The sequence below is a fragment of the Manacus candei genome, unplaced genomic scaffold, assembly GCF_025592945.1.
Source record: "Manacus candei isolate 608988 ecotype Guabito, Panama unplaced genomic scaffold, ASM2559294v1 h1tg000013l, whole genome shotgun sequence".
In the NCBI taxonomy this organism is placed as follows: domain Eukaryota; kingdom Metazoa; phylum Chordata; class Aves; order Passeriformes; family Pipridae; genus Manacus; species Manacus candei.
In genome coordinates this window covers 7,738,537-7,882,715 of record NW_026138061.1, presented here as the reverse complement: position 1 = coordinate 7,882,715, position 144,179 = coordinate 7,738,537, and the positions used below count along the sequence as shown (strand labels likewise).

Sequence of the window (144,179 nt, the reverse complement as noted above, 5' to 3'; positions counted from 1 at the left end):
TGGGACAGGGGAAGTTTCCAATAGCTTTTAACAGAAGTTGCCCCTGTAGCCCCCCTGCTACCAAAACCCAGCCACAGAAACCCACTACAATGGTACTGCATTGACCTTGTTTGTTTGCAATGAAAAAGGAACTAGTTAGTCCTGATCATGTCAGGTAGGCCATAATGTTACAGGGGCCAGGAGATTGCCTTGTGTTACTATAAAATGTACTTAAGTGCAACTCACAACACTACTTGAAATTTGTCCCCATTTTCGATGGGTTTCAGGTTTTTCTTTTCTGTCATTCAAGCAGGAAACTGACCAAGTTGCAGTGCCTCTCTGTTCTGCACAAAAGCAACGTTCAACTAGCAATGATGAAGTCTGAGCCTCCTCATGTACTGCATAACCCCACAAGTGGACTAATTTTCCTGATTAAATGCAAATATAAAAGGTCTAAAAAATGTTTTGAGTGGACATGGATCTTTTGAAGGTAAAGATAATAGATGAAAATACCTGAGACAGAAGGTAAAAAGAACCCCAGTTCTACTTTCTGATAATTGGGTAAGTTTACTAGATGTGTTACTTGCTTTCTGGAATTTTGGAAAACTTACAGCCCTGGCAACACAATCTAGTAACAAAAGAAAGAGCAGATAGTATTTGGATCAAGAGATAATGTGAAAATTTCCCAGAGGTGAGGAATTTTTCTTTGTCTCATTTGGGCAAAAGAAGAAGAAAAAAAGCAGATGAACCTTGCATTCAGTGCAAACTTAATGTCAGTAACATTAATCTACAAAATGGAGTTCCTCAGCATAGATATGTGCTGTGTGAATAGTAGTTAGCTTTTTATGTGTTATTTGACGTAATCCAGGTTTTGCTAAAACAACAACCACCTGAACAAACTGGTTCCTGCTCACTTTCTATAGGCATTTAATGATTTATAGATAAGGCCTTATCCCACTTAATGTCATAGGACGGGTGCCAGAAAGAACTATATACATGCATATTTTTCTACATAGCAAAACAAATTTTCTGTTGAAACATTAACTAGGCAAGGTAACTGTGTGTTGCAAGACAAGCTGATCAGGTGCTATTTTAATGCTTGAAAAAATTAATCGTTAGCAGATGAGACAGTTTTCTACACAGTTTGTGTCGTATGGAAACTAAAATAATAAAAAAAGCTCACTTAATGACTTAAAAGCCTGATAAAGTCACACAGAACTAGATAGAAATCTCCTGGAGACTATGGGCTGGAAAATGCAGCCTCTGTAGCTTCAAAAGAAGTAATGACAAGCTGGTGTTGGCCTAATTATCTTCACTAATAACTGGATCATTCTTAGCCATGCTATAAGATGCTTCTGGTGTGATTTCAGAGTTGGTGTTGACAACATTTAATTAGCACATAACTACTTCAAGCTTTACAGGCCTATATTAAAGTACAAAAGCGTATCTCTGCTGCGTTCCCCTGGGTTTTCTCACAGCTTCACCTACACTGTTTAAGCCCAAGGTGTATATATAGACAGACATAGTCAATTAGATATGGTGTTTGCAGGGGCTTTCTGGAGTTGAAGCTGCACTTTTGGTCCTTCTTGTGTTGGTCCTTCAGCTCACACAAACCTAGCCAGTATCGCAAGTAGTATACTGTTTCAGAGGAAAAACAGTGTGTTTTCCCGGGATATGTGTCTGAAAGCAAAGTGAGAGAATGTGGAGAAGCTAAATGAGAAAGGAACCGCAAGAAGGAGGTGCAGGGGTGACTCTACTGACATTCAAAGGGTCTCAGTGGAGAAGGTTGTGCCAGTGCTGTCATTAACCCCTGACTGTGCAACACCCAGACTTTCCTTTCATACCAACTGAAACAGCAGGCTGCTGATCTGCTTTTTCCTGTCACTGCACTTTGACCCAGAGCTCAGAAAGACCTTGATCCAGGATGGGAGCAATGCCCATGCCCCAAGCTTCCTTGCCATTGCTGTGGTTGCTCCCAGGAGCAGGGATGTCCTCCCCAGGCTGCAGAGGGCAGAAGAAGTGTCAAGTGGCCAATCTAAAGTTGATGGCATGGGAGCAGGGCTCAGGAGCAAGGTAGGGAAAGCTGAAATAGCCAGGCAGAAAACAAAGTCTAGCAGCTCAAAATCCATTTAAAACATCAACCAGGAATGATTTCTTATCTCACAAATATTTGAAATGGCTTCCCATGAGGGCAGATCTGAGACATTTTGTGTTGTTTCTGATGAGAGTGGAACTCTGCTCATAGTTGAATAAACTGTGTTTGCTTAGGGAGAGAGAGAGAAAAGAGACTTTTAAATCTAATGCAGTAATTAAATGTGTAGCAATTCTGAGAGTATTCATACTGGTAAATGTTATTGACATTTCCTTTCTGCTTTTTCCAAGGGAAACAAATTATTAATACCCTATTGTTGCAGTAATGAGATCTTGATAGACATAGAATTTATTTTTTCTTGTATTTGTTTAGCCCCGAATCCATTTTCACCCATAATAAATAGAGAATATTTTGTTTTAGCATCACTGACAATGACAGAAAGGACACCATGGGGACACCATGAAGTGCATGTCAAGGCTCTCCTGCAACCCCTTGACTGCAGGGCATCAGTGCCTGTTACCACCTTCCAGTGACTGGAAGGGGCTGATCTGGGTAAGCTGCAGAAGCAGTAACTGAAAACCTGACCCAGACCATTAATGAGGTATAGACCAGCTTCTTAGATCTTTCCTTTCCTGCTTCAGGCTGTTGGTAAGACTACCAGTTACTAACATGGAGTTCCTGGGTCTGCTGCCCATAGCGCTTTGGTATGTGAACTGTTCTACAAACATCTGCTACATTTGTCCCCTGAGCTTGCTTACTCCTTTGCTTTAAGGTCAGTTGAGTTTTTCTAATTTTCTACAAACAGATCCTTTAGAACATTTAGTAAAGGACTCTAGAAATCTGGATAACTACTAAATTGTATTGCTCAACCTCTCTCCAGTTTACCCTGATTAAATGTCCTTAGGATGTATTGGGACAATTATAATAATTGATGGGTTTTTAAAAAGAGTTGAGTTGAAAATACTTCTGTGCTGGAACATGCCTCATTGCAGAGCTAGAAAAATTAAAGGAAATAATTTGATAAATTTTTTTATACTATAATATAGAAAATAAAAATGTTTCAAATAAAAATAACAAAATTTAGCAGTTTGATCTTGGCAGCACAAATCCTACCAGGGTTGAAATGTGGGTTTTTTTTGTTTTGAAACTTACTTCATTTTATCGAGAAGCATGATTTGTAGGGAGAAGTAATGCCTTTTATTAGATGGAATTATGCAGGAGGAAAAAAATAGAGTCTCATAGGCATGCAATCTTTCCTTTTCTTTTAAAAATTCTAACATAAAGTGAAAGAAACCTTATGTCAAAATCTGAACAAATTGTTTCCATATTTTTGGAAACAAGACATTCAAAATCATATGAATTCTCCTTTTTAACCCCATTACATTGATTGTTTCTTTGGAATTGAAATAAGTTTTGCCTCGAAAAAGTGTTTTCAATTCAGCCATCCCAGCACATTAAGGACAAAAAAATTCCAGACACCAGATTCAGATCAAAATGGAACCCTCTGCCTGTCTGTCAGCAGAGCACCCTCCTTGTGCTTCAAGCCATTCATTAAAGTGTTGGCAATTGTGGTCAAACGATCCAACAGAAAAGTGCAACCCAAGAGTACTACTAACACAGCATCTGTGCCCTCCTGGAGGTCGGTGGACAGTGTGATATATATGTCAGCGCAGCACACACCCTGACACCTCACCAGGTTGGTCACATCACTGCCCCCTTAATTCTGCTCTGGGGTAGAGCTTTCCACAGCTGCTTTAGAGTGTTTACACTGTCCTTTGAACACAATCCCCAAAGATTTATCTACAGAGTCAGAAAAGAAGACAAGCAAATAAAAAAGAGGCTGTGACTGCTTCCGTCTGCCTCTGCCCCAGGCCACTGAGCATGCTGCTTGCAGCACAGCTGAGACCTGCTACTCCTGCTCCTCTCTGCTGGGAACAGCCTGTCTTGCAAGGGCTTCAAGCTGTTTTAGGAGTTGGTGCCCATACCACACAGAAATACAAAGTCCTCTGTGTCTGATTTGCCACTGTACCTGGCCTTGAAGCGAAGTGGGATGTGGAGTTTTTTTGCACAAAGCAATGCAGTGTTTTCTTTTATAATTGTCTGTATTGTGTGTGGGTTTGTTTGGGAATTTCTTGGAATGTAAAAATTCCAAGGAGAAAATTATTGCTTGTTTACACTATCTCTAAATAACAATCTTCTTAGAGAAAAAAAAAGCAATAAAGTTTGGGATCTTTATTTCTCTGTGAACTGGAGATTTGCTGGACACACGTAGACATAACTACCTGGCTACTTCAAAGCTGCATTTGCTGACTCTTATTTCCCCTCTAGTCCAGGCTTTTTTAGGGCACCCTGGAAATAGCTGGAGTCCTAGAACAGCACTCAGAGCTACTTGCAAATTGACTTGCTGATCATGCTGCCCTTCATGACCAGTCTCCAGAGTGGACGTCTTCCTGCTTTTCCAGGTCCTTGTCCCTTGCTCTTCTGATGCCATGAGAAACAAAAAAATAACAACACAAACTTGCCCTGACATGAAAGCCTCTGGGTTGAAGGCAAATTGAAACTTCCTTTACTCCATGATTTCTTTTCTCCTTTGGATGGTCCACCTCCCACTTACTGTTTTTCTTTCCATCTGTTTTGAAAGTTTTCCCAAGATATGCCAGAATATGTCAGAAATAACCAATATCTTTAAAGTGATTTATATTTTGGATATGAGCAATGCAACGTTCAAGCTGTATCCCATTGCTTTCCCCCAGAAGTAGATGACAAAATATTGTGTGCAAAATGTACCATGAAAGCACAGCCAGGATCCTGCTCCCATGGGTCTGGTGGGCCTCCTTATTAGCAGGTAAAATTGCTGAGAAGGAGATTGTCATAGCTAAGTCACTGTGCTAGTGGAGATACCTGTACACACAACGGTATAGAACACCCTGTCATGTAGAGATTCTATTACAACTGTATGCAGTCTGTAATGTTATTTCTATGTAAAAACTTGACTGCAAATTACTTCTGGCTGCCCTCTCTGCTTCAGGGGAATCCATGAATGCCCTGCCTTACCCAGGGTATTAAACCACAGTCAGGGAGAGGGCAGCTGCAAATGTGTTTGCTCTCATTTTGAGGTCTACATGGTTCATGGCATGTTAAGTAACACGAAGAGCCCACCAGCCTTGAAGAGATGCAGCAGATATTGTTTGACCAGCCTAGGGACTTAGAGACGGAAGGAAGTAGCACTGATGGGGAGAAGGGAGGAGGAGAAACACAGAAGAAACACACACTATTTCTGTGTAAAAGAGATAGAGACTGTGGTTGAAGAAAAAGCAGGTACATAGAAAGAAAGGAAATTGTAGCACAGTTTTGATGAATTGAAACCATAATGATCCATTCAGTGATTTACACTTGAAACCCTACTCTTAGTTTGCCATATGGCTATAATATGAGGGAAGATAGATGCAACAATTTTGAGTGCTAGTATTTCTACTGCTGTGTGGAGATTTGCAGCTTCTTGTTTTCTGAGACAACTGGTGAGGGTAACAGTCAGCAGGTTTTCCTGGAGCAGACCCAGCACACTAATGGGCACAGTCAGAAAATGTCTCTCTTCCCATTACAAGCTCCAAATCAGGAGACACTAGAGAGAACACAGGTGCATGATGTCCTCTCATCCATAACACATCAGAAATTTTAATGAGTAACCTAAGGTGTCTGCTATGTGATGGAGAGCAAAACACTGTAGAATATGCATTACCATAAAAGACCACACTTTTAATATGTTGATTCTGTTTCAGTTTACTTAAAAAGAATAAAACCATAGGGATAGTGGGAACTGCTTGCCTGTACAGAGTATTTTGTGCCTAATTAATTTTATGTACAGACATGAACTACTTAATCCACTAGATTAAGTACCAGTTCCAATGTAACATTTCTTGCTTGTAGTTTGGGGCACAGGGCACCATTTTATTAGACTCTTTAGATTGCTCGTTTGCTTTTTTTTTATACTTCAATAAAACTTCTGGCATAGTTGCTGTATTCCCTTCTCACAGTTGAACAGACAACAGTGTAAAGTTTTCAAACAAAAGCCTTGGAGGTTTTACTGAGCTCCCAAAGACATAGGAAAGTGATAAGCACAGTCAGACCTGTCAGCAGAAGTTGTTTTATTTCAATGATCACTCCACCAAATAGAATTCTTGTTGCATGACAAACTCAAAAGCAGCATCTCCCAAAGACTGGCTCTGTCTCCTCCAGGAAGCACCTTAGGAGAGGCAGAATAAAAATGAATGGTGTCTACCTTGCCCATGGAGACTGATGATTACCTTGGATGAGACCACACAAGGCACTACCAGTCAAAAATGTTTCCTTCCTGCAGTCATCCTACAACTCCTGTGCTGACACTCGTCAGGATAAACTAAACCCTGCCACTTACAAAGGCCTGAATAGCTCAATGACAGCATTTTCTTAAACTCCAGTACATAGAAAAGAATGTACATAAGGAAAACCTGATGTCCAGTGTCACACAAAGAAGGAGCAGAAGAGTCCAAAAAGTCTGGGACCAATGAGGGACCAGAGGAGGGGCTACTTCCATTCAAGCGCAGAAACAATCCTCTCAGAGACACACTAAAACCACTCTACAACCTGATCAGGGAAAGAGCCTTCACATCAGCAGAGCTTAAGGGCTTGGGCTGAAACTGAGCTTCAAATGCTCATCTCTGAATTGAGTGTGATAGTGTGGCTTGGGAAGCAATATGGTCTTGAATATGCAGATACCTTATGATATACACTTAACCTAAGAAAACCAGAAGAACAGCAGAACTCCCACTGTGTACAAATTACCAGCTCTATATATGTCAGAGTACGACCTCCAGCTAGGATATAATAACCAGCTTTCATGAACAGCACTCATTATACTGTGTCCATTACAGAAGTGCAGCTACATGATGGTGCCATGGGCTATAATGTTCTCACTCAGAAGAGTTTCAGTTTTCTTCCAAGAGACAATGTCGCCCTTTTGTGAGCTTATTTTGTGCGTCCTGTGCTCATTTTTATTTGATAGGATATGATGTGGGGTATATTTTTGGTTTTTCTCTCCTAAAGCAAAAAAGTAACTGCACACTAAAAATCTGCCTTGATTTGGGAGGCACAGAAGGGCAGGGATTCAGCCAGTGTAAGTCAGCGTGATAAATACCAACTTAGGACTTTTGCCAGACCACTATAAATTTGCTGGATCAAAGTGTTTGTCAATGACCAAAAATATCTCACAGAAATGGCCTGGCTGGCCTCCTGTTGACACAACAGAAGATATTGCTAAATCAGCAAGAAACCTTGGATTTGTTATGTGATGACTTAAAAAAGGTCTTCTCAGTTATTCACTCAACTCTTCTTCCTGACTGTGAGATAACTCAAGGAGCACAAGTATCTGGCTAAGGAGTAGGAGAAATACCTGTGGTTTTGTGGATAAACTACTTAATGGCATAGGGAGACCCAGGTAGAGTCTGGTAGAATTTATCAGCTATGAATAACTACACTTCACCTGGTCCAGCATGGTCAGGAAGCCATAAAGATACCTCCACATGCTACTAGCCTGTCCTAAGACAACCTATTGATCTGTACCATATAGAAAGTTACATCTTAGGAAGTCCTCCTCATCACCCTTTATTCAAAGGATGTGTAGCAAGTGACAAGGGGAGCAGGACGCAGCTCATCTAATCCTGCAATACCCAAAAATCACTGAGAAGAACCACATTTCCCCAGTGCCTAATTCCTTCTTATTAGCCTTAAGGGAAGTGGAAAGCAATAAACTTCAATAGTTTTGGTATTTCCACGAAGATCTGAGACCTGACAGTCACTTTCCCTAAAGAGAGGCCAGCCTGGGTGGGTTCACAGCCTAAGTTTTCACAGAGGTATGGGGAAATGCACAGGAAAGTCACACAGGAATCTGCTCCCAGAGAGACAAGACAAACAGGTTTCCACTCTAGGTGCAACCGCTGTTATCTTTAAGCTCATGCATATGCAAGTATTTTTTGATAGGTCATGCACTGAAGGTGAAGAGCACTCTTGAGGACTCTCTCTAGGATACTTATGTTTTCTACATAGCCCAGAAAGGTTGTTCCAGGCTGCCTTGAGGTCACATTCTTGCAAAACCCAAGGCAGAGTTCACACTAAGACCTGTCTTGAACGTCACAGTAGGGAACTGATGCTTCTCAAAGCCTTGGCAGAGATGGTAGCTGGGTTAAATCTGAGGAACAGACTGATTTCCCCAGGCCAGCTCAGTGTAGTGGCACTTGCAGTCCTCACTCAGTCTCTCTTTTCTGCAGGGCTGCACTGTGTCTGTCTGGGCTGGAGTTAACTTTCCCCAGAGCAGCTCTGCTGCTGCTGTGTTGAGTGTTTGTAGCTGGCACAGAGTTGATAACACACCAGTGTTTTGGCTGCTGCTGAGCACTACTCCCACAGCATCAAAGCTTTCTTTCAATTCCCCCATCAAAGACCAGTAGGCCAAGTGTGAGCAAGAGCCTGGGTAGGGACACAGCCAGGACAGCCAACCAAGCTGACCAGAAGGATATCCCATACCATGGGATATCATGCTCAGCAATAAAAGCTGACAAAAAGGGGCAGGGTGGAGGATATGTTATGAAGGTATTTGTCTTCCAAAGCAATCACTATGCATATTAAGACATACTTCACAGAAAATATCTGAACATCATCTGCTGATGGGAAGTAGAGAATAAATCTTTTTTTCTTCTCTTTTTCTTTTTCTTTCTTTTTTTTTTTGTTTTTAATGGCCTTTGCTTTCTTTCATTAAACTACATTTATCTTGACCAAAGAGTTTTTCAGCCTATTTTCTCACCCTATCCTGATGTAGAGGAGGAGTGAGAGAGTAGTCAAGTGGGCACTTAACAGCCGGCCAAGGTTAACCCACACAGAAGATGGTGTCAAGCAGTGGTGCCATCTCTACAATTCTACATATGAAAGAAGGCTGTAAAACCCAAAGTGAGATGTCCAGTGGTAAATGAAGCCAGCAAAGAACCAAAAAATCACTACACAAGAAGAAGGAAAGACTAGGGAAGGCAGAATCACCTCTAACTCATCACTAGCAAAGCCATTAATGGAGACTTTGTTGTCTCCTGGGTAATTGCTGATTGGGGTGTTGCAAACAGGCAGGCTAATAGAGACATCCCGTTGTTGTCTTCCCCTTGCCAACATGAGAACCCTGCTCTACCTGCTTGGTGGTCCCACTGCCTGGCTCCAGGACATGGACCCAGTTCGGATTTCTCTGTTCTGCCCCATGCTAGTAGCCCTTGCCAAAGGATCCCAGCAACGACCATACAAACTTTTGGGGAGTGATGAGAAGACCTGGGAAGTTACCTCACACCCCCTGAGTAATACCACTCCTCTCTTTCAGCCTCAGTTTCCAGCTGAACACTTTTTTGCCGGTCTCCACCTTTATTTAACACCTACTGTCACCAATGCAATTCAGTTTTTCTGATTAGGCTCTCTGTGTGTCCATGTGATTCATACTAATAACCTCTGAACCTGCTGGTCAAAAGTATTGACAGATGTCAGTGCAGTGGAGTTCTACCACTTTATGAAAACAAATTAATCCTGTCAATCCTTTCAGTGAGAAAAACATGCATGAGTCTAACCTTAATGTGTAAATGTTTCAAAAAGCTTTGCCATGGCACTGCTGGGTTCTCATTTCACTCAAGTAATTTCCTTCTTTGCAGCATGTTTGGGTAGGATTTTTTTTCCCCAATGAGCTAAGAACTTGCTTGTGCAAGTAACTCTGTGAAAACATTAGGAAACCTTCATAATGACAACTTCCTGGAGAAAGGATACCCCAGAAATACACCATACTCTTCACAGCTGATGCCAGAAAAATGGAGGTTTATATTATCATTTCTGGCTGGAAATGATGTTATTTTATATATAACAGAAATAAATTGTCATTTATAATATAAATAATATATAAACAATAACATATATTATAATTTCTGGCTACCCACTCTCCTTCACACAGAAGTGTTTTATTTACAGACTAGGTACAGTGGCCGACCTTCAGCACATGCCATTAGGATTCATGGTTAGATGATACAAGATGAAATTAAAAACCATTGCCAGAATTCCTGAGCTTTGCCTACACTACATTTCCCTTGACAGTTGTTACAGCAGTACCTGCCCTAGTAAAAGAATGTCGTTAGGGGATTCACTAATAAGTTCAAGTTCCCAGGAAAGGTGTGGGAGGATGTGCTTGCTGCAAATATCTCCTGTCTCCAGGGGAAAACATACCAGATGTATTTTAGAAAAGGACTTTCCTTGTGTTAATTAGAACAACATTGAATCACCCATCTCATTACACTGCTGATAGAGATCAGCAAATACTTCTTCCACAAGATTTTGACGTCTCCCAGGAGCTGCAGGTAACAGTACAAAGAGATATATGTACACCTCCTCTTTTATCTGAGCACTTGTGTTTCCTGATGGATCTAGATGTTTGCTAGCAGATTCTGCAGGGTTAAACAGGGAGGCTGCATCCTCTTCCCTATATCCAGGGCAGAGATTTGGGAACTGGAAGCTTGATACTCTCCACATCTGGCTTGATGGCATAAGGATCCGAGTGTGGTGGGATGTCTGATGGGTAATGTCCAATGCCTGTAGATTGCTTCAAGTGACACAGGCAAGAACTCCTGCTCTATTTCCCGGCCATCCCCATCTAGCATCTTGTTCTATGTCCCATATAGCGTGAAGTAATAGGTGAAGTCTGAAAATGGCTTTTCTGTGCAGTAGAAACCATCCTGGACAGGAGAAATAAAAAAGGCCAACAGCAACAAATCCTCAACACTCTTTAAGGGATAGTGTTTCTCCAGAATTAAATTCTGGGAGAGATGAAATCACAGTTCTGTGGATCCCAGACCTTACTAATGAAACTAACCCCACCAAATCATCCAGGTAGCCTGAGGGTGAGAATACTGCTTTCTCACACCTTCTCCTGTTGCTGGAAGGGAAGGAGAGCAAAGGAAGGAGATTCACCATCCCTTCTTTAATCCCAGTCTGTCTTCAGTTCCCTTAGCTGAAATGTTCATAATAGTTTTGCTGTCCTCTTCTGACTGCTGGGAGATTGTAAAACAGCTTTTCCTAGTGAAATATCAAAATGACTTGGAAAAACTGATGTTTTTCAAAGGAAAAAAAATTTCATTTGGTTATTTCCATCAGAAGTTTCTTAAACAACTCTATCAAAAAAAAAAAAAGCTGGAGTGAGTGATTTAATTTACATTAAAATGAGATTTTACTCATCTTAACGTATAGAATGTGTGATGTCCTATTATGTAGAAACTGAGGACCATGTCATAGCTCATTTAAGATTTGGTTTAGTATTTTAGGAATCATGAAGTGGGCAGTGTTAAAAAAAAATTTATTTTCATAATGAGTAGTACAGTGCACCAGAGTCTCACAGAGAAATTATAGCACTTACTGTGTGTCCCCCATCCTTTTTTTTCTTCTTATAAGTCAGAGCACAATCTAGACAGCCTATCTTACATTTCAGAGCATTACAAAACTCCCTTTGGCAGACAACTTATTCATACTGGAGAAAAAGTACTTTGACAGGTTCAAAAATTAATTAAAAATGCCTAGTGTGGTTCTAGAAATCACACACTGAACCCCTGTGATACATTTTTAATTAAAAAAACCTCCTGAAATTCATTAAATGTTATAGATTTATACCTTCCAAATAATTCAAAGTAACATCTCCAGAACTACCAATGATCTAATCTCCCAAAATGCAAATTATGTGGAATAACATAAATAAGGTATTTGACATGCAGTAAATATTATTTAAAAAAAAAGGGAATAAAAATTACTGGTAATTAGGAAGACTGAAAGGAAATTTGTCATTTGATATAAATCAGAAACGACAGTTCACAAATAATTCATTGTTTTCATTATTGCACTTTAAGGGTTTTGTAGAGCATACAGCATTGCTTGCTACCAAATAGTTCCACCTAAAAGGCAGTTATTTGGGATAGCAGATGTGGAATTTCTGTATTGATTCGGTACAGGATTACAGCAGCTATTTAGAAGCAATAAAAGACCTGTAGAGTGACTCGTGATCCAAATTGACTGTATTTTTTGATAGGTGTCTTGAGAGACCTTGGAGGTACCTGGGTTTTAAGGATTCACCATGCTCAGCGCTCTCTCAAGTGTGTCTGATACAAGAAGTTGTGTACTCAGAATTACTAATGAAGCTTTGAAGATTTAGAATAGAAATGTGCATATTAATCCCTAAAAAGGCTCCATTTTTGAGTCTAGCATTGCTGCCTCCTTTTAGAAAAACATTCATTTCTCATCCTGAAAAATCATGTCATTTTTTTCATCATTCACGTTTTTTGAAAAAGTAAATTAAGAACTTAAATCCCAATGTATGTGGTGGGATAGAGATATCCTTTAAGGCATCTTTTAAAAATTTGGATCCTGGTTTAGTCTGTGCAACCATGGAAGCAATGAACATATTAGGAATGAATAGCCCCATTGAACTCCAGAGGAACTCCTTCCATGAAACACTGCTGCCCAGCACATGGAAAGGATACACAAATGAGACTTTACCACAGGGGAAGACAAATATTTTTAAAACATGGCCAAGATGACAAGGTTTGAGAGTTACATGCTGTCTGTGGATAACTTACTGGCATCACACTCAATATAGTGATGGTGTGGCTTGTTAAACAGGGTTTTGCAGCATCTGTGAGGGTTGCACCTACACATTCCTGGGCAAAGCAGGGGAACAAGAAGGGGTTTGAACATACTTTTTCTTCAGACAGTTGTATTGCAACCAGCTACCATATTTTTGCTGCCCATGCAGTTTTATCCTGCAGTCTTACACTCTAGTTAAAAACTGACAATCCAAGTGGAGAATCCGGAATTCTTGGGAATACTTGTCTACATGTGTGGTGTTTCCTTTCCCTTTCATGTAAATTCTTCTTCTCTTTAAAATGTTAATAGTATCTAATTGAAACCATATCTTAAGGATAACTTCATGCTCGTCATTGGTATTGCTAGGGAAGTCCAGGTTTTGTACCAATTTTAGATTCTCCTGTGTAAAAGGTGACCCATTTGGCATTTAATCTAATATCAAAATTGTTATGAGCCATTATGAGTCGTGGGAGTGAGAGAGAGGGAAACAGATACACATGCACACTGGCTTGTAGCACGTGACTATGGATTGCAGTGAGGCTGGTGGAACATCCTAATCTCACTGATGTAGGTGTGGCCATGGAATTTAACCCACTAAATGGCTAAGATGAAAATGAAAGGGAAAAGAAAAAAGAAAAAAAAAAGAAAGAAAGAAAGAAAAAAAAAAGGGGGAAAAAGAAATAAAAATAATAAAATCAAGTACTTCCCTTCTCAGAAGTGGAGGAGAGGAAACTAGAAACTGTCAGGTAAAATTCCACCTTTCCCCATAGCAGATGCAGCCTTGGCGAAGATAGTGTGACTGTGCACAGTGTGCATTGAGAGCAAAATGTGCCATTAAGTTGGTGCAGTGGAAATCAAGCCATAAGGGAGGGGTAAATGAAGGGAAGAGAAGAAAACACAGAAATGCCATTCCTTCCCCTCTTTAAGTAACAATTTTTAGTTTCTTTCAAATAATAACATAAAAAAAGAACATCACCCTAAGTCTTCCAAAATGGGGCAAAAGAGCAAGACTCAGGTTTCTCTGCAAGGATATGATATTAGAGAACAGTCTCCAAGCAGGCAGAGTTGTTGTTTTTGGCCTCCCACAGAGTGTGAAGCAACTTCTGAGCACTGGCAAGGCTTCCAGCTCCAGGGTACAAGCAAAGCCCACCCTATCTGGCCTGTGCATCTGTCCCTGCTCCCATCAAGGACTGGACAACCTTCCCTCCAACCTCACAATAAATCCCAGGCAGAGTTGAGCCTTCCCCCGTGGCAAGCAGTGGATATATAAATTCCAAAGGTCTCAGCTGGCTCTGCTGTGTGTTTATGCCAGTTGGAGATCATTTCTCCATAGCTCATAAAGAAACTTCCTGATCCAGAAATATTCAACCTTATAACTTCTTGAAATTACCCTCCCCCAGTTGAAATATGGTATTTTAAAAACAATTTCCTTTATCCGGAGACCTCTGTGGGTTTTGAAAACACTCCATGGATTTAAAATATTTCTTTTAATGTTCAGTGTTTTTTACTGAAACAAAAGTCAATTTTTGCAAAACCACAAATGTTTGTGGTCACTCAGGCTTGCTAACAAACATCTCAGACAGTAGTTAAAAGAAAGGAATTGTTTTTAAATCCTGGCACCTGAAAACAACTGCTGAGAATTTTTGATATTTTTCATTAATGGCTTTGGAAAAAAAAATGGATGCGCTCCTTTAGAGTATTTCTGAAAGGCTGCATAAGCCTACCAAGTGATGACAGATTAATAATTGTGGAAAATTCAGTGCAAATTAATACTTAGACAAAATTTAATTAGTTCAAAAGTTCACCTCCTAGACTCAGATAATAGTCAAATGTATTGTTCATGTAACCTGATTAGGAAAATGAACGCATGTTTGATGCTTTGCTGATAAACAAATGTCATTTCTAGAATGAAAAAGGAAAAATCTCCACGTGAAAGGGGTGAGTTGTGCAATAAGGGATGTTGGCACAGCCTGGACCTGCTGAGCAGGGGCTGCACAGGTGGGAGCATCAGTCGGGGCACTGAGGGAAGTGTGTTGGTGGCAGAGAAGACTCCCACAAAGTCTCCTGTGCTGAAGCCCACATCTTCTTTGCCCCAGCTGCCTTAGGGAGCAGGGAAATGCACTACCCGAGAAAAGCAAGAGGACTAACCACAGGTGATTGACTCTAGGCTGTAAATCCTGGGAACACTGTGATGCTCTGTTGCTTCAGCTTGAGCATTAGCCTAGAAATTCGAGTGATTTAAGGAAGCTTCCTGCATAAGGCAGGGACCAGGGGCTGAGGAACCCTTCTCCAAAGGACGCAAAGCTGCCCAGGCATGCTGACTTGTTCAGAGTAGATGTTCATAATGCTCTCTCACAGCATTACCAATCCAAAAGCTTTTCTTGACACGCCATGTGGTCTTAACAACATTTTTACTTCGTGTTATTCATTCCTGGAAAATTGAACTGTAAAAGCCTCTTTTGTTGTAACCAGCTGCCCTGATTTTTCACTGTGGGGAGAGCCCTTTGAGACAGACCAACACATGATCTCTCCTCTGGGCAGATGTGAAGGTCCCAAATCAGTGCCTGTTGCCACCACAGCTGTGCTGCATCTGCCTCCATCAAAATCTGTCGCTCTGCTGTATCCAGCACACCAAAAGGGTTGAGTCAGGTAGAGTAGAGTGAGGCTTGCTTTGACCTTCTAATAATATCTCTGGAAGGGCTGAGAGGGTGCTTTGCCTCAGAAATTTGTGATTCCTGTTGAAGAATCTCTCTCCCTGTAGTGAAGGAACCTCTACTCCCTTCACTACATGTGCAATCAATTTTTGTGCTTCTGTTTCCAGCAGGCAGCTCCCCACTGTCAGCCCAGCACTGCTGAGCACACAGAGCTGGCCACACTGCAGAACCAGCACTGCAAAGTCTGTGACTCAGCACAGAAACCAAGGCCTGACTGGTCATGAAAATTGAATTGCTCCATCATCTCTGAAGCATGGAGGTGTCCCTCAAAGGCATGGTATGGGGAAGAAGGCCTCTGTCTCTGGGAATCTCAGGCAGTTACCTGTATAAAGACTTTTTTAATTTTTCTTTTCTTTTTTAGTGAAAGAAAGAGTACAGAGCAGCATATGCATCTCTACAATCTAAAATACAGAACCACAGAAGGGTTGAGGTTGCAGGGGACTTCAAGAGGTCATCCAGTCCAAAACCCCTGCTCAAGCAGGGCCACCTAGAGCCAATTGCTCAGGACCATTTCCAGGTGGCTTCTGAGTATCTACAAGGAGGGAAACTCCACAACCTGCCTGGGCAAGCTGTGCCACCATTCAGTCAGACTTACAGTAAGAAAGTGTCTTCTGATGTTCAGAGGGAACCTTCTCTGTTTCAGTCTTTGCCCATTTCCTCTGCTCCTGACGCTGGGCATCATGGAAAAGAATTTGGCTTCATACACTTTGCACCCTCCCTTCAGGTGTTTATATGCATTGATAAAACCCCATTGAACATTCTCTTCTCCAGGCTGAGCAGTCTCAACTCTCTCAGCCTTTCCCCATATCAGAAATACTCCATTGCCTTAATCATCTTCATGGCCTTTTGTTGGACTCTCTCCAGTATGTTCACGCCTCTCTTGCATCTGACAGCCCAGCACTGGATACAATACTCCAGATATGTCTTACCAGAGCTGAGCAGAAGAGAAGGATCACCTCCCTCATTCTGCTGACAGTGCCTGACATGGCCCAGGACAACACTGGCCTCTGATTCAAGCATGTGTTGCTGGCTCATGTTAAACTTGGTGCCCACCAGCACCCCCCTGTACTGCACAAGTGATTTCCATCTGCAATTTCTATGGTGTTTTCCACCACGCATTTGTGTGTGAAGTTGTTCCTCCCAAGACACAAAGTTTACTTCTTTTTGTGAAACAACTGACTCCATCTTTTAGAAATAAGTCCATTAAGTGAATTTCAAATAGAGAAGAAACTCAATAAGAGTCACAGTGAAATGCCAAAATATAGGAATAAACGGAACATCCCTGAGGACAGAAGTCCATAATGGGAGAGTGAGGAGCACAGGAAAGAAGAGTTATTTCCTGTTCCCTCGTCTGCCTGGGACCTGTGAAGTCTGCTGGGTTACAGCTGCAGCCAGACTGCACACTCATAATTAATGGCATGAGGTTTGCTCCATGCCAAAAGGCTTGAACATGACAAAAGTTGTTGAGCATCCTTCCACTACTTGCTGGGATTTTCAGCCAGCATGCCAAACTCTGGGGAGTGCAGAGAATGTGTGCATCTGTGTGCGGGAGGCATAAGCAGATGGAAAAATCCGGGGAGAGCCATGATTTCTGCCATGACTATTTCTGGTCAGGAGAGTTCCCCTTGGTGCTGATCCTGGAGGAGTTTTGACAGTACAACTTTCCTGACAGAAGAGGTATTGCTTTTCCAATTAAAATATTTCACAAGTGGTCATCAGTTTAACAAATCATCAATTGTGAAAGCATTTTTAATGTGAGGAAAATTGAAAGAAGTTTCAACTTTTCCAGTACTCATTCATTCTGTGTTGACAGATGAGTTTATATCATATTTTATTGTACTGTGTATGTGTTAGAGCAATATTGCAGTAATCTGGGCTACCAACCTTTTGCTTTATCTTGCTGAAGGTCCTGCATCTTCTGGGAGTAGAAATGTCATTTTAGTTCAGTTCAGAACATTTCCCATTAGTCTCAGTACATTCTCTGGGAATGTTAAATGGAGTCAAGGCACAGAGAGGAAAAAGAGCATAGACCCAGTTATAAATATAGGACATTCAGTTTTCTTTAACTACAAACTTTTACACAATAAATGATGTCTTCTGAGTGTGGTGTGGTTTATATTGGGCACATATATTGTCAGTAAGAAGAACTCAGGCGTTTTCCCCAGAGAATTCCTCTGCTTTTATTAAGACTAAAAGAAATTAATTCATAACTATGTTCAATTGCCTGCTGTCTTGACATAACCTTTTGAGAAGAGTGAGAGTTCCTCCTGCTTTCCAAAAGCAGAGCATCCCCAGACACCCTACTGCCACATGTCCCTTCATCTTTCAAGGTGCACTGAAAAATGAGGATACGAATTTTTCGGTGTCAAGCTATGCTATGAAGAAGGTGAAAGCTGAAGACTAATGAGGCTTTGGGAGAACATCCTGTGTCTTAGTCCATAGATCTGAAGGGCTAAAAAGATCTAAATCTCTTCACTAAGGGCAAATTGTGCCTGACCAATCTAGTGACCTACTATGGTGGAGTGACTGCAACAGTCAACAAGGGAAGACTGACTGATGTCTACCTAAACTTCTGTAAGGCCTCTGACACAGTCCCAGGATGTCTTAAGACATCCTTATCTCCACATTGGGGAGACATGGATTTGATGTGGATAAGGAATTGGCTGGATGGACACAGCCAAAGAGTTGTGGTCAATGGTTCTCTGTCCAGGTGGAGGTCAGTGATGAGTGGTGTCCCTCGGGGCTCCGTCCTGGAACCAGTGCTCTTCAATATCTTCATCAATGACACAGAGAGGGAGATTGAGTGTGCCCTCAGCAAGTCTGCAGATGGCACAAAGCTGAGTGGTGCAGTGGACATAACAGAAGGACTGGATGCCATGCAGAGGAATCTGGACAAACCTGAGAAGAGAGCCCACAAGAACCTCAACATCTGGGTTCACAAGAAATTCAACATGTCCAAGTGCAAGGTGCTGCACCTTTGTTGGGGCAATCCCAGACATGAGTACAGACTGGAAGAAGAACTCATTGAGAGCAGTCCTATGGAAAGAACTTGGGGTTCCTCGTGGATGAAAAGCTGCAGATATGACCTGGCGATGTGTGCTGGCAGTCCAGAAGACCACCTGGGCTGCATCAGAAGCAGCATGGGCAGCAGGTCAAGGGAGATGCTTCTATTCCTCTACTCTGCTTCTCAGCACAAGACTTAGACCTGTTAGAGCAGGTCCAGAGGAGGGCCGGAGCACCCCTTCTATGAAGACAGTCTGAGAGAGCTGAGTTTATTGAGCCTGGAGAAGAAAAGGCTCCAGGTAGACCTTATGACAGACTTCCAGTACTAAAGAAAGCTTATAAAAGAGATGGAGGGAAACTCTTTACATGGACAGATAGTGATGGAACAAGGGGAAACAGTTTTAAACAAAAAGAACGGAAATTTTGATTAGATTTTAGGAGGAAATCGTTCACTGTGAGGGTGGCGAGACACTGGACCAGGTTGCCCAGAGAATTGGGCATCCCTGGAAGTGTTAAAATCCAGGTTGGATGGGACTCTGAGCAACCTGGTGTAGTGGACAGTACCCCTGCCCATGGCAGGGGATTTGGAAGTAGATGATCTTTAAAGTTCCTTCCAACCCAAACCATTCTGTGATTCTATCTGAATAGGCAGATGAGGCTCACCTGGAAAGACAGAGGGCCAGGGGATGTCTGAGAGACATGAAGCAGTTGTAATTTCATCAGTTTTCCTCCCATCTAATAAATGCATCACCACAGTGACTTTCCACAGACGTTGTACCACTTGGTTGCCTTTGGAGACTTTTCCCCAGAGCTTCCTTCCAATGCATGCCCTTCAGAAAAGGCCACACTATGAAAATAGCTATTTCCTAGGATATGTGCTGCTCAGGAAGGCCCTTTGACATAATCAGATCATCTTCTGCAATATGTCCCTTTCCAGTGAGTGTCTCCCCTGAGAGCCAGGTGGACTAAAATCCCCTTCAGATGTCTCCTTCTCCTCCTGATGATGCAGTTGTGGAAGAAGTAGGCAGCTCCCACCCACAACTCACAGGGCAATGGTCCAAGAGAGATCAGGCTAAAAAAATGTGAAGCTACAGATCAGATAAAGAGAACTGCAGTAGTTAAATGGGTACCTCTGGTCACAGCCTAAATGACCCAGATTTAAGTCTCTAGAGGCAATTAAATGTCTGCTATCACAAGTGATAACATATAAGTCTTAATGTGTGTCTCATCAAACTTCACTCTCTGATTCCAGTGTGGAGAGGTCAGCTGTGTTTCAAGCCACAAGAGAAGCCACATCAACAGAAAGTGATCTGCACCAAGGAAGGCTGGGGACATTGAACAAGAAAAGAAGCAGTGATGGGGACTGTGCAGAAAACAAAGTTGATCAAGAGTGATGGCAAATCAAAGACTAAGTGAGAAGATGGAGGGAGGAGGACAGTAAACCAGGGCAAGAGACAAAAGGCAGGTAGAAAATGAGAGGAGACTGAGAGGAGAGAAAAATTAGGGCAGGAGAGACAGGTGGGGAAATGAATTGGAAAAAGAGTATGAAATAGTGCTGCACAGAAAGGGGATAGGGAAAGGATCAGAACACAGTGGACCACAGAGGAAAACAAACAGGACTTTCAGAACAGCAACTGTATCCATAGAAACAAGGTGTAAGTGGAAAGGGGTGTGAACCCTTACATCTCCCCAAGCTGAATTAATATAAAGATATGCCCTCCCCATCACCAGCAAGTAGATATCTGGGACCAAATTATCATATGTGCCTCTCTTGTGCTACAGGAGAGTCACTGACTCTCTTAGGAGCAATCTCTGCTTGAGGGCACATGTTTCAGCCTCATATTTGTAAGGATCTGAGAGGGAATGAGAAAAAGAAATTAAAGACCCTTTGCCCTCAGTAGGAACTTACAGACAGTTTTTCTCTCTAGGGGCTTAGTCTCCTCCCTGCTCTTACACACAGCTGGCATCATAGTGGCAGTGGGATGAATAAAGTTGATTGACCCCATCGCTATTCTGTGTCAGAGATGGTTTAAGGTCTTGCAATCATTTTAGTCAACACAGTTAGGAGGTGAATTACCCTGGGGTGAGCTTCCTTTCTAGCTCCAGTAATTTGAGTTTTAGTAAGAACCTGTCTCCCCTATGACTGATGCTATTTCTGTTCCGTCTTGTGAGCACACACTTGCCATCTTCTTGCAACTCTGTTTTCTTTGTAGTCCTGGCCAGAAAGTTGAAGTAGAGACCTCCCTCTCTGCCTCTGGTGACACTTCTCCAATCCTGCCATGCTCCTGTAAAAGATATGGCATCCCAAAGCTTGTTTCTATATAACAAATCTTACACACATCAGCCAACCATGCCAACCTCCCATCTCCATTTCCTGCTGGCTTTATGGCTTTTGACTCTTCCTCCCTTTGAACTTTGCAGCCAGGTACAAGAACCAAGTCATGACTGCTACACTATAACTTAGAGCCCAAAGCTTGGTAGATCTATCTATCCTCTTCCCTGTGCTGCCCAGCTCTGTGACTTGAGGCAGATCACATCACTGCAGCAGAAGTCAAGAAACACCCTCCACTCTTAATTATCTGATTAGTACTGTCCAGCACCAAGAAGTAGAGCAGTGATGGCTACTAACTGCTTAGTTCAGTCTCCCATGCCACTTCTTTTTCAGGAGATCTAAAATCCTAGTCTTTTCCATCCTGAGTTCATTCCCTTCACCCCAAAACTGCAGTAGCAGCTCGAGACACACACGCGCTAAGCACACAACCAGTGCCACATCATTTCCCAGCAGAAGTAAATCCTCAGCTTTATTATCCTCTATCACACGGCATTGCTGTAGTCCAGAAATCCACCTGGCTGACTGTCCACATATATCACCCAACAGAGTATATCCTATAGAAAAAATGTCAGGCTGTCATTTCACTCTAGCTGAGGAATCAATTCAAAGTTGGATGATAGCTGTGAGTAGCAAAGACCACTGCTCAAAACTCCACCTGCAAACAAGGCTGAGCAGGAAGTGCCCTAGAAGGCAACAATACAATAAATGTAGGATAAATACACATACTGCAGAGCAATGTATCCTTTGGTCCCAAATACTGCTATCTAGGAAGATGATAACATAGTGCAGTGACAAAGGAGGTAATTACGTGAAGAAGAATGGGACAACAGTGAGCTGTTGCTTTCCAAGTCGCTGCCCAATATCAGTTTAAACAGCCAAGTAAAACTGCCTACCTACGTAAACACCTTGGTCATTAAGTTTTAGTTCTTTGACCCTCCTCTCTTATTTGCTGAATCTGACAATTCCTCAGGCATTTTTTTTTCTCACCATCTGTATAATTATTCAGGCTACCGGGTGCATAAATACCAGGTACTACATGCGTAAATATATCTAGTGTTGTAATTATTATAATAATTAAACATATTCTCTTCACTCTTACTATCTTTTTTTTTCTTCTGTGAAGGGATTGACATATAGAACTTTTTAAGAGTTAAATTTACCATCAGATTCAGATGCTTCAAGTTGAAAAGTCTTAAGTACATTGCAGATTTTGTCCTGCCATCTCACTACAACTACAGTTATGAGGAGTGTTTACACATGGAAAGGCAACTCTGTGCATCCTGGACATACAATGACAATAGAAATTAAGTTAAATTAAATTGCAAAATATGTAACTCAGGAACTGTCCATTATTTTATTTAGAACAAATAAACAAACAAACTACCACCCCTGCCCCACCCCATCCCCCCCAAAGGCAAACCAACAACAGCCACACCAGGAATCAAAATAAAATAAAAAAAAAAAAACTATTAAAAAGTGTGCAGATCCTAAATAGAATTCTTTTTATTTGCTGACAGTTCAGACTAGTTGTGTAGCAGTAACCACTGCATCCAGCTTGCTGCAGCCCACACCACTACACCCATTTTCTCAGTGAGGACACTGAAGAATATATAAGATTTATAGCGCTCTGAGACCACACACAGGAGATTTTTCATTACCCAGGCCCCAAAGGAGATATAATTGGTTTCAGAATTTATGTGCAATAAATCCTTCTGCTTGGTTATTTGTTAATAAGTTTTGCTTATAATACTTTGCAGTGTCTTCAGTGTCTCCTCTGTGTGTTGTGGCAACAGAAGTCCAAGCTTTGTGTGTTGGACTGTTGGGGTATCAGTAACCCTGCAAATTTAGGAACAAAACGACTAATATCTTATGCTGAGACCAGAAGATAATAGTCAGGGCAGGTCAGACAAGGTTCTGCACCTCTGCACTTTGCTTCTGTGCCATGGACTGTACATATAACAAGGCAAAGGTGTTTCTTATTTTGGGAAAGCCTGTGAGTAGGCAGTGTTAGAAATATCCAGATATTGGAGGAATGCTGGATGTTCTGATTTGCCAGTATTTCTACTGACTAGAAAAGTAGATGTGTAAAACCAGTCACATTTTTGCCCCCCTTTTTCTCTTCCAACATTCATTTTTAATCATATCCATGCAGATCATCTCCATGCATTGCTGTAGATTGTGGAGGGTCTCAGTCATGGGACTTTTAATGCCATAGGTTTTGAACAGGGGGCTTGCCCATGGATACAAGAGTCAGGAAAGCAATTAGTCCCTCATCGTATATTGTAAACAAGGTCTTTCTAATCAACTTTGTAATCCAGTTGCAGAGATATTTGACCATTTAACTTGGGCAGTTGATGATGGTATTGGGCACTGCAGCTCAGATGAGCTTCTCAGAGAAGTTTTGCTAACACACTGAGGATGGTCTGTCTCAGTGGGAAAATCATTGTCCTTGAGTACATTTTCAGAGCATTAATGAGAGCACCTGGATTCAGCATATCTCACACTTGATGTCTTCATCTGTGTCTGTGTGATTGCCATCCATTGATCAAAAAAAGTAATAGTTTCAGCTCATCACAGCATTATTAGATCACATCGTCTGCATCTGGGTAGAGAGTGAAAACCCACGGACCATCAACAACAAGTTGCATTCCCTTTAATGCATCCCACAGGAAATGCCTGTCATGTGTGTGTTAGCATTAGCTGTCAGAGAATGGTGGAAGGTGCATTGGGAAGAGTGTGGCCAGCAGGTCAGGGGAGGTGATCCCCCCACTCTACTCAGCCCCGGTGAGGCCATATCTGAAATACAGTGTCCAGTTCTGGGCTCCTCAATACGAGAAAGACAAGGAGCTACTGGAGATGGTGCAGCAGAGGCCATAAAGGTGATTTGGTGCCTGGAGCAAGACTGTAGGAGATGGGCTGTTTTAAACTAGAGAAGGGAAGACTGAGAGGGGATCTCATTAAGGCATATAAATATCTCAAAAGCAGGTGCCAAGAGATTGGTGCCAGATTCTTTCTGTGGTGCCCAGGGACAGGATGAGGAGCAATGACCATAAACTAAACCACAAGAAGTTCCACCTCAACATGAGGAAGAATTTGTTTACACTGAGGGTGGCAAAGCACTGGAACCAGCTGCCCAGGGAGGGTGTGGAGTCTCTCTCTCTGGAGATATTTAAAACCCACCTGGACGTGTTCCTGTGTCACCTGCTCTATATGACCCTGCCTTGGCAGGGGGGTTGGACTAGATGATCTCCAGAGTTCCCTTCCAAGTCAAGCAATTCCATGATTCTGTGATTCTTTGACTCCTGACTCACTCTGTGAAGTCCTAGGACACTGCCCAGTGCCTTAGCCCATAAATACCTTAGTATCTCACAGACACTGTTTGCATGCCCAAGCACACCTGCCTCTCTTTCAAAGACATGCTGAACCTGAGGTAAACAAACAACAACGTTCACATGTCCCTGGGCTTCCCAGGTGGGCTAAATAGCACACAAGTCATTCTGTTGCTGCTCTTTCTATAAGGGTTAGGCAGAGCCACTATCACAGAACAAAACCATAGCAATCACAGGTAATTTTCAGGAGAAGAAAGCATATCTTTGCTGTGGGCTCAGCCTTTTCCTTGTGATGAATACTTTTATCATTACATCAGTGGGGAATCCGCTTGGGGCTCAGACGTGAGCAGCACACAATTACTTGACAAGGAAATCCTTTACCCAAACAAGAGTTTGCCTGAAAGCTGATTTCACAAAGGTTTTGAGATCTTGTGTTACCAAATCACTTCTTATTTGTAACCTTCTGCTATGCCTATTGCACTCACTTGTCGAATTTAGACTAAATGATCACACGTATTTCAAAAGAAGTTATGACAGGGCAGGCAAAAATTGGATTTTGGAACTTATGGGGAGTTTTGGCCTTGGATGGTTTAAAAAACACTGGAAAATAATAAAAAAACACAGCACATCAATCACTGTGACCTAGCCTACGAAAAGGGTCTCACTGCCTTGATATCATTCCCTGCAGCCCTCTTTCTCTGGATGCCACAGAGCCCCCCTGTGCAATAGGAACCATCCTCACTAATAAAACAGCAAAAATTTCACTTTCCAGAAATCTAATATATGGATGCCATTGGTGCTCTTTCACTAGTAAATCTTTTGTTTCACTTATATTGGAAAGGAATAAAATTATCATCTTCCTGTGCTGCCAAGTACATCAGTGAAAGAGGGAAGGGAAGATTTGGGAAGGTTTGGGAAGGGAAGGTTTGGGAAGGTTAGGGAAGGGAATTAACTGAAATTTCATCTTTATGGAAGATATATTAGGGAAGCAGCCTCTCCAAGAGGCTTTGAGCCTTTATTGGTATAATATGAAGGACATGTCCTCTCTCATTTCCCAGCTCTGTGTGGTCCCTTAGTCTTCTTTGCTGCCCATTTATTTTTAGAAGAGACATATAGCAGCAATCACATACTCTCGTTCAGTATCAAATACTGTTTTTCCTTTGGTCCTTGAGGCATATATTTTGAATTTGTTTCCCATATATAACTGAAATCACTGAAATGTCATCTGCCACTTCAGTGTGAAGTGGAAAGACAACCTTTAATCACACCAATGCCAATGGACAGGCAAAGGAAGAAGTGCACAAGCCTCCCATACAAGACTCTCTTACCATTCCTCATAGTTCAGCTTTGCAATACATTTGGAGGTGAGTTGGAGATGAGCCAGAAAGTCCTGACAGCATTCATCTTCATCCTGGAGAAGAAACACCTGAGGAAGGTCTCATTAACATGTTTCCTGAGCTGGTAACAACAGAGTTGCTCTAGCCTTGCAGTTATAAATGAGTATGAGCATTAGCAATGGCAAAGGCTCACAAGGGCCCAAGCCAGATCCAGTGATCATGTAGTTCAGCTCTATCAACTGACTTCTTCAGACAGAACCTAAGCCACCTTCAATACCTAGTGGAAAGAGGGGAGGGGAAGAGGCTAAAATGGATTCTGCTTTGGTAAAGAAGTTAAATGTTGAAAAAACAAACACAGAGATTTTAATGAAACCCAAAGCAGAGGGATTTTCTCTGGACAGTTGTCAAATCCTGGTCCTCTTTCACATCTGCAGCAGCAAAGGAATTGCGAAGTGCGATGATCTGCACCCTGAACCACATCGGTGCCTCCAGGACCTGAACCAAGCAGCTCTGCAGGAAGGTAAAGCTTAAGCCTCTGTTTAATGAGCCTCAGCAGCAGAGTTCTCCATTTCCTTTAGCCATAATCCAGCTTCCACATACAGAATAATCCACTCAGCCTTCAGACAGAAACTTTATCCATCAAGTGTGAGAGAACGAAGCAGATTATCACCTTATTGAAAGAAACAACCTATTGCTTCCTAAACAAGCCCTTGTCCACATATCACTCTGGCTGTTGGCTGCTAACAGAGAATGACTCTTTGTCACTGTTGTTCTTTAATGCATGTCTACATTTCTGCTCCACTGTGATACCACTGTCACCTATTTTGCAGATACCCTTTTAATCTTATTGTCAGGAAAGAAGCTTGATCACAAATACCTAAAATAGATTCTGGGTCCTCACTCAACAGAACTTAGGATGTTACTTTATCTAGTTTTACTCAAGACAACTAGCAAACTTTATGTATCAGCTAAGAAGCTCAGAAAATTCATGGACATTTGAGGTTAAAGATGGAATGAATTGGTGCTCTCAATTTACAAGATTATCTGCCTCCTGTTCCCATGGCGCAAACAGTGAGGACACTAGATTTCTGTGTGTCCTGGAGTTTATCTACCAGCTTTGTATTGAACTTGTACTGAACATCAATAAAACAGAGGCACTCCTATTATACAACCTCCTTTTGCAGAACAGGATATGTCACTTGGATGTGGTGAGTGATCCAGGATCTTCCTGGATGTTTTGCAGCCTCAAAGAACTGTTTCCAGGAGGCTTTGCTATAATTTCTATAGTAATTAAGACAGGGGACTGTACTGAAATTTTCTTCTTGACAACAAATGTGAACACATTCGTGGGGTGTACTTTAAGCTGTCCAGGGATAACTACATCTAGACTAGTTCAGGCATAGTTTCTAGTGATCTGGATGTATACAATGGTTTTAAGATCCATCACATTCCTTCCCTTTTGTATATAACATGAGTACAAGAAACGGGTCACCAAACTTTGATTAAAAGAGAGCATAATACACATTTATCTTGGTTTGGGGAGCTTCGGTATGGAAGTCTGTCACAGTTGTTCAGGTTGTTGCACCAAGGCTCAACTGTGTCCCTGCATAAGTTCTAAACACCATGTCTGGAGATACACTGAACCAAGAGTTACACAGAGATATGAGCAGCACAAATGTATACATGCAGATGTATACATTTTTTCCCCGAAAGCTCATTACTTGAGTATCAAAGCATGCATTTCATTAGGATCAATTCAAAGACCTGGAAGGTCTTTTCTTTGAAGGAAACAAGGAAGAGGAACAGACATTTAAGTGACTTGCTGGGGGATATGGAGAGAGTCAGTAACAATCACCTACTTCTCATATCATGCCAACAGGAAGATCGTCTTAACTATGAATCTAATATAGTTTGCATTGTATATTAGTAAAATTACACTGTAATTGGAGAAACTTAACCCTGTTCTGATCCAGTGTCAATATGAGTAGTGTGGCACACCAACCTAAATAAAAAGTGAGGAACTTCTTCTGCAGTCCATTTTTTTTTTCCACATAGGAACCTGGTCCACACAGAGTCAGCTGGTCCCAAAGCAGTGGTGGAAGAAACCCTGGCAAAAATTGTAAGTGGAAGATTAGATTTAATTGAACGACATTTTGCTTCGCAAAAATCACACAGATGGAGAGACCCGTTTTTAAGGAAAGCTAAAGGTCATACACTGCTTAGGCAGAAGTGAAATTTGTCCATCCTGTTAATTCTAAAAATAAACTGTTAAGAATGTAATAAAAATGGACTTAGGACTAAAGGCATTTTGAATATTTTGAAATGCTTATGTATGAGCCATGTGGGACACATGTACCTAATGAAGGAAACAGGGAATTTGCATAGTAATTAAAAATATGAGCGTGAACATCATAAGTCTGCAAGATAGAAACCACATTGCTGTCCCAAGTCCATCTGTAAACTAGGACAATGATTCCACTGCCATGGTTTGAGAGCAACAGCAGCATCTGTAGCCTTTGAGAAGAGGGTGCATATGATCAAATCACTGAAACTGATAAGAATTATAGGACCTCATTCATTGACTTCAGAGGGCTTAGAAAAAAAAAAACCTTTCAGCTTGTATATTTTTTTTTCCTTTTCTAATTAAATTCCGTGATAGCTAAGATTTGGAGTAATGAAAGAATTGAGTCTTCCACCCCCAAAGGAAAATATACATCCCCATACGTATACCAGTTTCAATCAGTCTTAACAGGGAAGGCAAGCCCTTCTGGGAAACTGATTTAGGAGCACCAGTTTCTCTCTAATGGGTAATGGCCATAAAAGAACTCAGAGTTCCCAAAATTAAAGTAACTCTTTCTCTGAGAGAAGCATTTACAAAGTTTCTGCAGCTTTTAAGCCACATGTGCATTGAGTGATTGCATAGATATCTCTATTTCTCATGCTTCTAATCTTACTTGCCTCCTTCTGAGCTTCAGGATTATTGTTAAGGGTACCAATGACATGGAGTTTGGCAGGAGAGTTGCCTGAGCCACAAATACAGGTGATATATGAGTGCCACATATGTCCTTGCAGGTCCTATAGGAGATGGAAAAGTAGGAGAGCTTAAAACAATTCTCACTCTCATGACAAAATACCAAGCAGGTATCATGTGTGGTACAATTCTTCCTTGAAGGTTATCAATTTAATGTGATATTTTGAGAAGACCAACTGCCACAGAAAAACTTTAGATATACTATCTTATCAGAATAGACTTCCACCCTAGGGGAGGCATATTGTTCCCAGTTGTCTGAGGAAAGAATAGCTTTATGCAAAAACAAATACTTTAAGGCCTTTTAATATATAAACATGAAATGAGGTTTCATCCTACAATACTGCAAATAAATACCAAACCATTTTCATTCCCTGTGGAGTCCAGTGAGAGCTGAGGGTCTCAATTTCCTTGAGGAGCTTAGTGTGCATATGGAGGAAAGTCTCCAGTGTGAGGATGGACTCATAACTGAATTTTGTTTTTTCTCAGAAGCAGAAGACCTTTTCCTACATAAACAGGATTTATCCTGATCATGATTTGATGCCCAGAAAGCAAGTGCCGGTGAGACAAACTGGGAAGTACTGTCTTTCAGTAGGGCTTGCACACATCGCTATAGAGAGAAGGGTGATGCTTTGAGTGGTATAAAATTACTTACAGACCTCAAATATACTTCTCTTTCATTGCATCATAATTTGTCTTGAACATTCAAGGAGTCACTTCACCATGCATGACAATAGAGTAGTATGAATCAGGCTGCCTCAGGAACAGGTCTGATATCTATCTATGCTTGAGATCTGGGCAACAGAAAAAATATCTTCTTAAAGCAACTGCGAATACAAATTATCAAAAAAAGAAATTTTACACGAGTAAGTCAAAAGTTCCCCCAGGTTTGCTGTATAACAGAAAACTTATTGCAAGTATTTCTCTGCAGAGCCCCAGCATTGAGTGAAATGCAGATATTCGCCGAAAACATCTGGCATCCAAAGCAGGGCTCGCAGCCCAGTGCGTCTTCTCTGGGTCCCTGTGAGCTTGAAGACAGAAAGCTCCATTACACTGCAGTTCATCTTTGCTGTAATCCTGACAGGGACATCAGTCTGGTGGAAAACAGAAGATTGGAAGGCTTTTGGGTTCAGAAATCATTATTTTAATCCTGGCTGGAGCCAAACATTCTAAAACTAAACCCAAAGAAATTATAGCCAACAGGAAATTCTTATTATCAGTTGGCTGTATTTATCAGTTCCTCAGTGTCATAACCCAGACCCTTACATGCAATCTAACAACTCTAGCTGTCATCCTCCAAATAATTATCACAGACAGGATTTATGTGTTTTACTGGTTTATGGGGATTTGTATTTAATGATAAGCATTAGGTCCTGAATTTAAGTTTATTCAAGGTTGAAGGTTCCTCATATGACTGAATAGGTTTAGGGTCTTATCTGTCTGGTTTAATACAAATTGTTCCCTTTTTGATTTGCTCTCAATGAGAGTTTTAGCCCCAGAAGCACAACTGGCTCTAAGGAATTCAGAAGGTGAGCTCCTCAGTCTGTTGATCAGCTCACAACACACAAAAGAAATGTAGAATGGAGAAGTAAGATGCATTTCTGTCTTCACCACTCATTAGTGCTGCTCTGGGGTGGGAATAACACCTCACTTGTGCTGTGATAGAGCAAAGTGTGAGGTGAAGTAATTAATTACAAAAAGAAAGATCTTCTTGTAAAACAGGGCCATCCCACCTCCTTGTTAACAGCTCCCCACAAATCTCTCCCCCGGGCTCATTGCTCAGGAGCACGACCTGTGTACAAGCACATCAACTGGTAACCTGTATACTTGGGACTGGACACTTGATCCCCTTTTCCCTCTATTTTCTCACCCTTGTTCCTCTCTAAACTAGTTATATCCCTCCCTTTCCCTGCCTTTGGTTTCTCCCCTAGGCCATCCCATACCAGGTCTTGTGTAAGCCCCAGATCTCTTCCTCTGCATCCCATAACATGTCCCACACCCAGGCAGTGATCCTTCTCCCACCTGTGAGGTGAGCTGGGGAGCTGCTCCTGTTTCCCTTGGAGAGGGTGCTACCTCCAGCCCATGAAGCTGAGGCTATCCTGGAAGAGCCCCAATTCAATTCAGAGGCTTGTGTCTCTGACTGGGATATCTCCTCGGCTTGCCCTTGGGTCTCTGGGTTCACCGTGTGTGTGTAGATGAGCCTTTAATCACACAACTTAACACTGTTCTTCCAAAATATTTCACATCAGATGAAATAAGATCCCAAGAACAACCTTCTGGAGCTGTCCTACTGCTTGCTGGGCTCTGCATCTGTGTGTTGCAGCTTTTCCATACAGCTTTAGATAAGACACTTGCTTGGTGTGTACCACGGGACATAATACACTGGGTGAGTGGAGGAGGGTGATGATGTTGGGCACTTTTTTACTGGTTGTGAGATATTGCCAAAGACTTGGTTGAGAAAAGGTTTAAAGAAGGGAACACAGAGGGCTGAGCTTCTTCCAGAGTGTGTTAGAAATGAAAAACAAAGAGAGAGACAGAACTGTTCTGAGAGAAGGACGCTTTCTGAGCACTTGGGATTCATCTAAAAAGCATGTGAAAATCTTGATTGTAGGGAAATGATCTGCAGTATCTGCATCATGGAATAAGCCTCCATGGGGACATAGGACAGAAGACCAGAATACTGGATCCTTGCTATCCTGTGCTACCACATACCCTTTATCCCATACTTAAGAACTTCCAATACCAGCCTTTCTGCTCTTGAGGGCAGCAGTCTGTCCATCTTCCTCATTTTTGTGCATTAAATCCAGGTATTGATGTTTGTTTCATCTTCTCCCTTGAGGACAAGGTAAAGCACTACTACACTTGCTGAATTCATCACTTTGTGCAAACTATATTTATATGACAGCAAATCTATACAACTTTCCTATGTCCATTTACTCTGTTGTTCAGCTGTCAAGAAAACGTAGCTCATCAGGTCCTTGTCAAAGGGCACAGTAGTTGCCTCTTTCTCCTGGTTCAGCATGGATCCTTTGCCCATGAAAGCCAAACACAAAAGCAGAAGTTTCCTTGGGACTTTTTTTCCTCAAAGATGAAAATAAAAAAGAAAAAAAATAAAAAAAAAGCACACACAGAAAAACAAACAAACAAACAAACAAACACAAACAAACAAAAAGAAAATAAGAACTCTATTCTAATAAGTGGTTGCATTCTTTTCACCTAAATAGTTAATCTTTAACTTTTAGCAATCAGCCTGGTCCCCCTCTATATATCATGTTTTCAATAAACCATAAACATGTATAAACCAGGAAAATTAAAGAAATGGAAGAAAAAGATAAAGCCCAACAACAGTTAGTAAAGTGAGGGAGGGAGAATCTTGGTCTATCTGTGCCTTGCAGTCAAGAGAGGATGGCAAAGCACCACTGTGAAAGTAGGTTTTGAGCAGTCTAAGAGAGCATTTGGAGGGGAATGGAAATAAAAGTAGTCCCAGAATAGAAATCTAAGACTTCCTGATAGTTCTAAATTGAAAACAGGACTGGTGGATCTCATATTAGTCACTGAAGACATTTCTGTTCCTAAAGTATTCATCATATCCTAGAAGATTTCCTAATTTTCCTAGTTGTGGGTCACTTTGGTCTTTTCGTACCATAATGTAGACTTTACAAAGATATGGCTTAGTGTTTTAAATTGAGTACAACCAGGAGACGATAAAGATGATGCAGGCTATAGAACTGAATTTTTTTTTAGAAAATTGCTATTTGAAATATGCATGGGAATGTATCCATTGCAGCAATCTTTAATTAAACTCTGATCTTGCGTGGTACCTTTGAGTTTGGAATCCACAGAAAGTCCCAGGTCTCTCTGCTATACTGGTGGTTACTGAGGTCTGTAATCAAGCAGCAGTACTCACGCAGGCCCAAATCCTTAAAAACTTAATCTTGAATTTTGGTACCGCTCCCAATTCTATCATAAAATTTTGAAAACATGAGCACTGCAGGTTGACAGGGAATTTTCAAACCTTCTGTGTTATCTGTGGTGGATGGAGGAATCTGGAGATTAAGAGACAATATTCCAATGCTAGGAGCTCTGGAAAAAAACAACCAAGCCATTAGGTGTCCTCATATAAGAGACGTTAATTCTTCCCATGTTGCCTGACTTTAGGCTAAGCCCTCTAGAAGCACATAAGCGCAATATCCCTAGGTAGCCTGAGAGGAAGAACTGCCCCAGGGTCACCAATGAACTTGACCAAAACTTATGTGCTGGTCAGGTCTGACTGGCTGGCCACTGAAGGGCCTTTCTTTCATGTACACCACCTCCCAGAGCTTTTGAAATTAAAATTTCATAATATCCCCTTACGCCCATTTTGCTCATGTTGAGTCACTCCTGGTGTCATGATTGGGGAATGATCAGCAGCAAAATCCAATTAAGCTGGAGTTGATTATCCTGAGCACTACCTTGATAATTATATTTATTATGTGGCATAACACTGCTGGACCCTTACACTGGATTGCTAAATCCATCCTATGCACAGATAGGAGTTACTTGAAACAGTTAATTTTTATTAATTTTTAGTAACCACATTTTTACAATTTTTCTAGTACCACTTTAAGGGAGAAGATACTGGCAGGACAGTAGATGTTTGGTTGTAGACTGAAAACAAACAGATGTGACACAGCAGGCTGCTGATCCCTTTTTCTGCTCCTTGTTATCTGGCCCATGTCTCACAGTTCATCAAAGAAGTCCCAAATGGAAGGGATGAAGCAGAATTTTACTGTTGGCCAAATCTCTTCTTATGCAATGAAGAAGACTCAGAGACAGCTTTTTAAAGCTGATTTTTTTCAGTACAAGTTTAGTATCTAAACATCCTGAAAAATTTGCCCTAAGCTAGTGTGAAAAATGAGTCTCAGTGAACCCAAGTGTTAACTTTGGCTTTTTGCAGCATATAAGGGGATAGTGTAGTCTCTAAATGATTTAAAGCAATACTGGATTCCCCAAACCTCAGTTCTGCTCCCAGCATCCTCCTTACTCCTGGGTTTCCCATTCATTTTCATGAATGATTTTCTCCACTCATCTTAGAGCAGCAACACTTGCAAGTGTTGGGGAAAGTGCGTCTGCACAGAGGCAACACAGCCCTGAATGATGGCACTGGACTTGTAAGCTCTTGTCATTTAAGACCAAACAGAAGCGTGGAGGCTGAATGGACTTGGACAGTTGGACCCTTCCCTGAACCCCTTATGTTTCATGTAAAAATTTAAAAAGTGTGCAAACATGATTTTTTATTGGTTTTGTTTGTTTGTTTGGTTGGTTGGTTGATTTTTGTTTCATTGGTTTTTTTGATTGTTTGTTTTTTGTACTTCATCTTGTATTTACCATTATGGTGACCCATCAGCAATGTAGAACCCCCATGCCATGTCACCCCATCCACTCCCTCTTCCACACCCTCCTTTTAACTGTTACATAAAAAAAAACTCATCTCCACACATACAGGAGGTCAGAGCCACATGGGAAGTGGGAGAGCCCAATACCCCAGTCAAAGGCATGACCACCTGCCAGGGCAATCCAAGAGGAATTTTGGCTCCATGGGCTGAGGGTGGCACCTACTCTATGGGGGAACACAAGCAGCTTCCTGGGCCTCCTCTGATTGAGGAGGGTCTCTGCATGGGGATGGAGGGGAAGAGCATCTTTGGATTGTTTAAGACTTGTTAAGGGGTGGTTAGGGAGGTAACCAAAGACCACGGAAAGGAAAGCATTAGCAAGGATTAGGGAGGAACAAGTGTGGGAAAATAGAATGATAAGGGGATAGAGTGACTGGTCAAGTGTAAACAGGTTTCAGGACAGTGTGCTTGCCTGGCTATGCCCTCATGAGTACTATCTGTCCTGTCTACTCATTAAACACCACTTTAAAGCTAATTTAAACCCTCTTTTCCTGTGTAAGAGACTCTCTGCTTGCACATGACGACAGCTCTGAGTGAAGTAACTGGAATGGGATCAGGAGCCATGGGGTCCCCATGTCTGTGGTGCAGCAAGTGGAGGGAGTGTGGGGGTGTGAGTGAGTCTGTGATCACTAGTGAAGACAGAGCTGGACCAGCCAGCGAGTAGGTGACATGGCCTTTGAGCAGGGTGGTCAGTGAGTCTCTGAGGTCAAGACCAAAGAAGACTGGAGAGACCAGGGGAGTCCCAGACAGATTTCTGTGTGAGTTGGTCTGTAATAGCAACTGAAGTGGGGCTGTGATCTCAGGAACTTGTATCTCCATGGCAGAAAAGGCCAAGGAAAGAAGAGAAAACACAGCTGTAAAACCCAGATTGTAGTAGCAGCTATATCCATCAGTCATGAGTCTGTCTGATCTGTGGGTTCCATAGCCCTTCTTCCCTTCCTTTCTCTTCCATTTGCATCCCACTAATCTCCTGTCTTCCTAAAGGAAAATATGTAATTAATGCTCAAATCTAGCCAATGCTTTGTGGCCTCCCTTCAGCCTGCCTTTTCAAATCTAATCTGTGATCAAATTCACCCACCAAACTCAGATGTCTTTCCAGGGATGAACTTTCACACAATCTTGGAAGCAGTTTTCTAGTTTTGTGGTTGGTGAGAATAAAAAATTAATGTGACTTGTTTCATGTAGAAGCATCAGTCACGCATTGTGTGTACACTAAATTCACAGGGACATAGAAATTAGAGACTGGAAAGCCCAGGGGAGAGAACTGCTCTAGCTAAGGAGCTGTGCAAAATTGTTCTCTGCATAGCATTAAAGTAAGGAAGGGCTTTGGGCATTCCTGACCTGTCATGTCATCCTTGTTTTCATGTCACCTTCTTCACGAAACAGAGATGTGGGTATTGTATTTCCCAGAGAAAGTAGCTCATTAATTTTAATGAGCAAGGAAGATGTGTACTGTTGAGGAACAAGCTCAAATTTAAATATTATTATTATTACATAATCAAACATGGGCCTTTCACAGTGACATTTAAAGAGTTATGTCCTTATTTTTAGTTAAAACCTGTACTGAGCTGGCTTATGATCCATCAACATCCCTGTCTGAGGATCTGACCTAGATTAGATATATTTGATTCAATTCTCAGGCTATTATATACTCTTCCATTATGGATCAAGTCTTTATGCCAATCAAATGGTATTGGAAAAGCTCCAAATGGTTTTAGCTGAGTAGGAATGGCCCTGTTCAGACCATGTGCTTAAGGTCAGTGTCTGCTCTCAGGTATAAATCCAGCAGAGTGTCACTGAAATCAATTGAGATATAGCTGATGTATAGCAATGACATTGGCAGCAAAAATCGACTGCCTCCAAGAACCTGTCTGTGGCCTCAGCCCAGAGCTCCTGGGATATTCACACGGGTGCTGAAGTCAGTGCACTACAGGACCTGATGTCTAGCTATCTTCTGACTGTCTTTTGAGTTCTTTTGGTTTAATTTTCTGATAAAACTGATTTTGGTGTGGAACATCATGATGTCATTGAAAAATGTCATGTTTGCCATAAAATCATTGCCATAAGTTTGCTAATCCCCATGCAAGTCGGAGCAACAGGAAGAAAGCATCCTCCTTCCCTTTGCCATCCCAGCTGAGGGTCAGCCAAAACACTCCTGTATTTCAGTGTGAAAATCAAGACTTGCCCTGTGGTGTGGCTGTGCTGTTCCCACTATCCCACATCCTCTTTCAGTCCCTGAGGAGATACTGGAGATGCCCTCAGGTGTTCCTTCTACTGCATGATGCCTCCTCCAGACTTCCCAGTGTGGGATGTGACATTGCTGTTCAACTTGTTTATGTCCTGAATTCACCCCCGGAATTAAAAGTTCAGTAAAGGGGCAACCTCATGCAAAGATTTAGGTACCTATGATACTACTGCAACAAATCTTTTACTCTCACTTCAAGTAGTGGAAGTCTGGACACGAAGAAATCCAGAAGGAGCAAGAAAAAACCCACTTTCATTAGCAGTGACTTGCTGATGTTGTGATTTCTCTGTCAAAACCTGTGACCTGAATTATCACTGCCTGTGCTGCTTGGGAGATTATTGGAAAATTGATAGGTTTGCAGGCAAAAGAAATCAGGCCTGCGGACAAACATTTTTTATTAAATAAAAGAAAAAACACCACTTCCTTATATTGCACGTAAGCAAAGAGGACATATCAGGACATTCTTGATGATGAATCAGGCTGCAGAGTTCAGCTGGTCCATGCGAATCACAGGTCAGGGTTGTTGCAAATTACCTGTGAGCCTTCTTCAGCTAAAGCCCCCAAAAAGACATTCTCTAACCTGCAGTTATTTGGATGCAGCTCTAGTTTCCAGTAAGCTGAAGAAAAAAACCCCAAAGCATCAAACAATCAAAGATGTGCCATGGCTAAAGTTGTCCTCATACCACCTCTCATTTTCTATGAACATCATACCAATGGATTTCTGAAGAGGTTTGAGGCTGCTGGCAGCCTGTAGCCCTCACTCAGGTGATGTTCTCAAGTCACTGCTAAAATATCAGAGGTGGAGGAGTTTCTCAGGCAACTGTGAGCATGACAGCCTGTATCCTGTCCCACTTCTGGATGCATGCACTATCAGGAGGACAATTAATAGGCCCAGACACACAATCCCTTTGGTAGTCTGGAGGACAGATTTGGGTGATCTCCTGGACAAACTCAAACACAAAAAGTAAGACTACTTGGGTGGCCAACAAGGCCAAGTGTGAGGTCCTGCATGTGAGTCAGGACAGTCCCAAGCACAAACAGAGGCTGGGTGAAGTACAGATTTAAAGCAGCCCTGAAGAGAAGGACTGGAGTGTGTTGGTGGATGAAAAGCCCAACATGACCTGGCAATGTGCACTCATGGCCCAGAAAGCCAGCCATGTCCTGGGCTGCATCAAAAGCAGTGTGGGCAGCAGGTCGAGAAAGGTAATTCTTCCCCCCTACTCTATTCTCATGAGCCCCCACCTGCAGTACTGCATCCAGCTCTGGGGTGCTGAAGCACCCCTTCTATGGAAACAGGCTGAGAGAGCTGGGGCTGTTCAGCCTGGAAGGCTCTCAGGGGACCTTAAAACCCATAACTAAACAGGGCAAAGCGGTAACGCCTTTAAACTAAAAGAGAGATGGCTTTTATTAGATATTAAGAAGAAATTTTTCCCTGTGAGGCTGGTGAGGCACTGGAACAGGTTGCCCAGGGAATCTATGGATGCCCCATCCCTGGAACCTTTGCAATCAGCAGCATATTTATCACTGATGCCAATACTTCTGTTCATCATCATCTTCATTCTTTTTAATGTTGTGGTGGGTTGATCTTGGTTGGATGACAGGTGCCCACCAAAGCTACTCTATCACTCCTCCTTCTCAGCTGGACAGGGGAGAGAAAATAAGATGGAAAAAGACTTGTAGACTGAAATAAGGCAGTTTACTAAAGCAACAGCCACCTCCTGGGAAGCAGGGCCTCAGCAGACATAGTGGTTGCTCCAGAAAGCAAACATTTTAAATAATGAGTGCACCCCTTCCTTCTCCTTTTCTTAGCTTTTATATCTGAGCTGACGTCATATGATATGGAATATCCCTTTGGTTAGTTTGGGTCAGCTGGCCTGGTTGTGTTCCCTCCCAGGATCTTGCCCACTCCCAGCCTTCTGATGGGGGGAATGTTGGAGATACAGTGCTGATGCTGTGCCAACTCTGCTCAGCAGTAACCAAAACACTGGTGTGTTATCAGCACCTTTCTAGCTATCAAGGCACAGCACAGCACTGTGAGGGCTGCCATGGGGAAAGGAACTCCATCTCAGACAGATCCCATACAGATACTTTTCTTCCTTCTGACACCAAAGTTCCTGGACTAGTCAGAATTTCCTTTTTATAACACTTCTGCAAACTTATGATTAAAGGAGAAGTCAACCCACTGCCAGATACAGATGAGTTTATTCAGTTAGAGTGGCCAACAAGCCATGTGCTTGACTGCTCCACTTCCAACAAGGCTACCTTTAATTCAGGTTGGATGAACCAGAATTTTGTACTTGTGTTTGTCCCTGGTGAGTATGTTTGTTTCATTTTTTAAAGAATAGAGGCTGGGCTTTTGGCAACAAAATGAAGATCCCAGCCCATCTTAGGTAAGATTTTGTTTTCCTCGTAAAGAACAATTACATCTTTATTGATATGTAATTAACATACCCTAAACAAACTTCATCAGTGAGAAGGGGAATACTCAAACCTGTTAAATTCTTCTATAAAGACCTCAATTTTTGAAATCTGTACATTACTGTAGAGGCTTTTTCATGCTTCTGTTGGTCCTACATGGCTTAGGTGTAGTGCTGTGCAGAGATGCCCAAGCCATGTCTGAACACACCAACTCAGATATGGAAAGTGGACTAACCATATTAATGGAGTCTTCCAACCAGGCCATTAGTCCCTGAAAAGCAGGATAAACCAGCCAGGAAAGCCTGACTGCCTTATTCAGAACTGTTGGAGTTTCTTAATGTGCTATTGCAGTGCTATGCATAAATACCCCTTGACTTACAAGCTTCATTTATTTTCCTGAAATTAATGCAACAGCATGCAGTTACTATGGTGATGTGGGATCCTTAACTACCTTAGGCTAAATCCATACCCATGTGTGAGCTGGTTCTTGCTGTGCCTGAAGTTTGCTGGCTCCTGAGTACAACCTTGAGACTGCAAGCCAACATGTAGGAATGGCTGGATGATCAGAGAATGTGGATATCACTTAAACAGAGACATTGGCTCTTTAGTAGGTGTGGGCTTCTTTGGTGTCTCTATGTACCTATATGCTCCATGCATCGATAGGGGACAAACACAAATGATCTATGATCTTTATGAAGAAAGTAGTGACACAATGTGTGTCTCCCAGCCTCATTGCTTGTGCACTTTGTAGTCTGCTTTCATTTTGCCAGGTTCCTGCCTTAAAGACAGGAGACAGAAATATTTCTGTGTTATTCTCTTGACTGCAAAAAGCAAGTCTTCAAAGTAGGTGGCATTCACCCAGTGACAAGGTCCTCAAAGTCTCTGAAAGACCCTGAACGATGTGACATCCTCAGTCTCCAGGGCTTCAGGGCATTTCATAAATGCACAGTATGCACATTGGTCTTCTGCATAAAGGGCTCAATTTGTTATTACTAGAAGTAAGTAGGGAACTTCCAAGAGCTTTAGCAATGTGTCTGTGGCTGGGAAAAGGGTGAACTTAATCAAAACTGTGGTTTGCTGTGAGTTACCCACTCAGCTGTTGATGGTGTCTGGCTTTACCCTGCTGCTTGTTCGTGTTCTCTGGAGCCTCAGATACCAGAACATTGCCGTGATGATTTTATCTTGCTCAACCTTTTCTTCAGAAATAAATCTTTGTGTCCACTGGTGGCTCAGTCAGCAGGTTTGTCTGCTTGGTGCAGAACACTGTGGCACACAAAGCTGTGCTCCAGTGTGTTCCAGAAAAAGAAGATCAGGTCTACCATAAAAAGGGTGGCTCCCCTGCTAGGATGGCACAGAAATGTTTACTCTGTCGAGAGATTAGAGAATATTTGCAGAGCTTTCTGCTGACAGGAATGTGTCACTTCACAGCCGGTTGTTTGCAGAAGTGCCCTGTCATTACCCAACCCACCCCACCTGCAGCTGTGGGGTCCTCAGAAAAGGAAAGGGAAGTGGAGCCCATTGCATGGTTGTTGCTGCAAAAGAAGCATAAACATAGCTCTGGATAATAGTAGTGGTGTCGGGAAGATGTTGAGTCTTTCTAGCAGATGAATTACCTGCTGCTTGGAGCACCAATCAGTGCCAGAACAATACAGACTGCCATGCTGGAAACACATTTACGGGTAGAATTTGAAAAGTGTCTGTGGATGCAAAAGTTTGGCAAAATTAGGAGGAAAGGAAAAGGGAAAGGGAAAGGGAAAGGGAAAGGGAAAGGGAAAGGGAAAGGGAAAGGGAAAGGGAAAGGGAAAGGGAAAGGGAAACGGAAAGGGAAAGGGAAAGCGAAAGGGAAAGGGAAAGGGAAAGGGAAAGGGAAAGGGAAAGGGAAAGGGAAAGGGAAAGGGGAAAGGGAAGGGGAGAGGGAAGGGAAGGTTTGGGAAAGGAAGGTTTGGGAAGGGAAGGTTTGGGAAGGGAAGGTTTGGGAAGGGAAGACTGAGGGATAATTGACTTGCCTAAGAAGTTGGGATCTTGAAACTCCCACTTTCTTAAGTAACATTGAAAACCACAGCTGAGATTTATGGATGTATTTGAGTTCTTTATCTATAGAGGGTTATATCTTTGGATTTTCTTCCAATTCTCACTGAGTCTGAAGCTCACCCAACACAGAGAGCAGAGAAGGCTGTGAGCTGCAGAGGGAGTTCCCCATGGAGACCTGCGAGGCTGACAAAATGTTTATCCATGGTTATCATGAGGAAGAGGAATGACTGTCTTGAGCTGTTACAAACGTGTTTCCTGGAAATGAGACAGGAAACAGGTGAGAAAGTGGAAGGACTACAAAGAGAGGAGACTTCAACACATTAAGTTCTCTAGCAACATCAGGGCAACAACTTTAGGATAAATTCACAGATTGTTTTAACCAGTGTAAAGCAGCCCAGTGATCATGCACCAACAAGCCTTCCAGGACATGCACAGATGTGTCTGAGCTTTCAGCTCACTCAGACCTCTGCATTTCCAAGTGAACTGTCTCCCATGAAACCTCCCTTTGCACAGGACGGCACAGACCCAGCTGGTTAACCTGCTGTGCTCCCTTACACAGGCTTTCCTCTTATCCTCCATTGTTTTATTTTTCTTTCAATGAAAGAATCTATTTTAATTCCATTTAAGCTGAAGGAGTCTGGCTGCTGTTGCTGTGCACTGTAATTCTGCTACCCTTCTGACACAGCACAGCCCTTCCTTCTCCCTGGCAGCTAAAGAGACTGAGGAGGAGATGGGAATGAGATCTAGGCTACACTGAGGTGATTATTTAAAGAAGTTCATTGAGCAATCCATTTGGCTGTACAGGTGTCACTTGGCAGTAAAACAGGAAGGGAATTTGCTCTTTTCTCTAGCACACAGCAGTAGGTTTTGTCACACTGAAATGTAATCCAGGTAACCTCCCCATTTGGCATGTACTTTTCTGCTTCCAACACTGCAGATTGGGAGTTAGAGCTCGGTTTGACTGCTTAGGTAAAGGCAATAAAATATTCTCCAAAATAAATAAGAAGCACAAGACAGGCTAAAAAGCATTCTGTGCAACCATGTTACAATGCCTCTCCCCTTAATTCTGCACGTCCACTTTGTGAGTTGCACAATTGCAGGTCCACGTCACCAACACAATGAATTGGGCAGCTGTGGCACTTCATGTGCACTGACCAATCCAACCCACCCACATCAGAGAAGAAACAAAGAGCAGGTTTGGTTATTCAAAACACTTCATAGCCATGAAAGCCTGAAATTAAATGGAAATGCTCTTTTTTTAGAGTGTAGGAACTAGGCTACAGCTAGAAGGCGAAGTATTTAAAAACCCAGATCCAAGCAGTCATAAAGCTTTCTGAAGGCTTGTAGGACTTGACAAACTAAGGTCAGGGGAGCCCTGATGGTAGCAGGCATTATATAGGGCAAAAAGAGAGTAACAGTGGCAGTAAGGCCTGAAGGAGCTATCATTGCATAATGTATGTGGTGATATCTCTGCTGCATAATGTACAGCAGTGCTTCACCAATGCTTCCCACGTCAAGCCCGTGGCTCATGGCTGAGCATGAGTCCCTTTAGAAGGGCACAGAGTCAGCCTAAACTCAAAGTCATAAGTAAAGATATCCAGTGATGGCTAACACCTCACTGCCCCCAAGAAGATATTAGAGGGTAGGCTTGGATTTGCCCTGGAAAACCTCTCAACCCACGGCTCCCATGTCATAGCTGGGACTAACCACCTCTTGGTAGAAAAATTGGCCTGGTTCCTGCCTCAGAGGGAAGATGGTAGGCCTTGAGCTTGTTTAGAAGTTAAGCTGTTAGTTGATGTCTCTGAGCCAAGAGAAAAGGCTTCACGTGTGTAACAAACCCCAGCCCTCGGGAGCTAATCCTCTTCAAGGAACATGTTCCAGAGGTGATCTCCATCCATCAGACTTGCTGCGGGGCAGCAGCTAAAGGCATCTTATCACAGCTGCTAATAGCTGAGTGTTTGTGTGAGTCACTCTCAGAATCAAGGGTGAGACAAAACCTCCTTGGTGACTGCTTTGACCTTCTGTAAACCTTTTGTTCTCCTTTTTCTGAAGAATTTCCAAGGCTCATTAGGGCAAGATTGAGTACTAAAACCAATATTCAAAGATGCTTAACCACTGAATGACATATGAGTCAGGATCCATCCTCTAGCTGGCAGTACACCTCCCTGGTTTGTACTGCTTATTCATTAACCTTGTTGTGATGAACTTTCACCTTATAAATATATTTAGATTCACTTTCCAGGCACTGTCCCTCACTGGGTACAGTGAAGTTGGTGTTGTACCTAGGAGGTATAAGGCAAGTCGTGACTCCAAAATCTACACCCATACCTGCATAAGGAGTTGTGCAAAAAGGTTGGTTAAAGGTGAATTCAAGAGCTCCAAGGCAAAATCTTTTGGGGCTGGCAGGATGTGTGAGGTACTCAGAGCTCTGTGCTTTGTCTGGTTCCTACTTCTTGACTTCTAGCTGGGCATCCGAAGCCTCTCCTTAGACCCTTGACGTGCTGTGATCTGCAGGCACAGGGCACTGCCAGCTCCATGTGAGCTCTCTGCAGCACTGTGCAGAGCTACAACTCAGCCCACATGGCTCCAAAATGCACTCAAGAGATTCTCATTGATTTTCACAATAATGCAAAATTCAAAACGGGTGAACTAGGTCATCCCCAAATCTCCAAATCAATGTTAAAATAACTCTGCATTCAATATTGTAATAAATGTTGGAAAGTTTTGGTTTGCCTTCTGCTTTCTGAACCTCCAGGGTATATTCAGTACATGTTCCTAGCAAAATTAGAAATAGTATCTATAAATAAAAATACAATTAATATACATTTACATTATATATAAGTATTATTATATAAATATAAACATTTAAGTACATAAATATTAATATAATTCATCAAAGACAGACATATTATTTAGAAATTTTATTTTTCTAAATTATAAGATATTCCCCTGTGTGTTTTTTTTTGCTGGGATAGTGTTAATTTTCTTCATAGCAGCTCACATGGTGCTGCTGTGTTTTGGATTTGTGCTGAAAACAGTGTTGATTACACAGGGATGTTTTTGTTACTGCTGAGCAGAGCTCTCATGGAGTCAAGGCCTTTTCTGCTCCTTCCCCCACCCCACCAGAGAGGATGTTGGGGGTGCACAAGGACCTGTGTCCAAGGGCAGGGACACAGCTGGGAGAGCTGACCCCAGCTGACCCAAGGGATATTTCACAGTTTACAGCATCACACTCAGAACATAAAGCTGGGGAAGAAGAAGGAAGGGGGTACTTTTGAAGTGATGTCATTTTTCTTCCCAGGTAGAGTTATCCCTGGGAAGCAGATCCCCTGCTTTCCTGGGGATGGCCGAGCACTGTCTGCCCATGGGAAATGGTGAGTGAATTCCTTGTTTTGCTTTGCTTGGGCATGTGGCTTTTGCTTTACCTGTTAAACTGTTTTTAACTCAACCCACGAATCTTCTCACTTCTACCCTTCCACTTCTGTCCCCTATCCCACAGTGAGGGGATGAGCTGACTACCAGGGTTAAACCACAACACCCCCAAAGAAGCTATTTCCAGAAATGGGAGATTTCAGTGAAACAGGCAGCACTTCTATGCACTGTGTTTGCTCAAACAGTGGCAGTGATTTTTTTGCCCCTTCATATTTTGTTAGAGATGAAGCCATAGCACAGACCAGTTCTAGAACTGCCACACAAACATTACTTGTTAAATCAGTAATTTGAGTGTTGGGTATTCAGAAATGACAATTCAGCTTTCTAAAGCTGAGCATTAAAAAGTAAAAGCTATTTCCAAAAGTTCATGAATAACTTGCTTATGCAATGACATCCATGAATCCAGTGTCAGAGTTAAAATTTGAATGCCAGAGTCTTTAATTTGCAGAAACACACTCAGCTGCTGCATATGCTACCTTGGGAGATGAAGATCCATCTGAAAAAGTCTATAAATTTGAAAAATAACTCTCATAAAAACTAATGTGATTTATGTAAGCACATTAAGGGGAAAATACCCTGAACAGTTGGTTTAAGTGCTTAGACTTCCTTAACTTAATATTTCCATATGGTTACATTGTAATTTTAGATTTTTAGTTGCTTCATACCCTTCTTTGTTAAATTTGAGAAACAAATCAAGGTACCAGCACAAAGAAATTAAGCAACAAAGATGCATGCAATGTGTCTGATTCTTCCCACATGAAGCAATGATTCTTTCTATGAATTCCCCTAATCCTCTAGGAAACATTATTCCAATTGTCACAGGGTTGTTTGTGTGATGTTGTGAACAGACGATTTTAAAAATTTGCTGATATGAAAAGCAGAAAAATAAAGAAAGAAATGAAAACCTTACTTTTTTTTTTTTTTTTTTTTTTTTTTTTTAAAGCAGGATTATATTAGCTAAGTAAAGATTAGCTTCAAAATACCAGACATGGTTTGGATTCTTACTGAATTGTTTCATGTCTTTAACACTTTCACATTTATCCCACAAGATTTTCACTTTTGCCTAGTTTTTACTACCCCTGCGATGATCCATCACTAAAAATAGTTGATTTATCTGTAGCTCTCACGCTGGCTTATGTGCCATTTTTTAACTAAAGGTTCCGAAGGTTTTGAGAACGATTATTTAAACCAGCACTACCCATTGCTGATTTGTCTCAAATCAATGCAAGCCCACATTATATTGATTTACCCGAAGTTGATACTTACCGACTAAAACTAAATGGATACAAATCACTTTTAGAGCAACATGGAGCTGCAGGGGAGCGGTGTGGTCTCACCTGAACATCTCGGCTCACTGACTGCAGTAGTGTACAGCAAAATTCAACAAGAAAAATCGAATCACTTCTCTACTGCAATTCATTCTTACTGTCCCAAAAGAAAGCCATGGTAAGAGTACATGAGAAGACAGTATAATAAATGCCTTAATGAATTTGCTTTCATTATCTTTATTGGGCCAGTTTATAGATAAGGAGGTAGCTGATGTCAGAGGATGCAGCCAAGTGCAGGTTGAAAATTGGTTTTCTAACATAGCCTTTACATCTGTGAGGACACAGGTAAGAAAAAATGGCAACACTGGTCCAAAAGTGTTGTTCCTTTCCCTGAAAGTGTCTGCAATCAGAGTTAGCGAACATGATGGAGGGAAGAAGACAGGGATGCAGAGAGAGTGGGCAAGACACAGGCATGAGAGGGACAGATGGGGACAGGGCTCACCTGAAATGTTCGTGCAGCTTGTGGTAGAAGATCCCCAAATGAAACATCAGGACTCTGTTGGGAAAACTCCTTCTTATTTCTCCCAGCCAGAAAGACCTGCAAGTTCCTCTTCAGCCATGCTTGCTGCCCATGCAAGTAGGCAATATATAAATATATCAATAATATTTATACATGTGGACATTCAAACTAGTCATTCTTAACACACGGGTAAGGCATTGGGCAAGAAAGAATTATCCTTACCCTCCTTCCTTTCAGACCTAATAAACCACTATGGAGGGATGATTAAAACCCCAACACTTAAACACGTTTTGTACTAATTAAAGGGAACCTGCCCAGGTACAAAAATATTTTGGCTTTTGTTGCAGAGAGTGTGCAATTCTTAGCATGTTCTATTCAAGTGACAGAGAAAAAAAGAAAAAGACATCAAGAATGGATTCATCACTCTCTGCTTTATAACTTGACAGATGTAAGTATTTATTTAAAAATAAAACAGCTGGCAGCTGTCTGGCTGGGCTGGTGGCTGAGCCTGGTATGAGTAGATACAGCGGAATGGCTAATGTTGGAAAAGAAGCTGGATGGAAGGAGCTGAAGCCTGTGATGCTGCAGCAGTTTTTACTAGGGGAAAAATGGAAAAATAGAACAAAAAATATCAAGATCAATAGTTACATAATCTACTTTTTTTCCAGGGGGACCACAATTATTAAGGCGTTTTCTCATCAGTGCCACATGCTACTCATTAAAAAGGTGCAATCACTAGCAAGTATGGACAGCATACATATTGAAATCCAGCTCTATCTCCCTAACCAAATTTTCAGTGAATTGCCCCTGTGTGCACTCCCGGAACCTGAGAGTGAGGCCTCCTCATACATAGGCATTAATGCCATGCATCTGCTGGAGATCTGCAAAGCCTCATCAGTGTGAGGTGCAGAGGAGGAAGCCAAGGAAATGATTCAAAGTTGGGAAAATGACTTAGCCCAAGAGTCAGATTCATCTTGCCTAAATATAAAAGTCTACAATGCAGGCAGTGACATGAGAGGTAGCCAGCACAGGCTTCCTTGATTGCTGCTAGAGAGAGAAAGGAATGCTGTGAGGGACATTTATCGGATCTGGCTTAAAGATTCACTTTGGGATGAGATGAACCTCACCCTGGAAGGGCTCATTTCTCTGAAGCTGACTCCAAACGGATAGTGACTAGTGCTGAACAGCCATCTGTTGAGTAGAAGTGCACATCTGGCCAGATATATCCGACGTGAGAGATCAAAAAAGTTCAGTTTACTTAATTCATCACAAGCAGACTACACAGAATAACAGGAATCAACAGTACGTTGAAACTAGGTATAATGCAAAGAAAATATGAAGTGAAAGATTTTGTAGAATGAGTGAGACAAAACACTGCTGAGGAAGGTGGCTTCTTGATCTATGGGAACCTCCAATGTCTTTCTGAAACACCAATGCTCCAGTTGCACTCAATATGAATTAAATGCAAAAACCTATTAAGCTGAATAGAACTGTGTTGCTCCATAAATCAGACCAGATTGCTTGTCCAGAACTTCTGGCTTGTCCCTGTCTTAAATTTGTTTTAAAACCTACACACTTTTCTATACTTAAGAGTCTATGTTCTCCTCTGTTCTGCTGGGGAAATAAATAAATAAATAGATAGAAATATAGCAGGTTTTTTGTTTGCTGAAAAAGAGATAATCCTTTTTGAAAATAACTGTATTTTATATAATAATGTCAGTGAGCACAAAGATTTCACCTGCACAGATAGGAACAATTTTGCAAGCAAAATAGAACGAGTCGTCTGAGCTGCTGTCCCTGGAATCAATGGTTCTTTGATCTTGTACTTAGTTAAGTGACAAATGGAGGTTAGAGGGACTGCGTTTGTTCAGCCCCTTTCAGGTGGTATTGGTGTCCACAACCACCTGGTTTCTGAGATAATGAGAAATATTTGCCCTGAGTTCTGCATTACTGACTCAATTTAGATCTTAGAGAATTCAGTAGAACATGTTCTACTGCCTGACATGAGCTGCTCCTCCGACTCCTCTGTGGAGTAAAGTTAATGCATCATGGGGGTAGCTGGGGATGATCCATGCACTATGATCTGTCCTTGTGTCTTTACACATATTGTTTCTTCCTTTACACATTTTCCTTGGTGTAAAACAAGAAATAGTTTTGAGGGAAGATCAAGCTACATCTCCTTGTATAAGGAGGTGTAGGTCTAATGTATTATGGTAGGTTGTTTTCTCATACACAAAAAATTATATTTTCCAGGAGTGCATCAAGCCCCCTATATAAACTTCAGAGGACTTGTTCTTTCTGGAGGCTTTCTTGCATATTTTTACCTCTTGATATGATAGTTACCATCATCATTTTAATTTACAGCCTGAATACATCGACCTGCACCTGATACTCACTCCTCCTTTAGCTACTATACATTCTCCACTTCCCTGGCATTTACTTCCCAATCAATCGACAGCGATTGGATTCCCCCTCAGCTTTCATTCATTTTACAAGGCTGAACGAATCTTGTTTGCCCATTTCATGACTTCATCCTTCTAGCAGCCCCAAGTCATCTTGTACACCACAATTTTCCCCCTCTTACACAGGAAGCAAGAGCTCTTATCCCAAGGCAGATTGTTTTATAAACTTCTAAGGGTGAGGTTCACCTTACTTACCTTGCTCTAAAGCACAGCTTGACAATTCCCTTAAATTTACTGACTGCTTTTCATCTGTTACCCTCTCAGCCCAGGTAACATTTCCTACACATATCTTGGAGGTCTTTTTCCATCTTAATGATTTCATGTTTCTGTGCTTTATACCTCCTCTTCCTGAGTGGTGGGTTTATCTTTTATCTTTTTGTCTTGGATGACATGACACCCTGACTCATGGACATGTGCTGTGCAGTGTTTTAACTACAATGGACATGCACCCTGCTCCGGGGCTGGGGCAGAGACATGTTTCTGCACCCTGGCTGCAGGCAGAGCCTTGCAGATCAGCTGGACTGCTGCAGTGGTGAAGGTGAGCACCTCAGTACCAGGAATGAACAGTACATCCAATGACACTGAAGGAGACTGGGAAATGTTCAAAGGTTCCCATTTATTATTAGGAAGCCTTTTTAAATCCACTTTCTCTGTCTATATCTTCATAGAATCATAGTTTGGTGTGGGCTGGAAGGAACCATAATAAACATCTCGTACCCACTGTCATGGGCAGGGACACCTTTCACAAGATCAGGTTGCTCATCCAACCTGGCCTTGAACACTTACAGGGATGGGGCATCCACAGCTTCCCTGGGCAACCTGTTCCGGGGCCTCATCACCCTCACAGGAAAGAATTTCTTTCTAATATACAATCTAAATCTACTCTCTCTCATTTCAAAGCCATTCCCTTTGTCCTATCACTACATGTCCTTGTAAAATGTCCCTCTCCTGCTCTCTTGTAGCCCCTTTAGGTACCAGAAGGTCTGGCTTAAGGTCTCCCCAGTGACTTTTCTTCTCCGGGTTGAACCAACCCAACCCTCTCAGCCTATCTTCACAGGAGAGGTGCTCCAACCCTCTGATCATCCTGATGGCCTCCTCTGGGCTACTTCCAAGGGGTCCATATCCTTTACATGTTGGGGACCCCAGAGCTGGATACGAGACTCCAGGTGGGACCTCACAGGAGAAGAGTAGGGGGGGCAGAATCACCTCCCTCGACCTGCTGCCCACGCTGATTTTGATGCAGCCCAGGACAATGCTGGCTTTCTGGGCTCTAAGAGCACATTGCTGGGACACACTGAGCTTCTCGTCCACCAGCATCCCCAAGTCCTTCTTCTCAGGGCTGCTCTCAACTCAGCTGCAGGGTAGTCCATGCTCAGCACACGTGGACTCTGCACTACCAGTCTGGTTCCTCCCTTAGCCTCCAAGAAAACAGCCAGTTATCTGAGTAGCACCTTTTATCCATTTAATCAAAGCCCAGGTAAACACAATATACTACACTAATCTTTCACTGAGAATCACTTCTTACCTCAAATAAACTCTCTTTCTGCTAAACACAAGTTTGCATTTTATCCCATTTTGTATTTATTTCCAGATCTTAAATATTTTTTCTTCTAAATTTACTCTAAGAAATCACAATGTATTAAGATTAGATTAATGGTTCTCTGGTTCCTAAATCACTTTTTTTTTTTTTTCCATTTCCTAGATGTAGGTTATGCTCTGAATGCAGCACCTGTTTCATTTATAGTAAGACCATTTTCAAGTCTTTGAAACCTTTTCTCCAGCTCTCACCTCTAATAATTAAAACAATTCCTTAGTTTACCCAAGTTTGCTCTTCTGCAATCAGGGAACTATATTTGTAATTTTGCTTTTTGTTTTACCATGCAACTTAAGTGGAAAAAAGTCATGATCTGTTACTCCAAAACCACCTTTGATGACAAGATCTTCTGTAAATGCTGATTTGTTAATACGAGATCTAAACCAGCATTACAGCTGATTTAGTGCTGCTTTAGGGAAGCATTCTGCTAGCTTTTACCCAGAGAAGTAATGTGACATAAGTATTTTCTAGGCGATGTCTGGGAAATTGGTTTCTAGACCTTTTTTTTTTTTTCCCTTTAGTAGCATCTGAGCTACTCTGCCCTACACCAAGCTCCAAGCTGTGGGTTAACAGCAGATCTTCAGCACTACTGCAGCACAAGTGCTCACTGTCCCTTCCTGGAGGTATTCTGCCCACACCATTCATCCTTTCCCAGCCTATCCCAGTAGGTGGAAGGGAATGCTAAAAGTCATTTTAACCTGTATATATAGCAGGAAAAGAAAAACACACAAACTTTTCTGTCCTATCTAGCTTATTATGTTGCTTTTCTACCATTCAACATAAATGCCTCTCCATATTAAATGAAGCCATGTGACTAACATCTGCCAGGTGTGCTTCACTGCTTTATTCACAACTTTCCCAGAGGATGACTTCCACATGGAATTAGCATTTTGTTTTGTTACTATGTTTAATTTAATACAGCATGTACAGCCCTTGGTATGTGTGCGATGTCCTTTGAGGGAAAACATTTGTCTTGAAAACTGCACAGTGGCACAACTTGTGTGCTTCTGTGACATTCAGGAGAGATGAAACGGTTTGCTGGTACTGATCAGACGAACACATAGGCCTGACTTGGAAAAGGTTCTTCTGTGTTACTGTGTTTATTTTGTTTGAGCCACAGAAAAATTCATTCTTGTCAAAATGTTTCTTTACCAGGCTCTGCTTGCCATTCTTCTTGTGGGCTGGAAACTTAAAACAGAAGCCTAATAGACACTTCAACTTAATCAAGAACATCCATTTTCTGAGTTTAATTTCACCTTCTGGTTTATTTTTGACTGTCCTCAGGGACAGCTGAAATTAAATAAAATTAAATGATGCTAATAACTTCCCAATCACTTAATGCACATATTTTCAAGTCGGTACTCTGGAATAGATGGTACTCAAGAAACAGAGAGATCTGGATGCACAAAGGTAAATCAGGTTAATTTTACTGTTATGATATTCCATAGGCGATGCCTGGACTGCTGAGAAGGGTCATTTGTATTGGAAAGACTGAAAATGCTAAGTGCGTATGAAACACCCAGAAAGTACACCATAGCTGTCCCTTTGCCACATAGTTACTTATATTTATCCTCAATTTAGGTGCTTATACCATTCATTTCTTCTGCAGTAAAATATTTATGCCCAATTAATGTTTTTTACACCAATTTAATCTTCCCGTATCCTGACAGAGATAAAATCGTAGAATCATTAAGGTTGGAAAAGACCTCCAAGATCATCAAGTCCAATCTTCAAATACCACTATGCTCACTAAACCATATTGCACCATGTCATGTTCACTCATTTTTGGACACTTCTAAGGATGGTGATTCCACCACTTCCTGCATTATGGTTTTATCTATTTAACATCTCTATGGGTTATGCGCTTATTTAGTGCTTATTAGTCCTCTCAGGCTTTATACTGTCCTTGTAGCAAAACTCACATTCATCTAAGAGTGCAAGAGCAAAGAAGTATTTCATAGCTTGGATTACTTTTTACATGAGTTGCATGAGCTCCAGATTTGCTGAATATTTCTGCAAATCAGGCTTGTGGTGTTTGCTGTGTGTTTTTATGTGCTGTAATACTGAAAGGTTTCACAGGCTTTCTCAGACATTTATTGAGAACAGACTGCACCATATCACAACCTTCACCCATGGCCAATGCTCCCATATATAGCACTAATGAGTCCTAGCAGGTAGAAACACGTCTCTGTGTAACAGTTTGGCCTCAGAAGAAATCCTGCTCTGATGTCAAAGCAGTCTCAGATGTGGTCCTGTAGCAGGTGCTGTGAAACAAATGCTGAGAGCACTGACTGTGTGTCAGTATCACTGACCTCTTGCAGCTCCTCTCACCATTTGAACTCCAAGAGCAAGCAGGAAAGGATGCTGTGTGCTTTTTTATATCTTTTCTCTTTGCTCTTAATACACCTCATTGCCAGAGCCTGGCCCTGTGAAGTGTGGAGGCAGAGGATATGATCTAAACCCCTGTTTTAAATCTGCACTGTTACCAGTTGCTTGTAGTAGACTTTGGATCAGGGAAGACTAAGACAGTTCTGCAATATCTGTTAGAATGTTTCATAGCACTGTGTGATACTGTAGCAAGTTATGAAAGATAAGGCCGGTGTTACAAAAGTATACATCTGATTACAGAACACCTTTTACGTCTTCAATGTAGGTAAGATATACATCTTTCATCTGTCTCTTTTGCCAGTCAGAACAAATAAATCGTGTACAGCCCATCTGTGTCAATATTCTTGGTTTCATATTTATAAAGTTTGAAAGTATTTAATCTCTTTCACATCTAGTCCTACCAATCAATAGGTGTGTATCTGTGTAATACATAATAAATGTGAATGATTAGCTACATAAAAATATAGAGACTTACCAGTAAATCCCTTTTAAAGGGATCCACCTGTGTGGAGCTTGGGCCTGGCCTGGGGACTGGCAAGGTCACTTCTGCTATGTCCATTGAGACAGGAACTATCCAACTACCAATTTGGCCTGTGTGAAGAACGGTACCATTCCACAGAACCAGTGGGAGAAGCTGGAGATGGGGCACTCATTGGCCACACTCCTGGATCCTCACCTCTTTCCTCCCAGTGGGAGCACAGTGCAGTGATAGCACTTAGCACATCTTTTAGAGCAAGCCAATCATTTTTAAACGACTATTTATTTACACAGGCAAGAATAAATAGCTTCTTGGCAACAGCATACATACCAAACGCTAATTTTCTATTTTGACTTCTTCTAGACACAATGGCAATTGCCTTGTTTGAAAGATGACAGATTATGAACTGAAGGGAGAGCAAATGAAGGGAGGAGCAAACACAAGCCTAAATTTGCTGTGCCTAACTTTACAACTTGCTGAAATACTTGAAACTGAGTTTGGACCCAAAGAGTTTTTGAAATAATCAAACCAACTTATTTTTAGCTGCAAATATGAAGAACCTATAAAATAGAAATAAAAAGCTGGACAATCCAAGAAAACAAGGAAGAGTGTGGAAACCAGTCGAGAAGGCTGAAACTCAGGCTGATTTTGAGCATCTGCAGAGTAGATGCCTCCTCCCTTTCTTGTTGCAAGGAGTTAGGAAGGGATAAGAAATGAAATCCATAAAAGGTGAATCATTGTTATTCACCAGCAATTAGCTTTGCCTATTAAAACTGCTAGGAATTACTAATATGACATTCCAAGCACCACATGGTTTAGGGAGTTAACTGGAGGTTGGCATAAAGATACTCCAGCCAAGCTTCAAAAAGTAATCAAAAGCCAACATGTCTCATGCCTCCTTCTCCAGCACCACCTGGGTCCATCCTTTTTTCAGCTTTAGGTTAAAAAAATCACATATACTCTCTCTCTACCTTGGGATGAGGCTTCTTGAGAAGGGAGAGCCACAGTTCTGCCCCTATTGAGTTTAACAGTGTGTGTAAGAGGTAGAAAGCAATTGCTACATTTCTGCTCTTTTCTGATCAGTGCTGGTGATAATGATTTCCTTGTTATGGCTTGTAGGCTCCAGTACACTGCTGTGTTGATGCATAGGAGGGCTCAAATCTGAGTCTTAAATAAAAAAGGTTTTGGTTCCAGCACAGCATGTTTGTAAAATATCTACTGACAAGTCAGAAAAAATTGTTCCACATGGTCTGTAAAACATATGTTAAAAATTATGCATCATAGAGTAGCTTTAAATTATTCATTTTTAATTCCTTCAGTCTTGAAGGGCCTTTAAACACTGACTACTGAGAAACAATCCTGCCACTGAGGGAACAGCTATAAAATAAAAAGCTGGCTACTTAAAAATATAGAGAAAATTGCTTTACCTAGGCACAGTTTCTGAATTTTAAAATATGAATAAGGGGTTGGATCCCCACTTGGTGAAAGCTGATATAGCTCCTTTGAAGTCTGCATAGCTATCCCTCATCAGCAGTTGAAAGCCCTGGCCCAGAGTTTAGAGTAGATAAAGTTTCTCTACATAAGAAGACGAGTGAGATTTGCATGGTTAGTTCAAACTATTCCATATTCACTGAGCTGTTGAGGAAATACTGTCTGTGAAACAAACCCTGGATTCTTTCCCAAAATCACCTAAATGATACTTGCTAGGGAAATGCTACAGCATAAGGGGAGCGGATCCAACACACTGGGTTGGACCTGCTGTAATTACGATGGCAGTATCGGAGAGCACTTGTTACCTGCACACTCACTGGGGCGCATCAGGGAAGCTGAGAGCATCTGAAGGAATTAACTGAGTGTAACACTGACACAATAAAGATAAATATGTTCCACACTTGCTGTTTCAGGAGGATTCAGTCTTGTTCTCTGCTCTTGGCTCAGCCAGGTGCTAGCAGAGACCTGAGGAACTTCTCCATGTTCTACACTTCTCCACACCCATATCACTGTGGCATACCTCCCTGAGGCATTTCTGGCACACTCCTCTTCTACCTTGCACTACAGAAAGGAGCCTCTCTGACCAAACCCAGCCACTGCAGAGCTCACTTCTGTATCTCCTCCTTACACTTGCAACTTGCTGGAGGGACACGCCATATCCTATCCCTTGTGTGCTCCAGAGAAACGGTGCAGAGATAGGACTGAAAATGCAGGTGGAAAAAAAAATAGTATTATCTCTTGCTGCTTTTCTTCAGTCATGGAATCATAGAATGGCTGCAAGGGGTCATAAGGATCACCAGGCTGCTCAGGGCCTCATTCAGCCTGGGCTTGAACACTTACAGAGATGGGGCATCCACAGCTTCTCTGGACAACCTATTCCAGTGTCATCTTGATTAACTATCATTAATTAGGACATTCTTGACTGCAGGGTTAAGCTTTCCATAACCTAGCAAAACTTTGTCTGCTGTATGATGATAAATCACCTGTTTACTCCATTCATTCTTTTTCTCTGTTGAACTCATGGACGGACCAGGCATGGTACAGCAGGCAGTGAAATGCAGAGTGCTTAGACATTTCCTTCCCCAGGCAATGTCGCTTTCATAGGATATGCTTTGGAGTCCTCATCAACCTTTCACTCTCTCCATCCCCTCAAAAATGCTTGGGAGAAATCTCCAAACCTGATGCACAACCCTATTACTGGTGAGATGTTCCCCAGAGATTTTTTTTCATAAAATAGACCCACTCACCCACTGTTATTGTTAAGGAAACAAAGGACCACATTCAACTACTTTGCCTGAAGGTATGAGAGTATCAAGCCAAGAAGGTAACAGAAACTTTCACAGATGATCAAATTGGAGCTCCTCAAAGGCCCTATCCCATCTCCAGCAAAGTGTCAAGCAGCTCCTGGGAAGAAGCAGTGAAGAGCTATTTAATAGACTTTTTCCACCACACAGTAATTCCTTGTGTTGATACATTCCTTGCAAAAGAAGACTAATGTTTTGGGTTTTTTTTTCAATGTTCATTGCTTTATATTAAATCTGTTCCAAGCCCTGTTTATGAAGGATATAATATTATGCTGCTCTTCAGTATCCAAAGTCCAGATTTAGTGATGAGCTGTGTCCCTTGAAGGGTTTGTATGGGTTTATGCTCCCTAAGCAGAAAGCTCAGGCTGTCAGAGGCACTCTCACCCAAATGCAAATGTCTGCACAGTGCGGTACATGACGTGACACCGGTCTGAATTCACACTTTAGCTTTTACTAATATAACTCTATGGAAACAAGCTCAGTGATGATTGATGACTTACAGCTCCTACATAGCACGTTACAGTATCCAGTGGAAGTATGTTGTGCTGAATGTAATAAACCAACAGTGTGGGCAGTCTTGGTAACTAGATTAATAACCTGTAAACTTATTTGCTTCACAAAGGGAGTTATGCACTGGCTGTCCAGCATTAAGGAACATATTTTTAAGAGCTCAGGAATACGTTCTCCTCTCTGTATGTGCACTCTGTATGTTCACTGTAACACTGTGACAGTGCATGTAACACTGCCTACAGAAGGGTGGAGAAGATCAGAGATCATTTGTTTCTTTAGAGGTGCTATAACCCCTTTGCTTCTAGTCTTGGCTCCAGTCTTTACACATTGCCACTAAAAAAGCCAGCCTGATGTTATTAAATAGTTCTAGCAGATACTTTATCATTTGAATGTGTCTGTCTGGGGGATTCTTTAATGATGCTGTATTCTTTTTAATTCTACAATTTTTTATAGTCACCTTAAAAAGTGTGTGGTGCTGGACTGAAAGAAGAGGTCTGAGGCACCTCTCCAGAGAAGACAGAGAGAGAGTTCGGGTTGCTCAGCCTGGAGGAGAGAAGCCTCTGGGAAGATCTTATATCACCTTCCAGCACCTAAAGGGACTTCAAGAGAGCTGGAGAAGGATTTTTTTCCAAGGAAATGTTGTGATATTTCAAGAGGGAATGGCTTTAAACTTAAAGAGGGTAGGTGTAGATTAGATATTCAGAAGACTTTCTTTCCTGTGAGGGTGATGATGGAACAGGTTGCCCAGAGAAGTTGTGGATGCCCCATTCCTGGAAGTGTTCAAGTCCAGGCTGGATGGGTCTCTGAGTAAACTGATCTGATGGAAAATCCTGCCCATGGCAGGAGGTTTGAAATTTAAAGATCTTTAAGAGACCTTCCAACCCAGACCTTTCTATGATTCTGGACTATGTGCTATATTTTATTAATGACGCAACACACATTTTCTCCTAGGAGAAGTGCAGAATTTCTTTTCACTTTCCCTGCTGCGATCACCTTTGAGATCCACGCAGCCCAATTTCACACATGGCAGTTTGGAGGGCTGGGGGTGGGGGAACACAGACATTCCTGGGTGGCGATCCTCTAGGGAAGACCCGCCGGGAGCAAGATTTCATCCCCGCGCCCCGCAGAGGTGAGTCCGGGTTCGCACTGAACCTCTCTGCCGCGAAACCCCGCTCGGAGGCCTGAGAAGGGAGGGGGACGGTGGGGGTGGTGACGGGATGGGGGGAGGTAGCTGGCGAGGGGGTAATGGGAGGATGACATGGGGGGCGGTGGTGAGTGGGGTGAGATGGGGTGAGGGGAGACGATGAAAGTGGATGATGGAGGTGGATGATGGAGGGGGGTGATGGAGGGAGGTGATTTTGGGGGGTGATGGAGAGGTTGATCGGGGGGTCCGCCCCTCTCCGCCCGGCCCCGAGGAGGAGCCGGCAGGGCCCCGCGCCGTCCACGTGGCCGAGGGCGCGCTATATGAGCAGGCAGGAAGCGAAGGGGAGGGACGGGGTTCCCGGAGCGGCTCGGCGAGCAGCGCCGGCAGACAGACAAGACAGCGCGGCGGCAGCAGCAGCGACAGCAGCAGCGACAGCAGCGACCGCCCGCCCGTCCGTCCCCTCCCCGGCCATGGGGCTCGGCCGCCCGCTCGCCCCCCGCGCCCCGCCGTGAGTACCGCGGGACCCCCTCCCTCCCTCCCCGCCGCCCTCCTCCCTCGCCTTCCTCCCCTCTTACCTGCAAATCCTCCGCTCCCCACTGCTGCAAAAGGCGCGGTGGGAGCCTCCCAGACTCCCCGCTCCTCGTTCGGCTGTTGTTGGGTTTTTTTTAATTATGTCTATTATTTAGAAGCAGGGGTGGCCCCGGCGCTGGCGGAGCTCGCAGCATCGTCCGGTGGGTGCTCTGCAGCGGGGAGGCTTCGCCCCATCCAGCCGGGATTTCCCCGCTGGAGGGAGACAGAGGGGAGGCGGCGGGTGCCAGTGTGGGCTTTGGAGCAAGGGGCACCTTCGGGCCATGCTCGGAAGGCAGCAGCAGCGGGGGATACCCCCTCTCCCTCCCCCCCACCCCAGGCTGCCCTGCGGGGAACCAGTCCTGCCCCACGACGCCGCCGGGTGGGAGCAGCGGGAGGGACCATCCCGGCAGAGTCCTGTACCCCGATTTCTTTTCTATTTTTCTTTCATTTTGTTTTATTTTTTTTTTCCTCCTAGATAGGATGTGTGCCGAGCGAGGAAAGTCAGTGTTACTCCGTTAGAGAGCAAAAATCAGACTAGCTGTCTTAGGTATCCGTTCGCACCTCCCTCCTTGCAGAATTAATTTCCAGTGGAGTAAAAATAACTAATCTTTGAGGTCAGCAGTTTGTTTCTATTGCACTTGATATATTTATCTCTTCAACAAACATACATCTCAGGTCCTTACTGTGGTTGCGTGTAGTCTTGGCATAAATGAAAACAAACTACTCGTTTGAGGCACACAAGATTTTTCAACTCTTTATAGCAGTTGGACCTCTATGTATCCAACACATTGGAATAACTAATCCATATAATTGTAAATCTGAATTATATATTTGCCTGCTGGGCACATATGTTAAAGGAAAAGCCTCCCTAATTATGGATCTTTCAGGGAGATTGGAAGGGTGACAAAACCCTTGTAATCTTTTGGGTCAATTTTCATAAGCTCCAAAAGCTCTCTTTGAAAAGGAAATTAAATTTTGGTGTGCAAAAGAGACAGGAGATTCAAGGATATAAAAAGAAAAGTCTCTTATTCTACTTTGATCTTGTCCTCCGGAGTTCATTTACTTTGGTGCTCTTCAGTGACACAAGTTAAAATGAAGAGTCTTCTTTAACTGGAGTCTTCCTGCCTCTTGGCGTTTTGGAAGGTACTCAATTAGCAGCAAGCTCCTCCTGTATATTATTTACACGGCTTTAGCTGGAGGGGTGGCTCTGTGTGAAGCATCTGCTTGGAAATACTTGGATTGTTACATCCATAGCATTGTGCCATCCATGCCAGGCAGCACCTTCCGCAGCCTGTATGTTCACCCCTCCTCAATTTTTCCGTCTCCATCCAAAGCCAGCAGTGCTCTACCCACTGTTCACAATGCCTTGACAAAGCTGCTCTCGTGTTAGAAGAAGCTGGGGCTGGCCTTGTGTTCCCTTTCCTGCTTTTGGAAACGGCAGGATGGTTACCTGCAGGGCACATCTGTGCTTAAGGTCCTTTCTGAGCTCATCTGGGAACTGACAGTTTTTAATCTGTTTGAACATATGTTTGGGCCGTGGCCGGGGTGAGGGGGAAAATAGCTGTGTGTGAATAGAAAGGGTGAATTTGATCATCGGTTAAAGGCACTTGTTTTCTTGATTATCCTGGAAACAACAAAACCCCACCATAGATCTATGGTGAACTTGGCACTTTGTTCCTCTGCCAGTTTCTCGCTTCAGTTACTCTATTTTGTTGAGGCACAGGATATCAACCTCCTGCCACTGAAATGTTACCCTACAGCAGCACCAAAGTCCCAGTCTACGGTCCTGCCAAACTGGCTTTAAAGCTACCACTAAGTTTTTAAAGTACAGTTGTGCTAATATACATTTATTTTACCTTTCTGCTAGTAACGTGTAAGAGCATAGTGTCTGAAAGGGTAAAAGAAGAGAAAAATCCAATTTCTTATACTTTTGGCTCACTCAGTGCACAGTCTGATTGTGCAGGAGAGGCACTGAGTTGCCATGTTTGTATGAATTTTTCACACATCCCAGCCAGAAAGGAGCTTGCAGCCTTTTTTTGCAGTTTTTCTTTCAAACTTGATAATACTAATAATGGCAATGGCATCTCAATTGAAGAAGGTCGTTTTTAAAACTAAATATAGTTTAGTATCTGCTAATCAATTTGCTTTTTTGTTTATGTAAAACTGGAAGTAACTTGAGGGGAAATTAGGGTCATGCAGATGGCAGTTCCATCTTCTAAGTTATAAATACATCTTTTGTGTTAAGTGCATTGCAAATCCTGCTGTTAAATGATAGCAGAAATACATTTTTATTAGGATCATCTTTTAGAAGTATTTTCAAGAGCATGGTGAAGCAGAAATGTGCTTTTAAAAGCAAAGGAGTAAGAGCAAGCTCAGCTCCAGAGCATATTTCTAGTGCTGTTAATCCCACCACCTGGTGGAGCTTTTCATGGCTCTAGTGGAGGGAACTCTGAATAAGGATGCATTTTTTGTCTTTTTTCAACACTGTCACATGCCATTTGTAGAATGTCTTTAACTTTTTTCTTTCTCATACCGAACTATAAGAATTTTTAACATCTTCTGTGTCTTCTTTACTTTACAGAAGGCAGCATAGGACTACTGGTGTCTTATCTGAAGCAGCACTCCTTAATATACAGATGAACTGGTGAAGTGGGGGATAAAGTTTTCACCTAGGAGTACTTCTTAAGTAGAATAACCAGCCCTTTTTCCAGGATACTCTGATAAAACCTTTCAGTGCAAGCCCAGGTAGCTTGGTACTAGTAATTTTTATATTTTTATGTAAATATTACTATAAAATAATCTAACATACTTTTATTTACTCTAAAATATTTGCTAAATGGCATCTGTATAATCAAGCTTGCACGAAGAGAAAAAAGGCACATTTTTAACTGATAAGAGATTGCTGGTATAGGTTGTTAAAACATGGGTGGGAATTCCAGTGAATATGGTGAAGTGTTGCAAACATACCTTTGCCTCTCTCTGACATGGTCTTGCTTAACTGCGTCAAAGCCTGTTTGTCGTGTTTACGGTCAGAGGTATGCAAACTAAAAATAAACTCTAGGGCTAATTATCAGCTTCTTGACCCACACAGATATTTCCTGAGAACTAGTGCAAGAGAAGACACAAACTTGCAGACAAATTGCTGCTGTAAAGATTTGTATCGCTCTTATTGCCATAGTGCCAGTGGCAGCAGACAGCTCCCGTCAGCCTCTCCAGCCCCGGCAGGCATGGTACACCTGGTCCATCTGGTGGGAACAACAAATGCCTTTGCAGCCCATCTACAGCAGGTCTGTGTCCCTCTCTGGGCTAGTTTGGTGTTTGAGGATTGATTCATTGCCCAGTAGTTATTTGCTCTGTATTGCCCAACAGGTATCTGCTCCCGGGAGCTGGGACTCTCCTACCAGGCTTCAGGGATCTTAGCTTCTTAACCATAGCTACTAAGTGCCATTTGAACTGCCCTGAACTATCTGCCCTTGTCTTCTGGAGCTAGTACAGAAGGATGTGAGTCTTTGACTCCTCATGTTGTACTTGAGACTCCAGAAAGGTGGATTTGATGTCTGGGGTATCTCCAGAGGTGCCTAAAACATGTGTCTGACTACTGAATTGACCCTGAGGGAACTATATTTGCTTTCTGGGCACTAATATTTAACTTATGAGGTAGATAACATTATCAATATAAGTGGTCTCCATTTAGGATATAAGTTGGTTAATTGTTCAAAGTTACCTCTTCACGTGACTCCTCTTATTCTGATAAGGGCTCTGCCACGCTGGCATTCATTCATAGCAGCCAGAGAGGAACTGCTGTCACCCTTTTGGTCATCTTTCCCACTCTTACTCCATCCTGCACTTCACACTGGTGCCAAGTGTCTCATGCTCTGCTTTGTAAGTAGCAAACTCAAGTCACTTTGTGGAAAATGTCCTACAAAGCTTGACAAGCTCCTGTATGTCAGGGCTGTGAAATAGCCGTGGATTGTGGAAAATGGGGGGCTTTGGGGGACAGGAAGCTCTTTTTAAAAGAAACTCCAAATAATATCAGTAGAATATGCTCTGAAGCATGAGTTAAGATTAGGGATGTCATCAATTGTAAAGACTGTAGTAATTGTTAAAATGTAATTCTGGGGGGAAAGGAGGGTGGAAAGTAATTCGTTCCTGGCTTTGCTGCTCTTTGAAGTGCTTGTGATTAAGTTGCTTCATCTGGACTAACGTGCACATCCTTTCTGAGGGAGAACAAGGCTGGTGCCCTGTGTATGAGATGACAAAACCTTTGGTCAGAGAGGACTTGTATTATTTCAGGAAATCTGTTAATCTCTCAAACCACAGTGTTTCCATTGGCCGATCCCACGGCTATTTCTGTCAGACAGTCTCAAGGTATCTCAGAGTGCCAGAGATACAATGTAAATAGTTACAAATACTTGGAGTGTAGCTTTCCTGCTCTGAGGACGTAACCTCAATAAAGCCATTGTTGTTTTTTTCTTTTTTTTGTAGTAGCTTTTCCGTCTCTGGAAGTCCTTTCTCCCAGCAGTAGTTTACAATGCAGGCTCAGTATTCTGTAGCTTTCCGCCCCAAAGGCTTTGAGTGGAGGATGAGCAGTGAGAGACTAGTTGGAGCCCACAGCGTCCAACCACAAAATTTCCCGGCGCCTGACACAGGACTGCTGCTGCCATGGAGGTGACCTCACTTACTCTTGGTATCCCCAAAACCTCCTGTTATGGATCACTCCTTATCCATCCCTTTGGAGGGTTGTTCCGCAGAGTAAAATTTGGCACAGTGACACTGAGGTATTAAATCTGATGCAATTTTAAAATGTCTCTAGACTAGATAATTGCTACTGACATTTTCCCAGGATCAGTGGATTTTTAGATTTTTTTTTCCTTTTGTTTTTAGAGTTGCAGTACACCAACACAAAACAAAGGTTGTTCCTTTTAAAGGACACTACATTATTTCTGGAGGCTGGATCTTCGATCAATGACTTAATCTTACTTACCTGAAATACTATGTGTGCTGACGCATCACGGTGCTGTACCAGCTCAAAAAAGAAATCTAATTCTATCCAATCTGCCAACTCAGTTAATATGACCCTGCCAGGGAAGCATAAGGCATCACCTCTAGGTTTTTTAGGTAGGAATCAGATTCCCACACTTCAGCTCAAATTCAAAGCACGCTGCATGTGGCCAGGTTCGGATTTTTTTTTTTTTTTTTTTTGGGTGCCTACTTACATCCTGGCATGCAAAACCACAGATTAAATTGGAAGATGGCATCTGAATATTTGGGTTAAAACAGCAGTTTGGTCCTACAGGTGGTTCTTCAGGATTAGTCATCAAGCAGAGACCTGTGTCACTTCACCCTGAGACTTCTACAAACTCCTGTGCAAAGAACATGGTATAGGGCTACCTGCAACTTGAATCAGAGCTGAACTGACAGTGTTTGTCTCTTATGACACCCTAGAGTGCATCCAAAGCTGTCAGGGTGTGATAAGGACGTCCAGGCTTATATCCTAAATTCCTTTAGTCTGTTGGGATATGGTGATGCCTTTTACATGACCTGCTTGGGCAGATATGCAGGCTGCAGCTGCATTAGTGAGAGACTTTAGCTGTCTACACTATTGCTTCGTGCATCTAATGATTTCTCTTACTAGAGTTTGACTTAAATCAGTTTGTGCAGATGATCTGATTTAGGGTTTTTTGTGTGTGTGTGTGACAATGCTGGTAAAAATACTGGTTTACATGAAATTGAAACAATCTTTAGTTAAAGGAAGGTAGCTCAAGAAAATTATGGTTTTGATAAAGTGAGGCATTCTTTCTTTTTTGTTTACTTAATCTTAATTCCAGGTCCATTTCAAATTCTTAGGTAGTCAGAATTACTCATTTTAAAAGAAGCAAGAAAGTTTACTTTCAGAAATGTCAGAATGATTCTTCTGAATTTGATGTGACCTGCAGCAACACAGTTTGCCAGCCGATGGCAACACTGATATTACACCTGAATTTGGGGTTTATTTCTTGTCTCTTTGAAGTTATTTTTGTATTGAAGTTATTATTCTTAGGAAGGTTCATCCTGCTTTTTAGGGGCAATTCTGTACATTTCAAGAAAGGACCTCTTCTACTCCTTTGTCTAATGCTTATTAGAAGAATTAGAATTTTTACTTCTTGATGTCTCTTCTCTTTCCCCCTCCTACATACTCTGCTTTTCCCTTTCAGTTAAAATTTGCTTTTATCAAGAAGCAAATAGGACCAGTTCTCCTGTGGGTTCACTCTGCATTTTAGAAGTAGACCTGCTGCTCTTCTCAAAGTTAGGCCTAATTCTAGCCTAAAAATTCTGCCTGAGAGGGGAAAGTGAACTTTTCCTTGCCCTGCATCCCATTAAAAAAAAGTTCAGATTCAAACTTCAACTACTAATGCTGAGGGCTGCCTATTATATCTGGGTGATTAAGCAGTAACACTGGTGGAAACATGAAACAGAAACACGAAGTGTGCAGGCAGGATATGGAGGCATGTACAGTTCAGCAGCTGCGAATGCAATAATCATTGCAATGAAATTATTTGAGTTATCACAGAATATCCTGAGTTGAAAGGGACCCACAGTTTCATTGACTCCAACTCCTGGGCCTGCACAGGATAACCCCAATAATCACACCATGTGCTTGCCAATTTTATCCAAACACCTCTTGAACTCTGTCAGGCTTTGAGCCATGTCCACTTCCCTGGGAACCCTGTTTCAATGCTCAACCATCTTCTCAGTGAAGAACCTTTTCCTAATATCAAACCTAAACGTCCCCTGACACAGCTTCATGCCATTCCCTTGGGTCCTGTCACTGGTCACCACAGAGAAGAGATTAGTGTCTGCCTTCTCAGTTCTCTGCTCCAGTTTTTGCAGCTGTCAATGACAGCATTTCAGTTTCCTGGAGGTTTAGTTCAACCTATAAAATCAATGGAAACTCCAGTAAAGATATAGATGTTGCCTTTTGACCAACAGCTTGATTTTGAATTGGAAAAGTAAAAGGGAATATTCAACTGCATGGAGAGAAGAGCTTTAGAGATTGAATACTGGCTTTAGCGATTTACTCTCTGCTACTCCATTGAGTAATGCAGTCACCAGAGATGTGCAGAAGCATGGCTGATGCTACATAAGTCACCTATAATTCTGTTTTATTTACTACAATGCACAATCCTTGTAGCACTATGGTGATAACCTCAATTTAGTGCTTTTTCCGTGTGACTGTTTGTGCACTGCTTTTACTTGCCTGGATCCTAAGACCTCACAGAGGAACATAAAGTGTCATTGACTTGCTATGGCTGTCACAGCAGATTTTCTGTTAAAAAGTGTGCAAAAATAAATATGTAAAATTAAAAACTACTTCAGACCAGGAGTTACAGAGAAAAAGCCTATATGGTGTTAGCAGGATGTGTGAATAGCAACAGCTTCACAATTTTGTGATAAAACTATGGGGATGCTGGAGCAGAGCTGTCCTGTCATCTCAAATGGCCACTTCATTAGCTTGTTAGGACAGGTTCCCCTCCCTTGACCTGCTGGTCACAGATCTTTTGATGCAACCTAGGGCATAGTTGGTTTTCTGGGCTGAAAGTGTGCTTTGCTGTGTCATGTTGAGCTTTTCATCGACCAAGTTCTTCTCAGGGCTCTCAATCCATTCTCCACCCAGCCTGTATCTGTTGGGATTGCCCTGACCCAGGTGCAGGACCTGGTGCTTGGCCTTGTTGAGCTTCGTGAGGTCTGCAAGGACTCACATCTCAGGCCTGTCCAGGTCTCCTGGATGTGTGCCGACTGCACCACATCAATGATCTTGCTGAGGGTTCACTCAATTACTCTGTCTATGTCACCAACAAAGATGTCAAACAGTACCCTGTGGATAAGGAATCCACAGCTGTCAAATCCATGTCTCTCTGGTTTAAAGACAAGGATGTTGTGTGAAACAGTGTGTCAAGTGCTTTGCACAAATCCATGTACATGATGTCAATTGCTCTTCTGTCATCCACTAACACTGTAAACCCATTGTAGAAGGTCACCAGTTTTGTCAGGACCAATTTGACATAATGCTCAGCATTCAGACAGTTAAATACACCAACAAAAGAAAGTTGGGTGTAAATGCCCAGTTTTGTCCAAAAACACTGTAACTCTGCTCTGTAAAACAGCCAATGCTTCAAACAAGAATAACCTCAAGCAACTACATAACTGGTTGTGAGGTCAGAGCACCAAAGAGCAAAGGAGCAGGAGATGGATACTGGCTGTTGGAAAAATACAAGGTTGTTGAAAAACAGAAAAAGGTAATAGAGTAATTGCAGAAGTGGTTAAAATGTTTCCTAGTAGCAATGAAACAAAGGAGTTCAGAATAAGCTGATTCTCTGCAAGACCACAGTCTCCTGTCAATACTGAGTTAAGTATTGGCAGAAGATGTTGCTATGTAATTGCAATTCACTTTGGAATTTTTTTAATAGACTAAAAATGGAGGTTTGTATGGAAAAGAACCAATAGGTTAGAATTACTAATCCAGCTCCTTTGGAGGAGGATGTCTCTCTTTCACAGAGCATGAGAAGAAGAGGCTGCTCATTTCTTCCTCCGCTGTCGTCTGACCCACTGCTGCAGTTAGCGAGGGGCTTGTTGGCTGAGCTTTGTTTCTACTCTCTTAGAAGGAGGACATACATTTTTCCTTTACCTGTAAAAGGCCTGGATGAATAATGCTATTGTAGAATCATAGAGTCGTTGAGGTTGGAAAAGACCTAAGATCATCAAGTCCAACCATCAACCTAATCCTAACATCATGTCCTCAAGTGCCATATCTGTATGTTTATTTTGAACACTTCCAAGTGGTGACTCCACCACTTCTCTGGGCAGCCTGTTCCAATGCTTTACAACCCATTTAATGAAAAAAAAAATGCCCTAATATCCAATCTAAACTTCCCATGGTGCAGCTTGAGGCCATTCCCCCTCATGCTGTCACATTACTTGGGAGAAGAGACCAACCCCCACCAAACTACAACCTCCTTTCAGGGAATTGTAGAGAGAGATAAGTCTCTCCTCAGCCTCGTTTTCTCCAGGATAAACACTCCCACCTCTCTCAGCTACTCCTCTTGAGACTTGTACTGCAGCCCCTTCACCAGCTATATAAAGCTTAAATTTTACCAGATTAAGGCAGAAGTGCTTTGTGCAGCTACTGTCTCTACTGTTTCTTGGAGAAACCCCAAGGACAGTAGACCTTTGTCCCGTTGGCTTAAAACACCAAGTCCTTTCTGTGGTGACTTATCATCACACTAATTGAGAAACAAACATAAGAAGTTTACCCCATTTTCAAGTTATTATTTTGGAAAAAGGACAATTGTCCTGTGGGAATAAGCGAGACCAAGAGTTATATCTTAGTGCAGCAGAAAGCAATCCTTAGTTCCTCCTCAGGCAAGCTCTCAGGGACACACATCCCAAACTTTTCCTCTTTTGCTTATGCTTGTGTGTGTGAATTTTTAAAAAAACCTCACTCAAAATGTCTTTTCCCTGATTTATCATACCACACACAAACTTACAGTGTCTGTATATTTCATGGGGAAAAAAAAAAAGAAACAACACAGCTTTGTTTTGAAAATGACTTTTCATTAAGGTGAAACTCTCCACCGAGGTTGTTCTCAGAACCACTAACCACACTTTTGGCATGTCTCTGAATTTGTAAAATGATATTATGGGTCTGGCTGTTCTCTGCCATTTTGCACCTTTACTATCTTGCTTGGAAATTTACTGGCTCTGATACAGAGAAGATATTGGTGTGTATCTTCGGTGAAGAGCTTCTCATGGAACAGACTGGAAGTGGAACAAGACCCCAAGGCAATTTGATGCACTTCCTGTGGGAGTTTCAGGCTTGCATGGCAGAGGTGCACACACCGAGGGTGGGATTATCAGGGTGGCATGTAACCCTTCCCACTTTTGGAAAAAAACAGCTGGCTCTACAAGACAGCTCTTCCATGGGGTGAAACTTGGTGCCATTGGAACTGGTGCCACCTGCTTCAGTGCTGCTGGCATCCTCCTCCCTTAGGTAGTGAGACGTGGCATCATCAGTGCCCAAGGGTCGAGGGTAAAACTGGGAGACATTGGCTTGTTTTGAAAAGCATTTCTCTCACAGTCCTTCATCTCTACAAAGGGAAGAAATCTAAATTTGCCTTTGCTACTTTTGTATCTCATCAGGTTACGTTTCTTGAGTGTAGTTCTTGGAGACAGAAATTCTGTTATTAGGGCACTGACACTTTTCTGAATATTAAAAACCTCTTGCTTTTATAGCTGTCAGAATCAATCTTTCAGGTCTTCCCCTCCAGCTGCCATACTCTCTTGTAAGCTGATTGCTACTCCTGGGCAGGTGCGTGGCAACATTATTTTGCCTGGCACCAACAATATTGACTTCTAAGAAAATTAAAGTATTTCTGCATCTTGAATCAAGTCCTGTGATTTGTTTATGATACTCTCTTCCATCAGAAACAAAGGCTGCATGACAGTTCCACCTTTCTCCAAGAGAGAATAGGGTCATGCACAGTAACCTTGAGTATAGACTTGTCATATCTAGTGAGCTTATTAGGGCTTGATCTGCTCATTACCTGGAGACTATTGAAGGCAAGACCAAAGAATCTCATGGAGACAGCGTGGGCAGCATGATTCCCTCTGAGTCAGCACAGGGATGTTCCTCAGCACGTGTATTTGAATCCATTGCTGAAACTGTCATCTGCTTACTGAGACTTACAAAGCTTGTGGCTTCTCATAATCTGTAAAACACATGGCACTTGTATGAACAGGCTTGTGGTTTCTTTACACAAAGCCAACAGGACTTTTCCATCTGTATAGCAGAACCTTTCCTTAGAGCCATCAGTCATCACTGTCCAAAAGTCGAGCTCAAAATGAATAAAGATAAAATTTTCTTTCTTATAAACTTACCCTGCCCTTCCCAAAGGAAATTCTTTCAAAGATGTGTCAGCTCTTGCCAGTCCACTTTTAGCTCCTATAGAATTTCAACTTCCTGTCCAAAGTTGTTGGGACGTGAGATAGTTAACAAGACTTTTTTACTTCCACAAAGGCCATGGGATAAGGGATCCTTGTCAACAGTACATGGTGAAAGATTTCAGACCTGATGTGCGATCTTTAAGGCATTCAGCAGGCACCAGGAGAGTGTCTTGGTTGTTGGTAGAGTTGAAATTGTTTTGGGTTTTTTTCCGGGAGGTGCAGAACAAAGCCACAGCACTGGCATCTTGCATTAAAGGTGTCCTTCAGCCTGCTCAATGGGCTATTTTAGGAGGCATAGGTGATGTAAACGTTATAGCAGAGAGACTAAAACACTTGTTTCACCCCAGTCAGCAACCAAGTACCAGGCAGCCAGTCACTCACTCCCCCACTGGATCAGGGAGAGAACTGGAAGGGTAAAAGCTGGAAAACCCGTGAGCTGAGACAAAGACAACACGAAAGATAAAGTAAAAGCTGTGCAAGCAAAACAAAACAAGGAATTAATTCACTGCTTCCCACGAGCAAGCAGGTATTCAACCACCTCCAGCAGAGCACACCCCGTCACATGTAACAGGGACTTGGCAAGAAAATGTCATCACTTCAGCTGTTCCCCACTTCCTCCTTCTTCCCCCTATTTTATATACTTGAGCATATTATATGGTCTGGAGTACCCCTTTGTTTAGTTTAGGTCACTCTCCTGGCTGCACCTCCTCCCAGACTCCCACAGCTTCCCAGTCTCCTTGCCACTCTGGCAGTGCGAAAAGCAGAAAAAGCCTTGGAGAGCCCTGCTCAGCAATGACAGAAACATCTCTATATTATCAGCACTGTGTTCAGCACTAATCCAAAACAGCCCATACTAGCCCAAACCAGTACATCACTCCACACCTAATGAAAATAGTGTTTATGCAGGCTCATGCTATCCTTCTCAGTAGGTAACTTCATAGTTCCTCATCACTTGTGAGATTTTTATCTTGATCTAAGTAGGATGGAGATTTGTAACTTGACCTCTTTCACCAGGATTCTTCAGGTGCACACTCAAAGCTGTATATTAAGCAGGGATGTACCACAGGCATTGTGAATGGTGGAAGTTATATCCTTTTGGTTTAGTTGCTCAGACATGCACAGTTTCATTAAGGTTTTTGCTCTTTGGCTTTTGATCTTAATTAAAAATAAGCAAGGTGCCCACTGACATGGTTATCTTTTCATTGTCTGACCTATCGAAGGAAACAATGTCAGGGAAATGACACAAGTAACTTTCAGATGACATTGCATTAATTCATAACAATGCTGGAATTCCCATTGAAATGCTTCCTAAGGATGTTACAGGCATCTGGCAAAAGCTCTGCTCATGTTTTCTTTCAGTATATGCCCAGAACCAGAACCAGATGCTGTAAATTGAAGTAATTAAATATGTTGGTTTCTATAGTTTGTTTCATGGTTAAGGGATCAGGAGGCATCTTTAAACACATCTTTGCTCTACTTGTGTAATTTGAAGGTGGCTTTTTTTTTTTTCCTGGGGGGAGGTGTTTGGGTTTTTTGGTTGTTTTTTTTGTTTGTTTGGTTGGTTTTTTTTCAGTTGCAAGGCTTATTTAATCACTCCATAGGCAAAAGTATTTTGTAATGCTGAACATCTCCTTTCGGGTGTTCACAGCAGCACATTCTTTGCTACTCAGCTCAGAGTGTTTTAGACAGAATGGGAGAGGGACATGAAGGAGAAATGCTTTGTACTTAGCAGAATTAGAATAAGCCTCCAAGCACATGGTTTGTGCTTAATTCCAAGTGCTTGAATCTGATCTTACTCCTACTAATCTCTAAAGGGATTATTCCTGATTTACACCGTGCTGAATGAAATGAGAATCTGGCCCTGAAAGCCTCTTTGTACTTCAGACATTGTCTCGAGGCAGCTGACCTGCAAATATGGAAAGGAAACCTGAGTTCCCATGGGTTAATTGCTTAAAATTATCAAGCTAAGTCGACAACAGTTTGTTTAGCAGCGTTTATTTCAAACTAAAACCTGTTCAGGAAATTGTATTGCAAAAATTCAGGCTAGAACCCATTTACCTCTATTGTACTAATAGAAGATGGTACTCAGAGGACCCTCTTTGGTGCAACACAGTGCTGTTTATTTGCATAGTACCTTTCATTTGAGGATATTAAATAACTATTTCATTGCAACTTTGGAAGCTGTTCAGCCAGACAAATCTCTTTAATGACCTACAGTGATTCTTGTTGCTAGCAGTGAAGCAAAATTAAGTTAGTACATTGGGTCTCTGGTCATGAGTGCCATCTGTAAGAAGAGGTCTGAAACCTAGAACAGTGTGAAGCTGCTAGCTGAAAATACTGGGGTTTCTGGAATAAAGGCTACGGCATACTTAGCTGTTGAGAAGAAAATTGATTTTTATTAGCAGAATTTGAGTTAATGTTCACTGAAGCAGGTACCAAAAACAAATGTACAGTTTTGGAGTGGGAAAGCATGGGTAGCCTTTAACTCATTATGGCAACTCCTTTACAAACCCAAATTGATATACTTTTAGTTCATGTTTTGATTGTCTACATGCTAATTTTTAAGGCTGTGTTTATATTATACTTGTCTGTATCGTGATAAAAGGAAAGTTGAGAACACCTTTTCATAGGGTTGCTCTAGAGGAAACTGGTATGCTATTGTATGCCTGTGCATGTTCTCAAATGAACAAGTCACATTTGTCATTGCTGCAAAGCACATTTTTGGTAGAGTGACACATTTGCACAGTGTTTGAACTAACTAAATGCAGCCATATAGTGGGAGCAAGACGCATGGCCTCATGCAATGGCCTGCCTATTCCCTTTTAAAATTTTGTTCTTGAATTCTACTATCAGCTTTGATTTCCCAATAACTGTCTCTTTGCCATGTCAGTTTGAGATGCTCCAAGCTTTAAACTACAGTAGTGGTTTATGGACCTGTGTTTATGGACCGTAGGATACCTACATCCCATAATTCACCCAGCATAATGAAAAAAACACTGAATTCTGGGACACTTGTTAACAAGGCACAATACAGAAAGATTTTGCTCACACTGGTTCAGCTCTCCCATGCAAACATTGGCTCCTGCTGTGGAGCTGAGCAACTCTGGAGCTTTTCCTGGCTGAAAGTGTGGTTATGACATTAAATATATTGAACCAAATTTGACATGCATATGGTCATATGGAAAATCCCCAAATTTTCTTTATAATGAGTGAGAAAGTCTTACTTCAACAAAGGTGTAATTTGGCTTTATTGCTAGTTACTCCAAGCTGTTAGCCATGGTTAATGTAAGCCCAGCCTGTCTTTCAGCAGAGACTGGAGGAGCTAATGACTGCATTCCTGGAGATGAGACTTAATTAATTCAATCTGAAATATCTGGTGACTGATGCTCTGAGGAGTTTGCATTAAAATAAAAAACCCAGTTTGCTTTGTGTCTATAGTTTGTATAAGAAAAGCAGAAAACTGTAGTGAGCTTTCTGTATTTTTCTGTTTTCCTCAAAATAAATATCATCATCATCTCAGGTCCACACCTCTTTACTTTTCTGTTCACCTGATATAAACCAGACTAAGTGCCACGTAAGTAAATATGTGATTTACTGGGGGAATGAGACTTCCTGGTTAACCCCACACTGCTCAGCAAAGCTCTGCCCTCCTTCGATCTCTCCTCTGTGGCAACATGTGCTTCAGCCTGGGTCCCCTTCATCAGAAAAGAGTGATACTGGAGATACCTTTGAAGCTTTTGCCATTTGATTGAATCAAATTGATCTAAAAATTCTCTCCATTTATATCTCCACCATAGGGTAAGAGACATTTTTCCTTATTTGTCTTTGCTCTTGGCTGGTCCCACTAAGTCTGTTGCCGCAGCAGATGTAGAAGTGGAGAAACTTTCAAATACACCACATACCAGATACACAATATACTGCCTTGCTGAACTGGTTAATGTTGTTTAGCTGACACTTCTGCAGTGTAGGAAAAGCTGCATATTATTGACCAAGAACTTTGTAATTTTCTGGTATTTCTAAAACGGATGCCAGCACTCGGAAGTATTGAGTAATTTTGAATTGAAGGGATATGATCAGTAGGTGATCAGCTTCTGAAGTGCCTTGGATGTATGTTGTGTTGTAGAGAGAAGCCACCTGGAGTGAGGCTGTGGTTTAGCTTCTGTGATGAGTACCCGTGGATTGCAATGCCAAAATGACCAGCTTTATTACATCGATGAAGATCTTGAGTAATTCAATTCGTTTTCACAGATCTAAATTAACTAAAATGAGAATGTAATTTGGCCTGTTTAGTTTGATGCTCTTAATTATTAAACTAGGTTCATCAATGCATTTTCCAGTATCCTTAAAATAACCAGCCACCACAAATCAGACGATTTAATTCTTTCCTCTCCCTGCAGCTTTTACCAAATTTGCTGTGGCCAGGATTTCACTGCACTGGATGAGCAGTGTGACTCCCTCAGGTGTTGTATTTACTGCTCCTCTAACATACAAGCATTGTACTCTGCCTCTGACCTTGGGGACAGGCTGTCAGAGAAGAAGAATCATAGAACCACAGAATGATTTGTATTGGACAGGACCTTTAAAAGTCATCTAGTCCAACCCCTCTGCAGGGACACCTTCCACTAGATCAGTTTGTTCAGAGCCCTGTCCAACCTGTCCTTGAGTGTTTCCAAGTATGGAGCATCCACCACTGTTCTGGGCAGCCTTTTGTGGTGATACTGTCTCACTAGTGGGAGTTATTGGGCAGAAGAATCCCTCCATAAATCTATGTTGGTTACAAAGCTCATAGCTTGCATTGCTGCAGGCTACCTGGGCAGTACTGCTAGTGGGTACCTGCAGCAGCAGTGTTTGTGTTGCCAGGCTTGTAGCTGCTGCACTTAATTACCATAAAATGAAGATTGATTTGCGGTATCACAGCAAAATTAATCCTCCCTCTTCCTGAAATTATCATTACACAGTGTTTTTGCTGAAGTCTAATCAGGCATGGTGATGTACAGTGCTAAAACTCGAACCCAAAAGTGCTGCCATGTATCTGATGTATCAAGGGGTGTTTTGAAGGACTGAGGGTTACTAGAGGAAGTGACTGGAACTGGCTGATAAAAAAAAGCACTCAAACAACCTTGAGAATGCTTTGATCTGAAGTTGAGTATCTGTGCACCAAGGGGGGAATGTGTTTTTCGGAGGAGGACACAGTCTGCATGTAAGTAGAGGTGTTCTATTTGATGTGCCGAGATCAAGGTGTCAGAGTCTTTAGCTGCTCATCTGACCACCTTATCTTGTGTTTTTCCTCATAATTTTTCCCTTGTGTTTTAGAATCATTTTTCTCTGCTTGTACTGTGAAACATTCTTATGCAAATCTCCTGCAACTAAAGCAAACTGTTTGCAGCACAACAAGAGCAATGAGGTGCCAGAGTTTTGGTTCTGCATAAAAACACATCACTTACTTCCTTTTTCTTTTCTCCCCAAACTTTCTATTAAATGAGCAGTACTTTAATGAAGGATTTCATGGAGAAAACAAAACAAAACAAAAGAAAACAAATTCTGTATCCTCTAGATTGTTCCCAAATCCCTGAATGAAAAATTATTTACAGATTAAAGCCCTTACGGTTTCCTTTGTCATTGCAAAACAACTAATGAGCAGAACTTGAAAAGCTCTGGTATCTCCTGGTTTGGAGCTTCGGCCTCTTTCACAACATCAAACAACCATACCAGCACTTTTTCATGGTACCAGATGACTAAATTTCATAGCAAATTCTCCCCCAATTTAATGCTGCTAATGACTATGCGAATGAGACTTATAAAGCAAACACAAGTTTGAAATCTCAGCTTCAGTATCGGAGCTTAACCAATCTGTACAGGAAGAGGCTGTTGGTAATGGAATCATCAGTTTAAAATTGTCAAGTTTTCAAGTTTTTATTGCAATTTCCCCAAAGCCATGCAATCCACAGCAGACCCAAGAATAAATTGCAGGAATTGGGTTCTTGCTCTAAATGGGGATAAGTGTCATGCTCTGAGCACTGGCACATGATGAACAAGCCAGTGGTCTCTCTCTCAGCAAGAGGTGAGTCACTTGGGTAATTCCTGTTTTAAACGGCAGAACTGGATTCATGCTTCAATCAGCCTCAGACACCCAAAGAGGAATAAACTTCAGGTTAAAACCTCGTGTTTTGTGTCATTGCCTTCTTTTCCTTTTTACCCTTGCAGTGACAGTGTGTCAGTGGATAACAATGGGAAGGGGAGCTATGCTACATGTGGGAATAATAAAAACTAGCATGGTCTGCACTGCGAGTTTCCAAACTGCAACAAGAAAAATGGTAGCTCTTCTCTTGCCTTCTAATGTACAGGAAAGAAAAGTAGAGGCAGGTTTAGATTGAGCATTTGGACAAGCTGAGCCCTATACAATATACCTCTTGGAGCAGATGATGAGATATAAATATATATACACAACCTATCTATCAACCTGTCCTCAAACAAGGAAAAACACTTCTGGCTGACTGAAGTCTGTTATTCATGAAATATTCAGAATAGGTCTGTAACAGCCTACTGACAGAAGCCTGAGTCACTAACTTCCCAACTGCACTTCCCAACCACATCTGGTGGCACTTGGCCCCTCCACCTGCAACACTGCTATAGCCAGTGCTTTGAAAGGTTGGATTTCAGTGGCAGTATTGATCTGTGTTTATTCTTAACTATTGTAGTTGCAGGCTGAGAACTGGTGGCTTACAGTTTCAGGGAAACAAGATAACATTTATTTTATCTTTCTTCCAACAAAGGTCTGTGATATGATCTCTGAGTCCAGCCTTTGAAGGGCTCCTGTTTGTAGAGATTAGGTAAATAGAGACTGCTTACTTTTAAAGTAAGCAAAAGAGGATAGACTTTGGTTAGGACACTATATTGAAGATGGGGTTTCATTTCTATCTCTGAGAAGATCTGTGAACTCCACTTTGGTATGGTGTTGTGAGCTGTAGTCTGTACCTGCTACTTTACACCTCTTTAAGAGCTTCTCTAGTTTTAGTTAATATTTCTTTTCTATAATTTTTTTAATGTGCTATCACACTAAAAATTTTTGGAACAGTGGGATGAGTTAGTACAGTACCACATAGATACAATACCAAAATATTGACAGTCCTTAGGCATCTGTCCTTGAAGAGCTGAAAGGCAGAAAGCTTATTTTTGTGGAGAAGTCACAGATGCCAAAAGTTTAAACTAATGAAGACGCATAGGGAACCTTTGGATTTGCAGTATAAGAAGATTCTGGTAGGATAAATAATACTATGGGCTCCATTTTTCTCTCTTTAAGGGTTCTCCATATCCCACGTTGTGCAAACATGACTGATGAGATATTAAAATGTGTCAGAGCAATATTCCTGCAGACTCCACTGTTTTGGATGGGGAAAGGAGAGTTTAATGTTTACTTGATCCTAAATATACCTATTTATAAAATAAAACATGGTTTCTTTTGCTGGACAGGTGGTTTATGATGCCTTAGCTCCCAATATCTGAGAACCTTAACTACCTGGTTTTGGTTTTGTAAGCTACAACCCTGTAGCCTTTAATTTACTGGATGAGAAAAATGAATGTGGTTCATTTACTGTGAGGGTGGAGAGGCACTGAAACAGCTTGCCCAGAGAAGCTGTGGATGTCCCATGGCTGAAAGAGTTCAAGGTCAGGTTAAATGGGGCAGATAGATTAAATGTTCCAACTTTCTTTCCTTTTCAAAAGAAGGGGATAGAGAGAAGTGACAGTTTGCTCCTTTCCTTAACTAACTTCATCCCTGGAAGTGTTCAAGGCCAGGTTGGATGGGGCTCTGAGCAACCTGGTCTAGTGGAAAGTGGCCCTGCCCATGGCAGGGGGTTGGAACAAGATCTCTAAGGTCCCTTCCACCCCAAGCCATTCTATGACTAATAGCTCCTGACAGGTAGGAAACATTGTTGCAAATGACAGTATAGGTGTCCCTCAACGAGATTTGCCATCAGCTTTTCAAGGATTTAGAACATTGCTGTAGAGGGTATGAAAGTGGGACGCTGCTTGCTGCCTGCCCTGAAAGCAGGGGTGAAATCCAGCCACGATGACCCTTGAGCAGATAAGGGTGCGTGGATGCAGGACTAAGTTAGCCCAGGTGCAGAATACTGCCCCATGGGACTGTAGTTTGGAGAGGTGCCAGGCCCAAAGTAGCTGCAAAGGTGTCAGCCTTTCAAGCAGAAAACCTTGGTGGCAGGAGGAATTACTGCTGCCCAGGCAGCTCTGTGGTCCGAGGTGCTGTATGGGCAGCAACTACTCAGAGGTGTTATTCTCATACTGCACTTGACATCCACCACTACAGAACTTATCTTTGCTCCCCTGGTAGGATGAAGCCTGTAACAGTGTTATCTCTGTCTCCTCTTGGTCACAGTGCTGGCAAGGGGGGTTGAAATGTGGCTATTGCCCCCGTGCCATGGAAGGTGGTTTAAGGTTTGCAGGGCTTCCTGACTGTCGCCGCTACAGTACATTTTGTCCCCAGACATGTCTTTATTCTTAATTTCTGTGGCTTTTCAGGCAAGGAGGCTCTGAACACTGTCATCCTGGGTGTCCTGGGTCAGCGGTGAGGACAAAAAGGGGCAAGGGAAAACTGTTAAGTGGAGCCAGTGCTCAGAGGAGCCAAGAAAAAAAAACAGCTGGGAAAGAAGCCTAGCTTCTGGGACTCATTTCCTTAGGAAGCACAGTGAAAAGCAAAAACATGTGAGATGACTAAGATATGAAGGAAAACCACTCTCATGTTTGGCAACAAGACCTTCCTTTCAGCTCTGAGTGCAGGGCTCAGTTTCTCCGTCTCGCTCTGGGGTGAATACCTGTGTGGCTCTCATGGACAAGACTTCCACTCCCTCTGCCCCCTCTCCATCCTGCTGGCTGACAGAGCCATTGGCAGAATCGATATTGGGAACAGTACACTGCTGTGCCATAAGTTAAAAACAACCTTGCAGAAGGGAGTCGCTGAGGGAATTGGATCTTCATTTTCTTTTAAGAATACTCCAGTTTCTTTTAATTGGGAGAAACTTAGAAAATGAAAGGAAGTGAGTGCATAGAGGACAGGCATGGTGTGAGGTGGAAGCAGTTTGTGTTCTTTCTGGAACAGGGAGTTTTCCTGTGCTGAGAACTTTCTTACAGTGCAGGATATTGGTGTGGGATGTATCTGACAGAGTGCAAGCATCTGCAATGTATGTGCTGCTGTCAGAGCTGTAATCTGTCCTCTTTTTATAGGTCACAAAGAGAAATAGGTACTTTAACATGTGATTTGTCTCGTTTTAGAGGAAACACTGAAAAAATGGGTTTTGGAGGTGGGACTTCCTCTCTGTTGACAGTTAAAGAAGCCTTGGTGACTTGCTCAGTTCTTGAGGTGTGATGTTGGATCAGATGGGTCCTGCCTGAGCAGGGCTTGGAGTGAGATCCTATTATCCTCTTATCTAAGTATGCAAGTGCCAAAGGGCAGAGGCTGGGGTGTCTAACTGAAGGAGATAATACTGGTTCTCTGGTTATCTTCTGCTGTGGAGAACTGAAGCACCAAGGCTGTGTCCATCAGATAAGCTGATGGGAGACTTTCAGAGCCCAAACAGCACTGAGTTGTTTGTACCTTACTGAAAGTCAGTGAGCACTGTACCTGCCCACTTCTTTTATGTCATTAAGAATAACTAACTAACCAACTAACTATTTGTAATCTTTTGAAAAATATCCAGCACATAGGTTTTGTCCCTTTTAGATGAATATGAAAGAGATGGGGAAGCTTCCTTATGGTTCGAAATTAACAAGATCTGCTCCTCTTTCTGTAGGGAGGGAAATAAAAGTCTTACTGGCCTGATTGACTCAGATCTGTCCTACAGAACCCAGGACCCAGACTCCTTTTCAAAAACCTTAATACATAAAAACAGACTCAAACCCCAAATAATCAGTCATGCTAAGATCCATGGCTTAGCTGAAAACTATTTGAAGTCTTCCTGCTGTGTACATCCCATATACACTGTCATGGATGAGAAGTCCAGACTGACCCAATCCCAAGTGCCCACACATGCAATGAGTGAATCCTTTTGCAAAGTGTTTGTTTTCCACGTGAGAAAACAACTTCCTCAAGTATTTAATACATGGCCTTGTCTGATTAAAAGGATGCTGTGAACCCTCTGTCACAGGGCAAACGTTAGGTTTTTTTTTTTCTCAAATGAAAGAATAACAACATCCAAGTTTCAGTGAAGCGTTGATGCTTTGTCAAAGTCTAATTGACCCTGAAACTTGCCACTGTGCTGTAGTTTTGAGTAAACCAGGAGAGCAGGGTTTCTGATACACCAGACACTGTCTCATGCTTTGGGCTGTAATACTGCCTCCATAAGGTTAAGGAGGAAGTGGCTTTTCCTATCTTAAAGAGCCTTTTATAACTTTCTAGTGGTCTTTTGAACACCAGCTGCTGGTGATAACCTGGGGATGGAATTTCTCCTGTACAGCCATCTGAGCAGTTGTAATTTCTGTGGCAATTTCCCTTTGTTCACACTGTTCTGATGATCTGTAGCAGGGGTTTCATTAGTTCTTTTTTCATCAGGATAGCTCTGCTGTGCATGCAAGTCAATGTTGAAATTATAACACATTTGTCTTTAATTTGATAGCCCATTGCTCTTACATATGTTCACTGTCATTGCAAAAAAGTTCTTTTGTTGGCTTTTCTGAGGAAGGGATGACAGTATGCAGAAGTGAAGTTTGTTTAGTAGAGAAACATAATTTGGGTTCTCCGTTAACAGCTAAATTTGTAAAAGAATAAAGTAAAAATATTGGTTTATTTGCAGAGAAGTAAAAGGACTGCTGCCTTACAAATGTAGCTGTGGGATGTGAAAACATGATTCCTGTTCAGAAGATTTTGGATTGTAATTCTGCATCACACCTCTGGCTCTCAACGCTCTACTCTCTGTCTCTCCGTGTGTTCAGCTCATAATATTTTGATTATTTGTGACTAGCTGGGCAGCTATAGCCTTAGATGTGATGCGATCTGAAACCCCCTGAGACACTGAAATACTCAAAGGCAAGGAAAGATGTTGCTAAACAGCACATGATATAACTGGAAAGTCTGACCACAGAAAGCCCAGATGTCTGCTAGAGGTACTATTTTCTAAATCAGTAATTTTAGACATTTAAGGAACTATGGTAAAAAGAAACAAAACTAAATTGCGGGCAGTTCTTTTGAGGTCTAATGTGACTGTTAAGGATGATCCTTAGACTTTCAAAGTTCAGATGCTTACAGAAAAACAAACAAGCAAAGAAACCCCTACTGTATGCCATTTTAGCAAGTTGATTATTTTATCCTTTTTTTTTTTAATTTTGGAAGCTTTTAAATCACAAGTTGCATTTCAGGTTGCTGGGAATGCTAAGTCTGCTTCACAGTGATGCTTTCTTTATTTCCAAGATTTGTGCTGAGCCATTTATGAATATTTGATTTTGCACACACCCCCAAATTACCATCTGCCCACGTGCAGCTTTGCTCTGGGATGGCTCTCTGGTGCCCCGACTGCCGTTTCTCAACGCCAGACCTCAGCATAACTTCCCAGCACAAAGTGTTTGCCCTGTAGTTCTGTTCTTGCTTTGTTATATTCCACTTTTTTTAAACCTTTTTTCTCCCTCTGACCTGCTGCTGCTGACCTTGCTGAACCTCTGTCCTGATATGTATCTTGCGCTACCCTGAAATGTCATGCACAGGAAGCATCTGGCTGTTCCCCTGCTGTGTGCAGCATCTTTCAGGGGATTATCTCTGTTTCATTCTGCTTCATTCTGGCACAAAGCCCTGCAAAAATCATTTGACTAACCTAAGCTCTCTGCACATGCAGATCACCCATCTCTTGTCACTCTTGAGACACAAGTGATTCCCGAGTTGTCGTGCTGCTCAGAGCTGGCTGCCTTGGGGACGTGAGCGTTTGTCAGGTGTGCTTTTTCCCCTTCTCATTGCTTTATCATTCATATGCCCTAAAAAAAGAAGTGCAAGCTGCTAGGAGAAGGTGAACCAAAATGTCCTCAACTGGAACTGGAGTGTGTGATGGAGATTTTTAAACATCCACCGGAAGTATTCATGGAAGGAAGTAAGGGGTGGGGTGTATTTCTCCTAAGCTTCTGGGTTCTACATTAGCAGGTTTTCTACTGAGACGGAAGTTAGCTTTGGTTTTGCAGGTGCAAGAGAAAACAAGTGTCCATGGCTTCCTTCTGATTTTACATTGACTTTTCCTTTTTTCAAAAAAAAAAAAAATTGGCACAAGTGCTCTGCACAGCCCTGGCATGTACCCAGCCCCCTGCATGTTCCTTTGTTGAGACAACAATAAGTTCAGGCAGAGGAGAACAGCTTAATGGTCTGTAGTAATCATCTATCCAAAATCCTAGCTAAAATCCTCATCTCTTCAACCTGTGTAGCTCCTGCGTTTGCCTCCTTTCCCCCTAAAGGGGTCCTAGTTATACCTTGTTGTGTGTTTGAGGCCAGATTGGATGAGGCTGGTCTAGTGGAAGGTGTCCCTGCTCATGGCAGGAGAGTTGGAACTAAGTGATCTTAAAGTTCCTTCTAACCCAAACTGTTCTGTGACTCTATGTCAAGAGTAGGGCAGGTGATGTTGGTGCATCAAGAAGTGTCTGGGACTCCTGGGGTTCCCACATCACTGGTGAAGTATTTGCCTAGCATGTCCCCTTTAGGAAAATCAGGAGAACCTTCCATTGGGATGTAGTACCATTTCCAGTGTAAAAAATAATTACTCAGTTCCAGACAAATGGGTTTTAGTTTGACATTGATGCTGCAGGTTTTAGTATTGTGCATTATTGCCGTGTTGATAAGATTAATGATATTGTCATGATTATCCTAATGGTGTTTCACCAAAATGCCTCCTTTTCAGGCTGGGTATTAATGTGGGAATCTCTCCCTTTATATTTTAAGGTGTTTTTTTCTAACTTTCCTGTTAGAATAAGCATTGAGGTGTGATTCCCAGTGCTGAGACCAATAGGTCTATTCAAAGAAGGTTTTGAAACCTCATCATTTCTGAGGCCCGACTGAAGGGTATTTAACGTTGGGGCTGCTGACATCCACCAAACCCCTACAAGGAAAAAAAGCCTCAGAGAGATAGACATATTTATTATTGTGTACAGTCATAAATTATAAAGCTTAATGTTTGCTTGCAGCCTGGGTGATAGGGACTCCGTTTGTGCTGTGTTTGCCTCTTAATCGTTATGGTAATTTCTTATACATCATTTAAAAAAGGTAGATTAAGTCCAAGCGTGACAAAACCTTCTATGGCGTTGCTGCTGCAATTGACCCAACAAAAGCAGTGTTGGGTTTATTTTAATTTTTTTTGAAGCAAAGTTCCTATTTACCTATTACCAAACCCTGCAATTACTAAAAGACATTATTTTTCTACTCGATGTTGAAATAAGCCCTAAAGTTGTACCAGTGAGGTCACTCAGGTACCTGCAAACGAGGTCCCTGAACTTAGCAGTGGTTTGCTAATTACAGCTGATGCTGTGCCCTGGAAGCAGCATTCATTAGCATGATACCGTTTGGCTGCTGGCAGTTTCCAGCTGGGATGCACAGCACAGTGGTGGCTGTGCTGCTCTCAGCGTCACGGAAATCCTGAGGTAAGTGATAACCCTGCGGTCAGCATGGTGAGCAGGAGCAGGGCAGACATCCTGATGGAGAGCAGGCAGTGCTGCTTGGTTCACAGCACAGTCTTTTGGAACTGCAAGAATTTATTTTCCCATTTGGGGCCCCCGAGCTTGACTTTCAAAACGAGAACCATATTTTAATCTCTTTGTTCCAGCAGAAAATCAGCTCCTTTTTCCTGCTGAAGCTCTCTCAGTGCTGCAGAGGTGTAAAAATAAGTCAGATTCTGGCTCGTGCTTTAAGTTTAATGTTTTGCATTTAGCAGATTGACTCTTTTGGTGGGACTTGTGTTCCCCACATTGGCTGTGGCTGAGGTCCCACAGTATCAGCACGCGCTGCAAAATGAAGATCCGCTCCTCCTGTGTGGCTGCTCTTGCTGCCTACAACTCCTTCAGCTCCGTTTGCGTGAGATGTCTCTCTTCCAAGAGGATGAACCACAGATGCAACTTCCTGCATGATTACCAACTTTTATGGTACATTTATGGCTCCCTACGAAGTCTCCTCCTCCACTCCCACTGTGCTGCTGCTTTTCTGAAGTGAAATTAAACAGATCTATTCCAATCTGACTGAAGCCATTGAGTTACTTAAACAGATTGACCTGACTTAGGCTTATCAATTTCTTTAATAAGGTGTCTTCTGCAAGTTCTGTTTGGCTTTTTGCCATCCTTCTCATTAAAAAATTTATTTTGGAATCTCTTTGTTCCAGGTGGAGTCACTGCCAGCTGGTTGGCTGGGTATATGCCTGACCCTTACTCCCTAATAATGCTTTAATTTTCATTTTTAAATCCAGCAAAGGCACTGAGAAATTAACTTGCTTATAAATGTTTAATTTGGAAAGCATTCTAACTCTACTCCAAGGAGCAGCAGTGGAGAGGGCGCCTCTTGCCTCTGGTTCCTGAATAACAGTAAGAGTTTCAAGATTAAGATGTTGTTTCTTGCAGCCTGGGTTGAGATGTCTTCTTAGGATCACCTTTTAAAATGGCAACAATGACAGATTCCGGCCAGGCTGGAGGTTAACCACCTCCCACTGCAACTTTTTTACGACGTCGAACCTTCAAGGTGAAGTGGTGGATTTTTTAAAAGCTTACCCAAACTATAGGAAAAAAATCATAGTCAATGTATAGAGACACTGATGTGTTTCTCTGGGATGGATGGCTCAATTAATCCGGGTTTATTCTTACAAAGCTGCTCTCTACCCTTGAGCATCTCTCCATGGCTATGTCTTTCTTGATGCTGATGGTCCTTCTCCTAAAGCTATTGAATTGGCTAATGCTAGGAGGTTGTTTTGGTCTTTTTCCTTCAGCCATTAAGTGTCATTTATAGGTTGTACATCAGTCAAGGCCAGATCATGAGTGCATGTAGTCACACTTGTTTGAAGACCTTATTCAGACTACAATGAGGCTGCATTTTCTGTACTCCAGATCTTCATCTTGAACCTTCACTCAAAAGTACCTCTCAAGCCCTTCCTCCTCCCCCAGAAAAACAGCAAACCATGTTGTCTTCTTTCAGGGCACAGATTATTAATCCTGCAGGTGAGAGTCTGAGCAGAGCCTTTAGTGGTGGGAAGGGAGGATGTCCCTTTGTCATCTTCTCAACAAAACTCATGCTTGTGGCTGACATTTCTGCAAAAGCCCATCTTGTCCCTGTGTGTTAGGCACAACACATACAATGTGGGGACTCCATGGAAACACAGACAGGGAAATCCTGATTTCTGGGTACCTGTTGTGCACAGCCATGAGGTATATGGCAAATACTGACCCCCTGCCAAGATGCAGTGTACAGAGGCATCACCTCAGGTACTTCTGGGAACATTAATACTGCTACTGCTGTTACAACTTCTTTTTTTTCTCTCTTTTAAGACAAAGTCCCTGTAGAGTTTAGGTGCCAGTGTGGGAAGAGGGCTACTGACTAGAAGAGGTTTGATGCAGAAGTTTGGTCTCAGGCATCCTTGTTAGTGTCTTCCTGTTGTCTCTCTGATCCTTTCCCAGAGTCCATCAGAGCTGACCAGGTTTAGCAGGGACTGGTTTTGCCTTCATCTCCAGAATGCTCCATATATAGTTCATGGGGGCAGGTTCCCAACGCCAGTGAAGTGTTGTTTTGTTCTTTCATCCTGGTAGCAATAAATACAATTTCATACAAAGTTGCTGCAGAAGAAAAGTCTGCTCTGGCACCCCTACTCCTGTCCCTCCTGCTTCAGATACCCAGCCTAGCTGCTGACAGTAGATTCATTTCAAATGCACAGTTAGGAAAGCAGGGCAGGGAAACCCAAGATAAATCTTGCATAATAGATACCTTCAATATAGAAATACATCTTATTCTGAGACAGAGAGAGCAGGAGGAGTGTGTGTGGCTCTGTGCCTGGGTAACAGAGTGGGAGGCAGGGAAGTGGAGGCATTCCCATGGCACTATCAAGGACACTGTGTTAGATATCCCAGCAGTGTGCTCCAATCTCCTGGCAGCAGAGCGGAGATTGGTCTTCTATATCACAGTATTACCAATTGCTATGGGATTTTTATAAACCTGATTCAGCAGAGCATTTGCATCTGCATTATTTAAGTGAGTGGGAAACCCACTCTATTGTTACAAAGTTAGATGTGTGCTTAAATGTCTTGCTGAGCTGGGGTTGATTTAGAGAAAATAAATAGCTGCTTCCTGGCTTGAGTAGGAAGCAGTCTGCGGCCAGCCTGTGCAACCTGATTAGATTTAGGATGTTTCAGCTCTGAGTGCCTAACTTGAGAAACCTTGACACAAAGGTGTATAAAGAAATATAAGCATCCATGAGAAAAGCAGACCCTTAAGGCTATTAAACCATATACAACAGCCCCAACACTCATTTACAGAGGGTTTTCCAAGGTGCGCCGTCTGAACAGTTGGATAACGAATGTGAAGTTGTCCAGAGGACCATGTATATTGGATTTGCAGACAGTATTATTGAGTTGTGGCCAGACTGACCACAGATAGACATGTTTGGAGTCAAACAATCAGGTAGCAGTCTGTATGGGAGCCACAAGAGTGTGGAGAAGATGGCTTTTGTGTCTGTGTGTGCCCAGTGGGCCTGACCTTGCATTCTTGTGCTGGCTCTGAGAAACTACCCACTAAAATCAAAGAGGTTTTTCACTGAATAGGGAGTTCAGATTGTATTGCTGTGGATTTTAGTTTGTTCCGTTCATTTTCCTTTGATTATCAGTACAACACTTTATTTTTACACAATGTAATATTTTAATAAAGGCACATTTGTAGCTAATAACATTTATGAAGAGAAAGCTTTGACTGAAACTGCATCTGAATGTCACTTAAATAATGAATGGGATTGCCATATATTCATTAAAATTTGAACAATGATAACTGTACGTCTGTTAGAGTCCCCTTTTTGATGGATATGGCCAGCAGCTATTAAAATACAGTGAGAATTCTTGTTTGCAGTCCCACAATGGCTGATAGTTACACTCTTGATAAGGATTGGCAGCTCAAGACACCAAATTTACGAAAGGGATTATATTGTAGCTAGCAGCAGCTCTGAAGATTGAAATGTTACCTTTTCTTTTTTTTTAAGTCTCATATATGCAAATAAAGGATTTTACTTCCCCATAACTCTGTAAAGTTGGTTTTCTGCTGGTCACTATCAGAAGTTATTCACTTTTTGAATTTAAAATATTAGCCAGTATCCCCAGTGGTTTAAAAGAAAAAAAAATACACTTATACATTTTTCATCCTATTTTTAACCCAGAGGGTTTGTAGAATTTGGAAATGGGCGTGGTCAATTTTCTACACCTCTCCATTATTTCTTCCAAGCCTTCATGTTTCTGGGCTTTTTAATATTTACAGATGCATTACTGCTACCACTGTTCCTCTAGTTCAGTGACATGTGGATGTCACCAGGCTCTAACAAGAAAACTCACGTGGCACTTTGAAGTCAGAGGAAAATATGGAAAAATTTTCTTAATAGCATCTATCACAGAAAGTGACTTTGTTTAACTTACAGTAAATATGAGGTGCTTCAAAAAATTTATTAACAACAGAGTCTTGTAACACTTTCCTTAGACCTACAATGCTGACGCAACAGAGGCAGTGTAGTACAGTGGCTGAGATGACTGACAGAATTATATTCTTCATTTTGACCTTCAAAAAGTCACCTAATTGAGCTTTTCCTTTCCCCCCTTATCCATTCGGCAGAGCAGGGTTTATCTGAGCAGAAAGTGCTTGCTAAGCACCAATAGAGCACCTACTGGCCAGGGCTCTGAGTTTTATCTCTCAAGCCTGGTCAAATACAAAATAATAAATTGGTCTTCTGAAGAAATAGCTTGTTGAAAGAATCACATAGGCTTGGGTTTTCAACTGGCACAAAGAACTGGATTTCTTAAGCACTTGGCAAGCTGAGTTTAGTTTTTCTTCTATCATTAAAGATATAGTCTGTTGACTTCACTGATTCTTTACCTCATTCCTGTGCTCAGTTCCGATCTGGCAGCGGGAGCTGGAAGGCTCACATCCTTGTGCATTAAGCAGGATGCACTGCCTAATTATTATCTTGATTAAATTTGGTGATTAAGTGGTCTGTAATTGTCTGTAAGCTCAGACTTCCCAAGATATTATTCAAAGCCGTGGTGACTGATCATCTGGTCAGGGTTGAGGTGACGCTGCGTTGATTAAATCTTACTTTAAGGGGAAGTGGCTCACAGCTCTGGGTGCACTAAAGCTCAGCGGAATTGTGTTATATTTCTCTTTGCTGAGGAATATATAAAAGTATATGAGTGCAAACCTAGATAAGTAGTAAATGTCGAGAAAGTATCTACAGAGGGATATATTTATAAAATATATTAGTGACTCCTTGTTTAATTTAAGAAGAGAGAAAAATACCAGATTCATGATAAATTTCCAAAGTAAGTCCAAAAAACCAAGAAAATAAATATATGCCAGCATCATAACTTCCCCTTGATGACTAAAGCTACAGTATTTTTAAAGCCAGGGAAGAAGCAATTTTAGGGGTAATTAAATTGAAATCTCTGTCTTTCTCTGTCCTCTCAGAATAAACCACCCATGCATTTTAAATTTTGCTCCTTTCATATGCTATGGCATATTGATAAAAATGATAATGATAAAAAAAAGCAATGCTCCTTATAACAAAGAAAAGGCAGTCTAGTAGTCAAATGTTCTTTTCAAGCTAGGTGCAACTTGGACTGAAAGACTGGAATATCACCCAGTAATAAGTCTGTGGAGATGAAATTCACTTGGATAAGTACAGAGCGATGTGTCTTGACAGGCTAGTCCTAAAGGGCAGCAATCTTGGATCCAATAGTCTCTCTCATTTTGAATAATTGCTGTGCAACACAGAATCAAACATTTATTGCTGAGTACAGGTGCATTTGCTCTCCCTGGTGACCCTCTATAAGCAAATGTGCAAGACGATTTTATTACCAGGAATGCAATTCACACAAACTGTTTGCTTTACAGAATTAAATAAACCCAGACAAAGGACAGTCAATACTATTGTTTTACCTTCTTGCATTTAAATGCTGTCTCCTGGGTAGTTCAATGGTCGGTCAGAAGACAGAAGGGTTCAGTGCAATGATTCACATGTAGAGAAATTTACCTTTGGGGAAAAGTTCACAAGAGTACCAAAATCAAGGGGTTACTTTGCTGTGGACAGATTCAGACTATTGCCTTCCTCTGGACAGATTATTATGATTTTTGGCTAGTGGGAATTAGGTTGACTGGGGAAATCTTGGCTATAAAATTTGTTTCCAAACTGGAACAGTCGAGCAGTAGTAAAGCTTTGATTTTGCTGCCAGTGCAGCATTTGAAGAGTGAAACCATATTTGTGGCTGTGGTTGAAAGAGCTTCTGGGAGACATTTGAATCCATGCCATGAATTTTTGAACTAGAAACATTTTTCAGTGCTGGGGAAAATGACATCTCAGAGCAGCAGTTGCCCAGGGAGGAGCTGTGATCAGTCATACCTTTGGGCAGAGCCTTCGATGGGACCAGTATCTCTTCAGTGCAATTAAAATAAAGGCATCTGGTGCCTGGCTTGTCATGATGACAGCACATTGCAGTGTTGCAGAGGGACATTAAGAGCCACTTAAAGCGCCAACTAGTGCCTTATTTGTTGTGCTAATGTATTTAGGCAGTATTGACTCTCCCTTGCTGGTACAAAACCAGACTGAGCAGTCAGAAAGGTTTTGGGTCTTTTCCTTTCTATCAACTTTTGAGCACAAAAGGGCTAAGGCATCCTGAGGCTTTGTTGTCTTCATAAAATTCTGACAATCCCACTCAGTGATACAGATTTAATCCAAGGCCCTAAACTCTCAAATCTTGTAATTGCTGGTATTCAGATACATGCCAGAGTTCTCTCCCCCAGCACTGTTTTGTACAATGATGAGGTTAAGGAAAAAAGAAGCACTATAAAACATATATTGGACATGATTGATAGCACTGCATGGAAGCAAGAGTAAATTCTGAAATGCTGATTTATCATTCCAAGACCAGCAACTGGGCTTTTTATGAGACTTGAACTAAGGAATATAAGCACTGGATGACAGCCACAATAGGACTGTTACTGAGAGCAAGCACAGAACAATGCAGAGAAGCCATCAAAACTTTGCAGGAAATCCTCAGCTGTTGCAGGTCTGTCAGAGGGGCAGAAATGAGATGTCTTAGGGCTCAAGGCCAATCAGGGTGTTCTGGGAGGTTCATCCTCTGCATGGTTCAGGATTAAGCCTTCAACCTCATGGAGCAGAACCAGCACAGGTACAGGATAATAACAATCATGGACCATTTTCTGACAGTCTAACCCCTGGTTTGGAGCTACAGGTTTTGTCCGGAGCAAAGATAGGTGGGAGGAGATGTGTCTTCTCAACATTCTGAGTGTTTGATCTGGCAGAACAGTCTACCAAAATGTTCTTTGTAATCATTTGTGAGATAAATAAACTGACAGCATCACACATAGCCAAATGAAATGGAAACAATGGCAAAGCTGGTCAAGGGGACTATAACAAAGGAACTTTTGAGTCAAGGGGACTTTGTCCTTCCAAAAAAAAAAAAAAAAGTTGTTTGATTGGAGACCCAGACTTTCAAGATGAAATTTTTGGCAAGTGAGTTCAAACTGAAGAAATTCTCTTATTCACTCAAAAGCTCGTGCTTCTTGCCAACTCAGTAATGTGCTATTGGGACAGGTAAAAAGGACTGCTTTCCAAAAATAAGCAGATATTATGCAATGAGCTTAGTTATGTTAATAAGTGAAAGACGGATGTACTATTTATTATCTACTTTCAAATCCAAGTACACAGTCCAACTGATGATTACTTGATTTATATAATTTTTTACTCTTATGAAGTGAAATGTTTGAGGAAAAGCAGAACTTGGTATTTAGCATTTTACTTTTGATTTTACATTGCAGCTTGGTAATTGATGAAAGATGTTGCATTTATTGCACATTACTTGAACCTTTTCTGCTGGCTTTGTGCTCTGAACAAGGTCTGGCAAGCCACATCAAGAGTCCTTCACAGGACATTTCCCCTAGCAAGAGTAATAATTTCCTTCTTGCAGGACCTGCTTCTGGAATTCTCATTGAAGTGAGTGGAGTAGATGTGAATAGAAAGTACTTCTCTCCGTTCTGTTATTTTGGATTCTTTTGTACTGATTCTGTTGAATATAGAAGTTGTCCTTCACAAAATTTCCACTGTTATAAACAGGAGAAATACTAAAATTCATCCTTAATTTTTTAAAATGGGACTTTGGATAAAATAGCTGGTGCAAATAATTTGAAAGACTCCGCTGGCTTTACGTGAACTTGGAGCAGGCTCAAAATACACTGAGAAGTCCAGCAGTGAAAAAAATCTCTGTGTTTGTTGTCAGCTAATCTATCTCCTTCCTCTGCACTCCAGATTATTCACGCTGCCTCTCCTCAGGCACTGAATTTCGGTGTCTAAATTAGGAACCCAGCACATGAGAATGCAAATCTCTTGGATTTGCTTGGCAAATTTGCTTGGTTTTGGCAGTAGGGGGACTACAGGGGTGGCTTCTGTGAGAAGGTGCTAGAAGCTTCCCCCCATGAGCCAGTGCCAAGCCTGCTCCAGGGTAGACCCGCCACTGACCAAAGCCAAGCCCATCAGCAGTGGTGGCAGTGCCTCTGGGTTGACATATTTAAGAAAGAAAAAAGTTGCTCAACAGCAGCCAGAGGAGAGAGGAGTGGGAATATGTAAGAGTAGTAGCTCTGCAGACACTGAGGTCACTGATGTCTGTTCCTGAAGGGCTGCACCCTGTGGAAGGGACCCACAATGGGGCAGTTCATGAAGAACTGCAGCCCATGGAAAGGGCTCATGTTGGAAAAGACTGTGGAGGAGTAACTTCCTGAGGAGGAGAGAGTGGCAGAGACATGGGATGAACTGACTAAAGACTCCATTCCCCATCTCCCTGCACTACTGGGAGGGAGGAGGGAGACAAATCAGGAGTGAAGTTGAGCCCAGGAAGAAGGGAGGGGTGGGGAGAAGGTGTTTTAAGATTTGGTTTTATTTCTCATCGTGCTAGTCTTATCCCCAGGTTGAGTCTGTTTTGCTTGTGGTAGTAGTTGGTGAGTGATCTCTCCTTGTCCTTATCTCATCCCACAAGCCTTCTATTGTGTTTTCTCTCCTGTATCCAGCTGAGGAGGGCAGTGACAAGAGTGACTTTGATGGGCACCTGACCTGTGCTGGTCAACCCACCACAGCAAGAGTCCCCACGTTGCCAGTGAGTGCCTGCTCCATGATCACTCAGTGGAGGAATTTAACTTCAAAATTACAAGTGTGAGTTGAAAGCATGAGATTGAGGCATGTGTCTCAGTGACAGACTGGAACTGCACATCCTGGCTCTTATCCTGGCTGTTCGTGAGGAATGATCCCAGAGCTGATCCATGTCCATTCAGCTGCTCCATCATCACCAGGTTACTTTTATTGCCCTCTGCGAGAGTACTGCTGTCGGCATAAGGAACCTGTGGCTAATATCACACTAAGCACCAGATTCATATTTTTGCAACCTCAGTGACCTAAAAGGGATTGTGCAAATGTGAACAGCTGCACATGACTTCTCTGCCCCAGAGAAAGGTAGTATGTGAAATTTGGGCTTGTATGCCTGCGTGGACACACATAGGTAGAAAAAACCCCAAATAAAACCCAAGTTGATAGTACCTGTGTCACACTCTAAAACGCTCTTGAACAGGGTAGATGACAATAGCATGGCATCTTCTAGATACAGGTGGAGGCAGCAGATAACTATGGTGACTGGTGCCAGGCAAACCAGCTCCTGTTTCCAGGACCCAGGATGAAACCCTGCAGCTCCTTTGCAGGCATCACCACAGGTCATGGAATCACAGCCAGTGAGCCAGCTGGTAGCTCTCACTCTGTCTGCAGCTTACTTTATCCCATAAACTGTTTCAAATGCTTCCCTCCCTCCTTGCTTTTTAACAGATGTCATTGAAGGACTTTTACCTTTTTGTCCCCCCGTTTTTGTCCCAGCCTCTCCTCATGTCATGGGTGATGCCCCTGAGAGCCGACTGCTGCGTCAGCAACCTTTTCATAGAATCATAGAGTCATTAAGGTTGGAAAAGAGCTCTAAGGTTATCAAGTCCAAACACCTTTTTTTCCAATCTGTTACAGAGAGCCTAATAGTCCTCTCTTCCTGCTGCAGGCGCGAAGCCCTTACCACACCCCAAGTGGCTGCTCTGTCCTTCTGCCGGAGGCATCAGGGATGGGGCACATGAGAACCCTGGGAACAGCAATTCTGCCTCCCTGCCCAGCTCCCACTCAGCTGCCTTTGCCAAGCAGCACTGCAATCCGGACTCAATCCCTGAAGCAAAAGGCAGCTGAAGCAGCTCAGTGTTACCCTCTTCAGAGACCGGCTGCTCTCACCTGGCGCTTGCAGCTAATCATAGTGACAGGAACCATTGTTTATTTTCCTTTGTTCTTGTCTTCCTTGTTTTATGGAAAATTAGAGCAGAGAGGCAAGCTATCCATCAGCCTATAAATGCTGTGGAGCCTTTTGGCTTTGTGCTAAATAATTGTGCATTTTATTGCTATTTACACATTCATTTTCCTTGGCAATAAAATGCAAACTGCAGTCCTCAAGACTTTATATTTCGTATCTGTATCATGGCAGCCACATAGGCTTCAGCAGCAGCATGCAGCCTGCTGTTGTAAATTTGATTTCTTATTTTAGTAGGTCTAACATTTATTTATAATTAATGTCAGAGACCTCACACAGCAATGCCAATTATTGATTTTTTATTTTTTTTTTTAAGAAAAAGAAATTACTTTTTTAGTAATACTGCTGTAGCAATGCAATCAAGTTGCAGAGTGGACAAAACAGACTCTTAAAAACAGTGGAGGAAAAGGTTCTTAAAAACTGAGTTGGTGGTAAAGTTATAAAAAGCAGTATGCAACTCCTTAACCCTGGAGTTTGTACAGATAGGGATTATTGTATTGGAGGCAGGGGACAGTAATTCAAATTAGCAGCTCTGCTGGTGTCAGTGAAGGCATGTGGGAACAGGAAAGATCTGCAGCAGGAGCCATGGAAGCCACTGCAAAATGAGAGCCTTTAGAAGTTGCAAGAGGGCCTAATGTCCCAGCTCAGCTGGGAATAGGGGGACATAAGGTCTCTGGTGGAACCCCAGACTCCCACTGCTGATGATGGAGGAGTGACCACAGTGCCTGCAGGTTGTGCACTGCTGGCAGGGCCGACGGGGTGCAGCACTTCCCATCCGGTGATCGTAAATGAAACTACAAAACTCAGCTTGACTGAACTCAGCTTGACTTGCTGAGTCAAACAAATGCACAAGGATGTGAATTGGATTAAAGAAGCCTTAAAATGCACTTTTGTGTTTTGACTCTCCTATTACCTGCTTAGTGCTAAGATAGCTACCCATGCATTTGCAAACTAAATGGCCCTTGCCAGTAGCCCTTGCATGGCTTGTGCTTCTCCCTCAGTCCAACTGTGGCCCAGTATGCCAGGAAATCTGCTGAGGGAGCTGGCAAAGAGCGATGGAAACAGCAGCCAACTGCATCTCAAACTAATTTTTACTCCTGCCAGCGACGGCTGCCTAACAAGTGCTTGGAGGACTCAAGCTGAAACACAGCCCTGAAAAAGCTGAAGGTTGGAGGTGTGAAGGGGCTGCAGAGGAAAAAGTAACATTTCTGCTACTGCACCAGCTTCCCATTCCTACTGATTAACCTTCAAAATGCTGAGCAGCAGTGGGCAAGAGGAGCGGACTCAGTAGCAGAGTTGGGAGCCAGGGATGGATGTTACATTTCTGCCTCAGGCTCTGTAAGGGTAAGAATAAAATGAATGCCCACAGGCTTACTGACCCCTTCCCCATCTGTAAAGCAGCTGGCAACAGCATGTCTTTTGCAGTGCAGTATTTGGAAGAATTACTAAAAAAAAGGTTTGTTGTGAATAGTTGTCATGGGAGTTGAAAAACCCTCTTGTTTTGTGCTACCTTCCTCTCTGAGGAGTTACTCCTTCCACATCAAAGGAGAGCTTCAGTGGGTCAGGAAATGAAAACAGAGCTAATCAGTCCATTTCTGTAACACCTTCTCAGTGTGCTTTGAAAGCTGTAGCGAGGCCCTGTCTCAGCTGCAGGATGTGTGATGTCCATGCACGAGTGTGGCAAGAGATGCTGTCAGACCAAAGCTGAATGTTACTGAAAGCTGGGGTAAATTGTGCGGTTCTCAGTTTGAAGAAAGGCAAACCAATCCTGAAGGATTCTACTCTGGCTACCTGTGGGCATTGAGTGACAAAAATTGTGGAAAACAGTGAGGGGTGGATGTTTAGCATATCTGGAAACTCATACCCCAGAAGTCTCATGGGGAGTATCCCAAATGGAAGCAGCAAGTGCTGTGGCTGTTACTTGTTTGTCATTGCACAGCCACAAATGCCACCTGGATTTTGTCACTTCCAGTCTGGCTTTTTTTTTTTTCTGTCTAGGACTATTAGAGTTTTTCTTTCTTTGCTTGCCCATCAGGAAGACAGGTCTATTTTCATTTCTTAATTAGCTTGGTATTTCTGCACTCGTTTAAAGATGTCTGGCCAACTTGAAGTAACGTGCAACACCTGCCAAGCCAAAGGCTTTAGACACTAGGACTAGGTATCCTGGAGACAGGAGAACATGTACACACCATGTGTGCTCTTACAGAGCCATATTGTCTGGACTTGGGGCAGATATCACCTACAGGAACCTCACCTGCATAGGGGGGTTATTGCTGACAGGCATCTGGGCAGCAAACAAGCTTTGTTCCTCCCCAGTAGCACTGGTGGGGCTGCAGAACTTCTTCATTCCCTCTGTCTGCTGTGAGGATACTGGGGAGCCTAGCCATCAAACGTGCAGCTCACTTCCATGGGTTTTGTAAAGCTATTTCTGAAAGCAAATTCCATTTTTATCCTGCCGGTGTTGAACAAGTTGAACTGTAAATCATGTTTCATTCCATGGGTGATATTGCAGACCCAACCCTACTTTGATGAGTTAAAGGGCACCAGAAACACCCTAAGGCCTGTAGCCCTGGGGCAAGGGGTGGTAGTTTTAAACTAAAAGAGGATGGATTCAGACGAGATATAAGGAAGAAATTTTTAGGACGAGGGTGGTGAAACACTGGCACAGGTTGCCCAGAGAGGTGGTAGATGCCCCATCCCTGGAAACATTCAAGGTCAGGTTGGATGGACCTCTAAGTAAGCTGATCTAGATGAAGATGTCCCTGATAATTGCAGAGGGGTTGAACTAGACAAAATTTAAAGGTCATTTTGAACCAAAACGATTCTCTGATTCTAATAAAATTCTATGGGGAGGAAAAAAGGGCAGTTTCTCTCCTTTTTTTCATACCTTGCTGTATAAAAAGGGTTTTCTCACAGTGGGAGGTTGGTTTGGTTCAAAGCACCAGAAATTTAGATATCTCTGTGTTCCTCCCACCCTCCTTGCCGGCAGCAGCGTGACCCATATAAGGGTTAATTCCAATGGTAAGCCCTGTCAGCAGGTCAGTAAACCTGCTCCCAGACCCTTCCTGCTCCCAGCTAATCCAGGCAAATCCTCTTTCCTTGTACCTTTTCTTTCTTCCATTACCTTGAAGTAAAAAGATGAGGATGAAGGAAAGGAAGGCAAATTATGGAAACACACTTTAACAATTTTGGTATGTGCTTGAGAGCAAACTCAGCCTCCCCAAAGTACAGCGTGGCCCCTACTGTCCCTGTGGACTATGTACTGTGTGCAGTCTGCTCAGCCTACACTCTCCTCTTCACTTGACCACCTGGACAGTTGCATCCCAGGACTTTTCCTATCTTTCCCACCATAGAGTGATGTCCTGTAAATAAGGGATGGGATCACAGGCTGAGCCTATTTCCCAATCTGCCTGTATCTGGAACCAGGGAGACATTCCCCCTGGTTCATTTAGTCTGGAGAAAAAGAGGTTGAGGGAAGACTTTCTCGTTCTCTTCAACTACCTGAAAGGAGGAGGTAACCACAAATGCCACCTTGATTTTGTCACTTCCAGTCTGGTGCTTTTTTTTTTTTTTATGTCTAGGACTATTAAGGTTTTTCTTTGTTTGCTTGCTCATCAGGAAGACAGCTCTATCTTAATTTCTTAATTAGCTGGGTATTTCTGCACTCTTTTAAAGATATCTGGCCAACTTGAGATAAGGTAGGGGTAAGTCTCTTCTTCCAAGTCACAAGAGACAGAATGAGGAGAAACAGCCTCAAGCTGTGCCAGAGGACATTAAGATTGGATAGTTAGAAAAACTTCTTCATCAAAAAGGCTGCCAATCATTGGATCAGGCTGCTCAAGGAAGTGGTGGAATCACCAGCCCTGGAAGTGTTCAAACAACATGTGGATGTGGTACTTAGGGATATGACAGTGCTGGGCTAACAGCTGGACTTGATGACCTCAGAGGTCTTTTACAACCTAAATGTTTCTGTGATTCTTGCCCCCCTGCACCGCTGGGCAAGCCAGGGTGCAGCTTCAACAGCAGGGGGATGCTTGCAGACTCTACAGGGGGATGCTCTCAGGTGATCCCCAGGACTTTGATTTTGATTCAGGACTGAAAGGATCGCAGCACAGTTTTTTCATCTGAAGGCTGGGCTTGTTTCAATTTCTTCTTTTGTTAATCAAATAGGACTCTGGGGAAGCATGTTTTTTGCTGTTGTCTTATGATCTTGTAATGGTAACAAGTTACTCAGAGAAGCAGGAGAATTTCCTCTACTGGTTGTTTGCAGAGAAGGAGTTAAAAAATCTTCTATAAACTCTGTGTAACTGATTGGTGCTGCTTTTGCATGGGAGGAAACCTCTCAGCACCTCACCCAGCTGAGCCTCCCACGAGTCTATGAACAAATGTCCAGAATTAAAGCCAAACCGTCTCAGTTCCGGGTGCCAGCCAGGAATTGCACTTCTCTGAGTGGTTGTGAGGGGTAAACAGTCCTCTCCTCAACTGCCTTTCCAGCTGATAGCTCCATGAACAGAAATTACTGCAGATATTTGTAAAATTCAGGGAAGCTCATTTGCCTCCATATGCCACGTGCTGTCGCTGTGAACCCCACTGCTGTCTGTCTCTCTCACTTTCCTCACTGATTCTCATACAAATCAGAGATGAACCAAAGCTGCTGTGCATGTAAACCAGAGCAGATCAATGAAATTCAGAAGCAAGAAATACAGAAGGCAGTAAAATGAGAACAATTTCCATCAGCTGCAAGTTTGGAAACAGCTCAGCAGCAGTAATGCTGGTGACTGGAAACTTGGAAACTTCATCTTTTAAAAAAACAAAGATCCAGCAACCTATTGTGGCACAGGAGCCCCTGGTATTCACTTTCTTTTCCTAAGGATGGGAACTCCCTGGCAACAACAAGTACCACATACTGGATCAACACCTTGTCGCTGAGTGTGACAACACTTCTGGGGCTGGGGACTCTCATCTCCTTTTAGAGTAACTTAGAAAAAGTGATGCCCTCCAAGGGATGCTGCATTGCCTCCATAAGAAGTCATAGGTCAGTTCTCTGGGAATGTCTAAGTTGCATTTGTAATGACTTCCCTTTGGATGCAGTCATTATTTTTCAGCATTCACTTTTTATTTTTGAGCAAGAAAAGCGTAGTGAAAAGAGATTAAAAACTCGTCTTACCCTGTTTAAAACCAAGCCAAGCAGAACAGCATATTTTCCAGAGTTTCTTCTTATACAGTTCCCTGCAAATCCTTGAGAGATTTTAATTAAAGCTAATATGACTTTTTCCTTTGCTTGATAAAGGCAAAGCACAAATAAAAATATCGTAGCTTCCACTTTCAAAGCAAACTTTTTGACACAAATGGGTGGCTCATTTAAGAGAAAACCCAAAGCCCCAGGTTCCTGCTGCCTGCAGTCATTGGGGACTGTTAGTTTTTAACACTGTGCCCATTAAAACTTGCCAGGAGCTTTATTGCTAGAGCAAGCAGTGACATTTTTGTAAGCTCCATTTTAAAGGTTACCATGAAATTTTTCATCGGAGTGAGTGAGAACACGATCACATTCATTGCAATAGTCATAAGCACAAAACCTTGCAACACCAAGAAAAAGCTTCCCTGTCCCACTGAAAATGGAAGGGTGTTTTAGATGGGGAAAGGATATTGCCATGAGTGTGTGATCCAGTTCTCAGTGTTTGAATGGGAGATGTGATCTTGAACCCAAAGATGGAATTTAGCTTTAGATGTTGTCCTGCTGTGGGGTTTGAGCTGACATAGTGCTGATACAGTTATGGTTGCTTAAGGATAGTGACACCAAGGCTGAAGATGGGGCTTCTGGTCAGCACTAAACCAGTCCATGTAAGACTGGTGATTATCTTTTCTTGATGCAGAAGAAAAAGTTCTTGGTTTTCTAATGCACCACCAACTGGGCAAATGCTTTTACAAAATCAGTGGGTGATAGTATGAGGCCATTTTAGAACTGAAAATTTGAATACTAAAAAATTAAATCTTCCTTTGCTAATTATTTCTGTATGGCTAAGTGATACTTTGAATTTCTCTTTGAACCAGAAAGCCCTTAAATATTCAAGGATTGCTGGCTACCTTAGCAGCCTCCCTGTTTATGTTTGAGCCATCTGAGTAAGACAAGTGGAAAAGATGCTACAGTTTTGCACACATCTCTGTGTGTTTCTCCAGCATTCAATTATCAGCACCCACAAAACTCAGTATTACCATTTTTAATGCACTTCGGGATGCCCAGCTGAGTGGCTGTATGTGCAGTTCTGATGTATGCAAATCCATTTTGCACGCAGCTCTTGACATATCTTCATATTCAGGATTATGGGAAGCCTTTTCTGTGTGACTTTGATGTATGCTAATCTTTGTTTCTCTAAAAACATTTTAAAAGTTCCAGACAAGTAGACAAAATTTCTTCTTCACTGAAAACCTGTGGTTTTTCTGTGCCCAGGCTCCCACGTAGTCCAAAGCAAAACTTCTACCTATGGAACACCAAAGGGCCATATGAATATGATCTGCTCTGGGCAGCTACTTATATCTATCAGGTACTAGAGACAAGCTGAGATCTAGCAGTCCTCTAGATAAAAGTCAGTCTGAATCATTAATTTCTTTCTTGACTGTCAACTCCATTGTAGATATACAGCAAAAGCTGGAATGGGAACGTCACCATACAACTAGAGGCTGGATAATACCCAGGCTGGTACACACAGTACAATTGGATCCAAACAGGTTAAGTACACCTATTAGGGACATAAATGATCCATCAATTAAAGTGGTTGCCTAATGACTTTGTAATTCTGGCTTGTAACACTGTATATTAATTATCAAATATGTTACTCATATCTGTGATACATTTTATTGTATTATTTATAGACTTCTTAGAAACTTTCTGTGGCTGCCAAGCTTAAAGTAGTGTGCACAGTAGACAGAAAACTTGGGAGCATTATTTTGTACTTGCCATAGTTTGTAGTGGCTGCCAGGTCCAGACTATGCATAGATGCTAAAACACTTCTGAATTTAATTGTGGGTAGTTTGACACCTTTGTAGCACCATAAAGGCTAAATGTAAATCCCAGGTTAATGAATGAGAAAATCTCTATGGTGTCATTAAATCTTCTCCAGAGTGAATTCAGTCTGCCCGATGAATAAATGTTTAATGCAGAGCCGTGTCAGATGGTGCCATCGATTGTAAGAGAAATGTAGTTGGTTTAACGAGGATCCCATCAGCGTGAGCTCCAGTTAATAGCCTCACAGTGCCAACAACTGCTTGGTGTTGCTTCAGGGCAGGAATCCCGGTGCAGAGAGTCAGAGATGCTCACATGGGCATGGAAACATTTTCTAGGTTTTAGGGATTATTGACAATGCCATCAGTATTATCGTGATTGCCATCTAATCTTTCTCTGTATTTAGAATAGTAATACCATGAGGGTTCCTGCAGTGTATTAATCACTCTCTTAATATCAGAAATTAGAGCTCCTTGCGACACATTCTTAGAAGTCGTGAGCAACTCTATTTATAGCCACATACATTTCCCTACAGTTTTAACTAAGAAATAGATTGGGGAACATTTTTGAGCTGGATATTTACAGTGTAGCAAAATACCTGCGGTTTTACAGGATCTGAGAGGCCAGGTTTTGGTGGTGGAGATGGAGTGGGGCTACAGGGCTGGCTCCTGTGAGAAGCTGCCACAAGATGTCCCCCATATCCAACATGGGCACCTGGCATCCAGCCAGGGTCAACCCACTACACAGATCTTTAGTTCAGTGTTCTACAATCTGAAATAATCCTATATCCTCACCTGTAACCCTATGAAATTAAAACAAATGTATATACAGGAATTCACTTCTGCAATACTTTTAGCTTGCCTCTATTTCTACTACTGCTGCTGCCATCGTTAATTTGTCTCTGTGTATTTGAATTTTTACTGTCTCTGAGGAATGAACAAGACTTTAAAAAAAATCCATAGTCATCCCAATATGAAGGTAAAATCAAAAAGAATAAGAGATAATTTTTCTCATCTCTCTCTTACCAGGAGTGAAAATAGAGCTTTTTTGTTGCTTAGGGTTTTTTTTCTTCTTGTTACTTGTTTTTTTTTATTTTGAATTTCTAAATGTTTTGCTTTAATTACCATAAATTACACATTTTCTACAAGAAGTTTTTTTGCAAAATGAAAACTAATTTTTTTTTCATTTAAAATGTCAAAGATCCTTTTTTGAAAGTTTTTTAAAACAGAAAATCAAGATGGAAAATAGATTCAATTTTGACAAACTGATTTGAAACAAAATAGAAATAAAAATAAATTGTGCTTGAGAAACTCCTTACCAGCTCCAATTGTACACTTGTCCTATCATGAACCACTTAAAAATTCCTCTAGGTGTCTGGAAATCCCTTTGATAACTCTTTTTTTCCCAAGCAAAGGGTAGCTGATCTTTGATCCCAGTCTACAAATCACCTAAAGGCATGTGAGAGTACAGGGGCACTCTGTCCACCATGGACTCTGACACCAAAGTTTGTCAACAAAACTCAACAGCAATTTTTATGTGTCCAGTTGTCTGCTTTGATGCTTTCAAAGAACTCTTTGAAGTAAAGTAATTCACAGAAACAGAGTGAATGAATTTTAGTGAGGGAGTGAATTTTAGTTTAGGATTTTCCCCATGAAGTTAGTTGTGTTCATTGCCACAGCTTTGGGCTTTCAACCTGCTGGCCAAAAGAATCCCATCACAACCCACTGGTGGATATTGGCCCACCACAGAAAAGCTCTCATGCAGCAGTGTGTCCAGCACTGCAAACTACTGGATAAGGAAGGAAAAGAGTATTTGTTAAGAGCTTGTAGCAACATATTTGCTATTTAAAACATCAGTATGTCTCTAGGGAAGGGGATAAAAGAAAATAAAGTGCCACCAGGTAAGCAGAGATGCAATTTTTTTTCATGAATAGTGTGTTCAAGGAGGCAGGGCTCCTCTGAAATCACTTTCTAGCAAGATGGGGGTTGTGGAACAAATTCCTACCAGCAGCTTACTTTTCCAGTGTTGTTTTTCAACACATCCCTGGTGTGACCTGGCAGACTCCAGCCTCTTGGAGTGCTACTGTTCACTGCTTGGCTGGACAGTGCTGTCATTCCAGTGTTCCTGTTCTGTCCTGAAAGTGTTTGAACCGAGGGTTGGTCCAAAGGAATAGACCATAAACAGGTCAGCAGTGGAGCTGCCCATTAAGTTTGAATTAATCACCCTTTTCACTGGCCTCTCCCAGTTTATCTCATGGTTGTTTCATGGTGTGATGCAGCTGAGTTCTCTCTTGGCACTGTAATGACCTGGAAAACTTAACACTAGGCTTAACCTGGAAAGTTGTGGTACGTAATCAGTGCATTTTTCCCTTGAGCTGGCATGATACCAAGCCTGAATGCAGTAACAAAGGGCCATTACATAAACAGTGGCTTATTCACATTATAGTTCCCACTGGCAATAAATTGATCATGAGTTTATCTCCACAGTCTCAGTCATCTATGTGTTTCCAAGTGATAAGTGATACCGAGGTGAATGCTGTCCTTGCATAGCTGGTGAAACAAGGGGAGGGAGCCAAGCTCCCCTAGATGAGCTCCCCCCAGGCCAAAAGCATTTCTCCTCATCCTCATCCAATGCTAAAAAGTCCCTCCCCATCTTTCTTATAAGCCCCCTTTAGGCACTGGGAGCCTGCTCTGAGGCTCCCCAGAGCCTTCTCTTCTCCAGGATGAACAAACCAAACTCCCTCAGCCTGTCTTCATAGGTGAGGTGTTCCAGCCCTCTGATCATTTTTGTGACCCTCCTCTGAACTCACTCTAACAGGTCCATGTCTTTCCTGTGCTGGACACCCCACAGCTGGATGCAGCACTCCAGGTGGGGTCTCACCAGAGCAGAGTAAAGGGGGAGAATCACCTCCCTCAGGCTGATGGCCATGCTGCTTTTAATGCAGCCCAGGATACCCCTGGCTTTCTGGCCTGTGAGCACCTATTGCTCCCCCAGTAGCCTAAGTACTTCTCCTCAAGGCTGTTCTCTATCCCTTCATCCTCTTGTCTCTATTGGTAGAGGGGGTTGCCCTAGTGCAGGTGCAAGACCCTGTACTTGGTCTGGTTGAACCTCATGAAAAAGATTTTAGAGCCAGACAACCTGTCAGAGCACTTCCAGTAGCATTCAAAGAAAAATTTCCCATTTGGCCTGAGCACATGAGTAGGAAATGGAGGACACTGTAGCACAATTAATCCTGGATATTAACACTGCAATTTCTCCAGCCTTTACAGGAGTCTGCTCTTGGTATGCGAGGGAGGAGGAGGTGGTGGAGGAAAAAATGTCTTCACCATGGTGAGAGGTGGCAACTCTCAGCATCCAAGGTTAAAGAAAGACTCCTGACCTTTTCTGAGCCAGATCCTCCAGTCATTTCTTCAAACACTGTGAGGGAGTTTTCGTTTCCAGACCACTCAGCAACAAGCCTGATAAAGTCTGCCAAGACAAATATTTATTTTGAAGCATCGGAATGCAAATTCCCCACCCAAGTTTCTGTTAATCTCATACACATCTTGCACAAAAAGCTTGCCCTGACCACCCAGACCTGTTATGCAGAAAGTCAGGGCAGGCCGTGCTAGAGTAGCAGGAAGATTCCCTATCGACCTGGCCAGCCCGAGCCTGCCGGCAAACCTGCTCATTGATAAGACACAAGTAGGTAATGATTTTTTTTCAGATCACTGGCACCTAAAATGCCATACAGTTACGCTCCATAAACCCCCTCAATTTTTTTCTTCTATTCACTGTGATAGATGAAACACTGGCCAATAGCTGGCTTCAAATTCAGTAAGCACAATAGAGCTCCTGTCTTCAAATTTGTCTGAAGCTACTTTTTCTTGTGGCTTAAAGGTTCCTGAATGCTTTTGTTGATATGATTAGTGTGATTTGCTTGTGCTTTCCAAAATTGTGTCCTGTGGTGGCTTTTGGTGTCTGAGAAGGACAGGGCTCACCTTTGCCTGCCAGAGCTGTGGATGTCATACCACGGACAGGCTGGCGTGGCAAAGGATGTGCTCGGGCACAGGCAGCACCCACTCATGTCTCCAGCCCACGAGCAGCCTTCAATGCCTTGTGAGACTGATCTGCTGGAGCTGAAGGAGATGGACCAGAGGTCTCACAGGGGGGTCCCAGCATCATCCACACTTCTGTCCTGTGTTTAACTCTGACTGGCTGCCAGGCTGTCTTGTAATTCACACTCTGTCTAACGTAGCAAAAGCCTCTTGCCCAGAGGTCTCTGGTGAGGTGTCAGACCAATGAAGTGTTTCTTTCTAAATGTCAGCCAGCTCCAGTCAGTGGGAGGCAGCCAGTGATGAGCCAGGGTAGGGCAGACGAGCCTGTGGTTTGGAGTGAAACAGTCCCCTCCATTGTTTCTCTCCAGGCCTAAGCCCAGACCTGGGGTGGAAATTTGTGTGTATTTTTCCAGGGATATGTTTTTGTTGCCCTAGAATGATATCTTCCAAGACTGTTCTGGGCCTCTGTGGGTACAGTAAGGCAAGATTTAACCTTTTATCTTCTCGCAGGCCAGGGCTTTGAGACCAGGAGTTGCTCAAGTAGTTACTCACAAGGAATGTGGACAGGATGAAAGTCCCAAAACGGCAGAAAGGATGCTTGGAGACACACTGTTGGTGTTGCCAAAAGGGTTTATAACAATATAGCTGCCAGTGGCTCAGCTGAGAAACTAATTCATCTCTGGAGGATTTACAGGGCAGGAATCTGAGCTGTACTTCTGAAAACAGGCACTTGCAGTTCTGCCACTGAGACCTTTCTAGTATAGCACAGTTTCTAGAAGTCATATTGCAGCAAACCTTGAACTTACTCCTTGAAGTATAGAGTTTCCAGCTGTAAAATACTGTGGGATGTAGAAGGGTTCTGTGATGATCACCATTAATCATGAGAGAGCTGCAGGAGGTCACGTTGTCCTACTGCAGATTCCAGCAGGGCAGGTGAATATATGAGTTTTGAGTCCAAAGGACTTTGGCACCTCTGAGCAATTCAAGCTGTGAATGGAACGCTGACGGTATCTCTGTACAGGGATGCTGCTCTCTATTACCTTTGTGCTATTCTGCCTGACAAGCTGTGTCTGGAAAATGCTGGCAACCTCAAAGTAGAGAGTGCATTTCACACCAAGGTCTTAATGTGAGTTACAGACCAGAAAAGCTGGATCCTGAACCATCAACATGTAACACAAGTTAACAAAGATCTCCTCAACATGGTGCTGGTACAGAGCACTTCTTTTCTGTGAAAGTAGGCATCAAAAAGGAGTCAAACACCAGTGTACTGGGACATTTATAATGTGGGGGAATGAGTAGTAGTGTGGTGATTTGTTTCTCAATGTTTTTTCATTATTATTTTCTACATTATTTTTGTTTAAGGCCCATCTTTTCAAAGAAATCAAAAAAAATTAACCATTGTGCTAATACTTTGTGGCTTCCCCTCCACACCATAAGGTGTCTCATACCCCGAGGCAGCAACACATCTCAGTCCCAAAGGTAAGGTTGACTCACCTGGACGAGTTTCACACCTGAGGCTGAGGCTGTGCAGGACCAGCCCTGGGACGGACCCAGGGAGGGTGTCCCTTTTTCTGAGTCCTTATTTCAGGCTCCCACCTGTCTTTGTACCCCTGGGCACCTTTGGGCTGGTGCAGACTTTTATGGGTTGGTGGCCCCTGGGATGGGCCTGGTAGCAGCTGGAGCAGGGTTTTATTTAGGCTTCCCATCCTGCTATTTTCTTTTTGTGCTCCTTTGTGGGTGTGCAGATGAGCTTTTGTCACAGAACCTGACAAGTGCAGTGGGAATACATCTCATTTGTAGGTGGATTTGTAAAAAAATATTTCCTGAAGGTGTTAAGAATTGTTTTATATTAGTCCATTGAACCGATGTGTTTTTATCTTTGTCTGTTAATTGCCAGATTGGCAAGGGACCAGGGACATTCTTCAGACTGTAAGTTTTCAATGCAAATAAAACCTACCTTGGAGGAAAAAAAAAATAGACTGAGGGAAAAAAAAGTTCTTTCTGTTCCTTCTCTGTAAAACATAAGAAGACAATGAGGGCAAACAATAATGATGGATTGATCCTGGTATATTTTATAATGTAAAATATAGACAAAGGATTAAGCTCTCATTTATGACCATTTAATCACAACACACCCAGTTCTATGCTCACAACAGAGCTTGGAGGAACCCACCCCTACTTCTGAACCTATCTCCCTCTACTCTTCCTGGAATGTAACCTTTCACATTTTGCCTCCATTGCCCATCACTGGGTGTTACCAGCATAAATAAGTTATCTCAGGGTGTAGAAAGGTGTCTTACATGGGGACAACAGGATACCTCTGAAGGGGGAGGAGTGGGAAGGTAACAGGCAAAATCCAGACCAGAAATAAGACCTTAAGCACCCAATCACTTAAGGTAGCTTAACCTGCTGCTTGCATGAGCTAAGCTGGGATCTCTGCCCACAGGCACAGCCACAGGCATGCAGTATTAAGCTCTGTTTATCTCTCAGGGGACTGGCTGGGAGAGGGCTGGGCACTAAGTCTCTGTACCTGAAGTCCCCAGAAATTTTTTCTGGGTCTCTGAGGCCAAAATAGCCTGTTCACAGATGTGCTAATGCTGAGGTCATGCCGAGGTATGTTGATAAGGGCCGTGTTTGGTATCATGCTACTTACTTGTAATGGCTTAATTTAACTACCACCCGTAGTATCCAGAGGTAGAACATTCCGAACAGCTGCAGTTGGCAGCCCTGAGCGATTTCCCAGAGCAGTCCCCACCCTTCTCACATCACAACACCTTGGTGAATCCTTTGGAAACCTTTTTGCAAAGATTTATGAATCAAATGGGAGAAGGGGGAGATTCAGGGACAGTCAGAGATATGGTGCGAGATGCTGTGAAGAGTACAAGTAGTGATGTTTGGCTTGGATCTTGCGTGTGTTATTAGAAAGGAAAAGAAGTCCTGGTTCAAGTCACAGTGAACTCGAAGAAGAAAGCATTTTCCATTCATAGAATCATAGAATCAACTGGGTTGGAAAAGACCTCTGAGATCATCAAGTCCAACCCTTGATCCAACACTGCCATGGTTACCAGACCATGGCACTGAATGCCACATCCAGTCTCATCTTAAAAACCTCCAGGGATGATGAATCCACCACCTCCCTGGGCAGCCCATTCCAATGTCTGCTCACTCTATCTGTAAAGAATTTCTTCCTAATATCCAACCTAAACCTCCCCTGGCAGAGCTCAAGATCATGCCCTCTTGTCCTACTGCTGGTTGCCTTCAGTCTTCCTTTTCCTCAGGCCCTAAATCACATATGTAGTCCCTGGAGCCTTTCTGTGAGGTATATATGTATACATTTGTTATATATGTATATATATATTTCTATCACAAGTATCCATAGGAAAAGTGAACATTCATATGAAACTAAGTAACAACAATTAAAATAGACCATGGAGTGTTTATATCCACATGGGAAAAAAGCCTTTGGAGTTCTGGTTTCTCACCTTCCCATCACATGTTATAAAAGACAGCATGATTAGAAGTTTGAAAACATTGCAGTCCACTGTGTAAACACTGGTTTGGGTCTTCTTTTTTTTTTTTCTTTCCCAAATTGTAAATATAACTTTAACCTTAGCTGAATTACAGAAATTAAATAAATAAATCTGATGAAATAAGTGCTTGTTTTGGAGGCCAGAACTGTTTTATGAACAATACTCCATTTTATAGGCTTTTTCCAAGAAAGGCTGGATAATCCCGATCCCTCCTCCTCTGAAAAATATAACAGAAGAGCAGGAGTTGTGTTTACAAATACTGACTTGGCCTAGCACTGACAGCAGTGGGGGTTCGACCCCCCAACATCACAGCTCTTGAATTATCCACTCCATAAATGGAGAACTAATTTGCTTCTGGGATTTGGCATATTTTGGGAGGTGATAGAGGCTGTGTTTTTGTTTAGACTAACAACTATATCCAGGCTAGTAAAGCAAATGTGTTTGGGGCTGCTCTGTGACACAGAGACCAGCTGGTGTGGATGGGGCTGTGTACGGGGGCTGTTCTCCTAAGCTCCCTTTCTAAATCTCCAAGTCACAGTGGTAGCATCCTCATCACCTCTCAGGATGCAATTCCTGAACTTTACCTGGGAATAGTTCTGAAGATTCCTGGTTACTCCAAAAACTTCCCTCTTAAATATTAAAGCAAGCACCTGATGATTTCCTGGTGCTGCGTGATTTACCGTGGAAGGAGCATGAGCAGACAGGGTTAATAAAGCCTTTTGTTATCCAGTCTGACCCACTCATCAGCCCTTGAGCTCCTATAAATGCAGTTGGAGGGGCCAGACTTAAAATAAATCTTGAGGCATTTGGCAATCAGCAGCTAATTGAAGGGCACATGCTGCCCATCACATGCAGGGAGAAACCTGGAGCAAAGGCTCAAAACCATGGGCTGAGGCTCCTGTCTTCGGATTCAGCTTTTTGGGACTTGGTAAATATTTACACACCACCTCAAAAATCCAAGTCTATGCTATTTCCAAGATGCCCTGTCAAACCCTTTGGAAAAGTGGTTTGGCCTGGGGCAGCTCCTCTAAGATCCCCAGAAGAGGAGCCAGCAGCAAAGCTGGGGATGCTGTGGCTACCAGCTACTCTTCCCCCACATCTGGATAAACATCACATTTGAGTGATGCAATGAGGGGGATTCTGCATCAATGTGGCACACAGAATGGGTTAAAATGGTGGGGTTTAATGGTAAAAGTTGCAGTTTTGTTCTTTGTTGGTGTGAAGCCTGCAGCTTAGCAGTGAATGAGACTTATCTCTCTGGGCTTTTGCTTGTTCGTAAATTGGACATATTCTGACACAGTAACATGTTTTTCTTCCCACAAAACAACAGCACTGTGGGAGGAAGGGATTAATATTTTGACTTTTAAAATCTTCTTTAAATCACTGCTGCTAGGCCCAGGACACCAAGAAGGGAAGGGTGAGCAGCTCTTTCTTCTGTATCCCCAAGGCAGCTTCATGCCTCTCTACCTCTCTCTTGGGGTCTCATAGGAACTCTCTGAGATCACAGGCTGCCGTCACCTACCCTTCCTTGGCAGGAAAAACAGCAATAACCCATGTGAAACAAAGGCTATTTTATACTTTGATTTCCCCTCTCTGTCCCAGGACATGACAGCTGTTCTTGCTTGGCTTCTCTGAATCACAGGTCTAGTCCCAATCTTTAAGAAATCAAGCTGGGGGGGGAGCAAGAGAAAGGAAGCAATTGATTCTCCCTATCCTGCTCCTCCCTCCTTTGCCGGGTGCTTTTTGTTCAGCTGCTCTGAGTTATGAACACTTTGCTGCATATCTTGTGGCTATCAAGGTCATCTTGAAGAAAGGTGGTGAGTCATTGCCATTCAAATAGCTACAAACTGTAATTCAAATAAGGCCAGAGCAGAGTGAGGAGGCTGATTCAATACAAAGAGACTCAATGTCCACAGGTCGATGCTCTGCCCTTTCCGAAATTTCACCCTGAAATTTCTCGGTATGCAAATACCACAGCAGAGCTGGAAGCTGCTGCTGCTGTGTTCAGGTCTCTGAGCTGATCAGAAGTTTTGGGACTGGCCGAGAAAAGCAGAGAAAATAGGTTGGAAGGAATGCAAAAAAAAATCTGAAAATTATTTTTCTTTCTTTTTTTTTTGTTTGTCTCTAGGTTGCAAACTGCTCTCCATGGCTTAAATGGGCATCAAAGCATGTCTTCCTGATGGAATGTACATCCCCATATGATCCAATCCCTCAAGAAGTAACTTCTAAGAAAAAGAATAACTACCCTCTTCTTTCTGCAATTTACTTGTTTTAATGTCTGGCTTACTCTTACGTTCAAAACCTGAATTTTAACGCTGATATTGCTCCCCTTTAAATATTCTGGTACACAGAAAGACAAGGGTCTGTGTCCATTAAACTCTCATCAGGAGAGGGTAGCAGCAGGACACACAGAGGTGGAAGGAACTTGGAAGCACTCTGAGAAAGTGAAAGGAAATACTCAGCTTTGCCTTTTTTAAGCCCATTTGGGAAAGATGAAGCTTCTTCCCTTATGGATGAAGGCATTGGAGTTAGTCTGTTCAGCCTAAGCCCGGAGTAGTAACTGATCGGTGCCTGCTGCACCTTTTCCTTTTTGCCTTACACTGGACCCTACATTGTACTTGATCAGCAGTGGTGGCAGAACCTGAGTGGGAAAGATGGTTGTAAGGAGGAGAAATGTGAAAATGTTTACATTCGCCTTTTTGCTCATCACGGTAACATCGTTTCTGCTGAACTACACACACCAAGTGACCACGACCACCTGGGATCCCAGGCATCTCGTCATGCAGTTTTCAGAGCAAGTCCACAAACTCTTCAAGTACCCCAGGAGACCTTGCAGCTGTCACACGTGCATTTCGGAGATGGGACATTCCTTCTGGTTCGATCAGAGATTTAATTCAACTATGCAACCTTTCTTGACCTCACAAAATGCCTTGATCCCAGAAGACAGCTACAGGTGGTGGCTGGTAAGTGGGACTTGTGGATACAGCCCAGAGTTTGAGTGACAGTCACGGTTTCAGGCTTCAAGTGATGCTGAGCAGATAGCAAGAGATGGTTTCTACCAAAAGCATTTGCTGTCTCAGCTGACAAGGAAGGCAGAGGTGGGAGGAACTGGGTGTTTGTGCTGCTGTTTAGCTCAGAGGGGCTTGTAGTGCATGTTCGCTTGCTCCAAGCTAGAAAAGTCCCCGACAGAGTTAGGTGGTAAATCCAGAATTTGCAAATGTCAATATTGCCATTTTCTCCCTTCTCTTTGAAAGACCAGACTTCGTAAGCCAGCTGGTTTTGCATCAGATAAGCTTTTTGCCATCCGCCGAGGCAGCAAAGCAAACTCATTGAGAAGTGTGTAATTCTCCTGGGACTCTCTCTAACATAAAATGTGTAAATAATTAGAGGATTAAATGAAAAATGATTAATTGCATGTGTATGAAAACATTCTTCATTATGGCTGATGATGTAAAACAGGCCTGGAAAGCACATGGGTGGCTGTGGGTTGCTGGGAAGGAGCAGCCCCAGCATATCCTTGAGCAGGATGGTCCAACCACCCTTGGAGCCTGATCCAAGTACCATGAAAGCTAGTGGATACCTTGTTCAAAAAGCACAAAAGGGAAAAAGGTCCATCCTGATGTTTTGCCCAGTAAAAGCCCCTTTTATATTCTCTTGAAACAAGACCTCGATTGAATGATCTACTCGTGGCCTACACTGCTGAGCTGCTAAAGCACAAGTTCTGGCTGCAGCGACCCCAGTGAAATCACAGTTGTATTGCACTTGTTTTCCTCCTCTTTGGGAAAAATAGTCCCCTGTGCCTTTCTTTGAACACACAACAGCCTCCAACTTGGTGTCTTGTGACAATCATAATCCTCGTTATTGAATCCAGGGCTTTCAGCCCTTCTATGGCACCCTGAGGGGGCCTTTCTGATTGGCACCCACTATTCTGGTGGGGACATTTAGGTTTTGGAGGGGATGTCAAGTGCTGTGGGAATGAGGCTGTATTGGATTTATCACTTCTCACTCCTCTGGCTGTTGCATTTACTGGTGAAAAAGAAATGCCACTGAACTCTGATATTTTTAATTGTTGTGCAAATGATATGATCGTTTTATGATGAAACCATTGTTTTTGCTATGAGTCTTGTGTACTCCAGGTGCTGTATCCTTTCACCTGCTCCTTGGCCATGACTCTGATTTCCCATTGCTTGTGTTTTTTCTTGCAGCCTCCAGACACTTTTCCATTGTGGGGGTTTCCTAGCTGGGCTCTGCTGAAGTTGTGAGAAGGGAACATGGCAAGCTGAGGTCCTAGATCCCCTTGCCCTGGCTTGAGATTTCATCAGGGAGCTGAGCTGAGCTAACAACTGGCAGTTTTCAGAGGAGGGGGCATACCCCAAATTGAGCTTAGTAGATCACTTGCACAGCACCCCAAGTAAAGCCACACTGCATTCTGCATTGAGAACTCACTGATTTAAACAAGAGGTTTAAATGCATTCTCTCTAAAAAAAAAAAAAAAAAAAAAGAAGAAAAAGCTTGGGACACTCAGTACACTAAATTTGTGATTCTGCTTCTTGTAGTGAAACTGAGAGAAAAAAAGAAGCCATTATCTGAATTCACAGAATCAATTAGGTTGGAAAAGACCTTTGAGATAATTGAGTCCAACCTATGACAGAACATCACCTTGTCAATTAGGCCATGGCACTGATGCTATGCCCAGGCTTTCCTTAAACACCTCGAAGGACAGTGACTCCATCACCTCCCTAGGCAGCCCATTCCAATATCTAATCACCCTCTCTGTGAAGAAAGTCCTCCTAATGTCCAACCTAAGCCTCCCCGGTGCAGTTTTAGACTATGTCCTCTTATCCTGTCCCTAGTTGCCTGGGAGAAGAGATCAACCCCCACCTGGCTACAACCTCCATTCAGGCAGTTGTAGAGAATGATAAGGTCACCCCTGAGCCTCTTCTTCTTCAGGCTAAACAACCCCAGTTCGCTCAGTTACTCCTCATTGGACTTGTGCTCCAGACCCTTTACCAGCTTCATTGCCCTTCTTTGGACTCACTCCAGCGCCTCAGTGTCCTTCTTGAAGTGCAGGGCCTGGAACTGGACACAGTAGTCAAGATGTGGCCTCACCAGTGCATTAAAAATTCAGCTTAACCTGAAACAGATTCTTTCAGGGGACGTCTGTTTCTTTTTCAGCAAAATGAAAAAAACAGTGACTTTCAGAACAGTCAAAAGTCTTCCCTCCTCTGCCCCAAATAAAAGCTGTTCATTAATTTTCAGAGCTGTCTAACCCTATTTTAGTGTTTTCTTTCTTTCTTTTTTTTTTAATTCAGATCAAGTTCAAAGGGAATATACCACTTCTGAATACAAAATCAAAGCATTCTTTTTTTTCAGAGGGTAAAAATAAATCTTTTAATATTTCTAGACATTTTGTATCTTCCACCATGATGTGTGAAATTTTTTGGTGTCCCCCAAAACTGCATTGTGTATTGGAAGTCAGTAACTTACTGGAAATCTTTGCCCTAACCCATGATAAATGGAGAAAGTGCCCTGACTCCTCTGAAAGATGGTCTTGGGTAAACCCAGACACGATGTGGCCTCACCTCCTCTTTGCTACTGATTTCTAATGTACATGTTGTTTTGGTTAAGCTTTTTCAAGACAGTCAGTGTCATTTCTGCAGTAAATAACTCCCAGGTGCATCCTGACGGCACTCCCTTTTCCCTGTTCATTTTTAGGTTCATCTTCAAAGTGATCCTGAGATTTCAGCCAGTCTTTAAGAAAACATTGCTCATGGCCATGCTTTACTCTTGTGGGCTTTGCCAACGCAGTAATTTGTCACTTTTTACTATATTTGTACATAAAGATGAGGCATAAGGAAACCTGAGATTGCTCAAACTTCTCTTCAGGGGAGAAATGACTGTGTTTGCTCTCAGGAACTGCCTTCAGACAGTGTGGTGGTTTCCTTGTGCTGTAACTGAGACTCTGAGGTGATGGTGACTTCACTGGAGTTATTAATTACATGGCTGTGACTTTCCTGTCATGGGATGGGTTTGGACTAAATGCAGGCAGAGCCCTTGCTGGAGAGCTGCCCGTCTACCAAGTTCAGCCTGCCCTCCCTCCCCCTTTAGCTCTGTTGCTGTACATGTGAATGTTATTCATCCAAATTGTCCTGCAGCATTAGTATCCCTCCAGTGCTAGGACGGTGAGGACTGATTTCAGAGACTAATGGCCAATATTGGAGACAAAGTGGCATTTGGGGCTGAAGAATGGGGTGGTTTCACTTGCTTATATGGCTGCCAGGCTGCTTCATCGTTTATTTGGAGAATATATGGTTTAAACTCTTATCTTGGTGGAATGTGGCCTTTTGGAAGGAAATATTCCTGCCTGCTCTGAATAAAGTTGTTTGTCCATACTGGATTTAGTGCTACCACCTGTGAAGGTGAGAAGGAGAAGAGAAGAGAAGGTCAGTGCCACCATTTCTGCAGCGGCTCATCCTGCTGCACGAGGCAGGGCTGCTCTGGAGAAGCACCTGAAAACGTACCTGGCTGTTTCTGTGTTCACGGAAACAAGAGGGATGTTGTCAGGACTGCTCATTTCTTTTCATTTGCTTAAATCTACACAGCTGATAAACTCTGTCTTCATCACTTTTGTCTGGTAGCAAATAATGGCCAAAATTCTCCTCCTGGATACACTCCTGCAGCTGCTCCATGCTCTTTGTGACTTAAAGTTGAATTCAAGTCCTCCGCTCTAGGGAAGGATCTGGGCCTTAATAACATTCCAGGCTGTAACCATTTTGTGAGAACTTCCTTCCTTCCTTCCTTCCTTCCTTCCTTCCTTCCTTCCTTCCTTCCTTCCTTCCTTCCTTCCTTCCTTCCTTCCTTCCTTCCTTCCTTCCTTCCTTCCTTCCTTCCTTCCTTCCTTCCTTCCTTCCTTCCTTCCTTCCTTCCTTCCTTCCTTCCTTCCTTCCTTCCTTCCTTCCTTCCTTCCTTCCTTCCTTCCTTCCTTCCTTCCTTCCTTCCTTCCTTTTTCCCTTCTTTCGTTCCTCCTTCGCTTCCTTCCCTCCCTTCCTGTCTCTCACCTCCTCTCTCTCTTCTTTACTTTCCCTCACCTTATTCTCAGGGACTGTGAGAGTCTCAGTGTTTTGGAAGGTGGCACCTGGTGTTACGTGATACATTCCTTTCTGTTTATGTTTTCTTTCCCACCTTCCTGAGCTGGTCCACCTGCAAGTTTTCCATTGTTTTACTATGACACAAATGCTGTGGATGTTCTCTCTAAAATTAGTAACCCATATATAAGGAAACATATCAAGAATTACATGCTGTAACACAGCACAGCATTTATTTATAGTTTTCTTGTTTTTTTTTCAGGGGTGGATGCATTGTTCTTAGTGGTCATAAAGTATTAAAAATATGAGATCAGAACATGCTGTTCTAAATTCAAAATAAACGTGTTGAGGTTGATGGATTAAAGGTGTGATAAGTAAATTCAGGCTCAGAGTTTCCTGGCAATTTTATCTGTAGCACACTGTTCATAAACTATTGTGTTATAGCAATTTTTATCTTGAGTCTTATGATATTTGAGAGTTTTGCCTTCTTTTTTTTTTTTTGGAAGATAGCTCAGCTCTTGAGGCCATGTTATTGGTGTATCTAAAAGAAAATATTAGTTTTAAATCATTATGTTTGTAGGAAAAAATGTAATAAATGGCTTAAAAATTTGCTAACCAGCTAGTGAACAAAAGGGCATCCCCAACACGTTCCCTGGGGAAGCTGTGGAAGCTGCACTTATTTTTAAGACAGCGGCAGAGCTCCTTGGCACCTGAGTCATGCATTTTGAATGCTCTTTGTAGAAAATGTGCCCAAGTGCTTTGATCACCAGAAGTTTTCTTTAAAACTGGGACGCTCTCGGTGACACTTTGAAGGGTTCAGCACACTGAAGGAAGCGTGTAGCTACCAGATCTCTGCAGAAGGTGGTACCGAATCCAGGCCAGGTCCCAAGCTCTGCTCCCAGTACCTGCCACGTGCCAGTCCTGCTGTTGCACTGCTTGGTTGGAAGCATGACATTTAGATCCGATTTGGGCATACTGGAAGAATCTGACCTTGGACTACCTCTTACCCCCACTGGCAGCCACCACACGAGTCCTGCTGGGCTGGAGCTGCTCCTCCTATGGTGAAGATAGATGGATGTGAAGGTGGTCCAAGCTCACAGGTCTCTCTAAGCACTGTGATGCACTGTCCTGAGCTGCAAACACCCTGAAACCAGAAACAAGGGCACACAGGCATTGTCTTGACACAAGAGTGGCGTAGAGGTGACTCATATCAGCCATGGCAGTCAGAAATCACACAATTTGGCATATGCATATTATTGTGTGCTATTTACATAATATATGCACATATGCATTCATATGTGAGAGCATAAATTTTTTGATGACACAAATCATTAAACAAAGACCAGACTCATGAAAGCGTCTATATTCTTCCCCTTCCAACTCTCTGATGCATAGGAATTACAGGACAATAATAATGCCATATTTTCCAAATCAAGGGAGAATTTTAAAAATTGATGGTTTCCTTTTAACCTCCCCTTCAGTCTGCAAAATGGAGATTACCTGGTTTTGCCCCACCAGAGTGGCTAGGATTAATCTTCATATAATGTATAATGTCTTATAGTGTTGCATGAGTGTAATGCCTCCAAACTGCTGCAGCAAGGCAATTAGTAGCTGTGCAAAAAGAGGTTCTCATGGGGTTTTATTCCCTCTTAAACTTTTAAAAACAGTTCAAAAATTTAGAAAAGCCACAAACCCCAGTACTGCTACACCAACTTCCCCCAGCTGCCTGGCTGTGTGCTGGCAGAGATGCCTCATCAGTGCTGGCTGCTGCCAGACCCACACCTATACCTGTCTGCCTTGATATGTGTTCTACCTGCATCCACATGACACCAAAGATTACAAGTTAATCTATTCAACCTGCTAATAATTTGGGATTTTGATGTTGTGTTTAATACACTGCCAAACTTGACCATTTGTGCAGGGTGCACAGGCACTAGGACAGTATTCCTTTGAGGTTCTCCTGACTCCTTTGAGGCCCCAACATAAGAAGGATGTGGATCTCTTAGGCCAAGTCCAGAGGAGGCTGGGAAGATACTCAGAGGCTGGAATACCTTTCCTATAAAGACAGATTGAGAGCGTTGGGGTTGTTGAACTTAGGAAAGAAAAGGCTCCAGAGAGATCTTACTGCAGCCTTTCAATACCTAAAGGGGGCTACAAGAGAGCTGGAGAGGGACTTTTCACAAGGGCATGTAGTGGTAGGACAAGGGGTAATAGCTTTAACCTGGAAGAGGGTAGGTTTAAGATTAGTTATTAGGAAGAAATTCTTTCCTTTGAGTGTGGTGAGGCACTGGCCCAGGTTACCCAGGAAGTGGATGCCCCATCCCTGGTAGTGTTGAAGGCCAGGTTGAATGGGGCTTGGGGCAACCTGATCTAGTGGGACCTGTCTCTGCCCATGGCAGGGGGGTTGTAACCAGATGATCTCTAAGGTCCCTTCCAACTCAACCCATTCTAGTATTCTATGGTTCAATAACTGTAGCTGTATCATCACCACTCCAAGCTATTAGCTCTGAGCAGCCTTGGCTGAATTTACGCTCTCCCTTTGCAACCCCTTAGCCAAGTTTTTAGGTATTGCTTCTTACAGTAGCTGTCAATGTGATGGTACCAGAGAGCTCAGTAAAGCCTTCTGAGCAGTTTATAAAAGCAGCAAATTCCTTGTCATCCTTAATGAAGGTGCATGCATGGTGATGAGAGAAGGAACAAGCACTTCCTTGGAAAGCCATTCATGGCTAAAGAAAGAAACTTTGAGGGTTCTTTTTCTTGCTTTCTTTTTTTTTTTTCCTTCCTTGATTTTTTTAAAATAAGAAGATATAAATCCAACTAGTAAATTTCTGTATGTGAAATGGGGAGTTTTTAAGGCTGGATAACAACTTAGATAACATCTTCCCTGTGAAGATGATTAGAAAACTTCTCAATCTGAACTCCCGATTACGATTTTTAACAATCTAAGGTGAAGAGTTAATTCTCAAGTGCCAGGCAAATATTTTATGCAGGGAAGCTGCACAGTTAAGTGATCCATTAATATTTTATATATGGACAGAAGGTGGATTAAGATGCTTTGTGATCTTGGGCAAGAGGTTAAACTGCTTCTTTAGGCACATGTATTGCTTGCACAGACCTCTGAGAAAAGCAGCCACTTCACTCAGGACACAGGGGTCAGGTATTTCAGTGTATATAAGGCCACTTCTAGCAGCTATATCCATACACATATCCCTGTCACTCAACTACAGAACTTGGTGAGAGGATGTTGTCCCAGCAATGCCACATAGCACTGCTATGGCTCTGCCTTGCACAGAGTGGACAGACTTTCACCCAATGCTTCTGTTGATTTATGGGAAAGGCCAGATTTGGTTAAAAAGAAAATAAAATTACATTACCCAAAAAAAAAGGACAAAAATTTGATGTGGGAAAGTGAACTATAATCGGCTTGTAATTGTAATGCTATTAAAAGGTCTTTTTCAATAAGCCAAGCAAACATTGTGCAATAAGGCATTGGCTGTGCATTAGATCTGAACTTTTAGAAGTTAGATGTGCTTTGGAGTTAACCACCTTTGTTCCCTACTCTTCTCTGTTTTGTTGAAAAATCAAAGACTGACTAGTGTTAATTGAAGATTAGGCCTGAAAAGTAAAGTTCAATCAGATGATCATTGAGGAAATTTAAACAGAGGACTTGAAATGAGTTAAACACAAGTGTCTCATTGTGTGAATGTCCAGCACACAGTGCAGTAAGGTCATCATCCTACTTGAGGTCACTGAGAAGATTTCTAACATTAATAATAGTCTTTCCTGTTAGAGTTGTGCACAATTGAGGGGTTGTAGGATGATGGTATCCTGCTTTCAGGCTGATGTTGGTGCCCATGTTTCAACTTGTTTGCAGTAGTTACTCTACACTGACAGCAGCATAACAGAAAGGCAGATGCCTGTGCTGTGCAAATACAGGTGCCTATCCAGGATGTTTCTTACCATTTTAATGCATCAAAAATGCATCAATACTCCAGGTCCTTTCCTTTTATGATTCTGTCATTCTGGATGAAAAGGCAATTTAACCTAAAAAGAGAGCCCAGGTAGAATTTTAGAATTTTCTCAAAATTACCTTCCACATCTGAATTTTCTCAGGCAAAATCAGTTCAAGAATAAGATTTTGGTGGTTTTGCCTTTCATTTCTTAAATACAATTAAAATCAGCTCACCTTTACAGAGAGAGAGTATACATGGGTGTGTGCAAATGTGTATTCAAATAACTCAAAACAAGTTCCTTTTTTAAAAAAGGTCAGATTTTACTACATTATACACCTGCTACTACACTCTATGACATCTATGACATGTCCAATTATTTTGAAGGCTGCAGGCTTTCTAACATTGTTTTACACATATTCAGAGTAATATCGGGTTAGATTGGATTCACAAAGAATGCACAAGAGTTTAGATATGTGGCCATGTGTTTTTATTATCACACATGAATTTGGAAGACAACCTTTTTCACTTAAGTGATTGAGCCATCCACTGAACAGTGACATATGTGGTCATTAATGTAGTATTTGTTTGGACATCCTAATTACCTTTCATCCTAATCACCTTCTGCAGTCCATATGCAAGTATATAGGCTAGGAAGGATTAGTCAGAAGATTAAGTCTATGTATGCAAAGTCTATGTATGAAAACAAATGTCTTTGTCTTCTTTGTTTCAAATTCTTGGTCTTAACATCACCTTGTAGCTCTGAACTCCACAAACCTGCTGTTCATTTCAGTGCAAATAACGTTCTGCAAGGAGACAGCACAGAATTTAAACAAAAATTACAGTACTACATCTGTTTGTGTGAGAGAGGGAGATACAAAGACAAATTAACAGTTCCTGGTGCAGCCAGGGGAAACGCATTGGAAACTAAAGCCAAATTCCCCCAGACCATTCCTGGGAGTCGTGGGAAAAGGTGTTTCTCTTCTCTTCCTCCCTGTCTCTCCTCACCCTGGGCTGGCAGAGCAAGACAGAGCCTTTTTGGCCCGTTTTGTGCTGGAGCCATTCTCCCTTTGTGAGCTTGCAAGCAAGTAACACCACGAGGGTGGGCAATGGTGTCTGTGAGCCTGCCAGCACTCTCAAACTTTTTTAGTAGACCTCAGAGAGCTGAGCCCCAGAAAGGGAGTGTCTGACCATCACCCCCCCTGCACCTTGCCTGTACCTTCCCAATCCAGCCATTGTTTCCACCATGCACCATAGAGCTGCTACAAAACAGTTTCCCTCCATGGCAACAGACACAATGAACAAGATCCGGGTGGTTTTCCTCATCCTGGAGATTTTTTTTTAGATGACTTTGCATCTCCAGCCCTCAGGGCTAACTCTACTGTAGTTTTCTATTGCACAAGCAGCTGGTTCCTCCACACTTCACTTCCCATCTCCCTCTCCCACTTCTGGCATATGCCAAAATATGTGGAAGGGATATAAGCCATTTCTGTGTTCCATCAGGTTCCCTGAGACTTTTCTGTCCTTTTTAGAAGAGCTAAAAGACGTTATACAAGTTCTACCAGAAGATACCTGGCCTAGGGTGAGTGTAGGCTTATAGACACCAGAGGAACATTTATTCTAAGGCCAGCCTTGGGAAGAATGCATGATCTGTTCCTTCATGGCTAGACAGAGTCTGAGGATGTGTGGGAATCTGTGGAGATGGAGGAGAAAAGGGGAGTCAAGTTAAAAAAGTTAATGGGAAATGGTTTTTACTTTATTTTTTTCACATTTTGGCTCCCAACCTCAAGCCTTGTGCTGCAGAAAGCAGTCTTCAGGCAGACCCAAGAATGATATTTGAGGAGACATTTGAAGCTATGTCTAGCTCACAGAAAAGCTTCCTGTATTGATAACCTGAAATGATTTTTCTCCCTAACAGAAATTGCAAGCAGAGAAAGCTCCAAGGAATTTGAACACTACTCTCACAGAATTGTTTGGGGTCATTCCCGGGGATGGGGATCCCCTGCAGGAGAGAGGTACTTACACGTGCAGACGATGCGCTGTCGTGGGCAACTCTGGGAACCTCCGGCAGTCGCAGTATGGCCGAGATATTGACTCCCATGACTTTGTGCTCAGGTGAGTAAAAACCACCTCAGCTCCAGATCCCTTTTTTGTCTAAAATTCACCAGTATTTTGGGTGACAAGTGTGCAAACAAGATTTCAGGGGCTATCTAGTGAAATCTGGTGCTAAAGTCAAATCTAAGTTCCAGGAATATAAATTATGTGTGTTGGAGATATGACCCCATGTTTTAGCTTGGAAAAAAAAGTGTTAATAGCTGTTGATACTGTAGCTTGTTCCTCATGATCCATAATCATACATGTTAAAAAACAGAGATGGAAAAGAAATTGTCAGTTTTGAATAAAAACTACTTCTGCAGCTATTACTCACAAATGATCTTTTAGATATTTAACTGACTGTATCAGATTTTCCTTTCTTGCACTGGTTCATTCTCAAGCAATGGTGGGGTGGGGAAGCCAAAATCACTTTTCAGTGGACAGGAGGCAGCTGTTTGGCTGCAGGTACTTTTTAAAGGATCACATCTCCTTTCCCTTTTGAGGCAATGAAGTTGGCTACTTTGTCTCACTGAGATGCAAGTGGGAACTAGGTAAGCAGAGCTAATCATCCAGATGGCAGCCAAGATTCCTGGACTGACTAAATCAATCTCCAACATATCGTCTGCCTTTCACACCACACCTACCAGTACAGTACAATTTGGGGAGAAATAAAGGGCAGGAAGGGAGGGATTGAAAATACCACAAGTGGGATTATACTCTCAGAAACAACAAAACACTCAGTAGGAAGCTGTGCACTGAAACCAAGAGTAAATCAACAAAAGATAAGCACTATTTGAACTGTTAAGCCATCTTGGCTTCCAATGTGACTCAGACATGCCATAGAGTCTTCAGATGACATCTAAATGTTCACAATAAATCACTTCAGGAGTTACTTCTTTCAGTTGTGTATCTTGCTCCCTGCCAAAAGTACCTCCCCAAAGGCAGAGGCAGCCAGCCTGGTCTTGAGATCCACAAAGGGAAAGGGAGAGCCCTCAACACTAGTCCTACAGGTTGCAAATGTGGGGCAGCTGCAAATGTGGGAAACTGTGGTGCATTTATGCCAAACTCTGTGTCCATCCCCATGGAGACCGTCTCATTCCTGTGTGGACTTTCTTATATGGCCTGTGTTTCCAGACTGACACAGAAAAGGCTTTGCTTGACTTAAAGTGATAACTAAAGAGTAACACACTCAGGTGCATGTTTCTGCTCTGAGGCCTTGTCCATCCCACAGCCATGCATCCCTGGCAAGGGCAGAACTTTCCGTGACTTGAAATTGAACCTTCCAGTCTCGGATTTATATTTCAGCAATCTTAAGCCAGATCTGAAAGGATTGAGCAAGGTTTTAGGATTCACCATGGGAATTTGTGCAGAGAAGGTGATGCCTCTGTGCGTCAAACACAAAATCTCTGGTGACCTGATACTCCCTTCCACGTGCTCTGGCAATACAGATGAGTGTAAGGAAGAGTCAGAGAGTCTGAGGGGACACCTTTCCTTACAGCATGTTCCAGCCCACTTTTATTTGCATAACTATCTACTTTCATGACAGAAAGGAAATTCCTGCTCAGTCCTTCCTGCTGAGACTGGGTGTGAACACTGCCTTCTGCCATGTAGCACAGACAGCCCCACCACGGATGGTAGGAAAGGTACACAGATCTGAGGGCAGGTTGCAAGGTTGCAAGATAACTAAGATGTCGCCATTGTCTTCATCTTGATAGAAACAAACCTCCATATTTTATAGCTTCAACTGACTAATCTCAAGATAAAACATAGAAAGACTCAAGCTTTACTGGTATTTTTACACTGATAAGGGTCGCTGGTAGGGAAACCAATAACAGAGAACTCAATAAGAAATCCACGTAGGCTGGCAGGCTATTCTGCCTACGCTAATAACTCCCTCATAGGGAGTTAGATGAAACTTAAGTAATTCACCTGGGAGAGCACTGCAATAACACAGCCTGGCATAGACTTGATAAGCAGATTTTGCCTCCCCTGTTAGCAGCATCCAGGGCAGCATATTGTCTGGCAACGTACGATGCTCCTCATCACCTCATCAGCTACATCCTTCCTTGTCCTCCTTGTGCTTCTGCCAGGAGTGAGCTAATGTCACTGCAGAAAAACCCCATTGTGCTCAGAGACAGCTGAAGGGTTTCTCCATGGTGTTTCACAGCACCATGGATTTGTGCAAGTTGCTTTGGGGATCTTTGATGTGCACTTTGGTGCACCACAGAAATATGCAAATATACCACCAAGGGGCTAAAGCATCAGGGGAAAGAATTGCTGATGTGTTCCCAGATTTGCTTTCAGAAGTGAACACAAGCATAAAGGCATTTCTGCAGTTCCCAAACCCCCTAAGTTCAAAATCTCCCTCTCTGTTTCCTGATACACACGACACAAGGTGGGGTAGCCCTGTTTGGCCAACACGTCTTGACTGAGCCCTGGTGGCCCTGGGCAGATCTCCATGCACTGACCCCAGGGTTGCCTAAAGCAGCTCACATGTGTGCACAGTCACCCTGAGTGGATGTATCAGTGTTGGAGGAAACACTACAAAGTAAGGTTTGAGTACATGAAGGGTCAGCAGCAGGTCCTGTATTTGTCACTGTGGCTTTGATGTCTTTTCATGGGACAACCATAAGGAATACTGGCTGCTCCTCATCACACATAACATAGTTTATTACCTCGATCCTAGAATTCAAATACACCTGTAGAGGTGGGGGGAAAGAAACTGCAAGAAGTCAAGCTGATGTACTTCAGGGCAATGTTTTTCTCGCCAACTGGAGGATGCAGCTTTAGGATAAAATGAGATATGTCCTCCTGGACTCACCACTCTTTTAATCAGCTCTCTTCTGACTGTAAAGGGAAATCAGGAGTATGCTCAGAGATATACCTTCTTGATAGACACTCCTATTCAATCAAGAAATTCCACACCAAAGCTGAGCTTTCATTTACTGTTTATCCATATGGGTGATAATGATTCCAGCTTGCTTGAGGACCCCAACACCCAGTCAAGGCTGTGTGAAGAGCCATAGGAGCATGTTCCTACCTCTCAAGCAAATGACTTTCAAGTGTGTTTGTACCTACCTAATTCCTCTTCTGTTTCTTCACTTTCTCACTTTTTACTTTTTGGCTGCAGAATGAACCGTGCCCCCACCACTGGCTACGAATCAGATGTTGGGAGCAAGACCACTCACCACTTTGTTTATCCTGAGAGCTACAAAGAGCTGGCAGCAAATGTGAGCATGATCCTGATCCCCTTCAAAACCCTGGACCTGCGCTGGGTTGTCACTGCTCTCACCACAGGCACCATCAACTTGTGAGTAGGGGCAGGCACAGAGGGTGGGAGCTCCATGCTTCATGTTGCTGTAGGAGATCATAGCTTACATGGGACAAATCCCTGCTTCTGATAAGGCCTAGGGGTGCTTTACAGCCCTCTCAAATCAGAGTTCAGCCCTGAACACTTACTTTCTAGGAAAAGCTTAATGTTATGGTGCAGTCATTGAGGCAAAGATCTAGACCCATTTCTTCACAACCCCACGCAGTGTTCTCAGAGATATGAAAAGCGGAGTTTTTACTGCTGAAGGCAGCCAGTTTGAGCAGAAGCCTCCTGAGCTTTGGGATTCAGTGCCTCATTTTGGGTTTCTGCTCATCTTTCCTTGTCTCTGGTCCCTTGGGAGTACAGTGAGTGCAGCCAGCAGGTACCCATCAGAAAGCTATCTGCAGAATCGAGTGTTCGGTGGGTTATTAATTTAGTGGTGGTCCTAGACACCTACATTATCCCACCCAAGACACTTGGGTGGCCAAGTGGTCCTCCAACATACAATATTCCACTTGTAGAAGAGGATAAGGAGGGAGAGGTGTGTGCAGGTTGCTCACCTGAGCAGTGAGAGCAGATGCAGACCTCAGCACTTCATGCCCCATCCACAGCATTCTCCCCTGGACAGGTTGGCCAGGAGTTTGGTCTGTCTTTCCTGGTGGAATGTGATTGAGAACTGCGCAGAGGAGACAACGTTCTGTGTGTCACCTGCATGTCTTAGCCTTAAATTCAAGTGTTCTTCTTGTCAATAATGTGCCACACTGGAATTTATTCTCCAGTACTTCTTTATGAGTGCTGTCAGAAGTAAAGGTTGTCCTGCTTAATATGGCAGCACCAGAATTAGAAATGCAATCAAAATGCATGTTTCTGCTGGACGCCTACTACCAGATTCTCTCCCTTCCCATAAGCTGGCTTTTCCTAATCCAGAGAATGAAGTATGTGACATTTGTAATGTGTGTGAAGTTATCTGCTGGATGTAAAACCACAGCCTTGTGGGATTACTTGGTGGCACCCTGCAACACACAGACAAAAAGAGCAGATCAGATTACTTGATTCCAGAGAGAAGTATTTCAAGACATTTCTACTTTTTTCCCAATTTCAAAGTCTCAGAACATTTACAGCTTGGAAAAATATGTCCTGGGCATGTTGACTGGGCATAAGACCCACTTTGCAATTTTACAGAAAGCTTTTTGATGGAACAAAAAATGAAGTTTATATCTTCTTTTTTTTTTTTCTTTTCTCTCTTTGCATTTGCATTTTAGATTATTTTCACTTCTTGTTAAGATTTTATTAACTTGTAACAAATCTGGGTTAGTTTCCTTTTACCCTTTTCACCACCAGCATTTAATCTATATAGTGGTAAGTTGTCTTGAAAAAAATCCACCCTCAGGATACCCTTGTAACCTGGAAAAATCAACCTACTTAGAAAACTGGACAGCTCACTACAAGAAAGACACTGAGGTGCTGGAGCCTGTCCAGACAAGGGCAGTGGAGCTGGTGAATGGTCTGGAGCACAAGTCTGATCAGGAGCAACTGGGATGGCAGGGGTTGTTTAGTCTGGGGTAAGAGAGAGTCAGGGGAGACCTTATTGCTTTCTGAAAGTACCTGAAAAGAGGTTTGTGGTGAGATGGGGGTCAGTCTCTTCTCCCACGTAGCAAGCGATAACACCAGAGGACACGGCCTCAAGCTGTACCAGAGGAGTTTTCGATTAGGCATTAGGAACAATTTCTTCACCAACAGGGCTGTCTAGCATTGGAACAGGATGTCCAGGGGAGTGGTGGAGCCACCATCCCTGGAGAGATTTAAAAGACATGTAGGTGTGGCACTTGGGGATATGGTTTAGTGATGACTTGGCAGTGCTGAGTTAACTTCTGACTCAATGATCTTAGAGGTCCTTCCAACTTAAATGATTTTACGATTCTATGATTCTATAATTCACCTGGGCACACCTTTTGCAAGCAGATCTACTGCCTATCCTTGCCCCAGGAGAAAGCTCTAAGCACTTCCTGAGCTCTGAGGTCTGCACTGCAAGTCGAGTGAGCCCTGAACCTATTAGGAAGATATAACTGGTTGACTATAATGCAGTCACAGCACATGAAAGGAAAAACATTTTTGCTTAATAAATCACAGGATATATTATATATTTATAAGTAGACTGTATACATGGGCTTGTTAAGCACCTGGTATAAATTAGTGTGTGAGTATTTAACCACACAGAAGAAATACCAGTATTTTATTATTTTTTCCATACTCAAAGCAGGGAAATTGCATAATTAAGAAGCTGGTATAATTCTAGAATAATAAAAGCAGGGAATCATAAGCACACAAATCATAGCAATATATGTAACATAATTTTAGGCTAGCAGAATTAACCTATGAGGACACATTAAACACACCATGTCAGACACTGTGTATAAGAAAAATGTTTAGTGTACGTTTTTAAAGGGGAGAATGCACAAAATAAAAATAAAACACATCTGAAAATTGGCAATTCAGAAGAAAAGAAGTACTTACCTCCCTTCCCTGACCTGCTTGGTCATCGTGCCTTGTGCACAGGCTGCATAGTGTCAACTGAGTTTAGGCTAATAAGAATCTAAGTACACTCACAGTCAAAAAAGATAAACATCCTGTATTGGTTAGACTTTTACACAGGGTTTAATTTTCTGTATCCCATTCAAATAAAAGAATAATTTCCTAAAACTCAAAACTTGTGAACTAAACATATTGTGCTCCCGGTAATATACCAAGAGTTTTTATGGTTCAAACCAAAATCTAAACCGCAGATTGTCTTAATATTACCTTGAATTGATAGCTGAATGATTTTCTGAGCCATATCCCATTTGACTGATATATGTCCCATATTAAAGTGTCTCTCTAAGACTAAGCATTATCCCAGAAAAGACTAAGAAAAGTCTTTTCAGGGGTAGGAAACCTTCAGGCCTTCATCAGCCATATATTTAGCCTAGTTGCCTTAACTTGCCTTCTGTGTCTTCTAGGAATCTGCATAGTGCAAAAAGAGTTCCACTTGGTTTGGCAAGGACTATGTTTGTATTCCTTGAAATGTTGCACATCTTTCTCTTGCTTCAAGGGTTCAGTAAATGTCTTGTGCAAAGTGTCCAGGAACAATGGCAGGCTTCACTAGAGCCCTTCAAAGTGGCTCCTAGGTGTTTCCTGAATGATTTATACCATCCGTAGCCACCTTCATCACAGGACACTCTCTCTCACTCCTGTGTGGTACTTACTGGGTCACTCAGTCCCTAGCAGCCCTGCAGCCCAGGTTTTACATAATCGTAAGAGCATAGGTCTCCATTTGGTGTTTATCAGTGTACCGATATTTTCCGTGCAATTTTATGAAATTCTGCAGCCAAGTGACAACAGAACTTGGGTATTTCTTCTGAAAGAAGCCCTTTTTGTCTTCATAACCACAAAAAGGACATGGGATCACCAAGACTGTGTCTGCTGATTTGCTAACCAAGGTCAGGCACGGGAAGCAGCTTCAAGGGCATATTTTTCTAAGAGCAGATCAAGAAGTCTGCATCAGTGTCCCTTTCCCCATTAGCATCTTGTGTCACCTCTCAGGAGGGCAGGAACCACCCATCATCTTTCTCAGTGCATCCAGACTAGAGCAGGAATCGCAGGTCAGGGATGCCCAGAAGTACCTAAGGAGACAAGAACATTGACAGGTCACCACTGGCTTGGGAAGATTTAGACTAAGGTTTCAAAGTGTTTATGTTCCACAGTTCAAAGAAAATAAAACATTAATGACAGGAGACTTGTAGTTACCAAAAACCAAGTGAAAACATTTACATTAAACTAATGGCTTTGGTGACTTACCACAACACATCTAAAAAGTATGCAGAGTATATTTTGGGATATACTTCAATTATGAGGCCAGTTCACCAGAATTTTTTTACTTGAAACGAACTCAGGAAGATTTTTTTTTTTACAGCACTCGTGATGAACTGTGCAATGCCAGCACACACTGTGCATGAGATATGGGGACTAAAAGTTTTTTTTGTTTTCAAGTCATGACTTGTGATTTCAATCCAGTCATAAGGCATAACTTGGAATTTTTATGCTGGGAACCGCAGGAAGCCTTCATCATCACCCTGGGGAGGAGGGGAGTAGCTTGCTGGTGAGGGGCTGTGTACTGGGAGTGCCAAGTTGCACATAACCACAGAAATGATGAGCTCTGCTGCCACCGACTCGGAAAACCGTGAGGTACCTCCAAATATTAGGAGGGGAAAGGTCTCCCCCTGGTGGAAAAAGGTTTTTCTGCCATGAAATTAAATGGAAAGTCCTTCCCATCCTCAAAGTGCAAAGACTACAACAGTCACAATTCAAGAATTAGAAGTCTTGAGCTCCACATAGTATTGGCTCTACGGTATATTCTTAACTAAATCTTCGTTGTCCTACTTTCAATAATTAGTTTGAAAATTTAAGAACAAAATGGTTTCCTATAAACTTGCTTCAGTGACAGCTCAATTCTTTTCATGCTGTGTTACTTAACTGCAGCCTCATTTTACAACAACTTCTTGAATTTACTACTTTCAATTAATTTGAATTTATTATTGTGCATAAAGAATATTCTTTATTTGGAATTACTTGAAAATACTGATAAGTTGGGCTTTTATTTATCTTACTGCTGTTTTTGTTTTTCTTTTAACAGCACATATGTTCCAGTTCCACGGAAGATCAAAGTCAAAAAAGAAAAGGTGAGCGATGCTGGTTTGGGCATTATGTTCTGCTAATTCACTTGTAGGTCATTTACCTCTTTTGGAGACTGCAAGAATCTAAGCAAACCCTTGACGTTCATAAAAAGTTGCAGCCAAAATACAGACACTTTACAAGGCTCAGCTAAGCTAAAGGTTTAGCTCCTGTGTGCCATTTAGGCCATAGAACAACCACTAAATAACTGAGGTTGGAAAGAAATTGCTCTTGTGATGATTCCATTGTACGAACACTGTTCTGAAGGTTGCATCACTTCCTCTGGTGCTGCTCAGGGACATTAAAAGTGCATCATTGTCCTCCACAGCAGTTGCTCTGTTGCCACCCATTGCACTCGTTCGGATGTAATGGCACTGTGGAGAGATTTTGGAGGGTTTTTTTCTAAATCATGTTACTATTAGATCACCAAGGATGTTTCTCATTCCCAGGTCTACTCCTTGTAATAAGGAGCTAAGTGAACTCTGAAACTCTATGAGTTTCTAAGTCAATGGAAAATTCCTGATTGTAGGCTCTTAGCCCACAGCTAAGCTGTAATAACTACCTTTACCAACTAAACAAGTTTGGAGCATGTTTTGAAGGACAGCACAGACCAGGGAGTATTCCCCGCTTTGTACAGGGACAGGCTGGAGGTAGGATTTCCTATGAGGCAGGATGCTAATTCCCATGTTGGACCCTAAGCCACCCTGCAAAGACTTCTGTTGTTGTAGCTGCATGGTTTGAGGACATAAACAAGGCAGGCTGTGTAGGGAGAGGAAAAACATCTTCCATAGATCTTCCAGCAAAATAAAAATCTCACTCTCTCAGCCTTTGGACAGGCTGATTTTCAAAAGGAGTCTAATGTCTCAAGGGCTCATAAAATATGACATTAGCTCCAGAGCATTAAAATTACAGATTAAAGCACACACCCTTCATTCAAGAAACCAGGTTTTGCCAAAGGCTTCAGATGAGACCTTGAACTAGAACAAGTTTATATCCCTATGCTTCAAACCATGGACTTCTAGGGTGCATTAAATAATCCCTTAGCTCATCCCAACTGTTGTGATGAACATGATAACCTCTGCAAAACCCCTGTGAGATGCACTAGGGTGAGTTGTTGAGTAGCAGCAGCCCAGGGTGCAGCTGGTGGTACACAGCAGCTTCCCAAATGGGGAGACGAGAAGCTTGTATCTCTTCCCACACTGTGCAATGCAAAACACCCTGTGAGAGGCTATTACACACGGATGCAATATCAGCAATTAACTTCTGACTTTGTAAAAGGAAAAGCCCTGCAGCTAAACAGATAGCACTGAAATGCTGTCACTCTAATTAAAGACACAGCATGGAGGGAGGGATAAGCCTCTATTTGCCTCATTCAGGGGAGGGCGTTGAAACCAAGGAATACCACCATTCCTTGGATTTACTGTATGCTCATGTCTGATCTTAAGTGTTCCATCTCTGTGAGATAACTCACAATTTCCCAGGAGATAATCAAGTGCATTTTATGTCTCATAAGAAAAAGTATAAAGCATAGAAAAATTGCGTGTTTGAGAAACAGGGGGAAAGCAGCTGACACTATCTGACAGGCTTCCTTATAGTTTACACCTGATCCTTGGTTTCCTGAGATCTGTACCTATAGAGATACCAAGACGTGGTTGGCATATTGTGCAGAAAACTCAAATTACAGTTGAGCTTGATGATCTTCAGAGTCTTTTCCAACCTAAATTAATCTGTAATTCTATGAAAAGTGTCACGGCATCTCATGCTTGCCTTGCTCAGAACTCCAACCTCCCAGAGCTCAGGGAGAGTTGAATGCCTGATGTCTAATCTCCATCTCCCTTGTGCCATTTCATACCTGTTGCTTTCAGTAGGAATCACCAGGATTTATGTTAGTGTAAGCAGGTGGGATATCATGACCAAAGAAGGACTATTCATATGTAATTGCACATGAGAAGTGTTTCTGAATGCACTTTATATGGATCTTACTTTTTCCCTTTCACCTGCCCTCAAGGAATAACTACTATTCCTTTCTTACCCAATCCCTTATCCCAGTGACCCTAAGGAATAATGTGCAGTCATTGTTTTTTCCCTAACCTTAATTTCCCTAGGGTATTTTACTAATGAGTCTTTCACTGCAATTTTGCCTAGATCCTGGTTTACAATCCAGCTTTTATGAAATACATCTATGAAAACTGGCTCGAGCATCATGGGAGATATCCCTCCACAGGCCTTCTGTCTTTGATGTTTGCTCTCCACGTATGCGATGAGGTAAAGACTGACTGTGTTTTGGATATGTGGATAGAAAATCAGGACATTTCACATTGAAGAGCCAGGAACAACCCCTGGGCACTGACTCAGCCTTTGTTTTCCCCTCTCCACCTTCTCTACCATTTACTTATTCAAACATATACAAACTCCTCAGTAACATGCAGACACACTCAACTGACTGATGGATTTTTTAATGTCAGCAAGTGGTAGAGTTTAAGACGCATTCCAGGAGAATATAATTAAACATAAACAGAGATTCCACTTGGTATCAAAAGGCATCTAAACATGGAGGGTGTCTGTGCCCATCTTGCTAGTGAAGAATTATATTTTGTCCAGCTCTTAAAGGACTAAGAGCCATTGCTGTTGCCCTGGTCTATTTTTAAACTCAAGTTTGCGGGTTTATACAGTAGGTTATAGAAAATGCCTCTGCTTCAGCAGTTCCTTGAGGAAATTCCCTAGTTTGACTGAGGTAACATGCTCCTAGGTGACTGAAGACTCAGCTAGTTAGAGTAAGGCCAGGTCAGCTCTGCAAAATCCCACAAGCATGGGCTTGTCAGTATGGGGGATAAAAATCACTATGCGGGCAAAATCTGTCCTGGATACTGATCTGCTGATGAAAGAGTTTTGGTCACCCAGGACTGTGTTGCACCTTGGGAAGGTGGTGGAAATACTAAAAATGCTGGAAGAAACGGTACCCAGGAGAAAGTATGGGTGGCTTGGGTGGAGCCTGTTTTCTGGTGAGCAGGCAGTGAACAGGGCCCTGACGTTAGCAAAAATGACTTAAAACCAGCTCATATTTGGGTGGGCCCATGTGTGGGTGGTTTAGGGAGTTTGTTTTGTGGTTATGACCCATTCAAGCCCAGCCATATCATCATTTTTAGTTTAAATAAATTAACTGTGATGTTTGGACTTTTACCACCAGAGGAGACAAGCATAGCCATTGATGAACAAGCCTCTGGGAGAGGAAAGGTTGTAGGTGTATACAAACAAGGAACATAATATCCATCTGTCTCTGAAGTAACTGCAAGTATCATATAATTACGCATGTAAGTGGGGTCGACATGGGTAATTACTTGGAAGACTAGGACCAAACCAAAATTTTTTCACTCTTTGTGACCTTTGTCAGCTAAAAAAGACATTCCCATCCCAAGCCACTGTTGTCTTGAGGTCAAACATCATGCGTAAGGGGTAGAAATGTGTTTTTCATATGGCTAAACAGGAATGAATGGATAGAAATTTCCTTTTCTCTTTGAATCCAGGTATGGTGGTGTCTCAGCATAGCTTAGGATGTAACATCCCTTGAGGAGGCCTTGGGCCATTAATCTGTGTTTGCATCATGTCATGCAGTAGAAGAACTTGGCATACCACTGATGTCCTCAGGTGCTGCTGCCTATAAATACACTGAGAATTAAGAGAGTTTCTTCAACATTTCAGATGAAGACCGATTGCTTTCTAGTCCATAACACTAGTTGTCTCTTACATCCTAGGTGAGTGTGTATGGCTTTGGAGCAGACAGCAAAGGACACTGGCATCACTACTGGGAAAACAACACTTCAGGTGGGGCTTTCCGGAAGACAGGCGTCCATGACGGGGATTTTGAGTTCAATATAACTTTGACTCTTGCCTCCATTGAAAAAATTAAATTTTTCAAGGGCAGATGACCCTGGCCATGGGGAGGAGTGGGGGCTGCAATTTCCAACATGCAGCAGAACAAAGCTCAGTGAAGATGATCTGGGCGCCAGCCAGGTTTGAAGGCGTGGACCTACGGTGGAATCGGAGCTTCTCAGACTGCAAGGAACTGGGCCGAGGACCGGCCTCCACGCTGCACGTGATTTCCTATCCACGAACAGCCGGGAGCTATCAATCAGTTGTGGGAATAAATTAGTCTCTGCTTAGGCTCTACGGCTTGATTCTTGAATTCCTGAGGAAAGATCTGCCTGTTGCAATTAGAGGAAACCTGGGCACAGGAACTGCTGTCTGTGTGTCCATTCTTTCCTTGAGCAAGGCAGGAGATCCTTGAAGAAGAGTGAAAACAACTTTTGGGACCTGAGACCCATTAAGGCAGCTGTGAACATCATAGTAAGGATTACCTCAAAGAAATGAATTCACTTCTGCTGTTGATCTTCTTTGGAACTCTTTCTTCTGTTTTCTCTATTACTTCTGTTTCCATGCTGTATTAAGGAAAAACATGATGAAATTGCCTGGAGTAGTAAATATTTGAACCATTGCCTCATTCTGCATTGATAGTATCTAGAAAATATGAATCAAAACATTTCTTATCTTGTAGTATTTAATATTGCTTCCTATACAGCCATCATGATGGAGAAAACAATACTGAAAACTCCAGAAAAAAAAAATGGCCTTTTTAGCCACTTATTTGTCTTGTTTGGTTATATACAATTTTTGTTCTTCCTTTTTTTCTTTTTTTTCTTTTTTTTTTTTTTGGTGGAAAATACTCTGGAACGCTCTTTTTATTTTAATCAATTTAAAGTTGGAAAGTGGACATTCTTCTTTAAGTCATTTATATGTGCCTTTTATAATTGTGCAACAAATGTGATTTTTTTTTAGATGACAAACCCTAAATTAAACTTTTTTATAAAAGGGGGGGAAATTGACCAAAGTTTATCTTCTGTCTGGTACACTTTTGTAGCCAAAACCAATAATAGCAACTCCTATGTTGCATTTGAGCAAACACAAACAAGACTAATTTTTAAAGGTAGCTTTTACCTTTTTTTATGAGAAAATACCCAAAAGTCCCAAGGAAACTTTTCTTCTTATTTTTTTACAAATTTAAAAAAGTGTTATCTCTTTACAAGGTCTCTATTTGAAATGGGAAAAATATCATGAGTTGGGACACCAACTAGTAATACAATAAGAATAGTTTGCTCTGTAGCAGCACCTACAAAGACACAATCTGTGGAAGCTGATCTTACAGCATAAGACTTCAAAATTATGTGCATCTCTGGAGGAATGAGCATGTTAATGTCAGTACCTCTAGGCAGTGAGAGAAGGGAGGTTACAGTAGAGGTTTTATATCCACAGATTTTTGCTGGAATCAACACATTTAAGCCTCAAGGATAGATAAAGTATGAATCCAAGTTCAGGCAGTGAAGAATGGAAAACAGTGGTGTTTTCTTTCTGATTTCATGAAAACAGGACTCATGGGTTATTGACCCAGTTTCAGCTCTGGTGAAGTCTGCCAGAGACTTCAAGGGACTTCCAATCAGGCTTGTTAAAAATGGCATATTTAATTTTTAATATATCACAGTGGCTGGGGTTTATGGCAAAAGAAATCATCATCTAAATGTCTCCTCTTCCATGCACCAATTGTGGCAGGATGTCCAAGCAAATGACTATTTTGAGCTCAGTGAAAGCCCTTGAATCAGTGACGTGCTTCATCCAAGATTTATCCCCTTGTCTTTCTGTGGCAGCTGGTAAGAGGGAGGTTCCCTCCAAGGCAGCAATACATGGCACAATGGCATGGTCAGCTGGAATTTTGGGCCACAGCACCACTCACCAACATAAACTGCTTTACCCACGTGGGTATGAGTGCACCCTTGGTGTACAAAGAGCCAAGGATGCCAAATGAACATGTGGGTAATAATTGAGCTCCCTTTGCTCTACATGTGACCCCTCAGCTTAGCAATATGGCAGCAGGATTTTCAAACCCTCATGTTGAGCCTTGTTGATGATCCTTATGTCAAGAAGCCCTTTCCCAGCGTGGTAGCCAGCAGAACTCACCTGCATGTCATAGGCACAGCAAATTGAACAGGCTTACTCTCTTTTATATATCCTGTGTAAAATAATGAAACATTTCTACCTGAGCCATGTTTGTTTGTTTGCTTTAAGCATTCCTGCTGTTTAAATTGATGTTAATCAATATGCTTCTGGTGAGATGGTGCAGTAATACAAGCAAAACAACTTTAAAAGGAAAAAGACTACGTGGAAGACCCCAGTGATATCTTCACACTGTGGCTGGATTTTGGATCCTCAAAATGTTTTTTTTCTTTTTTCATGAAAAGATGTCAGGAATTCAGAAAGTGCTCTTTCAGTCATTTTTAGAAGGATTTAGAAGAAAACTCATGGTGGTTCATTGCCCATATCCTATTTATATATTTTTTTAATCACAGAAGGCAGTTTAGAATCAAAGAACATGGTAAAAGAAGCCAAGATATATTCTAGTCTGTGTTGTTTTGGAAGTTTCCTTTTCCTGTTCTAATTAGATTACCCATTTTCCCCTGAATATTCTGCCTCTAACAGCACATATAAAACCTTATGGCTCATACTATTGCGGATAAATTTCGTGTCTTCATCACGGAACAAGCTGCAATTCCCATTTAATTTTCTTGCCAACAGCAAGCAGTAACTGTGTACCACTGATGTCCATTTTTCAGAGTATGAGGAGAGCAGAGAGTGGATGTCACCAGGTGTAGGATGAAGAATAGTCTGTGCCATCACATTCTATTCCAGAGGAACATTTTCTAGAGTTCTTTAGGCAGCTGACTGTGGTGCTAGATCTTTGTCTCAATTTCTCCACAATTTTACTGCTCTTTCAAATGCCTTTGAGATACCAACAGATGATGCTGAGGGAAGAATTAATTTCCACTGCCATTGTTGAAGACTGTGGTCCTGCTAGAAACTTTCTGGGTTTATTTTGTTTAAAAGAACAACCAAGAAAAAAATTCAGCAACAAACTCTTGGACTGTATTTGCCACCACTGCAAAGTCTCTGAAGCACTCCTTGAGTGTGTGTTATGTTTTTTACCAAAGCCAAATATCTTGAGCACTTTTTTCCTCCCATGACCAGATTCTCTTCCTATTTTTGTCTGACTACACAATTCATTATGATTTTTTTTTCTCTGATGGTGGAGAGTCTCGATCATTCTTTGTCATTTTATTTATTTAATTTTTCAGTATGATATGAATCAAAATAAATTTTTTATTATAATCAAATCAAAGGTGTTTCTCTCTGTACACACTTCTTCTTTCCACAGTATTTTCATTGTCTCCTAGAACCTCCTCTGTCACATAACAGTGTAATGAAGCCTTATATGACTTCCCTCCCTCCCATCCAGTTGGACTCAATGGTCTTAGAGGTCTTTTCCTACTTTTATGATTCTGTGATCCCTCGGGTGACCTTGCTATGTTTCAGGCTGCTGGGCATCACACTGCTCACCTTCTGGCAGCTCTAGGCCTCTCTGGAGAAAAAAACCTGAGCTTTATATGCCTGTGGTCTCCTGATGGATCTCTGCTCTGTTTAGGTAATATGTAAGGGAAATTAAGGCAAACTCAGAAATCAGTTACTTAAGGAGAGATTCAACTTGTCTGTCTCCTCTGTGACCCACAGAGCTGGCTGAGATGCTGAGGATCCACACCAGATCCCTGTTTTAAGAGTCTAATTCATCTGCTGTGATCACACAAGCCCTTCAGTCACAGATGGGCCAAATGTGCATTAGAAGAACCCCATGTAGGAGATGATGTCTTTGATCAGGCATCACTTCAGCAGGCCACACCACTGCATCTGCATGACCATTGCTTTACATGTGGAGACTCCACCTGAGCTATTATGGACCTCATCAACAGCTCGCTTTCTTTATGTGCTGTTTCCTTTTATTGTTTAATCGAGTGTCTAGGGTAGATGGTCTAGCAGTGATACAAGTTGCCCATTGAAATGCAACCATCCTGGTTGCTTAGTGGTAAGAAAGTCAAAAAGTCATCAGAGGGCAGTTTGAGAAGCTCCTATTCAGATGTGGGCAATGATCTGATGGTCACAGTAAGAGCTGCTGTGCAGTATGACCTTCAGAGAATCAGGTTCTCAGAAGCTGCTTCACATTTTGCTTTTTAACCCAGGCTCTGGACATGCTACATCACTGACATATTAACCACCATTAACAGATACAACCCAGCCAGAATCACACTTGTTGAAAATGAGTGGGAAGCAGAGGCACAGAAGCCTGAGGAGCTGTCCCAGTCACTTCAGGTGCAGAGGAGATGCAAATAAATCCCTTGCTCCTCTGTCATCCTCAGCAAAGCAAAATAACACCAGGTAACAGCTTGCTCTTGAAAATCATTTTACATTTTGCTTCATGTCCACTCACAAGAAATGTAGCTTCCAGGTCTGAAATTATTTTGTCAGGAAAGTAATTTGCATAGAATTACTATTGAAAAAATGCCTGAGACCAGTAAGACATGCAGCAGCAACACGCAGACAGATGGACCGACCACAGGACTTGGACAAAGGACTTTGCTAACAGCCTCAAATGAAGAAAGTAAGTACCCACAGGGGAAGTATATGGCTTCAGTTCATGGTGTGGGTTCCTCTGATGGCTCACAGTCAGAATAACAATTAAACTCAACAAACGAAAAGGCAAAAATCTCTGTTTTCACTTGTCTTTCCTACAGAATTTCAGGGAACAGATCTCACTACATTTTATTATTATCAGGCAATATGAAATAAAATATGTTTCACAAAATGAAAATTTCTTAGGTACTTGTATGCAGAGGTAAATCTCTGTGTTTTCGGACAGTACATTTCCCACAATAGTTACTTTTCCCACATAATCAGAGACTCCAGATTTACACAGCAACTACAGCTGCTTCCCTGTCCACCCAGACACTAGGTCAGTGAGAAGAGTGTCCTAACCTGTGCCACTAATGCTGCATCCTGCAGCACCATGCTGTTCCTCCAAGAATGCCCCAACTGCCTTCAACTCAAGTGTTGTGTCAAGGACACCCTTAAGGCAGTTTCTCCCCATGTGGATAGTTTTGTTCCCCTCCTTTCTTTCCTGGGGCTGGCCCCAAAGAGCTGCCACCACCCAGGGGAGCTACACGTTGCTCCCCCAGCCCCATCCTGCTGCCTATTTGAATGCATTGGCCATACTTGGGTTGTGCTTTGAAGCATGTCCAGATTGCAGCCACAGCCTGTGTTCAGCCTGCACAAATATCTAAGTGGGTTTCATACAGCAGAAAAAAATGGAAAGAGTGATTGCACAGAATCAATCCCAGAATCATAGAATGGCTTGGTTGGAAGGGATCTTCAAGATTATTTCATTCCAATCAAGCTGCCATGGGCAGGGACTCCTTGCACTAGACCAGGTGGCTCAAAGTCACATCCACTCTGGCCTTGAACACTTCCAGAGATGGGGCATCCACAACTTCTCTAGGTAACCATTGCCTCACCATCCTCAAGGTAAATAATTTCTTCATAATATCTAATGTAAATCTCCAGTCTTTTAAATTAAAATGGCTCCCCCTTGTCCTATCACTATTTCCACTCTCCTTTAAACATTCAAGGATTTTGTACAACACATCCTCACATTCAGATATCAGGTGGGTATGCGTGAACAAGTTCCCTAAGATAGTGATGAGCTTCTGCCTGCAGTGGTGGAGTTACAGGCAAAGTCATGGGAGAGACTGATGACTGATGGTTCATCGTGGGAGACATCAAAGAGTTGGCTGCAGGGATAAATTCTGCAAGATGACAGGCTCTGTCATTTAAGGGTTTGATTTGAATAGGAAGGTAAGGAAATATAAATAAACAGACGTTAGGGTGAAGACAGGATACATAAAAATAAAGCCAAATGGATCTTCTAGGAAACCTTTTGAAGAAAAGTAGGGTTTTACCCCTTTGTTTGGTCCATCAAAGTTGGTGAGCCAGGAGAGAATTAGGCTCGTGATGCTTTTGAGCACGCATTGTGATTTGATCCTGGCCAGCAGCCAAGCACCCACACAGCCACTCACTCACATTCCCCCACCACCAATCTCAAACTCAGCACTATATGGGCTACTAGGAAGAAACCTACCTCCATTCCACCAGATTAAAATAAACTAGGTCCTTAAAGATGCCTGTGAATTCAAGGGGTCCTGAAGTCTGAGAGCTTGAGATGAATCTTTAGGTCAAATTTAACCAAACTACCTCAGTTGCTAGTTGTTTCCAATGACTCGTTCATCCCAGATAGCACTGGATTCTGGTGAGATTATTACTCACCTCTAGCAGGAATGACAGGATACCAACTGAAAAAAAACCAGGAGCTGCTTCAGGAGGAGTGCAGCTGGGACATTGGTGGCACTTCAGTTCTTGTTACTGTGGGAGTTGGAATAACATTTTAAACCAACAGCCAGAGGCCATGAGAAATTACTGTTTTATGTGGCTGTGGGTATGGTGTTTGCTTCCCTCCCCGGGTCAGCACAACGCTTCCTTCCCTGGGTGCTATTCCACCAGTGACAGCCCTCTCTGGGGTGGCTTCATGGGGGCCAAGGGAACTTTGCTGCTTGGCAGTAAAAGTTGCAAGTTTGGCCCACAGTATATGACTTTACAGCTTAGCAGAGAGATCCAGTAGATGCAAGTAAATGAAGCCAGAGCAAAGTTTTTATTTCCTATCATAAGCAACGGAATGGGAAACATCAGCATGCACGCAGAGTAAAGGGCCTTTGAGCAGTGAGATGTGATTAACTCATTTCAGTCAGCGCTGGGAATCTCAGCACCTCATTAGCTTTTTCATTAATGGTTACAACTAATACCTGATTAGTGTCTGTTTTGCCAGTAATGAGTTCTCCTTAATGGAGAGTTTTCCAGTGGGTGACAGTGAAAGGGAGAGGGAAGGAGCCCGCTGATTACCGTGCTAATGGGGCACCTCGCCATTGCCTGTCACTGACCCAACTGCCCTCCCGCACCCTGGGAACTGGCCCTGCCACACTGGCACGGAAAAATGTGCACTGTGCCAAGTGCACTCAGCAAGTCAGAGGGAATGGACCCAATTTTGTTTCCTGAAAATGGAATCAACCCAAGCTCTGAGACAGTAGGTGGGAGAACCTTGGAAGGACTGTCCCCCTGCCTGGGCTAGTGGGTAACAGGGGCAACGAGTGATGTGAGATGCACAGGATGGGAGAAAAAACACTGGATAGAGATAGGAAGCAATGGCTGCTTTCACTCGAAGAGCAGTGATTTGTTTTCTACTAGATTTTTCTAATAGACTTTAATAATTTCCCCACTAGAGCGTGCTGTTTTCCTGTTCCCATGAGTTATCCGGTGACTCCTGGTGCACACAGCTCTCTCACAGCAGTGTGTGTCACATCACAGACTCAAAGCTTGTTCCCTCCTGGCACTACTATCTTCACAGTTATAAGGCTTGGGATTTATTTGCTAAATCTCTCCATTTTGGCCTCTGGGTAAGAACTAAACGCAGGAGCCCACAGGCCATGAAAGGGATGAGAAGGAAGATGGGAGAAGTCCTTCAAGGCTTCATACTCTGAGGGTTCACATCAGTCCTGTTATCTCTACAGTTTTTTTTCCTGTTTGAAAGGGGACAACACTCCTAGCTAGGGAAGGGGGGGTGGGAGGGGGTGGTGTTTACTTACCCTTTAGAAATACTCACAACTAAAAAAAAAAAAAGAAAAAGAAAATTCTTCCCTTGAAACCTAATTTCCTGACAAGGGACAAATATGTGGGGCTCCTGGCTCTGTTGCAATGCTCAAATCGTTTTAGTTTAGGATGTAAAAGGCTTTAGTTATAGCAGATCAAAATGTCCTTTGTGGACCATAAAGGCAAGTCAGTTGTTTCTAACAGGACTTTCATGTTATGCCACCAATATCATCAGCTTGTACAGTTTTGGATTTATTTGTTCTCAGCTGCAGTACCCAAATGTTAAATGAGGGACAGATATATTGTAAAAAGCAATCAATGCTGTAAATTAATTAGCAGGGTTCAATGAAAGCAGAGGCTCTATCTGGCTGCTGACTGCCAGCAGCACATATGCTCATGCCCTAGAGTTGAGGCAGAGGGGAGCATGCCATGGTCAATGGCAGGGATCCATCCAGACTCCTCTGTCAGGGCAGCTCTGCTGGGTGATCACACCACATCCCATTGCCTGTCCACTGTGGGGGAAGGTGCTCCCGTCCCCGGCACTCTGGTACGTGGCTCTGGCTGGGCCACACCAGCATTGCCTATCATCCCCCAGATGGTTGCAGAGCTGCCTCCCACCCATCTCATGGGCTTGTGCCGGGCTTGTGCCAGGCTGAGAATCCAGCAAAAGGGACCCAGTGCAACACACTCACCCCACATGGGAAAGTTGCACCCCCCATAGCAATGCCAGACCCTTGCCTTGGCCTGAGCCAGTAAGTTCTCCTGTTTAAAACTGTGTTATTTGAACAGCTACTGCCTTCAGTTCTAAATTTCCTATCCAAATGCTTCATCAGGCTCCCAGGTATTCAATATTGTGATATTAGCACAGTGAATAATGGTTCCACTTCATCTCCTGTGATGAATATTCCCACAGTCCATTCCTTTCAAGCTGAAGAGTTTTTATTTATTATTCTTGTTCTTTGCCCATGTCAGAGATGAGTGTGAGGTCCTTCAGCAAGCCAAACAACTCCCATCTCATTGGCCAAATCCTCATGACTGATCACAGGTGATGCAGAATTACAGTCCAGGGCAAAATTCACCAGCCTGGCTTGCAGATTTTGCAGCTGTTGTTACTTTGCTCTACTTCCAGTGACATTTGCTATTTTCAGTGACATGGCAGCTCATTCTTACTCTTATCTCCTGAGTAGCAAAATCCCAGAGCAGGTAAGGAAAGGATGTGCTGAAGTTTGTAATGTGACTTTTCCTTTTTGAGTGGACACTTATTGAGAATAATCCTGTCCTGGATCACCTGCACTTCAGGAGAGCTGTGATGTGTTTTCGTGACCATGATGACCTGCATTCACAAGAGTAAGTTTGCCCAGTGCTTCCTTCACAATAAAGGAAAACACAGTATGGCTCATCTTCCAGTCCTAGACATCTTTCCAGGAATAACGAGCCATTCATTCCTGTGGTTACATGAGCACTGCTCATATATCATCTTCTGGAGTTGGTCTCACCCACACTGATGAGGACTAGTTCTCTCCAGCTGACTGACCATATCTACTTTGCTGAACACTGGATCCTGCATCTCTTGTAGTCCCCAAGCACTGTTCCTGTGACTTGAAATAAAGTTCTTACTTAAACTCATATATATTTAAATAAAAGTATATGAAATAATGTAAGAGCACTGCAGCAGTGCCATCAGAGTGCAATTCCTATGACATAAAGCTGAATGCTTACATTGTGTCCCCAGAGGGTGGCATGAAGGGAATAGTGGAGAGTGCGAAGGGTGAGTTGGCAGCTGGCACTTAAGAGTAGGCATATTCTGGGAGATGTTTATATATAGAGATATATAAACATAAAAATAGGATATAATAAGATAGGTCAGGTCACATTCTTGTGACCAAGGGCACAGATGTAGCATAGTGTATGACTGCACAGCTAAACCTCAGTGTCTTAAAAATACTGGATGGTTTTATCTATACTGTCTTTTGGGAACAGTCCTTGGCTCATGCTGTGTCCCAGGCTAAGCCAGGGCATGCTCTCTGAGGGGATGAGAGCATGAGCTAAAACAGTGCCAGGAAGCAGACTATGGACTTAATAACATGGATGATCTAAGGTCCTAGTTACTCTCTAGCCTGCGTATGTAGCCTGTGCCTTCTTTTGTACAATATGAGCAAGCAATGAATAAAGGGCCAAAAAGTACTGTCTGGCTTTGATGTCCTTGCCCTTCTATTAAGGAGAGGGAAGAGGTGAAGATGGCTGAGACAAGTTCATTTCTGTACTATCAAATGGTAGTAGAAGCAACAATGGCCATGCACTGCAGCTTGGGAAGTTCAGGCTGGACATTAGGCAAAATGCTTTTCTCACTAGCAGGGTGAGAATATAACGGGTCAGCCAAGAGAAGAAATGGTACCTCTGTCTTTGTAGGACATCAAGGCATAGCTAGAAAAAGCCAGGTTTGGTCTGATACAGCACCGTGGATTCCATCTTGGGTTAAACACCTTCAGGGAGTCCTTTCAGCTGAAGTGTCTAAGAATCTCTGGTGAACAGCATTTTTCTGTTGATTTGCAAGGTTGGGGTTGTGGGGTTATGGCAGCAGGCTTCCCTAGTTGGAGAATGGCTCTGTTGAACCAGGTGACATTGCAGAGTTATGAACAAAACACAGAAAGATTTAATTAAACCCGTCTGTGAAGAGTCTCTGTCATCCAGTTTTTTTGGGAGAGGCTGTGTTTTGCAGGAAGGACAGAAAGATTACTGTGCTTACAGGAACAAAGGTTGGCCTCATGGCTGGTACAGAAAAACTTTAGATCTTTGTGTTTCAGGTATTCACTTCCTTTGATAACAGTGCCCTTCAGACCCTCCTCTCCTGTGCAGTCACACAGCACAGTATTACTTGGCCATGTTCTCATGGATGTAGTTCTTCCCAGAGGTCAAAGCTACATCAATTTACACCAGTCAGTAGGATTTTCCATTTTCCACTTTTTTTTCCAAAAAAAAAAAAAAAAAAGAAAAAAAAAATCAATTTTTGTCATCACCTGAACTCTCTTTCTAAATTTAACTTTCTAGATCTGGATTTATGGAAATGCCATATTCCATACCCTGTCTTCCTTTCCATCCAGTTGTTTGAGCTTGTCTTTCATCAGACCTCTGCCTCATGCTTAACACAGGAGGGTCTGGGCCTTGACCTGACAGTTTTGATCTGCTCAGTAGCCATGAAAAAAAATACTGGGTAAAACTCGGCCAGTCAAATGTTATGTTGCACCTCAACAGGTTCCTAAAAATCCTATCACTTAATGGCATGCAGCAGGGTCACAGGTGGTCACTGAAATGATAGTGACATTGTGAGTCCTTCTTGCTGCACCACAGGTGTTGAGAGCCTTCAGTAATGTAGTGTCTGTCCCCAGTACCAGAAGAGGTACAAACTCAGAACAAAGAAATATCCCTATCCCCAAGATACATAGGCCAGATAAGTATTTAATATATCTACTGTTCTACCACGAATAATCAAGAAAAGAATTAATGACTAGATAATTTTCAAAATTTTCTTAAACCTCATCTTCTTTGTATATAGAGAGTGAGATGCATGGAAATACACATGTATTTACACAACAAAAGTTCACCTATCCTTTGAGCCTGAGTTTTAATTTTTTTTAACATGTTGTCCCAATCCTTTTTTTTCCCCATTCCAAATTTTTAGGAGCTGTGGAATAATTTTGAGGGTCAGAGAAAAGAGCAAAAACCATCAGTTTTTACAACATAGAAAAAAGCACCGGAGCAAAGAAAAAATTTTCCCTGGAAAAAATAATCATTTGTGAAGTCCCATTCCCTTTTAAAAGAACCCTCCTCTGTGGAGGGAGAGCACGAGGCTGCTTTAAGCATGGGGTTAATGCACGTCACCTGCAATAATTTATTCTGTAGAGCAGTCATTAACCCTTATCCAGGCCACTCTTCTAAAACGTACCCTGACTGGACTGTGTCATGCTCACAGTCGTAAACTCACGGATGGGACCCCCAGCATGTGTCCCAGCTTTCAGGAAGCCCTCACCTCTCAGCACTGACCCTGCTGCTGCTGGGAATTCGTACCAACCGCTTTGCTGACATCACCCTAAAGCTGCTTATGTGAGGTTGGTCTGATCCCATGTTGGCCTGAATTCAGTTTAGGACGTGACACATTTGGATAAAGACTGCAGGTGATGTCTGTGTCATAATCCACAGAACTTTCCCTGTTGTTGCTTCTATGAAACAGCACAGCTCACGTCCACCCAGCTGCATTTAGATCCACATACCAGGTGTTTCCTCATGGGAAAGGCCCCCAAAACCAGCCCAGAAAGTGCACAAGCAACCAAGCAGCAGGGACAACTGTGAGCAGGGTTTTAGTCTGTGTTTTCTTTTGTTTATCACTATGGGCCCAATTCGAGCTCAAACCCAAGTCCCACCAATGCACTACTAAGCTGTGGAAAGTGCCACTCTGCCAGGGGCAGGAAGAACCACCCCCATGTTCTTTGCCATCACCATCAC

General features: G+C 42.4%; 1 protein-coding gene and 2 long non-coding RNA genes across 7 annotated transcripts; 1 reads left to right on the top strand and 2 right to left on the bottom strand.

Moving 5' to 3' along the window:
* Window positions 1-40,796: 40,796 nt before the first annotated feature.
* Window positions 40,797-47,183, bottom strand: LOC127467075 (uncharacterized). Its single transcript, XR_007902966.1, has 3 exons — window positions 46,959-47,183; window positions 45,814-45,936; window positions 40,797-40,866 (listed from the first exon to the last, which is right to left on the bottom strand). It is a non-coding gene; the product is annotated as an uncharacterized LOC127467075 (long non-coding RNA).
* Window positions 47,184-57,415: 10,232 nt separating this feature from the next.
* ST3GAL1 (ST3 beta-galactoside alpha-2,3-sialyltransferase 1) lies at window positions 57,416-135,378 on the top strand. Of its 3 annotated transcripts, none has more exons than XM_051778578.1 (7): window positions 57,416-57,710; window positions 109,037-109,871; window positions 119,862-120,058; window positions 123,168-123,347; window positions 128,017-128,062; window positions 130,200-130,319; window positions 131,807-135,378. In XM_051778578.1, the coding sequence occupies exons 2-7, from the start codon at window positions 109,563-109,565 to the stop codon at window positions 131,978-131,980; spliced, it is 1,026 nt and encodes a 341-aa protein (XP_051634538.1). In that variant the 5' UTR covers window positions 57,416-57,710; window positions 109,037-109,562; the 3' UTR covers window positions 131,981-135,378. The 3 variants fall into 3 exon arrangements, with proteins under 3 accessions (XP_051634538.1, XP_051634540.1, XP_051634539.1); XM_051778580.1 differs by lacking the exon at window positions 57,416-57,710 and adding an exon at window positions 57,741-57,933; XM_051778579.1 differs by lacking the exon at window positions 57,416-57,710 and adding an exon at window positions 57,941-61,654.
* Window positions 135,379-140,636: 5,258 nt separating this feature from the next.
* On the bottom strand, window positions 140,637-143,899 carry LOC127467070 (uncharacterized). 3 transcript variants are annotated; one of them, XR_007902959.1, is made up of 3 exons: window positions 143,623-143,899; window positions 142,075-142,266; window positions 140,637-141,277 (listed from the first exon to the last, which is right to left on the bottom strand). It is a non-coding gene; the product is annotated as an uncharacterized LOC127467070 (long non-coding RNA). The 3 variants fall into 3 exon arrangements; XR_007902958.1 differs by having other exon boundaries at window positions 142,075-142,283; window positions 143,623-143,896; XR_007902957.1 differs by having other exon boundaries at window positions 142,075-142,283; window positions 143,559-143,894.
* Window positions 143,900-144,179: the final 280 nt, after the last annotated feature.

Excerpts from the sequence above, each read along its gene's own strand:
- ST3GAL1 (XM_051778578.1), top strand. The coding sequence starts at position 109,563 with ATGGTTGTAAGGAGGAGAAATGTGAAAATGTTTACATTCGCCTTTTTG. Across the intron at positions 123,348-128,016 it reads ACCACAGGCACCATCAACTT|CACATATGTTCCAGTTCCAC; the intron begins GTGAGTAGGGGC and ends TTCTTTTAACAG. Across the intron at positions 130,320-131,806 it reads CTCTCCACGTATGCGATGAG|GTGAGTGTGTATGGCTTTGG; the intron begins GTAAAGACTGAC and ends CTTACATCCTAG.